This window comes from Onychomys torridus, chromosome X (genome assembly GCF_903995425.1).
Source record: "Onychomys torridus chromosome X, mOncTor1.1, whole genome shotgun sequence".
Classification (NCBI taxonomy): domain Eukaryota; kingdom Metazoa; phylum Chordata; class Mammalia; order Rodentia; family Cricetidae; genus Onychomys; species Onychomys torridus.
Window position 1 is genome coordinate 60767628 of NC_050466.1, and position 135522 is coordinate 60903149.

A 135522-nucleotide genomic window follows, 5' to 3' on the forward strand; every position below is an offset into this window, starting at 1 on the left:
ATTGGAGTGGCTCTCTTGGTTTCAGAGGCTTAGTCCAGTATCATCATGACAGGGAGCATGGCAGTGTGTAGATGTAGTACTGGCTACATCTTGACCAGAAGGAAGCAGGAAGTCAACTGACTGTCACACTGAGGGAAGCTTGAGCAAAAAAGACCTCAAAGCCCACCCCCACAGTGACACACTTACTCCAACAAGCCCATACCTCCTAATAGTGCCACTCCCTTTGGGGGCCATTTTCTTTCAAACCACCACACAGGGCTACTTAGTGAGACCTTGTCTTGAATAAATAAATAAATAAATAAATAAATAAATAATTAAATAAATAAATAAATAAATAATAAATAATAAATAATAAATAAATAAAGAACAACAACAAAAAAGAAGAGTCCTGGTGAACATGTAGCCTGGTGAAAATGTGGTCTGGTTGTTCATCATCTCAGTTCTTGTCCTTATTACTCAACGAGGTGGACCAATTCTCATGAGATAACTACTCTTGGGGTGATATCATGGAGTGAGCTGTGAGGCTCTGTTGTTCCTAAAATCTAAGATGGACTGCAGATTTAAAATAGTGAGTAGAGACTTTTAGGTCCCTTGTGTATATGGGGGCGGGGGTGTCTGACAAGAAGATGCCTGTCTTTTATCTTCAGCCCAGAAGGGGGATAAAATTGTTGTTTTTCATTCAATACAGTGGCTGCACCTTAAGCAACTGCTGTTCCAACTGGCAATTGCAACTCCACAGTGGTTCAGCAGCCACGTGGGAATTCTGTTCCCTCAGGCACCGACTCTATCACGGCTGCTGAAGGAAACTTTATCTCAATCTCTGTCCTTCTACAGAACTCCGGATTCAAAGGTTGAGGTGAATTCCTCCTAGTTCAGAGAGGCTGAATAGCAAATAGCTAGCTTTTTCTCCTTGTTTGTGTCTCCGTCAAAAAGGGCCATCCTCCAGCTACACTTAGTTCCTCCCTACCACTTCCTGTCAGCTAGTTGCTGACTCAGCCTCCTGACCCCAGGTTAATTTTATTTAATCGAACAAATGTAACATGTCTTTGCATCATTAACAAAAGTAGCAGAAACACATGTAACATACCTTTACACAGTTAAAATAACATTCCACAACATAAGATAGATTAGGTACCACTCATTCCTAAATAGGCACCCCTTGGTGCTATGTGCAGAGTCAAGCAAGAATCTGGCCCAAAGTAGTAGAGATGCGTGCAAATGGAAGGCGGAGATGCCAGGTTTTCAATCCTGCTTGCAGCTATGTTGTGGGCCCAAGTGAGGAGTCAGAGCATTTTAACAAAAGCAGCTTCTAAATACTCCTTGTATAATATCCCAGCTAGACTTCAGAGAAGAGCAGCTACATGATGGGTTGGCTTGGAAAAGGAGCCAACACAAATTACCCTTCAGCAATGACCTCTATTAAGAGAAAGGGCCTCGTGTCATCAGGTGTGCCAGCAGGTTCCTTTATCCACTGAGCCATCTTGATGGTCCTAGAAATTAAGTGAATTGTCAGATTTAGAAAGATAAGCATCACATTTTCCTTCATTTTTTTGGATCCTATATTTTATATAGAGGCATAAAACCATGTATACTTATATTACATGAAAGGAGAAGGGAAGCTATAAGGAAACACGGGGAACTGATGGGAGGGCAGAGAAAGGAAATGTTAGAAACAAAAAATAACCCCAGTGTCACACATGAACCAAATGAAAGTAGCCTGGCAAGACAATTCTTTTTGAAGAAAGAGTGTGCCAGAACACACAACAGCCTAACAAGCACACTTGACCAAGATGGCTTCAGTCTTTTATCCCTAACTTAGGTAGTGAGTGAGTCTCACACCATTGGTGGAAGCTTGGCTTCACAAGTTGATGTAACTGACCAACAGATGCAAGGAGAAAGTGGGGGGGGGGTCCAGAAATGTGTATTCCAGTAGGGCTGTCTTTGATAGAACAATTTCTTACAGGAAAGACTGAAGGGATAGAGGGTAGGAATATGGTCAAAAGACATTTCACACTTATATGAAAGCCAGTACTGTGTACATTGACTGTATGTCAATAAAAAGGTGACTTGCTGAGTGAACAATTTAGAGTAACTTACTAGGTGTTCCTGCCTGGGCTGGTTAGTTTATGTCAATTTCACACAAACTAGAAACACCTGGGAAGAGGACCTCAATTGAGGAATTTCTTTTCTTCCATCAGACTGGCCTGTGGGCATGTCTGTGAGGCATTTCTTGGTAATTAATTGATGTAAGAGGGCCCAGCCCACTGTGGGTAGTGCCAACCTTGGGCAGGTGGTACTGGATTGTATAAAACAAGCTGAGCAAGCCATGAAAAGCAAGTCAGTAAGCAGCATTCCTCCAGTAATCTCAGCTTCAGTTCCTGCCTCCAGGTTGCTGCCTTGGCTTCTGTGGTGGTTTAAAAGAAAACAGCCCCCATAGGGGGTGGCATATTAGGAGGTGTGGCTTTGTTGGAGTAGGTGTAGCCTTCTTGGAGGGAGTGTGTCACTGTGGGGATGGGCTTTGAGGTCTACGCTCAAGCTATGCCCAGTGAAACAGTTCACTTCCTGTTGCCTCCAGATCAAGATATAAACTCTCAGCTCCTTCTCCAGCAACATGCTGCTTGCATATTACTAGGTCCCACCATGATGATAATGGGCTAAGCCTCTGAACTATAAACCACTCAATTAAATGTTCTTTATAAAAGTTGTCATGGCCATGGGGTCTCTTCACAGCAAAAGAAACCTTGAGACAGCTTCTCTCAGTGATAGACTGTAACCTGTAAGCCAAATAAATAAACCCTTTCCTCCCAAAGTTGTTTTTGGCCAGTGTTTTATCACAGTGACAGAAAGCAAACTAGGACAATGACACTTAGTCACTTGGGTATTTGTTCTGTTCTTTGCTAGATTTCAAGTTCAGGAGGAGTCTCCTAAAGTACACACACACACACACACACACACACACACACACACACATACAAAATCACATGACAACAACCAAGAAGGTGGTTTTTTCTTAAGTGTCCTTCTTTCTGGTCCTACTTACTGCCTCATTAGCCCCAGCAAAAGCACTCAGTTGTTAAGTGACTTGAAAAATCAGGATCATTAAAATTGAAAATGTCCATTTAAACCAGCCTACCCTTTGTGATGTTAAAGTGTTCCCTTTGTGAGTACATTCTTCTCTCTCAGCTAGACCTATTGCAGCTTTTAACCTGGGCTTTTCATTCAGAGCCTCTAGTGGTCTCATTGCAGTAATTTTCACAAGTGGAACATTGAAGCAATTTAATATTATTTTTACCACAAAGATTTGTTTCCATGTTTTGCATGTATTGGGTAGCTGAGATTTCTGTGGCATCTTGCAAAATAATGATGTGGCACCTTATAGCATTAAAAAGGAAATGCTTAAAAGGCAAACAAGAACCACCCAAAGAAAGTAAGAGGTTAAAATATTTAAATTAGTATGTGAGGGACTGGAGAGATGGCTCAGCAGATAAAGACCACTTGCTATGATGAACTAGCCTGCCTCCATCTTAGGCTTAAAAGCCATCTTATAGTAAAGACAAACTAGGTTCATTTCTGTTTATGATTCAACCTGTTTCTCAAGGATGGGTCTATACCCCACCTGTAACCTTAACTACAAATGGTTCTGGACTGCCTGTTTCAGGAATGGCAATCATGCCTTCGTTTCAAAAAGTTAATAGCTATCTTGCAATCCTACCTGTAGTTCAAATGGGTTGTTATGACTACCTTGTTACGGCTACCTGTTGTCATGACTACCTTGCTATGCCCACCTTGCAACTATGACTTTGTTTCAGCAGGTCATTAGGACTAACTTGGTATGCTTATGTTCTGCTCATAAATTTTGTCCACTAAATCCCCCATTTGGAAACTGTTGGTTATTTGGCGCTCTTACCCTGCAAAGAACACATCCCGAAACACAACAAATCCACAGAAGAGTTGTTTATTGAGATAGGATACGAAAAGAGACGTGACAGGCCTGTGGGAAACACACGTGATTAAGAGCAAAAGAGAGAAGAGACCTGTGCAAAATGGTGCCGTCTTTTTAAAGAGTGGGCCACACATGTGTACAGGAACGCATGTGGCTACTCCACGAGTAGATTACATGGCCACGTGCACTTTACACAACCATGCAAAGCCACAGAGTCCTAGTCACGCAAGATGTTCTGACATGGGAATGGCTATTTTGAACCAGAAATAACTAGGCAGTCTGCCAGGCAAGCCCAACTGTGTGGGCATGTTGTGACTTCATATCAGAAACTCCTACCCCTAAGCTATGAAAACCTTGTCTTTCTTATGTCCAAGGCTGACCTCTTGAATCCTGCCTTAGGCGGAGGCAGTCTGTGTACATGAAAAAGCTTGCTTTAATAAACTGCTTACTCTAGTTAATTTGGCCATGATGATTTGGGTTGGTGGTCTTTCTCATCATATCTTTGGGATTAACAGCATCCATATGGTGGGTCTAAGCTATCTGAAGTTCCCAGAAAAAGCCACACCTACAAAGAACATTCCACAAGGCTGAACTTCAATACTTGTGAAGAAACTGGAATGTTGCAGGTCAACAACCAGATTATCGTGGAATGTTTTAGACCTCTAAATAGCCACGCATTGCCTACCTTTGTGTATGACCTAACATCCTTATGACTATTAGGTAAATCCACTTGGAATGTACAAACAGAACCTTAGCTTCCACCAATCTAAAATCTATGAATATCATCAGGCCTACAGCAGATGTTTCTCTGCTTTTCTGAAACCTGCCTGCCTGATGTTTCTACCCATGTATTGGAAAAGTATCTTACTTTCTTTGTTCTGCTACTATAAAAACTTTATGAAAGTTATTACATTGGAACTTGGGAATTTGGGATTACTTAAATTTGTGTTCTTGGGCCATGGTCACTCATATTTGGCTCCTGAAGAAATTACATTTTCTCCTTTGAGGCACAAACTGTGTTTTTATACATTTATGAGCACTCAGACCAGGAATGGCAGGTAAGGGAGGTAGAGTCTAGATTATTACTTATTTGTACATTTTTTATGTGATGTTTGTGTATGTGTGTGTGTGTGTGTGTGTGTGTGTGTGCACGCGCACGCGCGTGCGCCACATGGATGCAGGTGCCGATGGATGCCAAAAGATGGTAACTCAATCCCCTAAAGATAGAGTTTCAGGCACTTGCAAGCTGCTCAATGTGGACATTGGGAACCAAACTTGGATCATCTGGAAGAGTAGTAAGCACTCTTAACCACTCAGCCAGTGCTCTCCAGTGCTACAGATTCTGTTTTAAAAGTAAAGTTGTTATTTGTTCACTGTGTTTTTTTCATTAATTTTGAATTTTAAAAAACATTGAATTAGGGGACTGGAGAGATGGCTCAAGAGTTTATACCACTCACTGCTCTTCCAGAGGACTAAGATTCAATTCCTAGTAGGGACATGATGGCTCACAACATTTGTAATTCCAGTTCCATAGGATTTGATGCCCTCTTTTGATTTCAGTGGGCACCAGGTACACATGTGGTGCACATACATACGTGCAGACAAAACATCCATACACATAAACTTTTTTAATCTAAAAAAAGTTGCTCATTAAAAAATGTTAAAGTAATACTGATTCTTTGTCAGAAGTTAAAAATAGCATATACCACAGCAATCCTACTCCTAGGTCCATACTCAGAACTAAAAACATATTCACAACAAATATTTATGCATGATGATTCCAGGTAGCACTATTCACGAAAGACCAAAGGTAGAAACTAGCCAAAGGCCCATCAACAATGAATAAACTGGCAAATATATACAACAGAATTTTATTGAGTCATAAAAAGGAATGCTACCATTTGGGTAAGCCTTGACAAGATTAAGGTCAACGAAGAAAGCAGACACAAAGGGGTCACATACACCATACACTTTCACTTTATGAACTACTAGAATAGGAAAAGCTATCCAAAACGGGATTGGCGGCTGCTGAAGGGCTAATACAAAAATCCAAACCAAAGCCTCAGGTGGCCTGAGAAACTCTAGACTGAAAAGCTGACTTGACTAGTAACACCTGTGGGTTGTTAGGACCCAGGACTCTGATAGGAGGATCCGCATACCTCTGCCATTTACCACTTTGAGACTGCAGGGGAACTGATCTGCAGATACTGTCTTCCATCCCAAGGGGAACTGATCTGCAGGTGGAATCTTCCATCCCCAAAGTCCTCTTTTCTGTCCCATAAAATCTCCAGCCCTTCTGTACCATATGCACGCAGTCTCCACTCCCAAGAAGAGAATGATGTCCTCCAGTTGTTCTGGTTAAAGAATAATTCTGCTTGTGTAAAGGCTGCTCTGCGCTTTCTTTTATTCCCAAGTTGCCTCAATCAATCTAGATCTAACAGTTGCCAGGGGATGAGGAGTGACTGCTAATGAGAACAGGGGTTAATTGTGGGGTAACTACATAAAACTAATAAATTGTACAGTATGAGTGAATGCTACTGTACAATTAACTTTAAAATAGTTATTTTGCTATAAAAATTCCTAGCCAAGTGTGTTTGTGCACGCCTTTAACCCCAGCAATCTAGAGGCAGAGGCAGGCAGATCATTGTGAGTTTGAGGCCAGCCTGCTCTACATAGTGAATTCCAGGACAGCCAGGGCTACGTAGAGAAACCCTGTCTCAAAAAAAAATTGCTGATGTTCAGCAGGGTGTAATATCTCATACACATAATCCTAACATTTGGGAGGCTGAGGCCAGAGAATCACAGTGAGTTCAAGACTATAGTAGGCTACACAGTGAATTCCAGGTCAACTTGGGCTACAGTACGAGATGCTGTCTCAAAAAGAAAAAAGACAGTGGTCACAAAAAACTGAAAACAACAAAAAAGGCATGAGAAGAAGGCTTTCAGTAAGCATGGAATGAGAGAGTGTAATAAAGGATAAAATGATCAAAAATTGATTCTATACATTTATGAAGCTGTCAAAAGAATAATAAAAAGTAAATTTAATTTAAAAAGGAAAAAAAATTATTAATTTAATTTTTTTTACATTTTTTGGTGTCTGTGTGTGTACATGCAGGGGTCAGAAGACAACTTGTGGGAGTTGGGCTTGCTCCTTCCACTTGAAGACAACAAGTTGAAGAGATGGAGCTGGGCCCTACTTATCCTGGTTCCTGAGTTTTCAGATCCCCTTTACACTTTGTATTTGAGATAATAGACTTACAACCCGAAGGTTTGCACCTGCTAAATTTCACTTCTAACTGGAAATGAACAGAATGAGAAACCAAAATAATCTTAACTCCCATACTAAGCTATACTTCATATCCAGGTAAAAGAATAACTCATTTTTAAACCCGAAACTGGTTATAACACATGCCTACCACCTTCCCCATACAATATTGAGAAGGCAAAGTCTCCCCAGTTCCTGCTTCCCACTTTGACCTCACTATGTTCTGGACAAAACACAGAAACACTTTCTGTGCCAGAATGCTGCTGAACGAAGTTTAATTAAGCATAGCAAAGTGGAGGGAAAAGAGAAGGATCCCTTTGGTTCTGTTTCATGAAGTAAACATTTTCCGATTCCCTTTGAATCTTCATAGCCCATGTCTAGGGAACAGTGTGGTGGTTTCTTCAGATAATTCTTTCATCTTAAGTATAATTACTTCAGAGGCTTTAAAAAAAAGAGGTAAGTATTAGTTACATCAAAAAGTGAATAATAAGCTCCTTTAAAATCATCCCTGTTAATCTTTACAGCATTTTAGTTTGAGGACACACAGTAGTCTCAGATAAACAGAAAAATCTACAGATTGCTCATAGTAGAGTGATACAACTGTTTGTGGTTCTTTTTTTTTTTTCCAATTCTGGAAATTGAACTTGGGCCCCAGGCACACCAGCCAAGCAACAGCCACAGTTGAACAGAGCAGTGAACTCTTGACAAGTTGTCCAAAAGTTGCTGTTTCAACTAAACACTAGCATATCCAACCCAAGGCCTGCCATAACCTCTTAGTCATCCCAAGTGGCATCTGGCTCCAAGCAAAAACTTATTAACACTAGCCATGATGCTGTCTTCTCTTAGAATACAAAATATAGTAACAGAGGAAATAAGCTGCCCTTGAACACCAATCCTATCTCTAGCCTCTTCTTGCAAAGAAACAATACTACTCCATAATTTTTATTTCTTGAATTTATTTTACGTGTTTGAATGCTTTGCCTGCATGTATGTATGTATGCTGCATGTGTGCCTGGTGCTCTCAGAAGTCAGAAGAGGGCATCAGATCCCCTGGAACCAGAGGTACAGATTGCTGTAAGCTGCAATATGGGTGCTGTGAACTGAACCCAGGCCTCTTATAAGAGCCACAAGTACACTTAACCCATCTCTCCAGCCCCAATCATATTTTATTTTATACAAAGCCAAGAGAATCTTCCCTGCTATGAGTGGCCTGTAACACATTCAGCAAGATGGTCTTTTGTTTTATTTTGTTGAATTTTTTTAAAAACTTTTTAAAGATTTATTTATTTCATTTTATGTGATGAGTGTTTGCCTATATGTATATTTATGTACCATGTACATACCTGGTGCCCACAGAGGCCAGAAAAAGGCACCAGATGGCCTAGAACTGGAGTTACGGATAGTCATGAGCCATGATGTGGGTGCTGGGAATCAAACCTGGGTCCTCTGGCCAGCACTTTAAACCACTGAGCCATCTCTCTAGCCCCCTATTTTGTTTTTAATTTTATTTTTATTAATATGTATTGTATAAATGTTAGAGAGAGACAGAGAAAGCATAGCTGTGCCACAGCATGCATGTGGGGGTCAGAGGACAAATTCCAGGAATCAACTCTAGCCTTCCAACATGGGGTCTGGGGATTGATTCAAGTCATCAGGCTTGCATAGCAGTGATTTTACCTGCAAAACCATCTCACTGGCCCAAGGGTGTCATTTAAAAAGAAAAGGAAAAATTATATAGCACACAAATCAGTGGTTTTAATTATTATTTGACCTTTTCATACATGGATAACTGCAATTTATTCAGAAAGTAGGTTTGGGTGGGTTGTTTTTGTTTTTAATATAGAATTAATATAATCCAGTCACTGTGTACCTGAGGATTATTTTGAACTACACTGCCTGAGTGCTGGCATTGTAAACATGTAAACACAATTAGCAAGTGGTTTTTGTAAATAAAGTTGTATTGGCACACAACTATGTCCATTTGTTTCTATATCGCCTATGCCTGCTTTCTCACTGCAATAGCTATGACAGGTCCAGAAGCATAAAATACTATCTGGTCAATTTCCAACATAGACTATTACAGTTCTAACCAGTAACTTACAGGTACTGATATGCTCATTCCTGGCCTCAGATGTATGCCCTTTCTCCCAAATACTGTCTCTTAACAGCACCAAGGCTAAATCTGGGCTGCGAAGGACCCTGGGAACCAAGTCCTGTAATGCTCCCATCTCTACCAAGATGCCAGCTTCCTGCGAGACAAACAAATAATCTTCCAAAATGCTTTCTTACCCTCTCAGGTGGCCCATTGTTCCTGAGGCAAGAAGGAGCTTCAGTTGATTTCCAGTTCAGCCAGCTTTGCCTCTGAATAGCTGTCATCGCTGACATCACTGTATACATCACTAGAGTAACAGAGAAAAGTCACTCGGCAGGATGTTTAAAAACACCACAGATAATCAGTCAAGGTTTAGCTCCAAACCTGTTCCATAATTAAGATCCATGTAGAGGAAATACTAAGAATATTTGATGATCATCCTGCAGTCTAACCACATCCTTCTTTGCTCAGAGAAACTGATTACAGGCCTTCATCACAATTTGTAGGTTCGTTATTATTATTAGAGGATTTAGGAAAGTGTTTCATAGGTTGAAATGTATAAATCAAAGACTACAGACCAGCTGTCCACTTCCACAAAGCCTTGACTGCTTGGCTGCCTGCCCCTGTGCCTGTAGCTTGCTTTCTACTCGAGGAGTTCTATTAACAATCTGATTTCATATGAAAGCCTGAAGCCAGGAGTGGTAGCTCACACCTGTAATCCCAGAACTTATGAGGCTGAGGCAGGAGGACTGCCAAAGAGTTCTAGGCCAACCTGGGTGGTCTATTGTGAAAACCTGTCTCAAAAAAAAGTCATGTCATCTGCAGGAAAATATATGCAACTGGAGATGATCATATGCAGAGAAATAACCCAGTCTCAAAAAGACAAATTTTGTATGTTTTATCTTATTTGCAGTTCCTATTATTTTACAGAAAATACATAAAATCATGCATGTATATATGACATGAAAGAAGTAAAACTGTCTAGGAGGATGAACATGGCTAATGGGAGGAAGGGGCAAGAGAAAGGAGAGTGAGGGTGTAAAGGGATACTTCCAGTATTCGATACATACTTACATACACTTCTAGGAGAACCTTAAAATTTTGTTTAATTTTAATTATTTTATAAAGAAAGTGGGCCACCAAGATGGCTTAGTTGGTTAAAGCACTTTCTATACATAGAGCCTTAAGACCTGAGTCTGATACCCAGATAACCGACTCCCAAAAGTTGTCCTTTGACCTCCACTCTCAGCATTGTGGCAGATGTGCACACAAATACACAACCCATACACACACATGCGCGCACAAAGAAATTTTGAAAGAAAGAAGTGAGTCAAGTGGAAATGAGGCCACTATGAACACACCTTGAAGGGGCTATTGGGACTTCAGCCACCATAACATAAATAGTTTTCTTTTACCGTGTGCTCCCCACCATGGTGTTCTGCCTTACCACAGGACCAAAAGCAATGGAGCCAGAAGACCATAGCGAGAACCCTTCAAAACAATATTTTTAAGGAAAAGCATAGGGGATGGGTCCCTTTATTTCATGTCAATCTAGACTAGGGACTGTTGTAGAATATTTTTTAAGGTGTGTTACTTTTGTTCATGTTGCATTTGTTTAGCTCTGTGAAGCTGTGTCACTGTGCCTGTCTAACACACCTGATGGGCTAGTAACTGTAACTGTGCAAGCCTGAGGACCCGAGTTCCATCTCTGGAAGCCACCACACAAAAAGTGAAAGGACGAAAACAACTGACATACACATACAGGAGGGAAGGGGAGGGAGGGAAGGAGGGAGGGAGGGAGGGAGAGAGACAGAGACCAAACTGAAGTTTCTCTGGGTCTTCATTTCCTGATGAATACTCCTAACGCCCGACACATCCATAACTTTGGCCAGGCATTTGCTGACCTAAATGGCAATAAAAGTCCGAAACCCTTAACCAGTGAAATTTCACTTTTGTTCCTTTGAAAGGAAAAGGGAAAACCACTGGGAAAGGTCTATGCAGAGAGACTAGAAAACAAAACTCCTGTTCCCCACTTACTGAGTGATTATCAATAAACAGATATACCAAATCATCAAAGTTTCTGTTTTGTTTATTCATTCTCCTTCTTGACTTTCTGACAAAACAGCAGAGGTATGGTGGCATCAGACCAGAGAAAACAGCAAGGAAAAGGTTAAGAATTAGTCAAAAATGGAATATGGGTTAGCTAAAGATATAAAACAACATATCATTATTATTAAAGTCAAATACCACCTCCCACTTTTTAGTTAGGAAAAAGCACTTGTACTGCTATATAATGACTGAGAGCTTGTTTTAGTTGTTTGTTTGTTTTTAAGATTGACCCAAAGGCTGGAGATGTAGCTCTGTTGAGAGAGCGCTTGCCTTCAATCCCTAGCACTGCATAAACTGAGCATAATAGTCCATGCCTGTAATCTCAGCACTCATAATGCTGAGAATGGAAGATGCACTGGGAGTTTGAGACCAGCCTAGACTCCAGATTGGATTCCAACATACTATAGGCTTCAGAGTGAGAGCCTATCTCAAAACCAATTAACTAGTTAATTAACAAGCTACAACTTCAGAGACTGCCCAGAGATGTATAAATCTGGTCTGAAAATTACATAAAAATAAGCTTTTGCTATTCATGAAGGTTACATGTTCCTGTGACATGCTCTCAAAACTTAGGGAAATACAGAGAATCAGGAAAAACCATTAGGCACATAAGTTTCAGAATTATTTTCTAAAAGTCTTTTTTTTTTTTTTTTTTTGAGCTGAGGATCGAACCCAGGGCTTTGTGCTTGCTAGGTGAGCGCTCTACCACTGAGCTAAATCCCCAACCCTAAAAATCATTTTTAAAGTTAATTAATTAAAAAATAGAAATTAATTTAAGAATGAATTATTTCCTGTACCAGGTATAATTCCCCATGAGGGCCTTACATAGGTCAGCTCTAACCCACCAGCTCTCACTTTCTACCAATGCATCAAAATGGAACAACCTAAGTCAAGCAAATTGAGGCTCAGCTTGAGTTTATTCATCTCTAAGGTTAATAATTTTTTCCCTAGTGTTCTGAGACTAGGTAGGACAATAAACCATGACACTCGAGAACAGAATTGTCAGAATAGGCATTACTGCTAAACTTGCTGATTTAGAGCACTCATCTGGAGGCAAAAAACCAGTGATAGAAATAAAATGTGGGTCATCAAACAAACACACAACAACACTGGCTTCTGCAACAGACTGGAAAATGTAAGCGCCACTCTGGGCCCTATATGATCTGGGGGATTATTTTTGTTTCACACAAAACAAACTTAAGAGTCAGTCATAAGCTAGATATGCATATTTCACTTAAAGTTAGCTCAGCTCAGGGTTGGGGATTTAGCTCAGTGGTAGAGCACTTACTTGCCTAGCAAGCGCAAGGCCCTGGGTTCGATCCCCAGCTCAAAAAAAAGTTATCTCAGCTCTGTATTAATATTAATCTATCTTTTTAAATAATTACACACACACACACACACACACACACACACACACACACACACACACACGGATCTGTTGTTGTTTATGAAACATGATTCTGCAGTATGTAGCCCACACAGCCTCAAACTCACAATTCTCCTGCCTCAGCTTCTTGAGTGTGGAATTAAAGACCAGCACTATGCCCAGCTAAATACTATGGTTTTGCATGTTAAATTCCATTAAGTGTCACAAACAAACAACTGTATCTCTTATCACATTTAAGGAAGCGAAGTTTTAACTTGTCCAGTATAAGTACAAGCTGCCATGGCTATACAAATTTAAAACAATTAGAGGCAAATGGAATTAAAAATTCCACTCCTTACTTGTACTGGCACTTCAAGTACTCTGCAGCTATGTGTGGCTAATGACTGCCGTTTTTGAATAGTGCAGATTATTGAACATTTCCATCACTTGAGAAAGTTTTAATGGATAGTATTGATTTAAAACTAATGGGGCCAGCCAGATGGCTCAGCAGGTAAAGATGCCTGCCGCCAAGCCCGAGGACCTGAATTCGATCCAAAGAACCCCTTGGTGAAAGCAAGAGAACTGGCTTCTGAAAGCTGTCCTCTCGACACACACACACACACACACACACACACACACACACACACACACACACGTGCATGCATCTATGAATGAACATACACACAGACACATGCACTCATGCAAAATAAAAATGTAATAAGTAAACTTTAAAAAAGAATAAAAATAAAGTCCAATTACTATGATAGTGATTATAATTATTATTCCCTCAAAAAAGTGTTTTAAAGGCCTTGCTATGTATAGTTAATTAAAATCATAGCAAATATTTCTCATGCACATGTTCCCCAAGTAGTTTAGTAGAAACTAATTCTCTCTCTCTCTCTCTCTCTCTCTCTAAGGTTTTTCTGTGTAGCCCTAGCTGTCCTGGAACTTGCTGTAGACCAGGCTGGCCTCGAACTCACAGATGAGCCTATCTCTACCTCCTGAGTGCTGGGATTAAAGGTATGCACCGCCACCACCTGGCTCAAGGCAAATCATCTTTAATGCAAGATATTTAGCTGGGGATTTGAAGTAAGAAGCTTCAGTTACACCAACAAAGCAAGGAGTCTGCTCTTACAGGCTTCCAAGGGAAAGGGAGGCCTTGCATTAAGCAGGAGCAGGCTTCGTTAGTATGTAACCTATGCTACTTGACCAGGAATGAGGCATATGTGATTAGGCTACAGGAGGGGACAGGGGGTGGGGCTTGGTTAATGTGTGACTATGCAATGTGAAAGCAGTCAGGCTGCCTTCCACCTCCAGGTGGCAGCAGAAAGACTGGGTGTGTGCCTCTCCTGCTCACAGCCAGTGTGCTTCAGGCCCACAGGTTCTAACAGTGGCAAGACAAAAACTATCAGTTTCAACACAGGTAGGGATTGCTATCCTAGGACACTACTTTGACTTCAAGGCTTGACCACAATGGTCTCCATGTTTATTTGTTTTTGAAATAGTCTTTTGTAACTCATGCTGGTTTCAAACTCACTATGTAGCCAAGGATAACGTCAAATTTCTGATCCTCCTGCCTCACCTCCAAAGTGCTAGACTGCAGACATGATCTACCAAACCTAGTTTACATGGTGCTGGGATGGAACCCTAGATTTCATACATGCTAGGCAAGTTAATGATTTAAAACTAATGGATAACCTGTCTGTCAATGACTCCTTACTCCTAATAAATTCCCAGTAAATGAAAATATTCCAAGATACTAGGGGAAGGGTGGTGATGTTCCATATATCCCACCTTTTATGCTACTCTGAAGCAGCCATTAATCACTTCTTCTCTATTAATAGAAAGAGGTGGTTGGAATTTAAAAACAAGCTTAATGACATAGTTAGGACTCCCAGCATGCATGAGTACCTGTAGTACTTTGTATCAAAATCCATTTCATGTGAAAAAGTGTGTTTTAAAAACACATTGCCATGCATAGTTTTCCCCAAAGCATTGTTACTGCTATACTTACTTGTTTCTCGAAGGGCCCCTGGAAGCCATAAAATACAAGAGCAAGGGAATAAAAACTTAGTATGCTCTGAATGTGTTTTGCATCTCATAGTAAACAGGAGACTTCAACCCAGGCAGGGCTTTAAAAGCACAGTGGTCTGTATCACTCTGAACTCCATTCCTGGCTGGCAACCATATTATCAACGCCACAGTGAAGTGAGACCTATAAAGAGCACCTTTTAACCAATGCATAATCCCCAAAAGAAGGAGTACTCAGATGTGACTTATTAACAATAATTTACCAGAAAAAAACCCTCTAAGTATAAGTTGAAGTCAATCATGGGGGTGGTGAAAAAATGTTGAAAAGAACAGCTCAAAGCAAAAAAAAAATAAAAATAAAAACTAAAAAAGATTGGACTTTCTGTCCCAATTCCCTTTTGTTTGAAATGTAACAAAGGAGAGAGAGCGGTCTTTTGATAAAAGTCTACCAAGCCTCGTGTCCACTATGCCTCACAGCAGCCCTAAGGATGGTTGACGGCAACTTGGTCACTACCCTTCAATGATGAGCGGCAGATCCAGAAGCACCAACTCCACCATCAAAACCACCACCACAGCAATAAAACATTTAAGCACATATTACATGATTGGTCCTAGCAGTGCCAACCATGAAGGCCAAAGTCAAAAAGCAAGGTGGGTCCAAGTTCACAGTGTACTAGAAACTGAACAGCACTTAGGCGCAGGGGAGAATATCTGAGTTTTTGGTTCGGAGCAGGCAAAGTGAGGCAAGCATGCCTCAGACTCTAAAGCTTAGAGGGAGAAAGGTACAGTGCTATCACGGCACAGTTAACCTGGGCCCCTCAGCCCCATGCCCACCTTCCCAAGTCCCATGAGCTGACATCCTAATAGGATATAGATTGGTGTTCCTTCTCACTAAGCAGGTCCAGAATATATATCAATAGCTAGGAGGCAAAGGCATTAAACCCTTCTGGGGAGTTCTCAAGACTCGGAGGTCTTCTGTATGGATTTATGTGCATTTTATTCCATAAGCCAAAGTAAGCCTTTGAGGGTTTTGAGCTGCATAGTCATGTGAGAAGACCATTCTCATGGCAGAAGATGGATTAGGAGGATTAGAAGGAGAAAAACCAGAGGCACAAAGTCCAGGCAATAGGCTTTGTAGTAGGTAAAAGACGAAGGCAGCTGGAACTAAGGTAAAATTAGTAATAATAATAATAATAATAATAATAATAATAATAGTAATAATAATTCACATTTAAGTTCCTACCATAGACCAAGCATTGTGTAAAATGATTTATATAATAGTGGGAAACTTAATCTTTATTATTACTATGTAAACTAGGGACTTTTACCTTGTGTTGGGGGGACTGTATGTGGTATGTTGCTAGGATATAGTTCAGGGCCTTATATAAAGGTTATTTATATATAGTTACTAAACTATAACATTAATTCACAGCCTTCCACCCACTTTGTTGAGACAAGGTCTCACTATGTATCCCTGGCTGGCCTTGAACTCATAGAGAACTGCCTGCCTGGCTCCAAAGAAACTTTTTATAAAGAAACAGTACAAGGAAAGATGAAGTCCCAACCATTCAGGAAAGAAGAGTTGGGTTTGGATTCAGTAAGTCCTATCCACTTCCAGAGCTTAGGGTCTGAAAGCTCAGGCCACATGTCCATGTAGTATAGTACAATGCTTTCCTAGCATGGACAGAGCCTTGAGTTCAACCCTCAGCACCACATACCAAGTGTGGTAGTACAAGCCTGCAAACCCATTACCAGGGAAGTGGAGGGAGGAATTCAAGGTAATCTCAACTGCATATTGAGTTGGAAACTAGCCTGGGATATGGGAGACCCTCCTACAAAGATAAAAGATAAAGTATGGGCTGAATGAATGGTCATGTCATTGGAACTGATGTTAATTTTCTTAGGTATAACACTGAATTGTGTGAAAATTTGAAAATTTAATTTTTATGAATATTTATGTATGAAGTGCTACCATGTTTGCAATGTACTTGTAAATGGTTCAAAAGAAAACTTTGAATGAAATACTATATGAAAATTAAAAAAAAGAACTTTGTACACAGAAAATAGAGGAAGAAAGGGAGCATAGCAGAACTATAACAACTCATAAATGTGGCCAAATGACTACAAGGATTACTGGACTAATCTATCTTATTGGTATACTTGAAAGTTTTCAAAATAAAAGAACTGTGGGGAAAATATATATTTTCACTATTATACCTGGCTTACTTTTCTGTTGCTGTGAAGAGACACCATGAACTAGGCAACTGACAAAAAAGAAAGCATTTAATTGGGGGCTTGCTTACAGCTTCAGAGGACGAATCCATGACCATCATGGTGGGAAACATGACAGCAGGCAAACAGGCATGGCACTGGAGCAGCAGCTGAGAGCTCACATGTTGAGACAACAACCATGAGGCAGAGAGTTCTAACTGGGAATGGTGCAGGATTTTGAAACCTCAAAGCCCAATCCCAGTGACAAAAGTCTTCCAACAAGGGTATGCCTCCTCCAACAAGGCCACATCCCTTGATCCTTCCTAAACAGTTCTACCAACTGGGTGGCAAGCATTCAAATATGAGTCTATGGGGGTCATCTCATTCAAACCACTACTATAGCCAAGAAGAACCACATATAGGTAGAAAGACTAGAAGGAAATATTCTTTAAAATTAATACAGTGTGACTGTATCAAGTTGTTGAGCTTATGGGTGCTTCCCCCCAAATTTTCTATAGCATTACATCTAGAAATCAACAAAAAAAAATAACTCATCTCAGGTTGGAAGTCAGCATGTGATTTATAAAGACAGACAGAGACAGTGTGAGTGAAATGGGTTCCTTCTCTTCCTGACTGCCTCCGGGATTCAAAGACAAAGGTATCATGGTAGGCTGGGGATGGAGCTCAAGGTTGGAGTACGTACAAATCCCTGGCTGGGTTCAATCCTCAGCATCACTCAAAGAAAATTAAGTGGCAAAAGCAAATGGGAAGAAGACAATAGACTTATACTAGGAGTCCAGTCTAGAAGGGAATCAGGAAATGGAAGAGCCAGACTCCAGGAACACACTTTCTTTAAGGCCCCTTTGGATTATGAAGTAGTTCTGACTTTTGAGTTTGGTCTGCAATAGTCAATCAAATACAGTGCACCATCAAGTACCTTCTCTATTGGTTTGATACCACCACACCTCTTGTTTTGCTATGAAAAGATGATCTCTCTGTACAAGAGACAGTAAATGTTGGTTGGAGTCATGATTCAAGGTCCAAAACTTAAAATAAAATGTTACTCAATTGTCTTAAAAGCCCAGTTTTAACCTTTAAAACAACATTCCCCCCAAAGAGTTATATTCCTGTGAACTGTGGATTGACTGTACCTGAGTTCTTGTGTTCTGATACAGAATGAGCAATACCTAAGCAAGAGTCTTACTCTAACCCACAAATGGGCCTGACAGATGCCCACATCATAAAACTAGAAGCTGCTCTTAAACCTGTGTAGCGCTGAGCATAAGAGCTGTGCAGGGCAAACAGAGACACACATGCCGAAAAGAGTAAATTATATATCCTTCTGTGAATTTCAAGTGGAACTCCTGGGCTGGGCCTCAGGAGTGTGACTCGGTGTAAGGCTGTATGCTTAACATGAGCAAGGCCTGGAGTCCAACCACCAGCACCAGCCCCCAGAGCAATTCCTAATACAGGTAATATAGATGCTTTGTTTCTACAGATTAAAGAACTCCCCATTACAAACACCTTAGCATATTCTATGTAGTGCAAGTAAGGTAGGATAGAAAGACCAGGAACGTTTTGAGGACATGACAAGCAGAGAGGAGCTCTTCAACCTGGAATCCAATTAAAGTCTCTTGCCAATGAAGAATCAAGAATTCCAGCACAATTAGTTACTAGCTGCTTAAGGCCCTTTTGGGGGGCTGGAGAGATGGCTCAGCAGTTAAAAGAACTCACTGGCTGCTCTTGCAGAGCATCCAGGTTTGGTGCCCAGCACCTATATGGTCACTCACATCAGTCACATATGAGTCCGGAGGATCTGACTCCCTCTTCTGGCCCCAATAGGCACTGCATACACCTGGCGTACAGATATACATGCAGGCAAAACACCCTACACACAGAAACTAAAAATAAATAAAATCTCAAAAAAAGCCTTTTCCCCTTTCTAGCTATAAAACATTTTCTAGGAATTTCATCAGAAACTCCATTTATAGGGGAAAGATATATACTAAACTCCTTAATGCAACCCTAGTGGCTTCTGGTTTCTTTTTTCCAGACTGTAATTCCATTCAAGGCATCTTTATCTCTTATCAAACAAAAAAGAAAAAGGGGAAAAAGATTTCTAAGCAACCTTTTGAGATATAACTTGTATATATGGCTAATGCTAAGACAAGTCATTGTGACTGCCTCTTTCAAGAGCCTGTATTCAACTTGGATATGTTGTACTTTCTGTGAGTCTTGGAGAAGCCCACACCATGCTCTCACCATGTAGTACTTTCTTCTGAGTACCTCTCTTTCTCTTAACCCTCTCTATTAAAATATCCTCAATAAAATCTCCAACTCTACTTCATTATATACCAGCGAGTCCTGAAATTCTCTGCAGTGTTCAAGTCACAAACTCTCAGTTTGGCCTGAATCAAGGTCCCTAAAAGTCTAGGGGAATTTCTGAAGCTGCTGAGACTAATATCAAGGAACTGTTTCTGTACCTTCACTGCTGGCACAAGCGTCCAAGTTTTCTACTTTTTTCTTAGAATTATATGAAGCAGTCCCATTTCACTCGAACCGTGCTAGCAAGACCATTCAAACTTGTGGTTACCTTTTTTAAAACATTCATATGGGGGCTGGGGATTTAGCTCAGTGGTAGAACACTTGCCTAGCAAGCACAAGGCCCTGGGTTCGGTCCTCAGCTCAAAAAAAACATGCATATGTATATGTCTATGGGAGTGTATACCACTTGTGTGCAGGTAATCAAGGAGGCCAGAAGAAGGTGGTGGATCCCCTGAAGCTGGAGTCATAGGTGGTTTTGTGTTACCAGATGTAGATGCTGGGAACCAAAGTCAGGTGCCCTGGAAGAGCTGTAGGCATGTTCAATGGTTAAGCCATCTCTCCACCCCTTGTGTTTCCCTCTTATAAATGGGACAGATGAAATTTTGACAAAAAAAAAGACATAGTACCAAAGATTACAGTTACATATTGAATGGAGCATAATTTCCTGTTAGACATGTTTACTCTAAAAATGGATTTGTACTTATTCAAAATGAGTTAACCAGGCAGCCGCCATCATTCAAAAGGCTTGTAGGGTCAGTCTGTAGCTGATGACTTTCACAGTGAATCCTCTACTACTAACTTGAATCACATCACTTTTCTCGGTCTACATTGTTTGTACAATGTGATTTATGATGACTACTGCTTTCCTTCAGGGAGTCTGGAATTTTGATGGATGCTAGGCAGAGAACATCTGTGTGACCATCCCTTAGTAAAATTATCTCAGCTCCAAGTCTATGGGCACCAACACACACACACACACACACACACACACACACACACACTCATGCACACACACACACACACTCATGCACACACACACACACACACACACACACACACACATGGGCACTTAGTGCTGGAATGAGGGTGCACTTGCTAGCACAGACGGGAGTAAGGTTGCACAGGAAATCTAAAATGGACTTCTCTAAACTCTGCTTACATCTTGTCCCTGACTGCTCCTTGTGTGAATGTATATTGTGTACACAGATATTAGCTGTGCATACAACTATATTCTGATTTTGACTCAAGAATTACTGAATATGTGGGTATTCTTAGATGGGACCCTCAAAATAAGGCTCTTAGTTTGATTTTTTTGTTGTTGTTCTTTTGTATTTTGAAGCAAGGTCTAGATCTGTAGCTCAGGTTGGCATCAAACCCACGGTGACTCACCTACCTGATCCTCCCAAGTGCTCGAATTATAATGTGAACCAGCACACCTGGCTGTGGTGGCAGCTGCTGCTGCTTCTCCTCCTTCTCTTCCTTCCTCCTCCTCCTCCCCTTCTTCTTTATTGGGGGGGGGGGTGTCTCACGGTATAGTCTTGGTTGGCCTGAACTCAATAGTAGACAAGGCTTTAAGCCTCAAACTCAGAGTTGTGCCTTCCTCTGCCTCCCGGTGCTTGGACTAAAAACATCAATCACTATGACCAGCTCCATGTACTTTAAATTACATTGTGGGGAGAGAGGGGTGCATATGTGGAGGTCAGAGGACAACTTGTGGGAGTCACTTCCCTCCTGGAGACTCAATTCAGATCGTCAGGCTAGGCAGCAGGCACCTTTACTCACTAGGCCATCTCTCTGGCCTGATCTGCATGTACTTTTCAGCAATTAATAAAAAACGTTTTTAAAATACTACCCTAGAATGATTGTTCCCTTGAACCGACTGCTGGAAACCTAAAACTAGGGGGAATTAGCCTTTAGAACTGCTGCTATTTTGCAGATAACAGAGTGGCTGACAATTTAGTTCACCAGCTCTAAATCCCTAAATAATATTCTTACTACAACTCCCAAGTGCCCAATGATAAATATTTTCTCCACTGGGCAGAATGCAGAGGTTACAGCTCAGGTGTTCTTATTAAAGCCAAGAATTTTTACACTCTGCACCTGAAGACATGGGCTGCCCATGTGCCATACAGTTGAGTATAATCAGAGACAATTTCAGGGGAAGGAAGTCATTCTTCAGTGTTCATGCTCGAGCTGTTTACAAGTAGTAATCTTGTTTGAAAGAAGCACAGCTTGTATCAGTGTGTGGCCAGCAAGGCAGTCACCTGCCATTCAGAACTCTGCAATCCCATGGAGGTGCCAGACAGCCACTGGATTATTAGTCACCACTCTTGTGGTTTGGGGAATTTGTTTATTGGCTTTTTGGTGAGTTGGGGTGTGTGTGTGTGTGTGTGTGTGTGTGTGTGTGTGTGTGTGTGTGTGTGTTTGAGCAAGGTTTCACATAGCCCAAGCTAGCCTTGATGACCTTGAACTTCTTATCTTCTTGGTTCTACCTCCAAAGTGCTGGGATTATACGCATGCATCATCATGTGGTGCCATGTGGTGCTGTATGGTGCTAGGGATCAAACCTCAGGGTTCATACACACTAGGCAAACATTCTACAACTGAACTACATTTCCTAGACTGGTTTGGGGTTATTTTGCTTTATTGAGGCAGGGTCTTGATATGTAACCCTGGCTGGCTTGGAACTAATAGTGTAGACCAGACTAGCACTGAATTTGCAGTAACCCTCTAGTCTCTGGAGTGCTAGCATTACAGCAATGTGCAACCACACCTGCCACATCAATCACCATTCCTTATTGAGATCCCTGCAATATATCAGGTTTAGACCACCCTCCTCTGCTGCCAGTACCTTCCACTTTAGTGCAGAGTCACCTGTGTGCTCAGCAGCCAGGCAGAGACATAAGGGAAGGCACCAACTTGTGATTGATGCACAACCATGGAGGACTACGGGTTGGCTGAAATTGCAACGAGCTCCATTAAGAGGGCTATTCTCTCTAAAAGTGTATCTGGCTTAGCTGTTTCAGGCAAGTGCTCAGCTATGGAGGAGCTTCACTCAGAAATGCAAGCCTCCACACAGAAATCAATAGGCCTCACACAACACAGCAGGTGGGTAGAAGGACAGCCAGACTACACGAACCATACGCATTCACTTGTGAGCTGATGCTTGCATACGGCCAGATACTTATCAGTGTATAATTTCTCTCAGCCAACTAACTGGCTCCATTGTCACCTCCTTTCCTACATGAGAATCTGTAATAACAGAGAACGTCAGGTAGCCATAAAATGTCATAGCACACATGTGATTTGGAATTCCACATTGGAATTTCAATCTGCAACATAAACTATGCAGCCTGAGAACCCAGGAATGTTTTCATCATATGAAATCTCTTGTGCAGAACAATAGCACAGAAGCCAGGAGATTTGGAGATCACATCTGAAGCAGGGAAGAATCTGAGTCCCCTTAGCCTGCTCCTTATGGTAGTCCCCAGACACAGTTGGAAAGGCACTGCCCGGGTTGAAGACAGCAAAGAGTGACTATCAATGAGGTCAAGGCAGCAGGCATGTAAGCCACGTAAAGCTGTTCCCATATGAACCCACAGGAAACTGAAGCACTAGCGTTGTGAGCTTCTCTGAACAATAATGCATTACAAGAAGACTATAACACAAGCTTACAGACATCCCTTGTCCTGATGCTCCTGATCTCAACTGCAGCCCTGCAACAGTTGTTTGCAAGGGCAAGAGTCTAAGCAACATACAGCATTACTGTGATAGTCAATTACGCTTCCTAAGTCTGGAATATTCTAGGTAGTTCCGTCTACCTCTAAACTTTCTACACATGATACATACAATATTCTCAGAGGAGAATAAATACAGATATAAATTCTATCCAAACTATTATTTAAACATCATGAAATCACGGCCACTACCTAGATCTTAGCAATTACTGTGCTATTCACCTGGGAAATTAGAACAGAACAATACATTCCCTCCTCTCCTGTTTTTTGTTTGTTTGGTTGGCTGGTTTTGGTTTTCTAGGTTGGAGATGTAGTTGAGTAGGTGAGAATACTTGCCTATCATGCATGAATCTCTGGGTTCCAACCTCAGGACAGTTAAATGTGGTGACACATATTTGTAAGCCCAGCACTTGGAAATTAGAGGCAGGAGGATCCAGAGTTCAAGGTCATCCTTGGCTACAAAGCAAACTCAAGAACAGCCTGGGCTGTGTGAGACCCTGTCTCTAAAACCAAAACCAAAAGACATGGTGTCTCACTATTTATAGCAGCCTGGCCTGGAATCCATGATCCTGCTTTAGTCTTTCAAATACAACCAGCAAAATATATCTTTAAAAATGTAAATGATTATATTTCTAAGGTTGATACAGTCTCAATGTTCATTAATACTATGATAATGAAAAGAATAGCAAAAGTTTAGGTATACAGGATCATCAATTGAACTAGACAGAAATTAAATAAAAACCAATTTACTTAACAACTTTCAGCTAAGACAAGGAAAATCAGATCCCTTACCTTATACTCTTACCTCAAAAAAAGGCTAGATACACTGTTGGATATTAAACTATGAAAGTGGTAGAAGAAAACACTGGGGTTATGATTTATAAGATCTTTCTACAGGAAAGGCTTTAGGTATGATACTAAAGATAGAATGCAGAAAAAATAAAACATACTTTTTTTTCAAAACTTAAATTCCACAATGACATTCAATTTTGTGGAAAAGCTAAGATGATAGTAACCATACGTCTCGGCTCAATGCTAGGAGCATTAAGCTGGTTACCTGGGTGACAGTCTGTTTATCTGTTGCAGATGGGCATTCAGATTTCCAGTTGCTGCAAGTAAGAGCCCCAGGTACGGAGGGGAAGGCTTCATTGGCCTAGAAGAAAACTCGGGATGGAACTGGACACCAATGAAATATGGATGACCTGAAATGAAAGCAAGCATGAAGTAAATGAATCAAGCAGACATGAGAACCAGCCACTAGAAAGGTTACCATATAATTGAACACCAACCCACATGAAGCACTGAAGGGATTCTTTAACTTGCCAACAGAGTTATTTCCATGATCCATTTTTGGAGTAAAATTCCAAATTTCTAAACCCATTTAACTTAATTAGAGACCTAGAATTTCTTGGGTTTGTTTTTTTTTTTTTGGGGGGGGGGGGGTTTGAGGTGGTAGTGTTAGACGAAGGAAAGTGAAGTAAGAGCTTTTGAGTGCTAACATGAAGTCTCCTTCTTGAACATCAACCTACTTTTCTGGTTTCTTTTGAGATAAGGTGACATGTAGCCCAGGATACCCTTGAACTGCTCCATAGCTGAGAATGATCTTGAACTTTTGATATTCCTACCTCTACCTCCTAAGTGCTAGGATTATAGGTGTGTGCCACTACACTGGGCTTATGTAGTGCTGGGGATTGAACTCAGGACCTCATGCATTCTAAGCACACATTTTACCAACTTAGCTACATCCCCAGCCCTAGCCTGCTTCTGGAAGACCTTTCATTGTTGACTTAATTTCCACAGTATTCCTAGACTTCAAGCTACCCCCTACCTGAGGCTGGGGAAATGGCTTAGTGAATAAAAGCATTTTCTAAGCAAGCATGAGAATCTGAGTTCAAATCCCCAGCATCCATGTAAAAGAGTTAGGCACCACTGCCCCATGCGTGTAAGCCCAGCATAGGAGGGTGAAGACGGGAGGATTTGGGGAGCTTCCTGGCCAGCCAGCCTAGCAGGAAGTGGGGGAATTTGTTGAGAGACCCCATCTCATGGCAATAAGGTAGAAAGTAATAGAAGAAGACACTGAATACACACACACACACAGACACACACACACACACACACACACACACACTGATCATTCATAGCTGATAGGCACTATACTGAGCAGGCAGAATAGTTTCTTCATTGGAGCAAATTCTCCTGGACAGGTCTGACCTCAGAAAAATCCTGTGGAAGAATACTGTACATGTAAGCAGAAGCCTCCTTGAATTGGAGGGCTATTCAGCTATGAAAGCTTAGCACAGGAAATGATATCTTCTCCCTCAACAAAAGAAGAAAGGAGTTAAGTATGTTGGTGCAGGGATATAATCTCAGCACCCCAGAGGTGGAAGCAAGAATATCAGAATTTCACGGTCATCTTCAGCTACACTACAAGTGCACAGGCCATCGTGTGCTACAGGAGACCCTGTCTGAAAGCAAAACAAAATAAAACACAAGTCAGTGTCCTCATTAGTTTTTATTGTCAATGCAATATAGCCTGGGAAAGGGAAACCTCAAGTGAAGAACTGCCTTGATCACATTGGCCTATCCCATGTCTGTAAGAGATTGTCTTGATTGATGAGGAAGGGATAGCCCACTGTGAGTGGCACCATCCCCAGGTAAATAGGTCTGGGCTGTATAAGAAAACTGAGCATGATCTAGAGAGTAAGCCAATAAGCAGTGTTCCTCCTTGGTTTCTGCTTCTGTTCCTACCTTAATTTCCCTCAATGATGAACTGTGACCTGGAAGTATAAGCCAAGATAAACTCTTTCTTTACCAAGTTGCTTTTGGTCATAGTATTTATAACAACAGAAATCCAACTAGAACAGTTGGACCTAGTGGTACAAGCCAGTAATCCCAGCATTTAGGAGGCAGAGATAGGAGGATCACTACAACTTTGAAGGCAACCTGGTCTACACTGCAAGTTCCAGGTAAACCTCAGCTACACAGAAAAACAAAAACAAAAACAAAAAACCAAGGGCCTTAGGAATGGCTCAGCAGGTAAAATCACTTGCCTCCACCCAACCTGACTACCTGAATTCCATCCCTGGGGCCCATGTGATGGAAGGAAAGAATCAAAAGATTCCTAACCTCCATATACAAGCCATGGCATGAGGCCCACCCTTCACTTCCATCCCCACAAATAAGGAAACAAATTAATAAATTTAAAAAAAAAAACAAAAAACTTTATTTTAAAAACAAAGAAAAGTCATCCACACTTAGAGAAGAAATTGAGCAATATAACTTTAAAGTAAAACACATTAAAGATTATAGCATAATATCTAGGGATGTCTTAGAAAGACAGTACTTCTGTTTCTGCAGAGCTACAGAGCGATGCTGTGACACAGATCATGTCATAGCCAGGGACAGACTATTTAAATGAATGGATCATTGCTTGGAATCATTTTATCCAAATTCTCTGTGTGGATATGAAGAATAGTGAAAGAGTTTTTATTTTGATGAGGGTCTATCAGTCAAACAAAGTACCTTTAAAAATAATGCTCTTAATCGCTTTTAAGCAGATTCTGACATTCTACAAATCTCAAGCCTTGTTCCTTGGAATCCTTGAGGGATGGTAGAGACTTGTGACTGTGCTTCTAAAGGGTACTTAAGATCAAAATCTTCTGGGGAATTTTCCTTCATAAAATGAATTCCCTTGCAGTCAGCTTTTAAAAACTGCAAGGTTTTACAGCAGCTCTTGTTTCCTTCCCAGCCTTCATTAACTCTGAAGGCGTCAATGGGCATCTAAATCTTTGTGAAGAAAGTAGTCTCTCGGTATTTGCTGACAATAAGAGAAGCAGGAGATTGAAAAGAGAATAAGCACTTGAACAAAGTAAACAGTTAGTTGCTTAAGAAATTATCTGCCCTCTTCTCACAAGCCAAGAGAGGTTGGTAGCCTTCAACAGCAATTAGTGATCATACTTTAACATCAAAATGACTCCTGAAACACATCTTTACTATTCTCATCCAAAACTACACAGTAACCAGACAGGGTGGCTTACACCAGTAATGCCAGCACTTGGGGAGCTGAAGCAGGAGAATTATCTCAAGGTGTATTTTAGGACTGTTTGAGCTACTGAATGATAACCTGTATCTCAAAAAAACAAAACAAAACAAAACAAAATTAAACAATAATAACCACCACAAAATATACTCTAGGCAGAAGACCCAAGGGAAATACAGAAAAGTAAAATGTCTCAAAGGTGGGGATAGAAGAAGGCTATGACCTGAGTTTACTTCTCAGCTCCCAATGCCTCACTCGATGGTCTTGGACATGTTATTTAACCTCTCTGCACTCCAGCCTCCTCCATAAATGGGAATGAACATCCATCGACTACTTTGTGAGGCACACCACAGACACATATGGAGTCCCTAGCAGGGGTTTAGGATCAAGCATCTAGTGAGCTCACTAAATGTCCATTGTTTTCTTTCAGAGTCCAGGTAAGAGGCTACTATGTTCAAGGCAGCCATCTCCAACATCATCTCCTCCCAGTTTGGGATTCACACTACCCACTTTCTGTTTGGGATTCTTGAAGTACTCAAATAGATTATGGACCATCAAAGGGGGAAAAAACAGAAAAGAGCATTTAAATCAGAGAATTATGACATGGGCTGAGATGGAGAAAAAGTTGCCAAGTTGTAAAAAGAGTCTGGAAGGCTAAATCACACAAGTTGAAATAGCAGGTTCTCCAACATCATTCTAATACTTTATGTATTTGTGTTTGTTTATTTGTTTGAGACAGGATCTCTCTGTATAGTTCTGGCTGTCCTGGAACTCACTATGTAGACCAGGCTGGGCTTGAACTCAGAGATCCCAAGAGCTGGGTTTAAAGACATGAGCCACCATGCCTGGCTATTAATTTGTGAACAAGATCTCCTTTTGTAGCCTTGGCTGTCCTGGAGTCTACTATGTAACCTAGATAGGCTTCAAACTTACAGTGATCCTCCTGCTCAGTCTCACAAATCCTAGAACTACAGGCATGCACCACCAAACCCAGATTAGGCTACCATTTTGGAGTATCCAACACATACTTCACATTCAACAAACCAGAGTGGTTTCGCCAACAAATTAACATGACTGGACTGCAAAGTCAGAGCCCTGTCCTGCTTAGAAAGTACTAGATATGGGAGAACCTAGAGGCAGGGAGGAAGTTGAGGACAAGTCAGACTTGAAGCCATCATGAAGTGAGGCTAAAGTGGTAGGGACTGGGAGGGCAATCTCAAACACTTTCTCTGCATTAGTAGACTCTGGCACTTGACAAGTGATTACAAGTTGGGGGTGTGAAGGGGGTAAATAGCTTAATAATCCAATCTCAAGTTGATCTAGGAGAATGGTTCTTGATCAGGTGGAAGGTGGTTCTTGACTTGCCAGTGTCTACAGATGGTTTTTTGTTTTGTTTTGTTTTGTTTTGTTTTGTTTTGTTTTGTTTTGTTTTGTTTTGGATTGGCTGATTGGTTGGTTGATTTGAGTTTGGTTTGGTTTTTGAGACAAGGTCTCTTGTAGCCTAAGTAGATCTCAATGTACCTAAGGATGATCTTGAACTCCTGATCCTCTTGATTCTACCTTCCAAGTGCCAGGATTACAATCATGCATCATCACACCTGGCATTGAGGTACTGTGGCTTGAGCCTAGGACCTTGTGCATCCTAACAAACACTCTGCCAGGAAGACAGACCTTTCCCCCAACTCTGTAAAGATGTTTTTGAAACACCACAACTAATGGGTAGGAGGAAGCAAGTCTGCTACTAATATCCATTGACAAGAGGCCAGAGATGCTGATAAATACCACATAGCATGCAGGACAGCCCAACAACAAAGAATGATCTTACTCCAAATGTAAATGGCAGAGAGGGTAAGAAACTTCCAGGAGAGGAGACTGATGGCACATTAATATAAATCATCTTAAGGAAAAGTATGGAGAACATTTAATTTATTTTGACATAAAATGAACATGTCAAGAGAATATCCAGACAAACAAACAGATCAAGAAGAAATTTCCCAAGTGTTCAAGTTTGTCAAATGAAATGTATACCCATGGGTCTAGACTTGGGGTTGCAAATATTTCTGTAAAGGGCTGAATAATAAATACTTTAAGCATTGCAAGCCATGAAGTCTCTTTCCTAACTATGCATGTTTCTTTCTACAACATAAAAAGCATCATCAGAAGCAAGGTCACTCTGACCATCCCTGCCTGTGTGTGTGAGAGCCAACATAAACTCTTAGAGTCACCGTGCCTAAAAGTAGGTCATAACACCCTCATTCCTGCCAGGCATGGTAGCCCACGCCTGTGATCCCAGCATCTGGGAAGTGGAACCAAGGAGATCAGGAATTCCAGGCAAGCCTCAGTTAGGTATTGAGATAAAGAAGACAAGCCTGGAATACGTGAAACTGTCCCAGAAAAACAAAAACAAAACTAACAGGGGGAAAAGACCCTCATTCCAGGGGGATTCTTCCCTGCATATGTGAGGCAAGAATGTTGCAAAGAGGCCAAGAATCTGGACAGTCTTGCTGGCCCCTTAGTCTATTCCACCTTATCACATTTATGATAATGCCTTATCAGATTTCCACAAGACTGCCTATTCTTCCTCAAAGCTAAGAATAAAAAGAGTTTCCCTGGATTTTGTGGTCTTCATTTCTGAAGGCCCCTGTGTCACATGAAACTAAAAAGACTTGTTATGCTCTGTGATAGCTAATCTTGTCAACCTGGCACACTTAGGAAGAGGAAGCTTCAGCTAAAGAATTGCTTCCACCAGAGAGGCCTGTGGTCACATCTGTGGGCGAACATGTTCTTGATTGCTCATTGATACAGGCAGGCCCAACTCACTGTGGGCAGCACCAGCCCTGGACAGGAGGGCCTGGGCTGTATAAGAAAGGGAGCTGAAGGTGAGCTTGGTAGGAATCCAGCAAGCAGCATTTCTCCATGGGTTTTGCTTCAAGCTCCTGCCTTGCATTCTTGCCTTGGCTTCCCTTGATGATGGACTGTAACTTGTAAGATGAAATAAGCCCTTTCCCCCCAAGTTAGTTTTGGTCAGTGTCTGCCTTATTAATGTGTAAGAGTGGCCTATATGGTACTTTTTTTGGTTTTTTTGTTTTGTTTTCTCAAGACAGGATTTCTCTGTGTAGGCCTGGCTGCCCTGAAACTTGCTCTATAGACCAGGCTGGCCTTGAATTCACAGAGATCCACCTGCCTCTGCCTCCTGAATGCTGGGATTAAAGGTGTGCACCACCACCGTCTGGCAGCACTACTGATTTGGGTGGCAGGAAAGCTGAAGAACTGAAAGGGTTGTGAGAGAAGATGAGGCTTGATGCCATGTGGCAGAGTTAGGATCCCAGAAGAGAAGCCAGAGTCGGCCACCGATGAAGGTGCAACCCCAGCTGCAGTGAAGACCTCAGATTATTGGAGATTCCAGGACTTTGGAACAACAGCCAAGGACAGTAGCAGGTGTGGAACCCAAACCTATAACACAAGTTTTTGCTGTAGGTGGCAGAGCCAAAGAAGTGGGACTGCCCAAACTTTAGAAGCTCAGAAGATCACAAATGAGTCCCAAACTGTGGACATGGAGTTTTTTACACTGTTAAGATTTTGGTTTTGCTTTGATCGGATTATATCTGTGACCTGGTTCTTCTCTCTTCAAATAAGAAAGTATATAACTCATTTGTTTGTTTGCTTGTTTGTTTTTAATTTTACAAGAGCCCACAGTAAAGCAGCTTTGGACTTTTAAAGAGATACTGAACTTTTAAAGCATTAAAATTTTTAAAGATTTTGAGACTTTAAAAATTGGACTGTTTTATATTGTGATATCAACATGAGATCTTGGGAACCAGAAAGGAAAAGTTATGGTTTAACAGTGATGTGTTTGAGTGTTACATTGACAAGGGGTAGATTGGTGATAGCTAATCTTAGTTGTCAACTTCACACACCTGGGAAGAGAGAAGCTCAGTTAAATAACTGCCTTCATCAGATTAGCATCTGGTCATGTCTGTGGAAGATTTTCTTGACTACTAATTGATGAAGGAATGGCCAGCCTATTGGGGGCCATAACATCCCTAGCAGGTGGTCCTGGGCTGTATAAGAAAGCTAGCTGGATATGAGCCTGGGAGCAAGCCAATTAGCAGCATTCCTCTGTGGTTTTACTTCAAGCTCCCACCGTGGCTTCCCTTAATGATGGACTAAATATATCCTGTAAAATGAAATAAACACTTTCTTCCCCAAGTTGCTTTTGGCCATAGTGGTATATCACAACAGAAAAACTAACTGGAACATGCTTTCTCTGTGGAAGACTGAACACAGGGCCCCCAACCCTGAGCTAAATCCCCATCCCTTGCTTTTCTCTTACTAATCTTGTGTCACAAGAATGTCAGCTGTGACCTTTATGAGGAGTGAGGAAAAGGTCATGCCTTCCTACCCCTATATCAATCTCCAATAAAACTATTTATGGACACAGAAACTCAAATGTCCCATAATTATGTAATTATTTTCTCATGTCACAAATATTCTTTTAAAATTTTTTAATCACTTAAAAATGTGGAAAAAGTATGGAAAAAGTATAGTTCAACACACACACACACACACACACACGGGGGGGGGGGGGGGGGGGCAGCAGCGAGCGAGCGCTGACCCCTGGGAAAGATGAAGAGCTGAGACAAGCTAGGACCGCGGGTATACTATGTCCTTTCAAGGCTGAATGAAAAGAAGGCTGTCTTATGTCTTGTTGGTAACAAATGTGTGCTTTGGGGCCTATGCTTTCAGGGTCTCCTAGCCCAGTCATACACAATTTCTGTGCTACTCATTTATTTCATGTAACCCAAACCTGCCTCAAACTCACCACAAGCCCAGGCTAGCCTTTAAATCAAAGCAATCTCCCTGAATCAAAACTTTCCAAGTACTTCGATTACAGGTTCTCTTTTGTGCTCTTCCCCAACAGAAGTCTAGTTCTTTGGTTTTTGTTTTAAGACAGGGTTTTATGTAGCCTAGGCTGTCTTCAATATGTAGCCAAGGATAACCTTGAACTTCTGCTCCTCCGGCCGGGATTACTCTACAGGAGTGTACTACCATGCTGTAGATGTAACCATCTTGTTAAATAAGAAACACAGAGCCAAATACAGAGTTTATAACCAAGAGGTCAGAGCAATAACTGAGAGCTGAAAACCTTACCCCTCACTGCTGTTGCTGTCTTTCTTCTCTGCAAGAGGTTATACTGTGCTGGGGACAAAACCTAGGTCTTTGTACATGCTAGGTAAGCATTCTACCAACTAAGCCACATTTCCAGGCCTTTGTTTGGTCTTATGAAAAACTCTAAGTGTGGTGATTCTATGAAATTCAATGACTGACCCAAGGTTGTCCTTCAAGCACAAGCAGTAGAGAGAGTCAGGAGAGGATCTGGGACATCCATACAATAGACATCCACAATTACCACCAAGAGCAAGGAGAAGAGGAAGAGGAAAGCCAGTGGACAACAAGCTGTCTGCTTTCGGCAGAGCATTTCGCTTAGAGCTGACACAGGATGGAGAGAAGAGAAATGGCAAAGATGCCTACTACTTGTCCAGTTGGTAGACTTGGGAAAATTCAGCTATTGATGCTAAGTTCAGACTAACAGGTCCCAAAATGATAAGGATTATATGCAATGTGTTTTCCATGCATTCTGAAGTTCTGTATGTATTTCAAGGGAATGAGGAATTGGGGAAGGGGAGAATGAACTAGATCCCAAATCAGTCTGTGTTTGACAAAAGGTGTTAGGTCATCACAAAGCTTTCTAGAAACAAAGAACCCACTTACTTGTCAATTCAATAATTTCCATCCTCTTTCCATCTATATCCTGGCCAACAAAACAAAGGTCTTTCTTCTCGAATTGGTTGATCAAGTTAGGGTTTACCTGGAAATGCAAGAAAGTAAAGTCTTTGAACTACAGAGTAATTCAAACAAACAGCTTATGACGAGGTCCTGGATCGGGTGGTAGGTTTGTCCACTGTATTGACCCTCTAATTAATTTCTATATTCAACACCCCAAATCTAATTTTAAATTCATAATGAACTTGAGATATGAAGTCTAATTCAAGTCACGTGAACCTAGGACGTCCATGCTGTATCACTCAGAGATAGGATTCCAAAGAAAAGACCATGGCAATGTAAATATTCTGAATCAGAACCTTGATACCCACTACTTATAGACATCCCTGTATCTGCTGCCTCACTGAGTTAAGTGTACTTAACAATCTGTGATGGCCGATCTTGGTTGTCAGTTTAGCTGGATTTAGAATTATTGAGGACACACACTTCTAGGCATGTGTATGAGGGCATTTCTAAAGAGTTACTGACTAAGAAGGGAATATGCATCCTGATCTAAGCAGCACTAATTCATGGCCAGAGGTGCTGAACTGAATAAAAAGGAGAAAATAAGCTGAGTACCAGTATTCCTCCTTCCTTCCCTCCTTCCTTCTTCCCCTCCTCCCTTCCTCCCTCCTTTCTGACTACTGGCAAAAATGGTATCAGCTACCTTGTACTCCCCCACCATGATTTCCTTATAATGATGGCCTATTTCTCCTTAAACCATGAACCAAAATAAATCCTTAAGTTTCTTTTGTCTGTATTTTACAAAGTAACAAGAAAGTAACATACACTATCTAACCCCAAATTCTAATTTTTTAAATGTGTATGTGTATAGTGTACATGTGTATAAGCATGTCTGCATGTTTATGGATACACGTGGGTATGGGTGTATGTGCACAAGTGTGCATGCACGTAGAAGCCAGAGATTGATGTTGGGTGTGTTTCCTCCCCCCCCCCCCCCCCCCCCCACCCCCCACCCCCCCGCAATAGCCTCCTGAGGTGGGGCCTCCTACTGAACCTGGAACTTGCCCAGCTTGCCCCAAGGATCCTGCCTTAGCCTTCTGTATGCTGGGATTATAGGCAGGCCATCACACTTGCCTAGCACTTATGTGGGTGCTGGGAATCCAAGTTCTAGTCCTCACAGTTGTGAGGCAAGCACTTGACCCACTGAGCCATCTCCCCAGGCCCCCAAATCGTAAGTTTGGTTGAGGATTGAAATTCTTCTTTCCCTTGGTCTTGGGACTCTTACCTATCTCACTCCAGAAGCTAACTCCAATTGGCCAAGCCAAATGCGATAAACCCATAGTGGTTTGAATAAGAATGCCCCCCACAGGCTCATATATTTGGATGCTTGGTCATTAAGACTGGCACTATTTGAGAAGGTTTAGAAGGATTAGGAGCTGTGGCCTTGTTGGAGGAAGTGTGTCACTGGGCTTCGAGGTTTCAAAAGTCCACACCAGGCAAGCATCTCTCTCTGTGTCTCTCTCTGTGTCTCTCTGTGTCTTTCTCTCTGTCTGTCTCTCTCTCTCTGTGTCTCTCTCTCTCTCTCTCTCTCTCTCTCTCTCTCTCTCTCTCTCTCTCTCCACCTGTGGATCAGGACGTAGCTTTCAGCTACTGCTCCAGCTCCATATATGCCACCATGCTTCCACCATGATGATAATGGACCAATCCTCTAAAACTAAACAAATCCCCAATTCAATGCTTTCTTTTGTAAGAGTTGCCTCGGTCATGGTGTCTCTGCACAGCACTAGAACAGTGGCTAAGACACCCATTCCTCTTGGCTGATGTTGTTAAAACCCAGTTTTAAGGTAACCAGTGATCAGTATGGCACTAGCAATGGTACAAATTCACAGACTGATGGGTACTTGAAGTTAACCCAGTTAGGAGTGAGGATATAGCTCAGTTGGTAGAGTGCTTGCCTAACAAGCAAGAAGCTAGTTCAATCCCCAGCACCATGTAAAACTGGGCATGGTCTTAGCACTGGGGAGGTAAGGGTTGGATGATCAGGAGTTCAAGGTCATCCTCATGTACATATGGAGTTCAAGGTCAACCTAGGATACATGAAACTGTGTCTCAAAAAATAATTGGTGGCACTAGCCTTTAATCCCAACATCTGAGAGAAAGAAGTAGGCAGATCTCTGTAATTTGAGGCCAGCCTAGTCTACATATGACTAGGCCATGTTCTAGGCCAGCCAGAGTTGCATGGTAAGATCCTGTCTCAAAAAAAAACAAAACTAGCCAAGTGGTGGTGGCACACACCTTTAATACCAGCACTTGGGAGGCAGAGCCAGGCGGCTCTCTGTGAGTTCGAGGCCAGCCTGGGCTACCAAGTGAGTTCCAGGAAAAAGGTGCAAAGCTACACCTGTCTCAAAAAACCAAAAAAAGAAAAAAAAATAACAGACAAACAAAAAAATCATACTAAAGAAAAGTTCCGTGATACAACCATCTTACAATGATGAGACAGACCACTCTGGACAAATCACAGAGACAGAAAAGGGAGGCCAAGAGAACCATGGAGACAACAGGAGTCCTGTACCATGTTTCGAGTCTGCCTGTGACCTGAGCTAATAAATGCCTTTATTGTTCAATTGGTTTCCTATTCTTCAAAGCCAAACACATCATGATTGACTGACTAATCCCAGAACGACCATCCACAGTTCCACATGCCATGCTTTGCCTGCTGCAACCTCAGCTGTTAACTCCTCTTAGTCATAGCTCACTAAGCCTCAAGCCCAATGTGAGCATCAGAAGAGGTTCTTGAGAGCTACAGTGCACCATACAAAATCTAGAAACTCCTTCCTGTGCCGGAAGCATTTAGCTCCTTGCTGGAGGTTACCTATCTTTCTGAAAGCTGAGAAACAAGAGGCAGAGGTTAAGGAGGAATGGTGAGCTTGGTTGGCTCTAGGGTAGTCTTTTTGCTGTGTCTGTTTATTTGCATTCAGGTTCTGTGATACTCTGCCATCATCACTCTATCACAACAGCTTCCTCTAAAAGCAAGAGATGCTAGATGTAAGGGCCCACTTACAATTGCTGGGGTTCATTGCACCAAGTAGCCACACCCCTCAGCCATTCAGATGAAAGGCGTACCTCATAACGATGTCTGTGTCTTTCTTCTATATAAGGAACATCACCATAAAGCTTCTCTGTGAAGACACAAGAATGAAATTAACACTGAGTGACGAACTTCAGAAGCACATCCATGGCAAGAGGGTAGAGGAAACCTCTGTGGTCTCCAACAGAGTCAAAAAGGACCAGACTCCCAGGAACAACTTAGATTTTCTTGTCTTCTGGTAGAAATCCCTGCGGCAATTCTCTTGTCCCTGCTTACCCAGTGCTAAGATTGCAAGAGCACACAGCCATGTCCAGCTCTTTACATGCTGCAGAGGATCTGAACTCAGTTTCTCCTGCTAAGAAGGCAAGCACTGTACTCACTGAGCCATTACCCCAGCCTTTATGCCCAATTTTTATGAGGTACTGGGGGTCAAACCCAGGGCTTTGTGCATACAAAGGAAGCAGTCTATCAAACGAGTCACATCCCCAGAGCCACCTGCATATTTTCTTACCCTACTGTACTGGTGGTTTTGTGAGTCAACCTGATACAAACTATAGAGTCATCAGAGGAAGGTGCCTCATTGAGATACAGCTGTAAGGCATTTTTTTCAATTAGTGATCAATGGGGGAGGGCCCAGCCTGGGTCCTGGATTCTATAAGAAAGCAGGCTGAGCAAGCCATGGAAAGCAAGCCAGTATGCAGCACCTCTTCATGACCTTTTCATCAGCTCCTGACTCCAGGATCTTGCCGTTTGAGTAGTTCCTGTCCTGATTTCCTTCAGTGATGAACTGTGATGTAGAAGTGTAAGCCAAATAAACCCTTTCCTCCCCAACTTGATTTTTGGTCATGGTGTTTCATCACAGCAATAGAAACCCTAAGGGCTGGAAAGATGGTTCAGTGGTTAAGAGTACTGACTGCTCTTCCAAAGGTCCTGAGTTCACATGGTGGCTCACAACCATCTCTAATGAGATCTGGTGCCCTCTTCTGGTCTCAGCCATATATGCAGGCATAACATTGTATACATAATAAATAAATAAATCCTAAAAAATATAGAAACCCTAACTATGACACCTACTGTCCACATTACTGCGTATTCTACCTTAAAAATATACTTTGACCCTAAAATTTGGACTTCTGGACTAGGAGTGTAGCTCAGTGGTGAGGTGTGTGAGTGCTGGAGTGCTAATTTGGCATGCACATGATCCTGGGTTTGGGCTGGGGAGATGGCTCAGCATATGTAAGCATTTGCCTCAAAAGCCTGAGAGCCCAAGTTCAGTTCCCAAACCCCATGTAAAATACCAAATGTGGTGCACATCTGTAATTACATCATTCCTACAGCAAAATGTGGGGGTTAGGGGGAGACAGGAGAACTGTCTGGAAGCTCTCCAGCCAGGTAGCCTGGAGTACACAGCACAACTGAAATGAGAGGCCTTCCTCAGTGAAGTCAAAGGCCGGAACAGAATCACAAGTTCTCTGGCCTCTATACATGCACTGTGGCACGCATGTGCACACAAACATATAAACACACACACGGTATGGCACATATGTACCCACTTACACAAACATGAACACACACACACACACACACACACGCACACGCACACGCACACACGCACACACACCACAACTCTCAGAGACAGATTCTAGGTTTGATTCCCTAGTACTGCCAGAGGTTTAGGGTGGGGGGGGGGTGAAATAAAGACAAAGATTTAACCACAAAGATGTTCAGTGTTGCATTATTAAACAGACAATAGATGAAAACAAGCTAAGCATTAAGACGAGAAGACTGGTGGCTTAAATATCACCCCATTTACCTATGCTTCTTAATCAGGAGTGTGTGGCTGCAAATCAAGCCAAGAGGCACATAAACAGCCATGTAGCTGCACCACCACAGCTCAGAGCAGCACCTTCAGCAAGACCTTGGGCACAGCAACCTACAAGATGGATGCTCAGTGACTACAGGACCACATGGATAGAGCCAGTTCCATCCGCAAACTCCACTCAACTAGGTTACATTACTGGAACACACCAAGAAAGCAGTGACTATCTCCACAGCATCAATCCTCATGGTGCAGACCCCAACATACACCAAAGGACAAAAAGTGCTGGAGTCACTGTCAAGCTCTACCAGAATCAGGAGCCATGCTCTGTTCAGTAGACAGAGTGGTATGGACTCTCAGACATCATGAAGCTGGAATAGGAAGTCTCAACTGAGAAAGACCAAATTAATGCCTGTGACTTCATCTGAGCTTTTGACTTGGGACAAAAAAAAAATGCCAATTACATGCCACTGTGTGAGTGAAGATCATAATCAAGCTTCCGGCTGCACTTCTGCCCATATACATGGTGATGAAATGAATAATAGTGAATAGTGAAGGTGTTTTAGAGAAGCCGGGTGGTGGTGGTACACACTGTAATCCCAGCACTCTAAAGGCAGAGGCAGGCAAATCTCTAAGTTCAAGGCCAGCTTGGTCTACAGAGGGAGTCCAGGACAGCCAGGGCAGTTACACAGAGAAACCCTGTCTCAAAAAATCAAATAAAAAGTATTTTAGAGAAAAGTGGGGATAGTTGGGGCAAAAGGCACCTTTGGGAACCCAAAGTGTGGGGAATTCAGGACCACCTTTGTATTAAAACTATTGGTTCATAAAAATCTAATGAAAATGGGAAACAGCACAGTGATGCACAGTTGGAAAGCAGGGAAGGAGGCCTTATGCCAACTCTGTGTGAACTTCAGAAACTGCATGGCTTATGAACTATTATCTAGCTTAAGGCCATCTGTTTTTGCTAAGGTGTCTCTCACAGGTGACAGGAAGGGGGAGGGTGGAGGAAGGGACAGAGATTCTGAAGACAGACTGAATGGCTTTAAATCCCTCTACACCATTAACAGATGTGTGCCTTGGGTAAATGATCTAGCCTTGATGCCTCAGTTTTCCCCATCTGTAGAATGGGAATTATAACTGACTAAGGACCTATTTTATAGGGTCATTGTGAGCATTAAATAAACCCAAGTATTAGAACAGTTAAGAAATCAAATGTATAACTGTTACTGTTATTTCTAGATAATGAAATAGAAACAGAAGGAAAGGATGTAGAACATAAGTTCTATGTGGTAAAAGACAAAATAGAGACCTGTCTGATTCTTAAGAGACTCATTTAGCACCCAGTAGGTAGAGACAGATTTGTGAGGAATAAATGAAACATGCATACATAATGTGCATAGTGTATGATAAGACGTTTCTGGAGATTTTGGTGTTTACTTATTTATTGGTACTGAACACTAAACCCAAGCCCTTGCATACACTAGGGAAGTGCTCTATCATTGACTGACCTACACTATATCACTGTCGGTCTTACTTTTTAAGAAAAGTCTTTGAGACAAGGTCTCACTAAATTCCCTGGACTGGCCTTAAACTTGCTTTGTAGCCCATGCAGGCTTTGAATTTGTGATTCTCCTGCCTCAGTTTCTGGAGCAGCTGGAATTACTGGTTTGAGCCACCACATCCAGCTGTTTGGAATTTTTATTTTATGCATTTAAAATCTTTCTTGATTGCTTACAAATCTAGTAGAAATAAACTCAGAAAAGCAGCCCATGGTGATATCTTTAAACTTCTGTGTTAAGAATAAGCTTAGGGGCTGGTGAGATGGCTCAGCAGTTAAGAGCACTCATATATATACAATTAAATTTTAAAAATAGTAATATCAGAAATTATACTCATAAAGTCCCACTACATGACTGTCCAAATGTGAGCTGAACAAGGATGACAATAATGAACATGTCCAACTGGATGGGGAAAAGCCCACACTGCCCCAGCCCTACAAAGAACTGAGGAAAGCTGGGAGATGGACTTTGCTTGTCCAGTGCCAAACAGCCCTGAAAACAAATAGACAAGTAACATTATACGGACTCAACAGGTTCGAGTTATCCTGTCATCTGAAATCCACTTGCTCTTCTGTTATTTTGTTTCTCACCACACCCCACTCCCTAGCCTTGGCATTTTGGTCCCCAATAAACCTTTCCTTCTACCCATGGTGTGGGCCACTGCAGTGGTTTCACTGTGCCATCGCTTATACTTACAAGGCAAGTGCTTCACCAAATGAGCTATCTCAAGCCCTCTATCCAATATTCATTCAGCACTTGTGTGCCTCCCTTGCAGACAAAGAAACTTTCTTTTTGTTGTTGTTGTTGTGTGTTGTTTTTCAAGATAAAGTTTCTCTGTGTAGCCCTGGCTGTTTTGGAACTCTATAGGCTAGGCTGGCCTCAAACTCTAGAGTCCTGCCCCCTATGTGCTGGAATTAAAGGTTTGTGCCACCATGCCCAGCCAAAGTCACTTTCATAAGGAGCCCAGGGAAGGGTCTTACTCTCTGAGACCCCTGCTCCTACAAGACACTGATCCTCCATGGAACCTTATTTGGAGGCTATCAGCAAAAGGGACTTTTAGCTTTAAGGACTGTTTGGATTTTTCCTCTTTGAATTCCAGCCATTCCATATCATGTGGAGGTCAAGAGTGGGCTCAGTGGCTCTCTAACAAGTGACCTGATGACAAAGATTCTATTCTATGGAAAATGGTCATGGGTTCTAGGGTGTGACAGGAATAACTGAAATGCTGCCCATGATGTCTTCATTCCTGGGACTTGGAAAGTACACAGTCAGGAGCTGAGCATAGCAGCACATGCCTAGAACCCCCAGCCCCTCGGAGGTGAAGGCAGGATGGAGCATTCCAGACAAGCCTGGGCTATATAGCGAAAGGCAGCCCCCAAACCCAAGGGCTAGCGGTGTATCTCAGGGATGACACTGGTCTCCTATGCACCACAAAGCAAGAAAACAAAAGGACAGGATCAGGGCCTGCTTCTTGCTTTCTCCTTTCCTTGCTTCTTTTGGACTTTAATGTTACTCCTTCCACTTTTATGAAACAACTCATTAATTTTCAGTATCTAAGCAGCTTCCCTTTCCCTAATTGTATGTTTTTGTGGTCAGCTTTAATGTCAGTTTTACATATTTTTTAAATTTACTTTATGGGTACAGGTGTTTTGCCTGCATATTTATCAAGCATTTGAATGTATACCATTTGAGTGCCTGGTGCCTAAGGATACCAGAACAGCATCTGATCTTCTGGAACTGGAGTTAGAGACAATTGTGAGCCACCGTGTGGGTATTGGCAATCTAACCCATTTTCCTCTGGAAGAGCAGCCAGCGTTCTTAACCATTAAGCCACCTCTCCAGCCCAGTGTGTCAAATGTTCAGGGATAAAGCATCACAATTTGAACACACTATGCCTGCTTTGTTTAAACACTGTAGTGCTTTGTTATCGTTCAAGGATTTTGTTTGTTGGATGCTGAAGATAGAGCCATGTGCACGTTAGGCAAGCATTCTACCACTGAGTTATATCCCCGAGCCTCTGTATCTAAGAAGGAGAGAAAACAGGAGTAGAGGGAAGAGAAAGAACCTGTAAGACACAAAGGTTATTTGCTCCGCTCTCCTCAAGCCAGCTTTACCCCAACCCACTCCAGTGCAGAGGCTCACCAGGGCCTCAGACATAATTGGCAAATATTCCACCAGTGACCTATACCCCCGCCCCAACTGATTCCCCAGCCCAACTGTTAAGGAATATTTGTTTACACTGTAAAGATGTGTCTTTGCCAAGGAACCTTCTGATTGGTTTAATAAAGAGCTAAATGGCCAATAGCTAGACAGGAGGAGAATAGGCAGGATTTCTAGGGAGAGAGAGAACTCTGGGAAGAAGAAACGCAGCATTAGCCAGAGAGAGACAGAGAAGAAACAGGAAGTACAGAACAAAAGAAAGGCAATGCCATGTGGCAGAATGCAGATTAATATAAATAGGTTAATTTAAGTTATGAGAGCTAGTTGAGAACAAGCCTAAGCTAAGGCTGAGCTTTTAAAGTTAATAATAAGTCTCCATGTCATTATTTGCAGGCAAAAATAGTTCTGAGTAGGCTTGGTGCTCCTGGCATGCAAAGGCATGGCTCTTTTTAGAGACCTGCTACTGAGCACTTGAATGGGGTTTATGAGCATGCTACTCGGTGGTGGGAGACTAGTAGAAACACCTACCTCAGCGTGGACCCAGAAACTTCCCAGAGCTTGGGCAGATAGACCAGCTCCAGGCCAGGCCCCGCAGGCATGAGGCTCCACTCTCATCAACCTGAAGCAGGCAGAGCCAGCCACCAGGCCATGCGCTGAGTGGAAGGCCTATTCTCTGCTTAGCAGTTTGTTTGGTTCAAAAGATAAACTCTGAAAAGTTTAGTGTGCTTAAAAATGTGCTATGATGCTAAGTAAAGAAAATGGGTATAGAAAATCATAGAAAATAAATAAATAAATAAATAAATAAATAAATAAATAAATAAATAAATAAAGAGTAGGTGGGGTGGCGGCGGCGGCGCACACCTTTAATCCCAGCACTCAGGAGGCAGAGGCAGACAGAACTCTGAGTTCAAAGTCAGCCTGGTCTACAAAGCGAGTTCCAGGACAGCCAGGACTGTTAAACAGAGAAACCCTGTCTCAAAAAAAAAAAAAAAAAGGAAAAAGAAGGAGGAGGAGGAGGAGGAGGAGGAGGAGGAAGGAGGAGGAAGAAGGAGGAGGAGGAGGAGAAGATGATGATGATGTAATTAGGCCTTGTGGCACAGGCCTGTAAGCCCAGATACTCCAGAGACTAAACAGGAATATTACAAGTTCACAGCACACACAGGAGGCAGAGGCAAGTGGATCTCTGTGAGTTCGACGCCAGCCTGGTCTACTGAGCAAGTTCCAGGACAGCCAGAGCTGTTTCACAGAGAAATCCTGACTCAAAAGTACCCCCACCAAAAAAATAGTTTAAGGCATACCTAGGCTACAGAGTGAATTTAAGGATACCCTGGGCAACTTAATGAGACCCCCATCTCAAAATGAAAAAAGGAAAAAGAACTGGCCATGTAGCTCAATGGCAAAGTGCTTGCTTGAGGCTCAAATTCAATCCTCTCTACTTAAAAAAAAACACACATTTCAGAAGTATTTTTTAACAATGCTACTGTAGGGCCAAAGAAGCACTCTCAGTAGAAGGCTAGAAGCCAACATATGGACAGTGTCACAAGGACTGGTTCTGACTCTCCCAACCTCCTCATCTTTGTTTGCTTCCTTTCTTTCAAATGGTTGGGAAAATTTTCAAAAGACACAGAAGATGATATGAGATGAAACTTCAGTGTCCATCAGTAAAGTTATATTGCCTGCCTGTACAGCATGATGGCTGGTCCTTTATTAGAAAAAGGTATCAAGCAATGGTTCAGATCATTTGGGTGAAAGGCTTGGGGACAGGAAGACCTAAGCAGTCTATACGCTAGCAACCCGACGGCTGGAGGGGAAGAAAGGTGGCTGTGCAGCAGTGGGAAACTGCAAGCCAAAGGCAGCAGTGAAGGGAACAGAGCAAGGGGCAATAATGAGAGCAGAGAACGGCGAATGTCATTCTCAACTTACTCACCCTTCTTTCAAACAACCTGGCAGAATTATCAGTCATAAACTGATCATAGCCTTGGACCTAATAATCCAGTTCCTGGAAACCTGTCCTAAGGAAACATTCCAAAGAAAAAGCTTGTGTGGAGATATCCCACCCAATCAGCATTTGTCTTATAAAATGCCAGAACCAATCTGAAATGGTTATCAGTAGTAAATGAATCAGCACATTAGGGTTCCTTAACTCAGTTAAACACTATATGCCCGGTGCCAGGTACTAGGTGCACTGGTACACCCCTGGAGTCCTCAGCATTCAGAAGACTGAGGCAAGAAGACTACTTGAACCCAAGAGCTCAAAGCAAGCCTGAGTAACAAGAGCTACCGGGGACGGGGGTGGGTGGGAGAAGGTGGACAGAGACAAGGACAACGACAAGTAAGTGGAGGCAGGAGATCAGGTGTTCAAGGTCTTTGCCTATATAGTGAGTTCGGGGCCAGCGTGGGCTACATGAGACTCTGGCTCAAAACTACAAAAATTCTGTGTGTCTATGTGTGTAGACTATGGCTGCTGAGAAAAGGCAGATCAGTTTTTTTATAAGAACAAGCTTGTTGACAGGTTATCCAATCCCAAGTGGTCAGCCCTAAATACATGTACATACAAGCAACACTAAATGGGCTCAGCACAAAACCCAGATTCATGAAATTATGCTAACAGTAAAAAAAAAAATATAGAGATTAAGCATAATAAAGTTCAGAAAAGACCACAGATACACAAACTTAGAACATCATAAACAGTTTAGAAAAACAGCTGATGTTTAGTGACCTTTAAGCTAGCTCTGAGAATTCCACACACACCATCATTGGTCCTTTTATTCAAAGGGCTTTGCCCCACTTTGAGACAGGCAGGTCTCACTTGCTATGTAGCTAAGTATGACCTTGATTTTTTTTTCTTTTTGCCTTTTCTTTTGTTTTGTTTTAATTTTTTGAGACAGGGTCTTTCTGTGAAGCCCTGGCTGTCCTGGAACTCAGCCTGTAGACCAGGCTGACCTCAAACTCAAAAATCTGCATGCCTCTGCCTCCCAGAGTGCTGGGATTAAAGGTATGGGCCACCACTATCTGTGGTGACATTGACTTTTTGCATCTTATTGCCTCTACCTCCTGAGTGCTGGGATTACAAGTATGCACCACCACCAGGAGGCCCACTCATTCTAGGCAGGGGATGGAACTCGGGGCTTCACGCATCATAGGCAAGCATTCTATCAACTGAGCTACATTCTCATCTCCTAAAGCCCTGGAAACAAAACAAAAAAACAATCTCAGAGGACACATCCACACAGGACACAGAACTTCTAAAAACAAGCTCATGTGAATACAATTCTTATAAACAAAGTAAATGACGACGATCAGTGCCTTTGTCCAAATAAATTTATACATATAATCCTCAACTTAGAAAGAATAAAGTCAGCTTTCACAGCCCTTATTGGATTAACAAATGATGTAAGAAGAACAGGAATTGTCCCTCAAGAGAAAAGTATTTAGGCTTTGTTCTGCTGGAGGGCAATCTTTTATTAAAGAGTTCTTTATGTTCCTGCTTCTCCCTAAGTACAAAGCACTGCAAGCACAGACCTACAAATCAAATTGAAATTAAAAAAAAAAAAAGAATAGCATAAAAATGATTTCTATCAGGGTTAGGGATTTAGCTCAGTGATAGAGCACTTGCCTAGCAAGCACAAGGCCTTGGGTTCGATCCTCAGCTCCAAAAAAAAATATTTCTATCAAAAATGGTTAATCATTTTGTTGCTTGTATTTTGTTTTGTTTTTGAAATAGGGTTTTCCTGTGTAGCCCTGGCTGTCCTGGAACTCACTATTATGTACATTAGACTGGTCTCAAACTCACAGAGATCCACTTGCCTCTGCCTCCCAATTGCTAGGATTAAAGGTGCATACCACTATACCCAGCTCAAACTGGTAAAGGATTTTTCAGGTTGCATAGGCAAACGTACTTTGCTCATACCAACCTTGCAAAAATGTGCTGACTAGAGAAGAAGCCTACAACATAAATGTGCCAGCTTGTGGAAAAAAAATAAGATCCTACAAGTTAAATATGCCAACTAGGGAGCCAAAGCCCACCCAATGTTTGTCACTAGAACCATGAGGAGAGTTGTTATCCCTTACAATCATTGCCAAAGACCTCACAGGGAAGCTACTAGTCTCACTAGGTGGGGAGGCCTGCTAAAGACCACAGGCACGTAAGCCACCTGCCTTTTGTAAAGACAGAAGCACAATTTAAATTCAGGCAATCAGGACCTGAGGAAGGGGGCTCAGTTGGGAGAGCAAGTTCTGGGGTGTGCTCTCTAGCACTGCAGAAACTGGGAGTGGTGGTTCCAAAGGGAAGGGCAGACAGAGGGATCAAAGTTACCCTTGACTGCAGTGAGTCTGAGGCCAGCCGAGGCTATCTTAGGCCTGTGTCAAAAAAATTAACAAACAAAATTAAAGCAATCAAGTGTAATAAATCTTCGAGTAAAAACAGCCCAGAAGCTTGTAAGCAGATTTTTTTAAATTGTGGTACAACCACACAATGGACTATTACATATAGCCATTACAAGAAAGGAAATACTGATTCATGCTACAGCATGGACAAAACTTGACAACAGTGTGTTTAATGATAGAAATTAGACATAAAAGACTTTATTTCATGTGGTTCCATTTACATTAAAATGTCAGAATAGGTAAATTTTTAAAAAGTGGCTCAAAGATTGCCAGAGGCTGAGGGAGCAGAGGTGCTAAAAGCTGGAGTATAGAAATTTCTATTGGAAGTAATGAAAATGACCTAAACTTGACACTAATGATAGTAGGACATCTTTGTGGATACTCCAGTGATGGCTGGACAGCTCTGTGAGAACAATGGAAACCAACAAACTGTATACAACAGATGAATTATACACTCCATATGGGTTTGTTTTTTTGAGCTGAGGATCAAACCCAGGGCCTTGCCCTTGCTAGGCGAGTGCTCTACCACTGAGCTAAATCCCCAACCCAGGTTTTATGTCTCTATAAAAAATTATCTTTGGTGCTATGTTTAAGCTTCACAAAATTCAGGGCCATCGAGATGTCTCAGAAGGTAAAGATTCTAGAAATGCAGTGGTGGCACACACTTTTAATCCCAGCACTTGGGAGGCAGAGGCAGAGGCAGATGGACCTCTGTGAGTTCAAAGTGGACCTCTGTGAGTTCAAGGCCAGCCTGGACTACAAATTGAGTTCCAGGATAGCCAGGCCTGTTACATAGAGAAACCCTGTCTCAAACAAAAAATCTTAAAATATATTGAGCACATAGATTAGTTTAATACAATTATCACCAAATCTTTTACAACACGTAATTTTGATCTTCTTTTTCACTAACCATTTTGGTTTTTATCACTTAGACAATTCCAAAAAACGAAGTTCAAAGACTTTGAGAACAACCGAAAGGTGAAGAAGTACTAGCAGCCATGAAGAGAAAGCTCTTGGCTTCTGTAAAGGAACATGCAGGGTCCATGGCCTCTTGCAGAAAAGAGGGAAGGCTGGTCACTTGTCTACTTACTTTTTCATTTCAAACTTGCTAAGAAGCACTATGTTCTTCCCAAGCTTTATATCACCCTTAAAGGAAACAGTATTTTTCTTTTCTTTTCTTCTTTTTTTTTCTTTTGGCTTTTTTCTAGACAAGGTTTCTCTGTGTAGCTTTGGAGCCTTTCCTAGAACTCACAGAGATCTGCCTGCCTCTGCCTCCCGAGTGCTGGGATTAGAGGCGTGCGCCAACACTGCCCAGCTCACAGAAAAGAGTGTTTTCAATCTTACTCTTCCTTGAGTTAGGAAAGGTGTTCTGTTTTATTTGGGGGTGGGAGCTGAGATAGGGTCTCGGGTTCTGAATATGACTTTAATCCTCCAGCCTCTACCTCCTGAGTGCTGAGATTATAGGCAGGCGTCATCATACCTAGCGCCGGTTGGGCTGGAACATGGGGGTCACACACATGTGGGGCTAGGGCTCTGCCACTGACCCACATCCTCTGCCCCAGAAGGTACTCTTGTAACTTCCTGGCAATGGCTCTGGATACCAGAGTTCCCCAGGCCCTGCAGCACCTTGTCCTTCCCATTCATACTTTTTTCACTTGTTTTGAGGCCCTGGGAAGACAGGATTGCTTCCTGTCCAGCCCCTGCTATAGCTGCAGAATCCAGCATGGTGTACATATGCAGGACAGGCACTCAAGACACATTTAGTAAATTAAATTATGGGCTCTGGGGTTTTGTTAACATGAAGTTATTCGCACATAATATGATAATCTATGAAACAAGGTCCACAGAAATAATAATTAACCCTGTGAGGATCAGGAAGATCAGCAAATATCAGATAACAAGCCAGGTTGTTCTCTCTCCCTGTGCAGGGACTATTTTACTGGAGGGACAGAAACCTTTTGTTTGTTTGTTTGTTTGTTTGTTTGTTTTCCGAGACAGGGTTTCTCTGTGTAACAGCCCTGGCTGTCCTGGAACTCATTCTGTAGATCAGGCTGGCCTTGAACTCAGAGACCTGCCTGCCTCTGCCAGGCTGTTTATTTATTTTTTAATTCTTCTAGATTGCCTCCCTCTCTCTCTCTCTCTCTCTCTCTCTCTCTCTCTCTCTCTCTCTCTCTCTCTCTCCATGCGTGTGTGTCTGTGAAGGTCCGAGGACAATTTGTGAGAGTCAATTCTCTCCTTTAACAACGTGGGTCTCAGGATCACGCTCAGGTCATCAAGCTTGGTGGGAAGTGCTTTTGCTCACTGAGTGATCTCTCCAGACTCCTAGACTTAGCAGACACAGAACTACCCTCCTCTCTACAGGAAGTTCATGAATGCAGAACTAAATAAAGCCAGTCACACACAAAACCATAAAACAGAAGCCAGGTGTGCTGGCACACTTTGAGGTGGAGTCAGACAGATCAAGACTTCAAAACCTACCTCAGCTGCATTCAGAAACCCAGGCCAACCTGAACTACATGATAATGAAACTCAGTGTTGAGATCAGAATATACCCTACTCTATGCTATTCTATATTGTATCAACTGGTTTTACAAGCTGTGCACTGTAATTTTACAAGCAGCTTTTAACTCCATTTTGAAGAAGGGTGACTGCAGCTCCTGGGTAGCTCCATAAACTGTATCACCTTTCAACTATCCAGTACAGACTGATATATGACTTATTCTGAGAAACAGACAGCCATCCTGTAAGTTTATTGAGGAAATGTAAAACTGTGGGGGCACATGGGTGTATTAAAATCCTATCAGGGAACCAGGCCTAAGAACTTACCAGACACGTCAGACTGTGGGAAGCATAATTCCCTCCTCCCCTAGACCCTATAAAGTGGTGGGCACCTAACACTGCCATGGCATGGCTCCATGCTAACCTCTCATCAAAGGCCAGTGCCTCCCTGACTCCACTTGGTCCCTCACTGTTGATGGTGCCTACTCAACTTCTTGCCCATCTACCTGTTCACCCGTCTAGAGCTGGGCCAGCTCCTGACCCATTTCCTGCTTTGTTTCCTGCTCTGGACCCGGTTTGCCCGTTCCTCCTCTTGGCTGAATTCTGTAGCTTTGCCCCCACTGCTGACCATCCAGCAGCTCACTCTTGGCACCGGTCTCTTTCGTCATCATCTGTACAGACTTCTTCAGCTTTGCTGCAGCTCTTCAAGTGTATTTCTCCTGTAACCCACCCATGCATACGGAGGGACACAGACATGTTTACTGTGTGCTACATGATATGAGAATTAATACCAGTAATTAAGATTGGCATAGAGAGGCACGGACATAGCTCAGCAGTTAAGAGCACTTGTTCTTGCAGAGGAGCCAATGGTTTCCAACACCCATATCAGGCAGTCCACAACCACCTGTAACTACAGTTCCAAGGGATCTGACCCTTCTTCTGGCTTCCAGGGGCACCTGCACTCACACATGCACATACCCATACACATAATTAAAAATAAATCAGCCCAGGTGGTGGCGGTGCACGCCTTTAATCCCAGCACTCGAGAGGCAAAAGCAGGTGGATCTCTGTGAGTCCGAGGCCAGCCTGGTCTACAGAGTGAGTTCCAGGACAACCAGTGCTATTACATAGAGAAACCCTGTCTCAAAAAACAAAAACATAATTAATTAAATAAATAAATAAGTAAAATCTTAAAAAGAAAAGACTGGAAAAAAAACCAAACCAAAAAAAAAAAAAAAACTTGCTTTTACCTCAGCCAAGCCACCAAAGTAGGCATAAGTAAATTTCATGATGGATTTCTGCCACTGATACCGCTAAACCTTGTTATTCAATAAATGCTAACATTGTGGGAAGATACAAATATGTTCATTTAGGTTTCTGACATGGCACACACATGGCACACTGGCTCAAACAGACAAAAAGGAAACAAGGAAAGAGGGAGCCATTTTCGTTGTAGGTCCATGAACCCAAAAAAACCCCTGGAATTCGCATTAGTGCTCTCAAGAGAACTTTAACAGGGACAGGACAAACATGGTATAGCACCCATTACCATTTGCTCTCTGGGACACTGTTCAGTGGGTTGTTTTGTGCATAATCAATACTCTTCTAAAGGACCTTGAATGGGGAGAGATTGAATGCCTCAAGTGACAGGTCAGCAAGAGCAGGTGACTGACTGGGTGAGAGGGTAGCTGGAAAACTGCTGAAAAGGTTCGGGTTGAGCATGCGCTAAGGGACGGGTCCTGGCACGGCCATATGAACCACCCCTAGTGTCTTACAAAACTCAGAACTCTGGGATACTTACTCAGTATGGAATTTTCAGTTGTGAAAACGGTCCGTCTCAATCCCAGTCTCATTGTTCCTCCCAAATCACCAGGGTTGTGCTCGGGCATGTCAATTACCTTTAACAAGACAAATCCAGTTTTACCATCTTGCAAGGATGTAGTTTCCCACATTTTCAGCTCTAATTTTAGAGAAACAGTTGTTGGGAAAAGATTCCCTCAAGTGCTGTGTCTGATCAGTTCTTCCAGGGCTCCTGATAAAAACCAGGCACCTGTCACACCCTTCCCGGATTGTATGAACCTCTTAGCACCGGCTCTCATCTTCCACTCAAGTGTATCCGGGCCGAGTATGTAGCTTGGTTAGTAGACTTCTTCTCTAGCATGTGTAAAGCCCTGGATTTGATCCCTGGAACTTCATAAACAGAATGGTGGCACACACCTGTAATCCCAGTGCTAGGGAGGCAGAGGCAAGAGGATCTCTGTGAGTTCATGGCCAGCTTTGGCTACATTGCAAGATACTGAGAAAGAAATAGAGGGAGGGACGGAGGGACGGAGGGAAAGAAAGAGGAAGAAAGATGGCCGATATAGTTCCATTAGTGGAGCACTTGCCCAGCATGCACAAAGCCCTGGGTTTGATTTCCAGTACCTCATAAACCAGACATGGTGGTAAACACCTACAATCCAATCCCAGCACTAGGGAAGAAGAGGCAGGAGAATCAGAAGTTCAAGATCATCTTTGGCTGCATAATGAATTCCAAGCCACCCTGGGATACATGAGACCCTGCCTCAAAAAAGAAAAAACAAAGAGAGGAGACCTTGGAAGATAATTCAGATAATTAAAGGGCCTTCCATGCAAGCCTAAGGACTTGAGTTAAGATCCCTAGTACCTAATAAAAGTCAGATGTGGTTGCTCACATGTACATGTGTATAACCCCAGAGATCTCACAGCCAGCCAGTTTATGCCAATCAACTAGCTCAAAGTTCAGTGAGTAACCGTGTCTCAGAAATGTAAGAGAACCATTGAGAAAGACACCAGGCAGATAGCAAACACACATACACACTCTTTCCCTCTCCCTCTCCCTCATGTCCTCTCTCTATTCTTATAACCCTGTGAGCCAAAAACCTAGCAGTGCTGGGTTATATCTGTCAAGTCCCATTAATTAACCCGTCTGGAGCACCTTGTTCTAAATGAAACCCTAGTAAACTCTGAGATGTCTGGGTAGCTCAGCCACCCGGTATCAAGGAGCCCTGGCCGCTGCCCAGGGCCTTGCACATGGCCCTTCCTCCTCACTGGGCTTCTCTCAGCTGCCTGCTGCGTGCTTCTATAGGAGAAGGGCAGTTGTTACTTTCCCTTACCAGTGGGCCTTTCCAACCAGTAGAAAAGAACTGAAGGAACAAACTGAATGAACGAACCCCAAGAAAACAGTTCAGATTTGTTGAGCCACAAAAACTCAGAAAGATGTCAATGAATAAAATCTGTTCTCATTAGCTTAGTGATTCCTTTTCCTCAGTTCTGTTTACTATGATATTGTTTGGTTTCATGTTTTTGGGTTAGTTTTGGTTTGGTTTTTGGTGTTTTAAGACATGGTCTCAATATGTAGTTCTGGCTGTCCTGGAACTCACTATATAGAACAGGCTGGCTTGAACTCATAGAAATTGGCCTGCCTCTACCTCTTGAATACTGGGGTTAAAGGCCTGTGCCACCACACCCAGCCATGTTTTTGCTGATGTTGTTGTTGTTGTTGTTAAGATGTTATATCAGAGAGTGTAGCTGGCTAAAGTCAACCTGTTCTAATAAAATTGCTCAGGTTTCTCATAGAAGATTGATTACACTCCCACACATGCTCTGAAAGTCACATACGGCTCTAAAGGAATCCCTGACAACTGGAATTTCCTAAAGGATGATTTTCCAAGAAAATGTCTGATTTTATTAATGCCCCAGAAAATGTTTGGAGCCATCTGAACCCAAGCAAACTCCAAGAGTCACTGAGGGGAAGGGCTGGGGACAAATGGATTCTGCCTCCTGTTGGAAGTCGTGCTTAATTTCCGAATTGCCCTTAATTCCTAGCATGTCTTCCCCACCTTCTTTGGCTGGCAAATTAGGGCTAGAGTGTTACTGAGTGAAGTGAGGGAAAGCAGCCTCGAGCTTAGGAAGCCAAGCTACTTAGAAATGCCTGGTCCTTGTGTGTATTTTCTAAGAAAAGGTAGGTAAGTTTACAAGAGTTGCCACGGGCTACTTAGAAGTACTAGTCAGAGCCTCAGTTTCCATTTAGGTTCCATTCAAGTTCTAAATATGGTGATAAACTCCCCTGGGTTCCTGTCAGAGGTGCACTACCTAGAGTCCTTGAAGGTAAATTGCTTCAGTTATCAGTGACTATGGTAATCAAGAAATATTATTGGTCTGAACTATTGAAAACACAGTAAAAAACCAATTAAGAACAGGATGGGAGAATGCCAGAGAGATAGGTCAGCAATTAAGAGTATGTGTTGGTTGCTCTTGCAAAGGACCCAGGTTCTGGTCCCAGCATGCAAGATTCGCTGGGTTTGAGCCCCAGCACCACATAAACCAGGGCATAGCTGTGCTACAGAGCAAGTTCCACACCTGCCTGAGCTACATGAGACTGTCTCAAAAGAGAGAAAATGGGGGGGGGGGAGATGGCAAGTGATGGCAACAAAGAGACCCAAAAAACCTAAGAATGAGAGCAACATGGTTGAAAGCATGCTAATTTTATCACTGTCAAGTGGTTAGTGAACCCCAAGTGCCTTTATATTTATCCCCAACATTTCCAAAATACCACAGTTTTTGCATCTGAAAGGAAAAAGCTCCTTCCTTTGCAAAACTATTTCCTTGACCCCACTATTGGCTGGGATCTGACCCCCACATTCTGTCCTTTCTTGGAACAGAGCCATATGGCATACCAAAAAAAATTTAAAGATCAATAAGTTATAAAGCTTTGGGAGTTGTAAAGACACCGCACAAGGATAACTAAGGCACTAATTAACCTTGACTGAGATATTCTGCAACCTCAATGAAAGTGTAATGAGTTCAAGTCCTTCGGCGTCCCAGGGTACCTTAAACCAAGTGTATGGAAGTCCAAGTCTCTTATCAATGATGAAATTCCTTAATGGCAGTGTGTATGGGGCCTCCATGACTGCATCCTGAGAACTGGTTCCTTATCTGAATATTTCACTTGGACAAAACCGGAACATCTACTCCCAGAAGACTCTTTCCACCTCCCTCTTCCTCTTCCTCATTAAAAAAATATACATTTATTTATAGTGTTGTTGTATGTGTATGAGAGAGGGGTGCTTGTGTGCCACAGAGGGTGTGTAGAGGTTGGAGGACAACTTTCAGGAATTGTTCTCTCCTTCCACCATGTAACTACCAGGGACAAGATTCAAGTCATCAGGCTTGGCAGCAAGCACCTTTATCTGCTGAGCCATTTTGTCAGCCCTTTGATTTTGCTGTTGTTTTCCTTTATACAGGACTAGTAATTAAATCCAGAGTTTCATACACGGTAGGTAAACACTCCACCTCTGAGCTATATCTCTAGCCCCATTTCTAGTGATTTGTCCAGACTTTCTAGTGTGTTCCTTAAGTACTCTTTACAAAGATTCCCCGTTCCTCTCCTACTGTCCACTGGGTTCTTGGGGTTCTCTCTCCCTTTTTTAAGCTTTACTCTAATTTGGATTCTCTATGGGTCATGTTGAAGATGTGCATAGAATTACGAACCAACTTTACATCATTACTATGTTACCTAACACTGTCTTGCTACTTGCTCCAGAAGTCTCTGTCACTGCAAATCAAAGGAACCTCCTGAGTGGCCCTCAGGTCTCGCCTCATGCATGCTGGACTTTCCTGATAGATTTAAACCTGTACTTTCTACTCAACTAGGCAAGCCCAATGCCAATGGCTCCTCCACTCCCTGCTCCCCCACCACACTCCCATACACAGACCACTTCTTCATTCCATTTCTAAAGAGGCCTTCTCTCTACTTCACCAAAGAGCCCAGGATTTGAGACATGCTCCAATTCTCCTTATTGTCCTACAATGAGTATGCTCTCCTTACCAAATAAATCCTCTACATATTGTTAATTCATTTCCTATACCCTACCAAAGATGTGCACATTATAGTTCTTAGACCTTTTGTGACATTAGAATTTACAAATGGGGTTGTGTTAAAGTTCCTGGAAGTGGGAGGGGCTTCCTTGCTGTGTCATGACAAGACAGAAGGCATCATCACATCGGCTGGAGAGGCAGGATGAAGTCCTCATTCCTAAAGAATTCACCCCTGGCACAGATGTTTATTTGGGGTTATAAGGATAAATCCACAATATCATGTGGGACCTTGAGGGAGGAAGGAAGGACAGAATCAGAGGTGAAATGATCGCAAAGCAGACATTACAGACAGACTGGATGATGCCAAGCTTCTGGCTTTCAGGATGGAGAGCGTATCCATGAGCAAGCAGCCTCCAGAAGGTGAAAACCTAAGCAGTCTCTCCTGTAACTTCAGAAGGAACATGTCCTGTCAACCCATTTTAAACTTCTGACCTAAAAGGGAGCAAGTTTGTGGTAGTCCCAGGTACCATATTGGTAAGAACTTAATAAAGCAGCAACAGGAATCCAATGCTGTCCTGTTTGTATAGCTATATATAGACCAAAGGGAACAGTATCCATTTCATAGTGTGGCTACAATGATTTCAGGAGGCTACAGAAGTTGAGTGCCTATAATATAAAAACAAACCATAACCAAAGCCCTCAGTAAGCATTGGCTCCTGTGCGGACGCCTCTGGGAACTCAGAACTGAAGACTAGCACAGACAGGAGATAACACAATCCAGGCCAAGGCTGGAAGGAGAAAAGAACATGAACTCCGAGGGTTCAGGGAGGGCAGGCACCACATAAAGGCCAAGTAAGGGGGACAAGTATGCTGTCACTTTTAAGGACAACTAAAATTAAGTTATCGTTTTAAATAACTAAAATTTAGTTCCTTAGAAAGGATGAGTTCAGAGTATTTTAAATTTCAAAGTCAAAGAGAATATACAATAGCATTTCACACCCACCTTGTTTTGTGGGGACTTGGTCATTAGTAACACTAATACAATTAGTAATACAAGAGGATTTTATTAAGACAAGGTCTCATGTAGCCCAGGTTGGCCTCAAACTCCCTATATGTAGCAGAGGAGGACCTTAAACTTCTGATTCCTCTTTCTCCACCTCCCGAGTGCTAGGATTACAGGTGTGCACCACATAGGCCAAAAGTCATTTAGGCTATACATCCCTCATTTCCAGGGAAGATCTCTGCTTAAAATGGCCCAGTGCTGCCTGTCAGAACTCAGGCTTGTAACAGAACTTGAAGAATACCCTGTGCTTCTTCTCAGATTCACATGCTCATCTCCTCCAGTGTTATCTCTCATGTCTGGTTTTTACATTTATCTTAGCACAAGGGTAACCCAGCAGTCAGAAACTCGAAATCCACTAATAGTCTCATGAAACATTAACTAACAATGTATGGAAACATGCCATAAATGCAGGGTGTGTTCAAACGAGTATGTTTTGAAATGAGAGAAGGGGAAAGAATGACAGGTACAAGGTTGGTAATGGAAAAATGGAGAGGCAAAGGTTAAGCAGCACCTCTCTGCTCAGTTGCTTGATCTTTGGACAGACTTTTTTTTTACCCCCTGAGAAAGACTCTTGGCACCTGCGGTTTCTGTGACCATGTTATTCTGCTCAAAGTCAATAGCATGGACTGCCTGAAGGAAAAAAATCCTTTGGGCTGGGAATGTAGCTCAGTTGGTAGAGTGCTTGCTTAGTTAGCATGCTTGAAACCCTGGCTTCCATTCCCAACAACACATAAACTAGACATGGCCTATACTACTTTAACCCTGATCCTTAGAATTCATGTATTATGTATTTGTTATACTTTTACACGTCAGATATGCCACATGATATGAAGTAAGTACAGTACATAAAACATCTGTCATATAAGCTACTGATATTGGGATTATATGTAGTAATTAAAATCATTTTTTCAATATAGCCACAAGAAATAGGACACCAACTCTCATCAATTTTAGCTCCAAAATTATCATTTGAGAAAACAATTGAGGGGATTGAAATATGCTGTGATAATACCACTGAGGTTCTATAGAAAAAAGTTCTTGTCCTTAGGAGACACAGGCTAAGTTATTTGCAGGAAACCAGTGAGATTCCACAACTACTCCTCAAATGATTGATGAGGAGGAAAGAATTGGCCCAGAAAGGGGGAAAGCACATGTGGAGATATTAGCAGGTAGAGTCTAATCAAAAGGAACACTTCTGTATTATTCTTGCCACTTTGCTTTAGATGTAAAACAAAAAACAAAAAACCTTAAAGATGCTGGAATGAGGTGATCAATCAGGAGGACTGAGAGAGGAGGACCAGGAAGAAGTTCAAGGGTAGCCTGAACTACATTGTGAGTTGGGCTACACAAAGAGATCCTGTCTCAAAAACCAACAGCAACAAAGAAAGACATTGGAGGAAAAACTATAGTCCTTACTATGATTAATCACAAAAGCTCACTTCCTCCCAGGAAACTAGAACTTACATGTAAAACAAGCAAACAAAAACACTGGAAATTTTCTAAAACCTTTAAAAAACCATAGCCAAAATCAGAGTATTACTATGTAAAATCATCAACTAAAAACCATGCTAGCTGGCCATGGGAGCCCATACCTGCAATCCCAGCACAGCTGAGGTAGAGGCAGAAGGACCAGAAATTCAAGGTTATCCTTGGCCAGGCTGGGCCTCCTGAGAGCCCCTGGCTCCAAAAATCAACAAATAATGAGTTTGGAGATATAACTCAGAGCATAAGAGCACTTGAGCATAAGCACAAGAAACTGAATTTACATCCCAACACCCATGTAATAGGTCAGGCCTGGCTGTGTGCCTGTAACCCCAGCACTATGGGGGTGGAGAGCAGATAAGGGGTTCACTGGGCTTGCTGGCTACCAACCTAGCTCAGGTTCCATGACAGACCCTATCTCGAGGGAATAAGGTGGAAGACTAATAGAGAAGGACACCTGACACCCTACACAACTGTACACACATGTGTATACATGAATATACCACACTCATACACACACCCATACACACACACACACACACACACACACACACACACACACACACACATATACATACATACACACACAGTAGATAAACAGACCTACCTACCTACCTACCAACTGACAGGCTAACCTACAATGCCAGTAACTCCAATAAGTGGGTTAATACATAAGTCTGTACTGGAGTCAGGTAAAGTGCAATAAAACCTATAGAATAATAAATGCTCAGGATTGACCAGAATTGTATGAGCAACACCATAGCATTTCACATTTGTTCTCCAATGTAAATAAGGTCCTAGAGTTTTAGAGGTGAGAAACATCTGGGCAAAGTACAGTCCAATATTTGAACCCTGAATTTGTAGGGAGTATGCTGCAGGTCAGAGAAAAGTCTAAGTGTCCAAGTGTTTAAAAGCTGAAGTGCTTTTGAAGTCAATCTGGAACTCCTACCTGTGACTTAGAGTCAGCATTAGAGTAATGTCCCCAAGAAATGTCCTAGCTTTTCATGAACCTCTTTCTAGAAAAAAAAATCAATTTCATCTCTATTTTCAAATCCTTGCTATTCCAAAAATTCTGAAATAGTTCCAATTGCTTAAGCGTAAGTTGAGTGTTTTCACGAGTTTTAGAATGATTTGGCAAAATATATTTTGTTATAAACAGGAGAAATACAGCCAGACATGGTGGTATACACTGATAATTCCAACACAGGAGGCAGGTCTCTAGAAGTTCAAAGCTAGCTTGATCTATATAGCAAGCTCCAGGGCAGCCAGGAGTAAGAGAGGGAGAGGAAAGAAGGGAGGAAGGGAAAAAGAAGGAGGGATGTAAGTATAAAGAAATAAAAGGAAGAGATAGGAACAATAATCAAAAAGATAGAAAATGGCATATAATTCAAAAATCTTACTTTCCCAAATAAAATCAGAAATTTGTATCTATCTTCTCTTTGTTTGTTTGTTTGTTTGTTTGTTTGTGACAGGGTTTCTCTATGTAGCCCTAACTGTCCTGGAACTAGCTGTGTAGACCAGGCTGGCCTTGAACTCACAGAGATCCACCCGCCTCTGCCTCCTGAGTGTTGAGATTAAAGGCGTGGGACACCACTACCTGGCCCAATTCTATATACATACATAGATATTTTTTTTGACACAGGGTTTCTCTGTGCAGTTTTGGTGACTGTCCTGGATCTCCCTCTGTAGACCAGGCTGGCCTTGAACTCACAGAGATCTGCCTGCTACTGCCTCCTGAGTGCTGGGATTAAAGGCAAGCACTACCACTGCCCAGCTCCAATTCTGTGTTTTTAAAAGCTGTGTAATACTGTCCCTTCTGAGACAGAATTTATTTCTGCATAAAAAAAATTTTTTTTCAAGCCTAAATCTGCAATCTCATTGCTTTCAGAAATGTGAGCTGTGAGCAAGATAAAAATTCTATATTGGAGGGAAAATTATTGTAAGAAAAAGAAAATACAGGTTTTATTCTTGGGACCCTGAACCATTAAGCAACTGTTGAAGACACTCTTTATCGGAGCTTGCCCTTAATTGAGAGTCTTAAGCCTGGTTTCAGAACCCATTAATCATTACCCTTAAAGAGTAAACAGAGGGGAATTTCCTAATCAGGTGGTATGTCTGTAAAGACTATAAAAGAGCTCCTCCTCAGCTCCTCATCGCTTCTCACCCATTGCGGTGCACTGACTGGTGAGCAGCTCCATGTGATCTGAACATGGCCCACTAGCTTCTGGAGTGCTGGGGAGAGAGAGCGAGCCTGGGGCTTCCAGCAGGCTAGCAGGCACTCCACTAACAGCTATGGTCCCTAGCCCCTAACCTGATTGTTTTTAAGATCCATTAGGAACTAATAATGCTGTTCCCATCTACCTCTCTTCTCCTCTCCCTGTTTCTTCTTCTCCTCCTTGTCTTTCCCAATAAAGGGGGAAGGAAAACCTTGTAGGGAATACGTGACATGGAAGCCGCCCCACTTCAGCTTTTTGGTAAATCTATTTTCTTCCCAATTCAGAAGACAGCAGAATGAGCACTAAGAAGTCTTCCGAAGAAATGAAGAGTATTTTTCAGAAATATGCAGCCAAGGAAGGCGATCCAAACCAGCTATCAAAGGAGGAGCTGAAGCTGCTGATTCAGTCAGAATTCCCCAGTCTCCTGAAGGTGAGTACACACCTGAGCAGCCACAGGCTGCTGCATCTGAGGGTGGGAAAGGAAAATAGCTGAGGGCCCAGGGCTGAGGACTGCCTCTGAAATACTGTCCACAGTCCTGTGCGGATATGGCCACATACAACCCAGGGCCTAGCCAAGACTAAACACTCTATCCCTGAGCTTCAGCCGAAATCCACATGACTTTTGTTTTTAGAACACACACACACACACACACACACACACACACACACACACACACACACACACAAAGCTGAAAACATTAACATTATAATCTGGGGTTCCCTAATTTTCTTATAATTCACAATAACTTTGTGAATGTGTTGCTGGGACTTGAACCCAAGACCTCACACGTGCATGTGGATGATTTGTTGCATAGTAAAGTACATATACTTAACACTACTGAGCTGTCCACATAAGAATGGCTAGATGAGGGACTGGAGAGATGGCTCAGCAGTTAGGAGCATTTACTACTCTTGCAGAGAACCCAGGTTTGGGTCTCAGTAGGCACATGGCTGCTCACACCATCTTTAACTCTGGTGTCAGGAGATCCAATGTCCTCTTCTTGCTTCTGTGGGCACCAAACACACATGGCACATATTCATACATGCAGACAAAACGCACATACTCATAAAATCTTCTTTAAATCTTTAAAAAATAAATATTTTTTAAATAGATACATGATAAATGGTTAGAATTTTATCATTTTTGAAACAAGGATCTATGTAGCCCAAGCTGACTTAAAACTCACTGTGTAGTTCAAGCTAACCTCAAACTCAGTGCAATCTCCCTACTTCAGCCTTCTAAATTGTTGGGATTTCAGGCTTGAGCTGCTATGTCCAATTTGAAGATTTTTTTTGGGGGGGGGGGTTTTCAGACAGGGTTTCTCTGTAGCTTTAGAGCCTGTCCTGGACTAGCTCTGTAGACCAGGCTGGCCTCGAACTCACAGAGATCCACCCACCTTTGCCTCCCGAGTGCTGGGATTACAGGGGTGCGCCACCACCACCCGGCCATGAAGAATGTTTTTAGAGGCATAAAAAAGTTCAGATCTCTTCCAGGACAGCCAGGGCTAAATAAACAAACCCTGCCTCTAAAACAAAACAAAAAAGTTTAGATCTATCAAATATATCAAAATGCAGATTATGACTATTAGAGAATAATAAATGTGCTATATAATGTTAAAATTTTAGGGCTTGGGGATTTAGCTCAGTGGTAGGGCTCTTGCCTAGCAAGCACAAGGCCCTGGGTTCGGTCCTCAGCTCTGAAAAAAAAAATTTATAAAGAGCAAGGGGCAGCCGGGCGTTGGTGGTGCACGCCTTTAATCCCAGCACTCGGGAGGCAGAGGCAGGCAGATCTTTGGGAGTTCAAGGCCAGTCTGGTCTACATAGTGAGATCCAGGAAAGGCGCAAAGCTACACAGAGAAACCCTGTCTCGAAAAACAAACAAACAAAAAAGAGCAAGGGGCTGGAGAGATGGCTCAATGGGTAAGAGCACATGATGCTCTTTCCAAAAGACCTAGATTCAGATCCCAGCACTCCTATCAGGTAACTTACAACCACCTGGAGCTCCAGAGGATCTGATGCACTCACAAGTCCCTGCCCACAGACAGATGCACATACCCACATCAGTATGGTTTAAATCGGGGAGAGGTGGTGCACTCACTCATTTAATCTCAGGACTCTGGAGGCAGAGGCAGGTGGATCTCTGTTGAGTTCAAGGCTAGTCTGATCTACATAGTGGGTTTCAGGCTAGTCAGGGCTACATAATGGGGCCCTGTTTCAAAGATAAATAAAATAAAAAAGTAAGATAGAACCCAGTTATGTTACATAAAACCACAACTATCATTATATTGTCAGTAGCAGGTGACTGAAACCTAGGCTGCCTTCTTGGAAGGAAAAATCCAGTTCCTCTAATTTCAGAGATCCATTCCAGTATCCTATCTAAATTTTCTTCCTTCTCCTAACCCATTCTTTTTGTCTAAAACCAGGATTCAAGTACTCTAGACAAGCTCTTTGAAGAGCTAGATAAGAATGGTGATGGAGAAGTCAGTTTCGAAGAATTCCAAGCGTTTTTCAAAAAGATACCACAATGAAGAAGCCATCAAGGAGACCCATCACCACCTACTGATTGAATCCTTTGCAATCATAAAGATCTAGCCATGAGAGCAAGATACTGTTAATAAAGCAAAATCTAAGACATGTCTCTCTTGTCTGTTGTTGAATATTATTTTAAGGTGTGTTACTTTTGTTCATGTTTCGTTTGTTTAACTCTGTGAAGCTGTGTCACTGTGCCTGTGTAAAACACCTGATGGGCTAATAAAGAACTGGCCAATAGCAAGGCAGGAGAAAGGATAGGCAGGGCTGGCAGGCGGAGAGAATATATAGAAGGAGAAATCTGGGAGGAGAGAGCTAAGATCTAGGGGCCAGAGAAGGAGGAGGACTCCAGGGGCCAGCCACACAGCCACACAGCCACACAGCCACACAGCCACACAGCCACACAGCCAGCCATGGAGTAAGAGTAAGATTTACAGAAGTAAGAGAATGGGAAAATATAATAATTTAAGATAAGAAAAGCTGGCTAGAAACTAAGCCAAGCTAAGGCCAGGCATAAGTAATAATAAGCCTCCATGTGTGATTTATTTGGGAGCTGGTTGCCCCCCCCCCCAAAAAAAAAAGGGCAAAAACCTCTAACAATACTTGTCAAGTATTCACTCTTTATTTTTTCCTTATTTTTTTTTGAGCTGAGGATCGAACCCAGGGCCTTGCTCTACCACTGAGCTAAATCCCCAGCCCCAAGTATTCACTCTTGATTACTTAGATTTTAGAGTAAGCTTAGCCTGATGCACCTACTTTACTTTTCTGAATCTTTTGTTTTACATTTATTATCTAATGTGTGTTTATTGAACACATGTACATATGAACAAGTGCATCCACCAGCAGGTCACAGTACATGTGTGGAGGTCAGAAGATAACATGAGTAGGTTCTCTCCTACCATGTGTGACTAGGGGATCAAACTCTGGTTGGTGTTAAGCGCCTTTTTCTTCCTGAGCCATCTTGTTGCCTGACTCACTTTTCGAGATTGAAAAGTCATCAGACCCTATATAAACTCAGTAGGTCATAGAAACCAAACTAAGACTTGATTGAGGAGGGGACAGTGGAAAGAAGACGAGTTTCAGTGGGAGAAGGGAGCGGGAGAGACGGAATAATGGGTGTGAAAAAACTAAAAAAATCACCATTTTCATATGTAAAACCATCAAGGAATACAATTTTTTGGGGGGAGGGGTGATTTTTTGAGACAAGGTTTCTCTGCATAACAGCCCTAGCTGTCCTGGAACTCGCTTTGTAGACCAGGCTGGCCTCGAACTCACAGAGATCCGCCTGCCTCTGTCTGCCAAGTGCTGGGATTACAGGCGTGCGCCACCACCATCCAGCTTCATTTTTTTTTTAATTTTAAAAGTAAAACTTTTTAAATATATATTGCCAAGTATAATGGCTCATGATTGTAATCTTAGCACTTGGGAGGTATAGGCTAAAGAATTGAGTTCAAGGTCATACTCTGTTACATAGAGTTTAAAGATAGTTTGGGCTAAATGAGAGCTTGTTGCAGGGCATTTGTCAACCAACCCCACAGCTCCCTAGTTCTCTTGAGTGTGAGCAGCAGGAAATATTAGAAGGATTCAGATTGTGGAGATAAACAGATAATAACAGATAGCCTCGAGAGGGCCTAGAACCTATGCCAATGGGCCCCAACTGTCTCTGCCTCAGGGTATTTACAGAGACGCCAAGGGGTGGAGCAAAAGACCTCCACCCCCAGCACAGCCAAGTGCAGACCATCTCAGACACCTGCACTCAGGCCTGTGGGCCAATCATCCTCTCTATGCAGACCTGCTGGGTAAAGCCATGAGGAACCTGAAAACAGGCTCCCACACCCTGTCTCACAAAAAGTTTTGTTGTGGTTTTTTTAAGATTTTTTTAAATTTTGTGTATTTGCCTGCATGTATATATGCACCACCTTCATATCATGCCTGTGGAGAACAGAAGAGGGCATCAGATCCCCTGAAACTAGAGCTACAGACAAATGAACTGCCATAGGCTGGGTGGAACTGGACCTGGGTCCTCTGCAAGAGCAACAAGTACTTTGAACCTCTGAGTCATCTATCCAACCCCTTACAAAATAAACTTTTTAAAATGAGGCTGGGCACATGTGGGTGGCTCAAATTAGATTTAACATATATAAAATACATATATTAAAAAGAGGATATGAAGGTGGGAAGGAGACATGTTGGGAGGAGAGGTTCTGGGGAGAGTTGGAGGGTGGGTATGATCAATACATAATGTCATATACATACACAAAATGTGTATGAATAGTCAAATAATAGATTTTTACTTTTTTAAATAAACACGGGGCTGGAGACAGCTAAGGGTTAAGAGCACTTGCTGCTCTTACAGAGGACCAGATTTGGTTTCCATCATCCACATGGTGGCTCACAACCATCTGTAACTCCAGTTCCAGGGTGCCAACACCCTCCCTGGTGTGTGGGGGTACCGGGAACACACGGTAGTACACATATATACATGTAGTCAAAACAATAACACATATTAAAAGATAAATAAAAATGGAGAAACTTTGTTCTACACATAAATATTTGTAGGAGAAAAAGTGGGGCTAGAGATGTAATGTAACAGACTATTAGAGATTGTTAGCCTACCATGCATAAGACCCTGGGTTCTATCTGTAGCACCACCAAAATTAAAAAGCAGGGTAAATGCCAAATGTGATGGCACATGCCTTTCATCCCAGCACTGGATGCAGAGGTAGGTGGATCTCTCTGTGGCTCTGAGGTCAGCTTTGTCTACATAGCAAGTCCTGGGCAATCTAGGGCTACAAGATAAGACCCTGTCTCAAAAAAAAAAAATAGTAATAAAATAAAAATCCCAGAGAGGCTAAAGAGATGGCTCAGTGTTTAAGAGTGTAAATTACTGCTGGGCAGTGGTGGTACACGCCTTTAATCCTAGAAGTAGGTGGATCTCTGTGAGTTCGAGGCCAGCCTGATCTACAGAGTGAGTTCCAGGACAGCCAGAGTTACAAAGAGAAACCCTGACTCAAAAACAAAACAACAAAGAGTGCATATTGCTCTTGCAGTGGATACAAATTCCCAGCACTCACATCAGATGGCTCACAGCTACTTGTAACTCCAGCACATACCCACACACAAGACACACATGCATAAATATAATTAAAAGTAAAAATAGATGCTAGAGAGATTGCTCAGCAGTTAAGAGCACTGGCTGTTTGGATTTCCAGCACCACATGCAGCTCCAGTTCCAAGGTATCTGACACCATCTTCTGGCCTCTTTGGGCACCAGGCACATAAGTGGTGAATGGATACATGCAGGCAAAAACACCCATAGACATAAAACACAATAAATTTTTAAAATAATACATAAATATAAAAGAAAAAAGTCCAGGATACTTCTACAATGTTGCCAAGGAAAATCAAAATGCTATCAAGGACTTGGAAGGAATGCGGAAGAGTCAAGTAAAGCCTTCAGTCTACTTTTCTTTCAAAACAATTGTTCCTTGCTCTGAGTGCTGGCATCATTTCTAATCTCAATTCTTATTTCACTCTGTTCAACGGCTAGCAAGGAAGACACTCCAAAAGCAGATACTTGTCTACAGGGCATCTCCCAACACTTACTATGCCTCTGAAACAAATGACCCCTCAGGGAATAAAAGGAATACAAGAGAAAGACACACAAGGCTCATCACTGTAGGAATGGCCTCAGGTTGGCCAGCCTAAGGCCTTGGCTCTGAAAAACAATGTTCTAACTAATGTTCTTCAATATTTATTTTTAACTCACACTCTAAGGCCAAAATTGCCATCTTCTGCTTTCTGTAGCTGATATCAGAAAGGAATGTAACCGTTTTCCACTTCAAAATGTAGAAACTGTGATAATGAATGGTTTCCAACTACATGGGCCTCTATATTACCATACCCTAAACTAAGAATTACTGCCTGAAAAGCATGGCCCTTGACTCCAGTGAAGGGTTAACCCAACGAACCTGAAAATGTAAGTTTGGGGCCTCAGATAGCTCAGTTAGTAAAGATCTTGCTTTGCAAGCACAAGGACCAGAGTTTGATCTCCAGAACTCACATTTTAAAAAAGAAAGAAAGAAAAGAAAAAGAAGAAGCTGATGTAGGGACACTCTTACGTCGGGACTGCAGAGAGGTGGATCTCTGGGACTCGCTAGCCAGCCATCCTAGCCTACTTGGTGAGTTCCAGGCTAATCAGAGACCCTATGTCAACAAAAAAATAAGTGGACAAAACCTGAGGAACACTCAAGGTTGTCTTCTGGCCTCCACAGCCATGTCTGTGAATGCACATGCATGCACACACACAAGTGTAAGCTAGGTATGTCCATCAAGTTAGCTACAGTCTTATTCCTAGTAGCCCTGAGGTGGTCAGTGGATCCCACACCTACTTAGTCTGTGCCTCTAGAGAATGGGTAGGAGGGCAAAGGCTAGACAGGGACAAGCAAGCTCTCTGGGGAGTTTAGTGGCAAGCATCTTTACTCTGGAAGCCCAAGTTTGTAGCAAGATCTGTTAGGAACATACAACATGGGTGGCCACAATGGCACTGGGTACAAAATAAGTAGGCCTTTAGGACTTGGGGGGGGATGGAGGAAATATGTTCAATTCTGTTTGGATATGGGCTAAAATATAGAATCTCAGCTGGTGGTACATACCTGTAATCCCAGCAGTTAGAAGGCTAACGTGGGAGGATCTAGAGGTGAGGTCAACCAGAGCTACACAGCAAAACCTCGCCTCAAACAAAACAAAACAAAACAAAACCCTGACATACACACTAGAAATGAACACTCCCTGCTTCCTGAGAAAGCAATGTGACAAGATGCCTTCTGCTCATATTTCCATACCTTCTACTCACTCTTTCATGCCTTCCTGACATGATGGAATGTACCCCCTCAAACTGGAAAGCAACATATACCCTTCTTCTCTTAATGTTGCTTCTTGTCATGTATTAGTCTCAACACAGAAAAATAACTAAGACAGTTTCACATTAGGAGGGACTGGGCAGATGGGGCACGAATGAGAGACCCACTTCTCACTTGGTATCTTATCTTATTTGGACTTTTGAACTTTCAAAAAGAAAAATGAGGGAGACCATGAGATTGCTCAGCGGGTCAAGGCTGTTAAAACTGATGCCCCGAGTTTGACCCCCCGGACCCACATGGTGGAAAGAGAACTAACTTCTGCAAGTTGTCCTCTGTCCTTCACCTGTGCCATGGGGTGTGCACGTGAGCACGCACACAGGTACACACACAAAATAAATGCTTAAAAACAATACTCTTCAATTAAAAGAGAATAATTTGTAATTGCTGAGTCATTGATTTTCATGATAAGCCTCTCTGCCCTCTATCCTTTCAACAGTCAGAAAATAAATCTATCTTAATGTTGAGAGTATACTTGCAATTTTATGATTACAGAAGTTTCCCAATGATCAGACCACTGAAATCAGTGTTGTGTATTCAAAAAATTAAGCAGCTCCTAGAAACACTTGCTGCCAAGCCTGATGACCTGGGTTCAATCCCCAGGTGGAGGGAGGGAACTGACTATTGCCACACACACACACACACACACACACACACACACACACACACACACACACGTAAACCCAACAGGTAGGTAGAATGACTGATTGGCTGTTGATTGACTGACGACTGACTGATAGAAAATGAAGCAGAAGGGCTGGAGAGATGGCTCAGAGGTTAGGAGCACCGACTGCTCTTCCAAAGATCCTGAGTTCAATTCCCAGCAACCACATGCTCAACCATCTGTAATGAGATCTGGTGCCCCCCTCTGTATACATAATAAATAAATAAATCTCTTCTTAACAAAAAGAATGAAGCAGAAGAAGAAAAGGAAAAAGCAAACAAAAAAGCAAACACCAGTTTAGAAAATAGCCTACACAGAAAGTCATCAAAGCAAACTCGTAAAAATTGTGAGTAGGAGCTGGGCGGTGTTGGTGCACGTCTTTAATATCAGCACTCGGAAAGGAGAGGCAGGCGGATCTCTGTGAGTTCGAGGCCAGCCTGGTCAACAGAGCAAGTTCCAGGACAGCCAGGGTTACATAGTGAAACCCTGTCTCAAAAAAAAAACAATGATAATAAAGCATAAAAGATTCTAAAAAAGTAACTTCGAATCCTTCCACCAAGAAATAGAGCAGCATGTCTGGGTATGTAGCTGAACTGGCTAGTTTTATGTCAACTTGACACACGCCAGGGTCATTTGGAAAAAGGAACCCAATTGAGAAAATGTCTCTACCTGATTAGCTGTAGGCAAGCCTGTGGGGCATTTTTTTTTTCTTACTTAAGTGATTGATGATGGGAGGGCCCAAACCACTTCTCACTTGGTATCCTATCCCTGGCAGGTGGTCCTGGGTTGTGTAAGAAAGTATGCTGAGCAAGCCAAGGGGAGCAAGCCAGTAAGCAGCGTTTCTCTTCTGTGGCCTCTGCCTCAGTTTCTGCCTCCAGGTTCCTACCTTGAGTTCCTGACCTAATGTCCCTGGATGACAGAGTAGGTAAAATACCCCCCACCCCTATCCCCAGTTCATTTTGGTAGTGGTCTTTTATCACAGTAATGGTAGAGTATTTCTCTAACACCACAAAAGCTGGGGATAAAATGCCGCGCATTTTCACAAGCTGGGAAAGCGCACTGTACCACTAAGCCACACCCACAGCCTTGAGGCTGGTTTTAATGGCACTCCTGATTCCACCATCAAGTTTACTACTGGCTTGTAAAAAAATACTCTTTCCTTTCTTTGAAAGTACCAGCTCTCTCTGGTTTGTTTCTGAGACTGTGAGCACCAGGTGGGGTCACTATAAACAGTCTACTAAGCATCTGTGGTGAGATGGGGTTTCTCTGTTTCATTCAACCAATGTGCTGTGCTAACAGATTTCATTCCTGGGCTAAGCAGGATCGGTCATGATCCTGACAGTCTTAGTCGGGAGCCTTGACTGTCCTGAAATTCCTTATGTAGATCAGCTACTCTCAAACGTTGCATAAATCCTTCTGCCTTTGCCTTTCCAGGGCTAGCACGTGCCTCAACAGCCAACTGGCTTATGCTTTAATGCTGGAACTAGACATTCTAGTTGTAACAGCTTCATTCCTCTCTTAGTTAGTTTTCCTCGTGCTGTGACAAAATACCCTGACAAATCAACTTCAGGCAGGGTCACATTTCAAGGATACGGTCCATCATTGCAAAGAAACCCTAGAAGCTAGATTTGGAGACGCAGTCCACGTTTCATCCACAGTCAGGAAGCAGAGAACAATGAATGCTGGTGCTCAGCTTGCTCACTCCTTTTATTCAGTCTGGGACCACAGCCTGCGGAATGGTACCGCCCACATTTATGGTGCTTCTTCCTTCTCCAATTCACCTAGTCTAGATAGTCAAGCCTTCACAGACATGCACGGCAGCTAAATAATCCCTTACAGGTGTGCTTGGGTAACTGGTCTGCCTGACTCCAGATCCTGCCAAGTTAACAATTAACACACACCATCACAATTGCCAGGCATCAGTAGTCTACGGTCTGAAGTTTATTTGTGGTGCCTTTTTTTATTATCCAGGCCAAGCTAGCTCCCACTTTAGCCTATGTTCTAGGTGTCAATTAGCCTGTGGCATGGAAAAATGTTAGTGCAGCTCCAAATATATAAAACAAAGGATAGACATGATGGCTCATGCCTGTCATCTTAGAGAAAAGGGGACCAAGAGTCCATCATTCTTAGATACGTAGCAAGTTTGACATCAACCTAGTGGTATACATGAGACTGTTTCAAAAAAGGTAAGAGAGGGATGGAGCATGGTTCATCATAGAGTACTTGCCTGTCATGACCAAAATTACAGGTTCAATCCCCAGCATCACCAAAAATCAAATAACAATTTGTTAATCTAAATGTACAAAACATCTACTATGGGCAAACAATTATGAAAGATACTAACTTCCAGTCCCTTGAGGTCCTAAGTCTGTGATAAGCAAGGAAGGGAAGAGTAGGAAAATCAGAATTTCCCATAGGATTTGGGTTTTGTACCTAGTGCCCTGATGCCTTGAGAGGAGTATACAAGAAAGAGGCAGCAGTGAGTATTTAAACCATAGAAAACCAGGGAGATGGTTCAGTGGGCAAAGGTACTTGCTGCACAAGCCTAACAACTTGGGTTCAATCCCCAAAACCCATGCCAAGATGAAGGTAAGAATCAACGCCACAAAGTTGTATTCCAGCCTCCATATGCAAACAGTGACACTTACACAAATAATAAAAGGAGAAGGAGAAAGAAAAGAATGACCCCAGGCAAACACTTCATGACCAATTTTAAAGGTTGTTCCAAGAATGTATGTGCTTTGTCTTTGGGGAAAAGGCGGGTATTCAGAATAAAGAGGGCACCCTGGCTTCAGATCATGAAAGTCCTTGGGTATCATGCTAAGTAGCCAATCCAAGGTCAGAAAGGAAGAAGAACTCAATGGCAGAGCACTTGCCTTGCAAGCATGATCATCTAGGTTCCATTCCCCACCCCTCAAAACCATAGAGTAACATCAGCCTGCTTTAAGATGAGTAGGTATCCTCTGCAAGGGAGTGGCAGACACAGAGACTTTCACAGCAAAGCAGGTAAGAGCAGGGGCCACACACAGGACTTTGATAGAACAGATATGTTCTATGACTGCTATATATACCAACAAGGGAAAACTATTTCAAGTTGAACCTTCAACCAGGGTAAAAATGAAGTAGGACATGGTGATTCATCCCTGTAATCCTAGGATTCAAGAGGCAGAAGCAAAAGGATTGTTGCAGAATCATAGCCAGCACATAGTGACCTTGGCTTAAAAAATGGAGGTGGGGGTGCATATCCTTGGTTGGTCTTCGTAACCTCTCTTCCTACACTGATCTGATCCTCTCATCAGCAAAGTTCATCTACATTACCCTTCTAATTAACACTGCCAGGACTTTGTCAGCCACTCAATTCCACTGCTCACAAAGCTGTAGACTCCACCAGGGCAAGGCTGTGTGTGTGTGTGTGTGTGTGTGTGTGTGTGTGTGTGTGTGTGTGTATACATTCACACATATAGAGATAATAGAAGAGCACATCAGGCACCCTGCTCTATCATTCACTTTATTCCTTTGAGACAGGATCTGTCACTGGACTTGGAGCTAGGCTGGCAGCCAGCAAGCCCCATAAGTAAGCTTCTGTCACACACACACCACCACCACCACCACCACCACCACCACCACCACCACCACCACCACCACCACGTAATGTAATTGTATGCATGCACAGCCACACCCAACTCTAATCTCAGCACTTGAGAGATGTAGGCAGAAGGATCAGGAGTTCAGGGTCACCCTTGGCTGAATAGTGAATTCAAGGCCAGCCTAAGATACATGAGACCCCATCTCAAAAAATAAACTACTGAATAATTAAAACTTGTTAGAGAGTGTGTCTCAAATTTTGTTTTACCCTATTCACTGAACTATGTGGCTAGGAGATGGTAGCATGATTTTAGTAATCATTTCATAATGTATATAAAAAGCAAAACTTACATATTTGTACATCTTGAATACATACAATTTTATATGTTCTTTTAAAAAAGGACCATTTTTCTCCCAGTCATGATGGCCCCTGCCTAACACATCCTTTCCTGTGCCCTTCCCCCACCCCTTTACAGAGTCTGCTATTTTTTAAAGGAGCCAGTACAATTGGAGTGAGTGCCTATTAGTGAGTTTTAAGGGTAATTTGTAATTTTAACAACAAATGACTGACTCCATGAATGCTTTGAAGCTAATGTATTTGTCAGCCTTTTGTACCTTGAGCACAATGGGAAATGCCTTAGAAATAGGTATTTCAACCACTTATTTTTTAATAGAAATGACTGGATGTTGGTGGGAGGAGATACTCTGGCGGGGAGAACTGTTTGGAACTGTCCACTTTCGAATCCTAAATACAGCACTACAAATGAACTACCAACACAACTCCACTTCTGGCTACTTGGGACTGGAGAGATTGTTGCATTAGTTACTGTTCTTGTTGCTGTGAACAAAACAACTGAAGCACATTCCTGGCTCCCAGGCTGAGAGTGCAGTCCATCATGTGGAAGGTGAGGAAGGTGGGATGATAACACTGACTCTCTGGTGGCAGTGTGAGGTCCACAGTGGTCACACTGTGTGCTCAGTCATGAGGCAGACAGATGAGTGTTCGGCTTGCTTTTTCCTTCTGAACTTTTAAAACAGTATTGTAAAATTACATTTATTTATTTATTGTGTGTTTGAGTGGGTGTGCACACATGCATTCATGCACCATTGTATGTATGTGGAAGTCAGAGGATGAAAACATGCTAGAGTTGACTCTCTCCTTCCACTTTGTGGGTCCTAGAAACTGAACTCAGGTACTCAGGCATAGCAACAAGTACCCTACCTAGTAAGCCATCATCTCCCAGGTCCTTTTTAACTTGGTATTCAGTTGTGACACCAGCCCATGGAATGAATGGTACTGCCCACATTCAGAGTGAATCTTCCCTACAGAGATGGCTCAGCAGTTAAGAGCTATTTCTGCTGCTACACTGGTGTGGAGCACGTCTTAATGCCAGCACTCAGAAGGCAGAGCAGGTGGATCTCTGAGTTTGAGGCTAGCCTGGTCTACAGAGTAAGTTCCAGGATAGCCAATGCTATACAAAGAAACCCTGTCTCAAAAAGAAAGGAAGAAAGGAGGAAGGGAGGGAGGGAGGGAGGGAGGGAGGGAGAGAGAGAGAGAGAGAGAGAGAGAGAGAAAGACAGAAAGAAAGAAGAGAGGGAGGGAGGGAGAGAGAGAGAGAGAGAGCTATTTCTGCTCTTCTAAAGATCCACATTTGGTTTCCAGTACCCACATTGGGCAGCCCACAACCTCCTGTCACTCCAGCTCTAAGGGACCCAATGCCCTCTTCTGCTCTACTCATGTGGCACACACACACACGGACGGAGATGCACACATATACAAAAGTAATTAAAAATAAACAAATCTTTAAAAACAAGATGGAGTGGAGAAGATGGTCCAATAGGTAAGAGTGCTTGTTCCACAAGAATGAGGACCTAAGTTCAAATGCCCAGCCCCCATGTAAACAGCTAGGTGCCACCACACATGTGCCTATAACTGCAGCATTGTGTGGATAAAGATAGAAAGATCACTGAGACTTGCTGGCCAGTCTAGTTCCAGATTCACTGAGACACCTTGTCTCAAGAGAATAGGGTACAGAGTGGTAGAGCAAGACATTCAACATCTTCCTCTGGCCACTATGTGCTTGCACACAGGCAGTACACACACACACACACACACACACACACACACACACACACACACACACACACTTACTTCTTCCCCTGTTGTAGCTGTATTCTTTATAACTGCCTTTCTGGGAAAAAATGATTTTAAGCACAAACTAACTCTCAAAGGCCTTCTATATTTTTTGTCAAGTAGAAAATCTTCAATGTTTTAAAAGTAAATCAAATGTCCAAGTAATGTAAGTTGCCTTAACAGTTACTCTGGAGTGGATTGTCTGGGTATCTGTTGTTTGTTTGAGACAGTCTCATATAGCCCAAGCTGGCCTCAAACTCCTGATCCTCCTGTCTCCACTTCCTAAGTGCTAGGATTACAGAGATATGGTCTTTGGGGGGATTTCTTGTAGTTTGGCTGGTTTGAGTTTTGTTTTTGTTTTTTAAAAATCTCTTAATTTGCATAGCATATGAAGTCATTGAAAATAAGCCAAAGGAAATACTTCAAACAGGGCTTCAACTGAAGGCAACATAAATTACCCTTCACAGGAATCAGCTTTTAATTGTAACTATTTCACAAATCAGATGTCAAATTAATCTTAACTCTAAAACATCCTAGATCAGAAAGGGATAAATAAAGCCATAACCATGGTAAAGAAATCCGATCAGAATATTATCAAATACTACAATCTCAGATGTCCATTTGCACCTTGCTAAAACACGTCTAGCCATCCCATGAGTGGTTCAGTCACAGAATTCTAACCTGGGGCTGGAGAGGTGGCTCAGCAGTTAAAAGCAGGTGGACCCAGATTCAGTTCCCAGCACCCACATGGCTGCTTACAATTATCTGTAGCTCCAGTTCCAAAGGGTCCTATACCATCTTCTAGCCTCCCAGGGCACCAAGCATACACGTTATATACAAACATACATGGAAGCAAGACACTCATACACGTAAAATAATGAAATAATTTCAAGGAAAAAAACTTCTAATCTCCCATTTTTCATTTTTTAAAAAGGTGTATGTCTATGCATCTGTGTCTACATCATGTGCAGGTGCCCAAAGAGGATAGAAGAGGGAGTTGGCTCTCCTGGAGCTAGAGTTAATAGGGAATTGTGAGATGCCTGATATGGGTACTAGAAACAAAATTTGGGTCCTCTAGAAGAGCAAGAAGCACTCTTAACTGCTAAACAATCTCTCTAGCCCCTTTCCTCTTTCTTTTACCAATACCACCATCTGAGTGATCATGTACGTTTTGAAGGCAGCACCTGCATTCTGTTTTCATGGTGTTACATATATTTTACATAAATTCATGTTGGGGAATATTATTTTAAGGTGTGTTACTTTTTTTCATGTTGCATTTGTTTAACTCTGTGAAGCTGTGTCACTGTGCCTGTCTAAAACACCTTATGGGCTAATAAAGAGTTGAATGGCCAATAGCGAGGCAGGAGAGAGAAAGGACAGGCAGGGATGGCAGGCAGAGAGAATTAAAAAAAGGAGAAATCTTGGAGGAGGAGGAGGAGGAGGAGGAGGAGGAGGAGGAGGAACAAGAGAGCAAAGAGGAGGACTTCTGGGGCCAGCCAGCCACCCACCCACCCACCCAACTAACTACACGGCCAGACACAGAGTAACAAGGAAAGAAAAGGTATACAGAAAGATAAAAGCCCCAAGGCCAGAGATAGACAGGATAATGTAAGTTAAGAAAAGTTGGCAAGAAACAAGCCAAGCTAAGGCTGGGCATTTGTAAGTAAAAATAAGCCTCTGTGTGTGATTTATTTGGGAGCTGGGTAGTGAGCCCCCCAAAAGAGAAGAAAAAAAACAACCAACAACAAATTCATTTTCATTTGTTTTTTAATAATGTTTTGTTATATTTTACATATTTTGTGTGTGTATGCAAGTGCCACAGTGCATGTATGGAAATCAAAGAACACCTTCAAAGAGTCTGTTCTCTCTTCTCACCATGTGGGTTCTGGGATCAAACTTAGATTATTACACTTGGTGGCAAGTGCTTTTACCTGCTAAACCATCTCCCTGCTTATTTTGGTTTTATTTGTCTGTTTTTGTTTTGTTTTGAGGCAAGGTCTCACTATATGATTGAGGATAGCCTAGAACATATTCTACAGCCCAGGCTGGCCTCAAACTCATTATCCTCCTGCCTCTGCTTTCTCAGTGCTAAGATTATAGGCCTGATTTCAAATGATACCATCATGGCAAGGTTGTGGGAACAGATTCTTTTTCTCCACTGACTTATAAAAAAGAAGGAAAAGCAGAGTGTCCAGTGGGAGAGAGGATCAGGAACCCACAATCTGAGTTTGTATGGAGAGCTGAAACTTTTATATTGGGGGTTCCCTTTCTCAGAACTGGCTGGTTTGGGCTATTGTAGAGGATTGGAAAATCTAGACAAAGAAAAAAAAAGCTGACTTGTTACCACTACATAAGCCCCAACCTCTCCCAGGAGATTTGGGAGTCCCACCAAAAACAGCCTACCAAGTCTTTGTCTAGAAGAGAGAAGACTCAGGAAGTCAGCCATCTTAAATGTTGAAGTGAAAAGTACATTAATCTACCTAAAGCCTGTCTGTCTGCCTACCAGAGAGCTGTCTAACAGCTAGTCCCTTAGATTGATACAGTTAGAACATAAGGCAGCTAGCTATGTTCCTGGTAAGCCTCCTCTAAAAGCAGCTGAAACAACTTTAAATCAGAAAGAAGACCAGAGTGCTGCAGATCCACAAGTATTCTACAAAACTCCAGAGTGTTCTATTAGGTCTTGTGAATAAATCAGAGAAATGGCATAATATAACAAATTTTTTGCTCTCTCTCCTGGGTACTCTTGGACTTAGCACCTATTGTAGCCCTTGGAAAAAATCTATTTCTCCTTTTATGTGTGCCTGTTAAAAGTCCGTTCTGAATAACAGTGTCTCCAATGATTTTTATAAGCAATATAACACTTATCTTGCATGCCAAAAAAGGGTGGGGTCATGACAACCAATGAAATAAAACAGATTTTAGCAGCAGACATATCCTAAAAGCATCTCCTGGTTTCCAACATGTTTACTTTCTTTAGCTAAAAGAGAAGGAATGAGTATGTCCACTAAGTAATTGCTATCCACCCAAGTAAAGTCACTCCTCTGGCATTGTGGTGTTGGCTGCCTTATGATTCCATTCCCCTTAGTCTTTTTCTTTAATAAGACTTTCAGCCATCAGTACAACTGCTGGCTCTTAAGGCTATTTTTCTCCAGCAAAGTGATCTCAGCACATAAAGACATTCAATAGCAATTAGGTTTTATTGTTTTCATCTCTCTTATGTGTATAGGAGCCATTGAAATGTAAAATGCACACATCCTCTGACTTAGCAATTCCCTTCTATGGATTCATCCCACAGATGTGCTTGTGTAACATATTTGTACATGGAGGTCAAAATGTAGAGTGATTTAAGGTTAACAAAATAAAGAATACAACCTAAATACAATACTATAAACACAATACCATAAATGCAATAAATACCATCAGGCCCATAGTGCATACAGCTAGACAAGTTGTAAAAGGTCCTTACACAATGATATGTGATATGTATAAGGTGGGAACAATGTCTTAAGCATGCTAGCTAAAGGGGCTGTGGGTGTGGCCCAGTGGTAGGACACTTAGCTAGTATACATGGTGCCTTGCGTTCCCATTCATTGTACTGCCTCTCCCCAAAAAGTCTACAGATCCATCCATGCATATGGACTAGTGCATACGCGCGCACATGTGCGCGCACACACACACCACACCACACCACACCACACACACACACACACACACACACACACAAGCATGCATGCACTCACGTGTCCCTGAACTAATAACAACAAAAAAATGTAGTTGCCTCTGTAGAAGAAAAATAACACAATATAAGGTGAATGAAGTCCTTTTATGATAACCTTTTCTACATATTTAACTTTCTGATCCTGTGTATCAATTTTTCTTTGTGCACACATACAGAGAGCTAAGAGTAGTCAGCCAAGACTTACCCTCGATAACGCTGTCTAATAGCGGCACCTACTGGCAAAATCCCTTCCGGTCCTAACGTATCTCCTGAAGAAGAAAACCCATCATTTTCCCGGCAGAGCCACTGCAGCCATTACTCAGGAAATACATTTCTATTAAAGCCTCCTAAGGAACTCTTTGATGATATGAGGCCTTCTGAGTATCAGGTTTAAAAGTACCATCTGGCTGGGAATTGATGGTTCATTATGGTTTGAATTGAAAACTATAAAAAGGCATGAATATTTCTATACCCTTCCATGGGGTGATCTCCAGCATATAATGCCAAGTGAAAAAAAGCAAATAAGAAAAAAAATGAGAAGAATATGCTATGATGTATCTAAAAAGGGGAGAAGTCACAGATGGACATACACATTTGTTTTTATTTTTAATTAATCTCAAGATTTTTTATTTACGTTCATAAGTGTTTTGTCTGCATGTTTGTTTGGTTTTTTTTTAATGGTTTTTAGAGACAGGGTTTCTCTGTGTTGTTTTGGAGCCTGTCCTGGAACTCACTCTGTAGACCAGGCTGGCCTCTAACTCACAGAAATCCACCTGCCTCTGCCTCCCGAGTGCTGGGTTTAAAGGCATGCACCACCACGCCCGGCTTGTCTGCATGTTTGTAAGTGTGCCATGTTCATACGGTGCCCATGGAGGCCAGAGGAGAGCATCAAATACCCTGGTACTAGAGTTATAGGTGATTGTGAGCTGCCATGTGAGTGCTGGGACCTGAACCCAGGTCCTCTGCAAGAACAGGTGCTCCTAACTGCCGAGTCATGTCTCCAGCCCCTATTTATATTTTTTAAAAAACTGCAAAAATGGGGTTGACAAGATGGCCCAGTGGACAGCCAGGCAGTGGTGGCACACGCCTTTAATCCCAGCACTCGAGAGGCAGAGGCAGATGGATCTTTGTGAGTTTGAGGCCAGCCTGGTCTACAGAGCGAGTTCCAGGACAGGACAGCCAGGACTGTTACACAGAGAAACCCTGTCTCTAAAAACCAAAAAAAGGAGGGTTGGGGATTTAGCTCAGTGGTAGAGTGCTTGCCTAGCACGTGCAAGGCCCTGGGTTTGGTCCTCAGCTCTGGAAAAAAAAAAAGAAGATGGCCCAGTAGATAAGGATGCTTGTCACCAAGCTAATGATCAGAGTTCTACCCCCAAGACCTCTCTCTATAAGACCTATATGGTAGAAGGAGAGAGCCGAGTCCCATAAAAGTGTTCTCCACCACTACAGGCAAACTGTGGCACATGTGCCTAGACATACACACACACATGCACTCAAATAAAATTTCATTTCTTAAATGGAATGAACCAAGAACAAAAGAACAAACAAATAGTTGCTATACAGAAAGGTGGAGAAGTAGATGAATGTTATGGTGCAAGTATGGAATGCACCCTCACAGGTTCCTGTATTTAAACACTTGCCCCCCATCTTAGCGCTATTTAGGGAAGGCAAGGAACCTTTTGGATGAGGGGCTTAGTTGGCAGATAGAATGGGATGAGGGTTAACAGGCCAGCTTTGCTTTGCACTTGGTGTCTGCCTACAGCATGAAACAAACCACCTCATGCACCTACCAACATGGTCTCACCACCATGCCTTCTCCATCCTGATGGGTTATATCTCCTCAAACTGTGAGGCAAATTAAACCATTCAAGGCTCAGGAGGTAGCTAAGTTGCTTGAGTGCTTCCCTAGCATTCACAAAGCCCTGGGGGTCCATCCCCAACACTACATAAACCAGAACTGATGGTATATACCTGGAATCCCAGAACTTGGGAGGAAACAGCCAAGGAATCAGAAGTCCAAGGTCATCATAGGGTTCCATACGAGCCCATCTCAATTTAAAAAACAAACAAATGCAAATGCCAGGTGATGGTGGCGCACGCCTGTAATCCCAGCACTCGGGAGGCAGAGGCAGGTGGATCTCGGTAAGTTCGAGGCCAGCCTGGTCTCCAAAGCGAATTCCAGGACAGCCTCCAAAGCTACAGAGAAACCCTGTCTCAAAAAACAAAAAACAAACAAACAAACACTCTTCCCTTAAGCTGTTAGGGTGGGGTATGAATTAAGTCAGAGATGAGAAAAGTAACTAGTATAAAGAACTAGGAACAGAACTAGATTTCTCCAAGCCAATGACTATTTTATTTTTAATTATGCATCTGTGTGTAGGCATGTACATAGGTGCAGGTCAGAGGCACTGGATACCTAGGAGCTGGAGTTACAGGCAGCTGTGAGATGTCTACTGGGAGTGCTAAGATCGAAAACTCAGGTCCTCTGCAAGAGCAGTACACATTTTTTTTTTTTAAACAGGGGATCTCTATGTAGTCCTTGCTGTTCTGGAACTCACTATGTAGACCAAACTAGCCTCAACTCAAGTTCTAGGATTAAAGGCATGTCCCACCCAGCCCAATCTGCAGTATACAGTCTTAATTGCTGAGCCATCATTTGAGCTCAAAGTCAATGATTCTTAATGGAGACAGGTCTACCTCTTCCCTCCCACCATTTGGTAATATCTGGAGAAAATTTTAGTGTCATAATTGAGGACAGAGCTAGTAACATCTAGCACCTAACATATGACAAGTAATAACATTCCCCAGTTATGGCATGCTGGGGATGGAACTCAGGGCTTATGTACACTGAACAAACACTCTACTAACTGAACTACATCCCAAGCCTTGGAATTTCTTTAAGAAGTAAAGTGATCCAAAATTGATTGCCAGGCTAAGTGACATAGATCTGTGAAATCCTAAAGCACATTGAATGAGACACTTCTAATGTCTCATTACAATCTGTAGGATGTTAGTAACAACATAAGGACCAACAAAAAGGCACCAGCCCCAAGCTTCACAACCTGAGTTTGATCCCTAGTATCTGCACAGAAGAACCAACTCCTGGAAGTTGTCCTCTGACCTCCACATACATGCTGTGGCACATGAATCCACACACGTGCTCCAGAGCACACACATACACACAAAATAAATAATTTTTTTTAAAAAACCACAGAGAGAACTAGGCATGGCAGTTACTACCTGTGACCCCAACACTTGAGAGACTAGGGTTAAAGGATTTCTGTGAGTTTGGGGCCAGCCTGGGCTACACAGTAAGTTCTAGGTAAGCCTAGAATATGGTGAGACCACATCTAAAACAAAACAAGGGCCTATGAGATTGCACAATGGGCTAAAAATGTCTGCCATACAAGCCTAACAACCTGAGTTCATTCCCCAGAACACACAGCAGCAGAAGAAAACCAATAACTGCAAACAGTCCCTCTCGTCCGTGCCTCTCTCTCTCTCTCTCTCTCTCTCTCTCTCTCTCTCTCTCTCTCTTTCTCTCTCTCTCACACACACACACACACACACACATACACACACAAATAAGTAAAAGTAAAAACCAACCAAGAAGAGTATAACCAATATATGAAGGCCCCTGATTATTAGAGAGGGGTGCTTCGCAGCAAGGATGTAGCTGGATATACACAGACAGGCAACTAACTGATGGCCAGGCAAGCCAGGCAAGCCAGAGGCCAATGCAAGCATTAAAGGCAAGATTTGTTAATGAGTGTGGCAAGAAATCAAAGGCACAGAAATAAAGCCTTCCTAGAATGACTGGTTCAATCCTTCATTTGTTTTGTTGGGGTTCTAGGGGGAAGACCACAAGAGGGACATCTAAGGTATATGGAATCTCCACGGGAAAACTGAAAACAACTACTTCAGCTTGTCCAAACCAGAACCCCTGAGTGTGGGAGGAATTGAAATGACGGGGCAGATGAACAAAGCAGCATGTGATGAAATGTGAGTGCCTTCAGGCTTGCTTGGCAAACGATCCTGATTTTTTTTAAACATTTATAGTCAGGCATGGTGGCACCTGTCTTTAATCCCAGCACTTGAAAGACAGAGGCAGGTGGATCTCTAAGTTCAAGGACAGACAGAACTACATAATGAGACCCTGTCTCAAAGAAACAAATATCCAACCATTTCTTCTTTATTTGTGTGCACACATACATGGATGCAGACAAAGGCAAGAAGACAGTGACAGGTCCCTAGAACTGGACTTATGGGTGGCTATGAGCTGCCTACTGTGGGTGCTGGGTCCTCTGGAAGAGTTGCAAGCACCCTTAGCCACTAGACCATCTCTCGAGCCCCATGACTGAGAATCTTGGGGGAAAAGGAACTGGCAGGTGAGGACCAGCAGTACAGTGGATGTCACATTTGTTTTAGAAGGATAAATGGCCACCACCATGGAAAATAGGCAGACTGGGGACAAGACTATAGGAGAAACAGCTCATTTATTTATATTAGCTGTTATAAATTGTTGTCACAGTCAATTTAATCCTTTCCTAAACATTAAGCTTGAAAGCTGCTGCAAAGACAAGTCAGGCAGAGCTGTGTTTCTTCAAGGCACAGCTGGCAAGATAGACTAGTGAGAACAAAGTACTCTGAACCAAAAATAATAGGAAATAATAAATTCATGTGTAATTTTTAAAGTTCTGGTGCTCTTGGGAGAAAACAGTAATTACCCCTTAGGGATCTAGGCAAGAACTGAAACACAATGACAATGACTGGACCCAGAAAGATCAACAACAAGCCACTTACCAATGGAACCGGAGTGTTTGGCTCAAATTCTGTAGAATTAGCATCTAAAGATAAAGACATTTCATGATTTACCAACATTGCTGACACATGTTCTTGATTGAAATGAAAGGTTCTTGGTAAATCTTGGACTTACCTTTCAAGTGCAGGCAGTTTCTTGCAAATTCAATCACAGCCAGTTGCATCCCAAGGCAAATTCCTATTAGGAGAAGAAGCACATGAGCATGTTTTATATCTAGAGACATTTTGTGTTCAATTGTTTCCCGAAGTCTCTTACAATGGGGACCTCAAGAGAGGAAGACCTCCTGTTTTGTTCCCCGTGATCCCCTTAGCACCCAGTGAATGATAGAGGTTAAAACTAAAGGAGCAACCTAAGGTCCAGAGGTGAGCAAGAAGCAACTGGAAGGCAGATGAGCAAGTGACAAGCTCCCAGAAGACAAATATGCCATCTGCCACAGGTGCTCTTAAACCAAGGTACCGATGTGGACTGCAGAGCTGTTTTCAAAGACCTTGAGTCTTCCAGAGCATGGCTAACAACACCCCAACTCAAGAGGAAGTCTCCTTGGGCTGAGATTTCACATTCCTGCTTCTCAAGATTTCACAACCAAAATACAGCCTTGTCCACTGAGGTTGGTCAGTCTGAGGCTGGCCTCCTAAGGAGCTGGGGCTGCTAATCTTGGGGAGAAAAGGAGCAGAAGGAGCTGACACAGGTGCTATGGGCAGGTGCATGGCAGAAAACAGGGAAGGAGACACAAAATGAAGCTGAGCAGGTGCTCAAAAAATGCAAAAGTGGGTTGGAGAGGTGGCTCAGAAGTTAGGAGCACTTGGTCCTCTTGCAGAGGACTGAGGTTCTCAGCACCATATGGCAGCTCAAAAATGTCTGTAACTTCAGTTCCAGAAGATCCAAAGCCCTCTTCTAGTCTCCAAGGACACTGCATGCATGTGGTACACAGACACACATACAAGCAAAATACCAAGGCACCTAAAATAAAATCTTTAAAAAAAAAGATGAGTGGAAGATAAAGCCTGGGTCACTGCAGGGCTGTTGCCATATAGATGCTTTTAAATCTATCTCCATACTCACTGCAGCCCACCAACTTCCTTCTATAAACAGACAGCAAGAAGCATTCCAGACACTGCTATAGACAATATACATGTGATCCAGGAGATGCAAGGGGAGAAGCCATCAATGCAACAGCATGCCAGGATTAATGTACTGAGTACTCAGGAAATGGCTGAGTACTCAAGGAACTTCAGAAAGTTACATATGGCTAGGGCATTAAGAGACATGATGTTGTGTTACAGAGATGCATATCTGTAGTCCTAGCACATGCAAGGTATGGGCAAGATGATTGGGAGTTCAAAGCGAGCCTCAGCTACACAAGTTCAGGGCTTACTTGAGTATAGGAATATGAGAGAAAATATATTCAATATACACTATATACATGTACAAAAGCTTGAAAAATAGATTAAAACAAAAATGTGAAAAGAATTTCACTGGCCATTTTATATAATTTTTTCTATATTGACAGACCAGATATAACATGTACTGTATAAAACAGAGCACTTGAGGCTGGAGAAATGACTCCGCAGCACAGAAAAACCAAAAAGAGAGAACACTTGTTATTCTTGCAGAAGAGCCAGTTTCGGTTTCCAGCACCCACACGGCAGCTAACAACCCTCTGGAACTCTAGTTCTAGAGAATCCAATGCCTTCTTCGGACCTCAGAGCCCACCAGGTACCCATGTGGTGCACAGACATACATACAAGGTAAACAAAACAGGGTACTTATTGGTCATTTTGTCTTTATTCAACTTACATGCCTTTAACTGCACAAAATAAAAACAAGAATAAAGGGCACACATGAGAGGGGGGACATAAGAACAACTTGCAAATATTCTGTATAATGAACACCACATCAGGAGCTTTAACCAAGTTTAGGTGGAAACTGAGTTTAGAGAGAGATTTAAAAAAACACAAACTATGAAGGGCAGAGCTGTAGCTCAGTTGATTGAGTGCTTGCCTACCATGTTCAAAACTCCTGCACTAGGGAAGTGAAGACAGGAGGATCAAGAGTTCAAGGTCACCTTGGCTATATAGCAATTTTAAGGCCAGCTTGAGCTCCATAAAACACCCTGTATGAAAACATCCTGTGGTAGTTTGGATGAGAACGGCCTCCAAAGGCTCATAAGTTTGAATATTTGGTCTCCAGTTGGAGGCTGTTTGGGGAGTGACTAGGAAGTGTGGCCTTGTTGGAAGAAAAGTTACTTCGGGCAGGCTCTGAGGTTCAAGACTTGCCATTTTGAGTTCACTCTCTCTGCTTCCTGCTTACAGATCAAAATTATGAGCTCTCAGCTGCTGCTCCAATGTCATGCCTGCTTACCTGCTACCATGCTCCCCACCAGGATGGTCATGGACTCCTCTCCCTCTGGAACTTTAAGCCCCAAATAAACCCTTCCTTCTTTCTACTCTGAATTGCTTGGTCATGGTGTTTTATCACAGCAATGGAAAAGTAACTACTACACATGCCCTTTTTCATTGGTGGTGTACATGACATATATGCACATGTGGGTGATAGTGCATATCCAAGTGCAGAGGCCACAGGGTAAGTCAGGTGCCCTGTATTATCAATTTCTATCTTATTCCCTTGATACATGGTTTCTCAATGAACCTAGAGCTTGTCAATAATCTAGGCTAGCTGGCCAGCAAGCCCAGCAACCCTCCTGTCTCCCTACCCCCCAACACATGGTGTTAAGGTTATATGCATGTACAGTCATACCTAGCTTTTAATGTGGGTGTTGGGGATCAAATCAGGATGTTTGTTGCCCACTGTGCTAGTTCCCCCACCTGAACACCCCTTCTTGTTAAAAAGCAAAAAGTAACAATGGCCCAAATGAGCTTAGGTCAGGATAAAACAAAGCAAGTATCCTGGTTTTTCTTTGGAAAAGGAGTCTCAAGAGTCTGGAGTACCCAGGAAAAGAGCAGGTAATAGAAAAAACTAACATCTAACATTCTGCTGAGCGTCCCTTCAATTTATAAGCCCACCAGAATCCCTTCCACACAGTGGGAAACTGGGCCTCCATGCCCTCCGACCTGAATCTCCAGCAGCAGAGCTGCCTTTAGCACATCCAGCTCCCATGTCATCTGGCCTTACTGTTAAAAAACTAGGCTTTGCATTTGAAACAAGAGCATCAAAAGATCTGCCTCTGAAGGCACAGTGACACATGCACGTGGTCCCAGTATTTGAGAAGCTGACATAGGAGGATAGCTTGAACCAAGAAGTTCAAAGTCAGCCTAGACAAGAGAGTAAGTAAGACCTCATTTCTTTTAAGAAAGAAAAAAAAGACCTGCTTTAAGAAAACTTTAACAGAGCTACTCCTGTGGCACTGGTTGATTTTTTTGTATTATCTTCTCTAAAATGAATACTTAGAGCTGTGGGTACAGCACAGTAGTAGAGTGCTTATTTGGCATACACACAGCCCTGGGTTTCATCCCCAGTACCACAATACCACAATACACACACAAAGTTTCCACTTAAGCACTTCTTTTTCTTTGCTTTTTGTTGTTGTTTGTTTGTTTGTTTGTTTGTTTTTTCAAGATAGGGTTTCTCTGTATTGCTCTGGCTATCCTAAAACTCACTTTATATGCCAGGCTGGCCTCAATCAACCTCAGAGCTCTGCCTGCCTCTACCTCCTGAGTACTGGGATTAAAGGCGTGTGCCACCATACTTGGCTTAAGCAATTCTTTTTCAAACAGAAAGGTTATTACAGAGTTCTGCAGAATGGCTTTTTGCTGCAAGTGCTAAGGGGACCGGTAAGAGGAATACAGAGACAGACTTCTTCCAGCTGCTTGCTAATCAGAGGCAAAAGTTTGCTATAAACTATAAGTAATAATTCTAGGCTTTACAATTCATTTGATCTTCTCCAACTGTACAGCCATGAGCAATATGCAAAAAAATTGGGTGGCTGTGTTACAATAAAACTTTATTTACAAAAGCAAGCTAGGAGCCACATTCAATGTGATAAGCCCTGTGGCAAACAATTTGGTACCTGACTTTCAAAACTAAGTTCACACCTTCCCAAGAACAAACCTTATTATGTTACCCCAACTAAGGTATGACACCTACCTTATGTCAAAAACCTGAATAAGGGATGGCGATACATCTCAACGGCAGAGTTGCCTTGCATGTACCCTGAAGGCCCCAGGTTCAATTCCCAGCACTGAAAAAAAAAACCTTAAAACTCATAGGATCAATAAACAAAAATTTTACCCAGAAATGGAATCTTCTTTGTCCTTGCCCAAGAAATTGCCTGGAGTTTTCCCAATGTTCCTCGGATTCCAAAGCCTCCAGGCACAAGAATACCACTGAAATTAACACAAGATAAAAGTAAAGTTGACCATCCACCATTTTAAAAATACTTTTCATTAATTAATAATCTGTGTGTGTGTGTGTGTGTCCATGTGTGCCCATGTATACAAGCAAGTACATTCCACAGTGAGTATATGAAGGTCAGAGGACATCCTGTAACAGTTGGTTCTCTCCTTCCATTATGTGGGTGCCAAGGATCAAACTCAAGTTATCAGCTTTGTAGCAAGAACTTTTACCTAATAAGCTATCTCACCAACCCATAGTACTTTTCTTTTTAAAACTCGTGTCTTCGTCAGTTATATACAATGTTCTCAAACTCAGTGCTTGGCACAACCACCAGTGAATGTCTCAGGTCTATTTTCAGAATAGATTACATAATTAAACACCTTTGAATCTCAACTTTATGGGGAACTTATGACAGACAATTTCTCATAACTGACTTTAATATATATTTTCTGATAGGTCTTGGTGGCTTCTGAGTATAGTAACTGAGAAATTCTACTCAATAAAAATGCAGACAGCCAATCATGGTAGTACATGCCTAATAACCCAACGCTCTGAAGGGAGAAGGTAGAAGCAGGAGGATTGCTACAAGTTCCAGGCTAGTTGACTATGGCTAAACAACAAGAGTCTGTACTAGTAAATGAAAACCAAAAACAAAGACTACACTGAGAACTACGTGTGATAATACATACTTGCAATCCCAGCACTCCAGACGGAGGCAGGAGGATTCAGAATTAGTCTAGGCCAGGCTGGACTATATAAATGAGATCTGTCTCAAAAGACAAAAACAAGTAAGTAAAAGAATATAAAATAAAAGAATTTACCAGGCGATGGTGACACACACCTTTAATCCCAGCACTTGGGAGGCCGAGGCAGGTGGATCTCTGTGAGTTTGAGGCCAGCCTGGTCTATGGAGTGAGTTCTGGGACAGCTAGAGCTATTACACAGAGAAATCCTGTCTTGAAAAACAAAACAAAACAAACAAAAAGAAAAAAAAAGAGTTCTACTGAGGACTGGTAGACAGGAAGAAAGAGGGATAAACATAAAATGAATAAAATTAAAAATGGTTAAAGTCCTTTTGTTGTTGTTGTTAAATTTCCAAGACAGGGACTCATGAAGTGCAGAGCAGCCCCAAACTCCCTCTATAGACAAGACCAGACTTGAACTCTGGGTCCCACGTGTTGGGATTACAGGTATGTACCATCACACCCAGCTGGGTTCAAACGACTATATCAAAACTTTCAGCTCTCTTCCATCAGCAGAAAGAGTTAAAGCAGCCTATGATGTCAATGGCCAATTAAATAAAAGTGAGTGAAAACGTCATGGCTAGAGAAAACACTCAAGCTAAAACAAAAACAACAGTTCAATCTATGTGGGTTTGAGGCCAGCATGGTCTACATAGCAATTTCTAGGATAGCCAGGGCTACACAGAGAAAGCTAGTCTCAAAAAAAAAAAAAACAGTTCAAAGGAAAAACCAGGAAAGTCATGGTAACCTCAAGACCCAATGCTGCCCTCAGGGTTCTCTCAATCACTTACAGAAAGAAAGGAGAAAGGAGGGAAGAACCAGAACACATGGAAGGGCTTGGAACACAGCTCAATTGTTAGTGCTTGTCTAACACACAGCCCTGGGATTCTATCCCTAGTGCCCCATTATCTAGGCATAGTAGTGCATATCTGTAAACCCTGAACCTAGGAGGTGGAGACAGGAGGATCAGGAGTTCAAGGTCATCCCAAGATACACAGTTTCCAGGCTGGTCTGGGCTAAACAGACCCCAATTCAGCAGTAAATTAATTAATTAATTAAAATAAAAATAAATGGGCTGGAGAGATGGCTCAGAGGTTAAGAACACTAGCTGTTCTTCCAGAGGTCCTGAGTTCAATTCCCAGCAACCACATGGTGGTTCACAACCATCTGTAATGAGATCTGGTGCCCTCTTCTGGCCTGCACTCATACATACATAATAAATAAATAAATCTTTAAAAAAATGAATAAATAAATTAGTTGACACAGGAAAAGAAAATCAGAGAAAGGTCCTGCTTGTACTTCATTTTATGTATGTAGTAGTCATCACTGCATCATTTGGTAAAATCAGCACTCTTTCCCTGCAATGCAGTCTCCCCACCATCTCCCAAGAAAACCACTCCTACTGCCCATGTCACCTAAGCTCGTGTGGTATACCTGAATGCAATGTGGCATGAAAGCTGCACAACCACCTACAAAGGCCACAAGGACTTAAATACTCCAAATGCATGAAAGTTAGCAACTGTTACAAGTGGAATAATTACAGAGAAAGCACAATGACATTGTCCTCCTCATGTGGACAGTCCCTGGTACTCACTCAGCTAAACACAACTTCTGCCAAGCTTCATGGAATTTCACAGGGTCCTCAGCTTTGGTGATTGGCTCCAGATCGATGGAGTCTATGTACTAAAAAAAAAAAAAACAGAACAAAACAACAACATCAAAAATCCAAAAGATTAAAGAAACATTTAAGAAAAATAAATACTCAAAAATACTACAGCTATGTGGTGATATATTGTGTCCCCCAATATATTGTACACCCTAATAAAGCTTATCTGGAGAACAGAGGGAAAAGCCAGCCAATATATTAAACATAGAGGTCAGGCAGTGGTAGCACATGCCTTTAATCCTAGCACTCAAGAGGAAGAGATCCATCCAGATCTCTGTGAGTTCAAGGCCACACTGGGAACAGAGCCAGGTGTGGTAGCACATGCCTTTAATCCCAGCACTAACCATAGAGGTCTGGAGGTCTGTACAGACAGACAGGAAGTGATGTAGCTAGGCAGAGAGAGGAAGTAAGAAAGCAGGGACAGAAAGGCATATAGGTGTGGGTCTACAGGAAGTAGGCCTCTCTTTGTCTAAGGATTTCTATTGATAAGAACATGTGGCTGTGGCTTCTTTCTGCTTCCCTGATCTCTCAGTTTTTACCCCAATATCTAGCTCCAGGTTTTTACTAATAAGACCTTTTAAGATTCATCTTACACAGCTATCTAACAGTTATTCAATAACTGAGAGCTAGTCTAGCTTAGAAGGAGCTCAGTGAGGCCTCATTCTTCCCAGAGGATCTTATAAGGTACAGAGTGAATTCAAGGCCAGCATGGTCAAATTAGCAAAGCTCTGTCTCAAACTATAAAATTAAAAGAGGGCTAGGAATATAGCTTAGTGATACAACATTTGCCTAGTGTGCTCAAAGTCCTAGGTTCAATCCTAGTACCACAAAGTGTAAGGGGAGAAAGAGAGGGAGATGGACAGAGAGATAGAAGAGGGAGAAGAAGAAGGAAAGGAAATGAAGTGGGCACTGACTCTTTACTGAGCTTCCTAGTAAGGAGCACTTTACATATGTTATCACAGGTCATCACTGGGGGACTTCCAACTGAATCTATGTAACTTCATGTTGGGAAGGCCTCTGGTAAACTTGCACTTGTCTTTCCCCAGACTCCACGCCATAAGACTCTTCCATTTGCTGATTTTCCTTTGTATTCTCTGGCTATCATAAATCTTAGACATGGCTAGAACTGTATGTTGAGTGCTGTCAGTCCTCCTTTTCAACTTTCCATACAGTGCTTGGACTTAAAAGCCCTTCATCACAATCTGCCTCTTTGAGAATTTATAAATTGTGTTTATTTGCTTTGCAGTGCTGGGGAAGGAATCTAGGGCCTTGATCATGCTAAGTAAGCACTCCAGCACTGAGACACATCCCCAGTTGCGATGGTTTGAAGAACAGTCCCCCATACACTCATATGTTTGAAAGCTTGGTCCCTAGTTAATGGAACTGTTTGAGAAGGATTAGGAGGTATGGTCTTATTGGAGGAGGTGTGTCACTGGGGGTGGGCTTTGAGGTTTCAGAAGCCCATGCCAGAACCAGTGTTCCTCTCTCTGCCTGCAACTGATGGAGAAGATGTGAGCTCGCAGCTTCTTCTCCAGCACCAAGCCTGCCTGCCTACTGCCATGCTTCTTCCATGATGATAATGGACTAACCCTCTGAAACTGTAAACAAGCTGCCAATTAAAAAGAGTTGCCATGGGCCATGTGTTTCTTCACAGCAACACAACAGTAAATTGTGTTTGTATGTTGTTTTTTGTTGTTGTTTTGCAGTGCTGAGGATGGAACCCAGGACCTTGATCATGCTAAGTAAACACTCTAGCACTGAGCCACAACCCAGCCCAATCTGCCTCTTTAGAATACAAAATACTGGAGTGACTGTCTAGAAGAGGTCTGGAGAGACCATTCAGCAGTTAGGAGCACCCACTGCTGGGTTCCCAGCACTCATATCAAGCGGCTCACAACCACCTCTATCTCCGGCTCCAGCGAGATCCAATGTCTCTGGCCTCCCTTGTGCACTTGCACTCACATGTACACACCCACACACAAACATAGCTATACATACAAATAAATAAAAATAAAATAAAGAAATAACTAGAAGAGCAGGCTGGGACTCACCATCAGATTCAACTTGTGGTTGATGGCCAAGGCTGAGTGTTCCAGTGCTTTGAACACAGAAGCATAGCAGTCCCTGAGTTTGGTATATTTACCAACCAGGGCAATGGAGCATATTTTCTGCAGTCTTTCATACCTGAGATGGGAAACAAGCCCAAAGTCCATATGTACACTATGAAACATCACAAGCAACAGTGCAGCCACTGCTCTTATTCCAAGGTACTTTTCAGAGCTTTAGAAACAGATAAAACACTCAGTGTACTTCACACAAATATCTCCTCCAACATGCCAAAATCTGCTCATTAGATTTCAAAAACATAAGAAGAGCTGGGGAGATGGCTCAGTGGGTAAAGCACTTGACACATAAGGATGAGGACCTGAACTCTTATCTCCAGAAACCATGTAAAAAGGTAGGCATGCCAATACACATCTGTAATCCCAACATTCCTATGAGATAGGAGGTGGAGACAGTCCCCGGAAATTGTCCTCTGTCCCCACATGCACATGGTAGCACAAATGCACGTGTGCATGCATGCATACACACAAACACACACACACACACACACACACACACACACACACACACACACAAAGATTAAAAACAAAACAGTTTCTTTAGAAACCCCAAGAATCCTCAATGTTGGCTTTCATAAGCAAGTATAGATATAAATCTCAGAGTTTATCAAAGAAAAACTTAAAGCATCAAAACAAAAAAATTAAAAAGCTATCTCATAAACACTGAGCTGTTCATAAATTAGTTTATAAGGTAACACTATATAAGAAAATGCAATGTACTTGTCAACAGGAAACAATCAAGTATGTTTATAAGGTGACATCATATGAGAAAATGCATTCAAAGCTGTCTACATTAAAATTATCACATTCCCAACTGGCACACTAAAGTCTGATTATTTGGAACATGTCTGAAGAATAGCGCTAAGAGAACTATTTAAAATATTACAGGACATTTAGATCATTTTGATGAGAAAATTCCATTCTACAAAAGACACTCAATCACATTTCACAATTATAGACACAATTTTCAGTGTTGCTTTTGTCAGGAAATCTGTTTAGAGAATATGAAAAATATGGCGATCAGATGTTAGGTATGTAGATGATGTTGTAATGCTTTGAAGCAAGTTCTTGCCCCAAACAAGGAGGCAAAATGTTACCATAAGGAGGGATCCCCCTTTCATATATCTTCATCTGCAGTGTGGGCAAAAAAAAAAAACCAGTATCAAAAACAGACTGGGAGGTGGGGATATGACTTAGTGGGTATAACACTTGAAATCTTGAGAACTCGTATAAATGCAGGATGAGTATAGTGGCCGGCTGTAATCCCAGAGCAAAGAATGTAGAGATAGGTTCCCCGGGACAAGCTGACTAGCCAGACTAGCTGAAGCAGCAAGGCCCAGAATCAGCAAGAGACCTATCTCAATATATAAAGTGCAGATAGTGAGGAAAATATGAGATATCAACCTTGGACTGCCACACACATGTACATAAATGTGTGTGTGACCCTAACATACACACATGCAAAACTGCACAGACAGATGTAAAAACAAAAACAGGTTGAGTGCCAGGATGTGGCAGTTGGTGGAGTGCTTGCCTAGCAGGCTGGAAGCCCTTGGTTTGTTGATCCTCAACACCATGTAGAAATGGGAATGCTGGTAACACAGCTGTCATCAATCCTAGCACTCAGGAAGTGAAGACAGGATGATCAGAAGTTCAATATCATCCTCAGCTATACAGTGAGTTCAAGGATAGCCTGGGATACATGAGATTGCACCTCAAAAATAAAAAATAAACCAGATAAGGTAGCACACAGGAGGCAAAGGCAGGCAGAGATCACTTTGAGTCTGAGGTCTCCCTGATCTACATATTGAGTTCCAAGCTAGTCAGAGCTACACAGTGAGGCACTGCCTCAAAAACATCAAGATAAAATAAATTAAAAACACAAAAAACTAGGCAGGGTGGAAGAAAAAAACTAAGGGACTAAATGTAACAAGAAAGGTTAAGACTTCCCAGGAAGATTCATAATAAAAGACCTGAGGGAAGGGTATCAAGCCTTTAACTCTGTTTAGTTTTATCTTGCTTTGTGTGTGGCCAGAAGTGGTAAAGCAATTGCCTAGCATGCATGAGGCCCTGGGTTCAAACTCCAGTATCACAAAATGATGATGATGATGATGATGATGAAGATTATAACGGTGATGATGAATTCCTGATAACCGAAAGCAAGTTAATCTCAAGCCAAATATTAGAGATTCCACAAGAAGCAGCTATTTTGTCCCAAGGTGTGGTACACCTACTTAGCAATCGCAGCTGCCAGTGTGCCAAGAGTTAGCTAGGCCTCCCTTTCTCCCCACAAAGAGGAAGGACATGGCTCTGACCCAAAAGGCAGCACACTAAAGGCAATTATAGGTTCCCCTTCTACTCATGCCCAGACTTCCTTGACAAAAGTCACATGGTGATAGATAGACAGATGAGTGCATGAACCAAACACCCCAGGGTGTGGGCTGCTGTGCTAGCTGGCTGATGTCCTAAGCCCATCCTTATATTGACTTTCCCTGTAAACTTTCACTTCCCAGATCAGCCAAAGGTTCACCTCACAGGATTGACACAGCTATCACAGATGTGTAAGGCAGGCTTCTGATACTACTGTGAGTTGTTGAGGAATGGGGAGGAGAGTCTACTTGACAAGCCCACACATCATGGGCAGGTCCCAAAAGTGGGAAGAGGTATCTCATTTCGGCCTGGGGTCCCCAGAAAGGAACATAGCCACTTTAACCAGGACTCTGAGTGGCAGTGAACTTGCATTATCAGAGCAGCTGCTCTGCCCTCTCACTGACTCCTTCCATGGCTCCACAGACTACAGTGAAGGGGTGGCCATTATACAGTGCAGTTACTAATAAACCAACATTACTGCCCAAATGATACAGATATTGTCATCTCTGTTGACTTTGAAGACTGTGGTGGGCTGAATGGGTCCCCACCAGGCTGGAGATGTAGCTCACATATTAAGGCTTGTATGTTTGAAGCCCTGGGTTCAATCCTCAAAGGGAGGAAAAAATTTGTCTGGGTATGGAGGCTCACGCCTTTAAATCCCCAAGAACCTTCTAAAGTGGATGTAGCGGCATATGCTTTTAATCGCAGCACTCAGAAGATAGTGGCAGGCAGACCTCTGAGTCTGAGGCCACTCTGGTCTATAGAATGAGTTTTGAACAGCCAGAGCCACAAAGAGGAACACTGTTTTGGGGGGAAAAAACAAACAACAAAAAGAACTTACAAAAATGGCCTTGTCAGGGTTGGGGATTTAGCTCAGTGTAGAGTGCTTGCCTGGCAAGCACAAGGCCCTGGGTTCGATCCTCAGCTCAAAAAAATGGCCTTGTCTTTACTAATACAATTAAGGATCTGAAGGAAGGAAAGAGTATCAACTCCTATGAAGCTGTCTTGGTATTCAAGTGTGCATTTGCACAAAATAAATGAATGCAATTTTAAAATAATAATTTTTTTAATTTTTTTTTTTTGCCAGAGCTGAGGATCGAACCCAGGGTCTTATGCTTGCTAGGCAAGTGCTCTACCACTGAGCTAAATCCCCAGCCCCTAAAATAAGAATTTTTAAGATACATAACTACTGGATGGGAGCTGGGAATGGTGGTGGATACCTATATAACCCCAGTACTCTGGAGGCAGAAGCAGGAGTTCAAGGCCAGTATGGGCTGCATGAGACTATCCCAAGACAAAACCAAACAAACAACAAATCACTGCCAGACGGAATGGTAATAGCAGAACCAAACTTCCCACTTAAACTACCTTCTTTAGGAAATGTTAGCCAAATCAAACAAAAACTCTAACACTTACAACTATAAATCAGGGTAGGGATGTGGTTCAGCAACACAGCACTTGCCTAACATGCATAAAGCCCTGAGTTCTGGCCCCAGGACTGGATAAAGAAAAAGGTGGAGGAAATATTCAGTAAATAAAAAGTAAATTAATATATAAATAAACCTTCCAGGGGATGGAAAGATGACTCAGAGGTTAAGAGCATTAGCAGCTCTTCCAGTGGTCCTGTGTTCAATTCCCAGCAACTACATGGTGGCTCACAACCATCTATAATGAGATCTGGTGCCCTCTTCTGGTGAGCAGGGATATTTGTAGACAGAACACTATACACATAATAAATAAATAAATCTAAAAAAAAATCAAACTTCCAGAATTAAAAATATTCCTGGGGTTGGGGATTTAGCTCAGTGGTAGAGCGCTCACCTAGCAAGCGCAAGGCCCTAGGTTCGATCCTCTGCTCCTAAAAAAAAAATATTCCTTTGAGCTGGGCAGTGGTGGTACATGCCTTTAATCCCAGCACTTAGGAGGCAGAGACAGGCAAATCTCTATGAGTTTGAGGCCAGCCAGGTATATATATATATATATATATATATATATATATATATATATATATATATATATATTCCTTTGAGAATCCAAATCTCTTTTGTTGTTGTTGTTGTTGTTGTTGAGACAGGGTTTCTCTGTGCAGTTTTGGTGCCTGTCCTGGATCTCACTCTGTAGACCAGGCTGGCCTCGAACTCAGAGATTCACCTGCCTCTGCCTCCTGAGTGCTGGGATTAAATGTGTGCACCACCACCGCACAGATGAGAATCCAAATCTCTTTAACTGACTTGGGTTTAAATTCAGCAAAGTCAACAGTTCCAAAAATCTTCAAAGAACACAGAGAAATACTCTAACAACAGATTTAGATACATCCACACCAGAACATACACATACAAAATTGTAAAGAGGACATACTGGCCCTTTAAAGTAGGTTTTACTTCCACCTATAGGCCCAACAATTATTAAAAATTAGGTAACGAGGCCAGGGTGATAGCTCAGTCAATAGAGAACTTGCCACAAAAGCAAGAGAAACTCAGTTCAAACGTACATAAAGGCAGATGCTATACTATGTTCATCTGTAATCCTGCAGTCCTAATTTCCCATGCATTTATAAAGACTGAGAAAATCTGGAAAGAATCAGAAGTTTTTAGAAGTCCTATCAATGTCAAAAAAATTTTTACATAAAGAATTCCTTTCACATACCTGTCAGCCATGGCTTTCCACTTGAAAAGCAAATTACTTGAATCACTGATGGGCAAGTCCAATCTCTCTTTAAAATATTTAACCATGCCTTGCTCCTCAAGAAGAAGAGGCACTCGGTAGATGGAAGAAACATCATGGATACAGATGACCTGATCAATGATAATAAAACATCCTTCTTAATACACCGTTGGAATAAGACAAAACTCGAGAAATAGTTAATACTAAAATAAGAAAGCTACATGTTGGGGCACAGGCCTAATTCCAGCTTCCCAGGAAGGTGAGGCAAGAGGACCATGGGAAATTCAAGGCCAGCCTCAGCTAACAGCAAAATACAACTTCAGAAAGAAGGGAAGGCGAGTGAGAGGGAAGGAAGGAGCAGTAATGAAGGAAAGAAAATAAGGGGGACGGGGATTTAGCTCAGTGGTAGAGCGCTTGCCTAGCAAGCACAAGGCCCTGGGTTCGATCCTCAGCAACTAAGGGGGAAAAAATACAAAAATAAATAAATGAATGAATATGTGCTAGAGAGATAGCTAAACACCTAAAAGTATTTGTTGCTCTTTCAGAGGTCCTGGGTTTCACTCTCAGTACTCACAAAGTAGCTCACAACCATCACTGTGGTGGTTTGAATAAGAATAGCCCTCATGGGCTCATATATTTGAAAACTTAGTTACCAGGGAGTAGAACTGTTTGAAAGGATTAGAAGGATTAGGAGGAGTAGCCTTGTTGGAGTGGGTGTGGCCTTGTTGGAGTAGGTAGGTGTGGCCTTGTTGAACTCTCTGTCTCTGTCTCTCTGTTTCTCTCTCTGTTTCTCTCTCTGTCTCTCTGTCTCTCTCTCTCTCTCTCTCTCTCTCTCTCTCTCTCTCTCTCTCTCTGCCTGTGGATCATGATATAGTTCTCAGGTATTGCTCCAGTGCCTGCCTGCATGCTGCGATGCTCCCACCATGATGATAATGTACTAAACCTCTAAAACTATAAGCAAAGCCCTAATTTAAATGCCTTATCTTATTGGTTGGCCTGGAATAGTGGTGCACACTTTAATCCCAGCACTTGGGAAGTAGAGGCATGGGGATCTCTGTGAGTTCAAGGCCAGCCTGGTCTACAAAGCAAGTTCCTGCTGTTACACAGAGAAACCCTGTCTCAAACAACAAACAACAGCAACAACAACAACAACAAAGTAATTTCCTTGGCCATGGTGTCTCTTCACAGCAATAGAACAGTGAATAAGACAATCGCTAACTCCAGTTCCTGAGGATCCATGAAAAACACTCACACATATAAAATAAAGAAATCTTGTAAAAAAAAAAATCAAAAGAAAGAATGTCAATGGAAGAAGGGAAGAAAGAAAGAAAAAACAGTAAACAAACAAGAGTCAGAATTAGCTGGGCATTGGTGGTGCACGCCTTTAATCCCAGTACTTGGGAGGCAGAGGCAGGTGGATCTTTGTGAGTTTGAGGCCAGCCTGGGCTACAGAGTAAGATCCAGGACAGCCAGGACTGTTAACACAGAGAAACTCTGTCTCGGAAAAAAAAAGTCAGAAATAGCACAAAGTTAGTTTAATTATAAAGCTCTGAGTTCTGCAAGATTGGATATGACTGTATAATAAAATACACAGATAGTATATTATATATGTACATACATATGAAAAATAGATAACCTAGCATATGTATTTATCTATTGATTCCACATCAGCAGATTCAACCAAATATGGATCAGGAAATAGCAAATCTATACTGAACATGTCCATACACTTTTCCCTAGACAATACTGTGTACTGTTTACATCATTTTGACATAATACTGGGTGTAAGTCATCTAAAGACATAGTATTTAGGAGGCTATCACAGGTTATATACAAGTACTGCACCTGTTTTGTTTTATTTTTTACATTTCTTGAGAGAGAGCATTCGAGGATGCAGCGTGTGTGTGTGTGTGTGTGTGTGTGTGTGTGTGTGTGTGTGTGTAGATCAGAAGACAATTTGCAGGAGACGGTCATGAAAACTGGAACTCAGATTGTGAGGCTTGGCAGAAAGTACCCGCACCATTGTCTTGCAGGGACTTGAGCACTGGAGGAATCTGATATTCCTGAGGAGTCCTAGAACCACCAATCCCTTGCAGATGATGAGGGAGGACTGGAACTGTCTGGTCTTAGTCACCAGTTCCTAGCACAAGCTTCAAAAACCTCTCAAATTTCCTGAGTGAAGCAAGTGTCTTTGTTATGCAACAGAAATGATTCCTGGTAGAGCTGAGAAAACTTCCAAATGGCCACCAAAGAAAAACCAACCAAGTGATTAGAGGACTGCCAACTATTATCTGGGGAGAGGAAGGAGGGTGGAGACTGAGCTCAAACACATGGCCAAATAATCAACTAACCATGCCTCTCTACAAATATTCCAATAAAAACTCTGGAGAAAGGGCTGAAGAAATGGCTCAGTGGTTAAGTGGCTGCTCTTCTAGAGGACCTGGGTTCAATTCCCAGCATCCACATGGCAATTAATAACAATCATGTAACTCTAGTCCCAGGGTCTCTGAGGGACCAGGCACACACATAGTGCACAGGCATACATGCAAACAAAACACCCCAACACATACGTACATACATACATACATACATACATACATACATACATACATATATACATATCTCTGGAGAAGCCAGGTGTGGTGATACACACCTTTAATCCCAACAAACAGGATCTGGAAACAGGCCTGGTCTAGTTTGAGGCCAGACAGAGCTAAATAAGACCCTGCTTGGTTTATTTGGGTTTAGGTTTTTTGTTTTTTGTTTTTTGTTTTTTTTTAAATACCTCAGGCTAGCACAAACATCTAATCCCAGCATTTGGGAAGCAGAAGCAAGAGGATCAAAGCCAGCATCTATTATATTGCCCAGTCTAGGCAACTGAGACCCTGTTTATATATAAAAGCTGGTGGGGGGGGGGGGTTGGGTGTGGGTGTTACTAGGTAAAGGAGCTTATCACCAAGCCTGATGACCTGAGCTGGATCCTCTGCGTAGGCACCTTGACAATGCACACACTCACACACAAACGTAATTTAAAAAGATTGTTTTCGGAGCTGAGGACTGAACCCAGGGCCTTGTGCTTGCTAGGCAAGCGCTCTACCACTGAGCTAAATCCCCAACCCTAAAAAACATTTTTTATTAAAGTTGGGCATAGTCATGCATGCCTGAAATCCCAGCATTTGGGGGAGCTTAAGGCAGAAAGATCAGAAGCTCAAGGTCACCCTCCTCTGTGTAACAGGATGGAGACCAACATGAACTACATGAAACACTGTCTCAAGAAAACTAAAAATAAGCCAGGCGGTGGTGGTGCACGCCTTTAAACCCAGCACTCGGGACACAGAGACAGGCGGATCTCTGTGAGTTCGAGGCCAGCCTGGTCTATGGAGTGAGTTCCAAGATAGGCTCCAAAACTACACAGAGAAACCCTGTCTTGGAAAAAAAAAAGAAAGAAAATTAAAAAATAAAAACATAGTGCGCTGACATGGCATACGTGTACTGCCCAGTGTGGCCTCAGAAGCACCACACTTAGATGGACCTTGTCGTGTACAAGTGTGTATAAGATTGTTATCCCCTGCTGCTGTAGTTGCTTTTGCCTGGTGTCTGCCACCTTGTTCCCGATCCCTTCTCTCTGGTAAATTTACAAAGGCACATTGACCATAGGGAAATTGATCACACCTGTTAAAAGACCTCCTTTAAGCTATAGTGGTTTTCACTAGACCTAACGGCTTTTAACATCCTCTCAAGAACACGAGACAGGGTACCTGGAGGCATTTAAGAATCTACCAAACCCTAAATAAACGCCAAAAATGTTCTTCCAACTCTGGGTTCGATTTTCCCAACACCACAGCTATAAAATCAAGAGTTCTTCACTGGTTTGAATATTGCCAACTTGCTAGTCAGACTAAAGTGCATTACTGTGCATGTACCAGGGCAATTCCAAGTGCCAAGATGTCACCAATATGTGGCTCCATCCTAATTACTAATCAAAACTAAATCTCAGAGGGTTGGGGTTCAGTGTTGGAGGACTTTTCTAGTATCACCAACACTGAAAACAAAATCAGCAGGCACAGTGGTGGATTCCTATAATCTCAGTACCTATGAAATAGAGGCAAGAGAATCAGTTTCAGTCCAATCTGGGCTACATGACACCCATTCTAAAAACAAAAACACTACCTAAATCTCAGCATGTTGGCACTCACCTGTTATCTCAGCACTCAGGAGACTGAGGCAGGAGGATCACGAAATTGAGGCCAGTATGGGCTAGACTCTGATGACCTTGTCTCAAAAGTGGAAGGGGGCTTAACAGCTGTTGTCCTTCAAGAGGACCCAAATTTGGTTCCCAGAACCTAAATGGAAGCTCACAATTGTCTGTAACTCCAGTCTCAGATCTTACACCCTCCTCTAGCCTTTCTGGGCACCAACCATGTACATGGTATACAAATATGCGTGCAGACATGCATTCATACACATAAAAAACCACTATATCTGTAGGCAACTGCAACTTCATCAAGTAAAAAGCAGAGTTATTTACTCATTCACCATGCTGTGACACACACCCTGGGAGGTGGAAGCAGGAGGCTCAGGAGTTCAAAGTCATCTTTAGTTACATAGAGAGTTTGAGGCCAGCCTGAACTACAAGAAACCTTGTCTGAAGAATAAATAAAGAAGAAGAAAAACAAGACTGGATCACTGGGGCTGAAGAGAGAGCGCAGCAGTCAAGAGTACTGACAGCTCTTGCAGAGGACATGAGTTAGACTCCCAGCACCCACATCAGACAGCTCGAAACCACCTGTAACTTCAGGGGGATCTGATAGCCACAATCTCTTTGGGAACCTGTACTCACTTGTATAAACCCACACACATACATATAAACTCAAAATAATAAAGATAATTCTTAAAAAATAAAAGAGACTTGGATCACTGTTACAGGTCTTAGACTCCACAACAGCCACAGTTGGAACTCCATCTTCCTTCTCTAAGCTCTCAGCAATCCAAAGCAAAATGTTTTATTTATCTTTTTCTATTCTGGAAACCAGGCTGTATTTGCTTAATCCACATGCAAAGCACTGTCTACCAAGAGGAAGTGTACACAAACAACTGAACCAAAACAAATTGGTGCAGACATTAAGACGAGAGAGAGAGAGAGAGAGAGAGAGAGAGAGAGAGAGAGAGAGAGAGAGAGAGCCTTCTTTTAGCTTGGAAGGCTCAAGCAGAGGACTCTATCAGCTCACTCCCCGAGTACAGATACCCCATTAAGCATCTGTAAGAGAACCTAGAGCTCGAAGGAAGGCTTTCTAGCAAGCCTCACCCTGTTCCTGAGCTCCAGTCACACCACTCTTTATAAACTGTAACCCCTCATACCATGAACTTACTGGGAGCAAGAGCTAGAAAGAAAAAGGAAATCTAAATGTCAGAAAACCAGGTTGGAAGTCCTGCAGACAGAAGGCCAGAGCCTAAATTAGGCTAATTTATGGAGAAATGAAATCAGCTGGGCCACTTATCCGATCTGAAAACATAGCATGAACATCAGCACACTGTGGGTTAAAGTGTATTAAGCTGTAACAGGTACAAAAGGAGACCGAATGAAGCAGCAGTGCGTGCCCTGGCGGAACAAAGCATGAAAAGTGCTACCGAGACAGCACACAGTTCTCTTACTACAAGTTCACTGAGCTAAAATGTCCGTCCTGAGCTTCAAGGGGCAGCTCATGACTGTTTACAGCACATGACCTATAGGAGAATCAGGAATCCAGGTCAGCCTGGATTACATGAGACCCTGTGGCTCATTGAGTAAAGGCATTTGCCACATATCCTCACACCTTGATTTTGATTTCTGAAACCAACCTAAAGGTAGGAGAGAATGGATTCCATCCACAAATTTGTCCTCTGATCTCTGCACACGGGTCACGGCAGAAGCTCACTCTCTCTCTCTCTCTCTCTCTCTCTCTCTCTCTCTCTCTCTCTCACACACACACACACACACACACACACACACACACACACACACACACACACACAAAGTGAATAAACAACTTTTAATCTAAGGAGCACCAAGCACCAACCTGATCAGGGTCCACATGACAAAACATAGAAATCTTCTCCTTCACAGCCATCTCGATGGGTGCTGAACTACGGCAGACAATCTGGGAAAGGCAGTTATGCACAGGTCAGTAAATGGGAACAGGGCTGATCAAACTGCCCAATTCATTGTCAGAAAGTCATTATATGTTGTTTTTCTACAAGAGACTAGAGCAAGGATGCACTTGTTCACTCTGGGCATTCCTCTGTAGCATGAGAAATTGGTCTGGTCACTAGCATAAGCACTTCTCACTAAGTTCAACAGAAATCTACCAGAAAGAACTCCAAACATCAAGTAGCTCTGGCAAAGTTAAAGCTCTACAGGGCTGTTTCATTATATAGAAGAGGGGGTAGGTCAGAAGTTAACAAACTTTCACTAAAGGGTCCCACAGGAGACATTGTAGCTTTCCAGGGAAAGCACTAAGGATCCTACTATTGGCTGTGTCAAAATAGCTACAGACTATATGTAAATAAATAATTGTGTGTCCATAAATTTTTATTTAGAAAAATATGCAGCTGTACAGGGCTGTGGTGGCACACACCTTTAATCCCAGCACTCGGAAGGCAGAGGCAGGGGGATTTCTGTGAGTTCCAGGCCAGCCTGGTCTACAAATCAAGTTCCAGGACAGCCAAAGCTATTACATAGAGAAACCTGGGCTGGGTGGTAGTGGCGCACGCCTTTAATCCCAGCATTTGGGAGACGGAGACAGGTGAATCTCTAAGTTCAAGGCCAGCCTGGTCTACAAAGTGAGTTCCAAGACAGGCTCCAAAAGCTACACAGAGAAACCCTGTCTCAAAAGAGAGAGAGAGAGAGAGAGAGAGACAGAGACAGAGACAGAGACAGAGAGAACCCTGTCCTGAAAAACCAAAAAGAAGGCAGCTGTGTTGTGGCCCCCGGACAAGCTGCTGGCTGTACCGGGGTTACCTGCTATAGGGACACATGAATGCTTCTAACACGAAAGCTCAGAGCAAAGACAGCCAGTCCTTGAAGGGACTCAGGAAAATCTCAAGGCTTCACATTCACTCTGAAGGAGCCAGGAACCTTGAAAATGACAGTGCATTGTTGTATCTTGTCTGCTATAAATGGAGCCAATTTAAGGATAAAGAAATCCTTGTTTCCTGGATGCCAGATACAAAGTTTACTGTCACAGGAGGGACAAATGACTCAGATGTTAGGTTAAAGATTAAGGTATGGGGGTGGGGGTATAGTTCAAAGGTAGACCACGTGCTTAGTATGTGCAAGGCCCTAAGTTCCATCCGCAGCACCAAAACCAAAGAATAAATAAACCATTCTTAGTGGGTGTTCTAGCTTGTGAAATGGAGGTCCTACTCCAAAAGACCTTAGAGACAAACTTCCCTACCCACTGTGCTTAACTCACCAGATCTGGAGACAAACCCAAGCCCCTCAGCGAACGGACACTGTTCTGTGTGGGTTTGGTTTTTTGTTCTCCAGTGGCACTGGGCTAAAAAGAAAGAACAAATGGACAATTTATGGCTCTTGAACTTCAAATGGAGGTCACATAAAATATCAGTGCAAAATTGATCAAAGTCACTAGCCACATACTTATGTGGAAAAGCCCACCTGTGGTACAAGGCTGACATGAATATTACAGAAATTCTCTTTCTTTGCTTTAAACTGGAACTGTCGGAATGCTTCCACAAACGCCATTCCTTCGATGTCTCCAATAGTGCCTCCCAGCTGAGGGTGGAAAACCAAAATAAGGCACAATTGACCAAACATCTTCCACAGCCCACAAACCAATGAAATTGTCTTGCTTTTTAATTTTCTTTTGAGATGGGGTTTGACTATATAGTCCTGACTGACCTGAAACTCCCTATATAGACCAGGATGGTTCTGAAGTCAGAGATCTGCCTACCTCTGCCTCCCAAGTGCTGGAATTAAAGGCATGTACCACAATGACCAGCTAAATTAAGTAAACTTTTTGGGAGAGTTTCATACTGTAGCCCAGGGTGGCCTGGACTTCTACATAGCCCAGGCTGGCCTTGAACATGTAACATGAGCCACCACACCTAATTTAGAAATAATTTTGTTTTGTTTTATTTTTATTTTTCAAGACAGGGTTTCTTTGTATAGCTCTGGCTATCCTGGAACTCTTCACTCTATAAACCAGGCTGGCCTGTAACTCAGAGATCTGCCTGCCTCTGCCTCCTGAGAGCTAGTTTTAGAGGTGTGTGCCACCATCCCTAGCTTTAGACATAATTTTAATAGACTGAGGATAAGAACTGAAGTTTAATACTTTCACAAGAACATAAGTCTATAAATGTTAAAATCATTAAATTATACACTTAAAATAAATGAAATTTTATGATATTAAACTTTAATAAAACTATTAATAAAAAATCCTGGTCTGGTAAGACACATCTGTAATCGCAGCACTGGGGAAACTGAGGCAGGAGTATGAAAGGACCAAGCAGATCCCATAACAGGCTGCTCAGTCTTCTCTCAGAGATCAGGCCTCAGTTGCAGTTTCCTGAGACTTGAGGAGCAGTTTCTGGGAAGGCCATGAACAAAAGACACAGTCCTTGCAGTAGCTCCCTATCTGCATGTACTCTGACTGCTCAAGGTTCAGTCAATTGTTTACTGTCTGGGACCCCTCACCAGCTTAGAGCTACATGCATGAGTCAAGGACAGATCCTGGGCCATTGAGTCAGCCCCCACAGTCAGTACATGCTAGGCCAGCCAGCCTCCATGGCAGCTCAAGGACAGAGCCTGGGACTTGTCCAGGCCTTCCCAAAAATGATAACTGTAACCCCCAACCAGTAAATTCAAAGGTTACATACCCTCACCCAATCATATGACGCAAAGGCTTGTCCCACCCTGCTTGCGGTTTTTCCCTTTAAAATCCCCTCACCCTGAGAGCTCAGGGCCATCCTCCTCCACCGGCTGTGTCCGATGTTGGACACGGACCAAGCCCAGGCTTGCTGGTTATCAATAAACCTCTGTGTGTTTTGCATTGGCTACCGGCTCTGTGGTGGTCTTGCTCGGGGGTCTCGTGATGCGGGGTTCAAGACTAGCCTGGAATATATATCTGATCTCAAAAAAAAAAAAAAAAAATCCAGGCATGGTGACAAAAAGAAGGTGAGGCAGAAGGACTATCTTGAGTTCGAGGCCTGCCTGGGTTAAATAGTGAGTTCTAGGCCAACTTGGGCTATAGTGAGACTCAGTCTCAAAGAAGAGACAGAGAGGATGGAGAGATGCCTCGGTGATTAAAAGCACTGGCTGCTTTTCCGGAGGCCCTGAGTTTAACTGGCAGCACCCACATGGCAGCTGACAGCTGTCTGTAACTGCAGTTCTAGAGGTTGCTCTCTTCTGTCCCTGGAGAATGCACCATGTCCATAGGCATGGCACACACATACACACAGGGAAACCACCCACACACATAAAAATAAACTTTAAAATAATTAAAAACGGAGCGAGGGAGGGACACAGAACTCACACTTAGGTAGAAAGTTCCAAGGGCTGGCAAGATGGCTCAGTGGGTAAAGACACTTGCCACCAAGCCTGAGGACCTATGTTTAAGGGACCCTGGGACCTTATAAGGTAAAGAGAACTTACTCTCACAACTTTCCATCTGACCTACACAGGCATGCACACTGTGACACATGTCTGCGCGCGTGCGCGCACACACACAGTAAATAAGTATAAAAGAAAAAATTCACAATAAAAAAATGAATGTAATGAAAAGAATTATCCAAAACAGGGACCACAGAAGAGAAAGGTAAGACTATTTCTACCAATGGTCCTAGTTGGAATAAAATACTCAAATCCTGTGATGAGAAAGATTGATAGCCACCTGTTTCTGCTTAGATGGTTCAGCTGATTGAAATAGTGATGCTGGGCGGCGGTGGCGCACGCCTTTAATCCCAGCACTGGGGAGGCAGAGGCAGGCAGAGCTCTGTGAGTTCGAGGCCAGCCTGGGCTACAGAGTGAGTTCCAGGACAGCCAGAGCTGTTACACAGGAAAACCATGTGAAGAAAGAAGAGGAAGGAAGGAAGAGAGGGAGGGAGGGAAGGAGGGAGGGATAGGAGGAGAGAAGGGACAAGAGAAGGAGGAAGAAGAAGCGGCAATCGCGGCAGCAGCAGCAGCAGGAGGAAGACATATGTAATCTCAGCAGCGCTTAGGAGGCTGAATGAGGCTGGAAAATTGCTGTAAATTCAAAGTCAATCTGGATTACATACTAACTTCAAGTTTAGCTTGAAATACATGGAGAAACTGTCTCAATAAACACAAGCAGGGTCAGTGGCTCAGTCAATAATTTGTAAAAAGCTGTGCACAGCAGTGAGTGCCTGTAACCCCACCCCAGAAGGTGGAGGTGGAGACAGGCAGAACCCTGGAGCTTGCAGCAGCAAGTCTAGCCAAATCAATGAGCTACAGGTTCTGTGAGACCCTGTCTCCAACAATAAGGTGGTGAGCAACTGAGGAAGATAACCAATGTTGACCCCTGGCTTCCACAGGTATTTGAATACATATGCACACATGTGTATGCACATGTGTACACACATACATCACAGAAGCACACAAAAAATAAGTCAGATTTAAAAGACAGACCAGGCATGGAGGCTATCACTTTTAATCTCAGTGCTCAGGATAGAGGCTGATGAGGCAGGTGGATCTCTGTGAGTTCAAGGTCAATATACCAGTTCCAGGCCAGTCAAGGATAAATAGCATGTTCCTGTCTGGGTGGGAGAAAAGAAAAAAAGACTGTACTTAAACCAAACCTTATGGGAATGTCTTAAAGGGTTTTGTCCTTTGCATTTTTGTGTAGCTGGGGACATAATCCATGGTTTCATATATGTTAACAAGTACTCTACTGCTGAGCTATATGCCCCAGCTCCCATCTGTTTTATTTTTTGTTTGTTAGAGTGTTTTTTCACTTTGTTTTGTTTTTGAGACAGAGTTTCTTTGTGTAGCCCTATATGTCCTAGAACTTACTCTGAAGATCAAGCTGGCCTCGAACTCACAGAGAACCACCCGCCTCTGCTCCTGAGTGCTCCTAAGTACTGGGATTAAAGGCCTGTACCACCACCCCCCCCAGCTTATTCATGTGTTTGGGGGCGTGGCGAGTTTTGTGACTCCATAGCTAAGACTGGACTGGGACTCCATATGTAACCCAGGCTAGCCTCAAACTCCTTCCCCAGTCTCTGGAGTACAGCTGCTCTTGTGCTTTCCAACAGGGATCCTATAGTCGTCAATGGAACGTGAGGAAAGGTGACTAAGACTTTAAATCTTATCCGTTCCTGCCCTCGTGTGGTCTAATGTGGTACTGCAGCCTCCCAACCCATTTGGAAGTTCCCTTGAGATAGTCCTTTCTTAAAACTCCAAAATGGATAATCCATAAGCTTTAAATAACCTACATTACAATTTATTGTTCTATTTGTTCTAGTTTGTTATTCTCAATCTTGTACTATGTCCAACTCACAAGTTAAACTATTACACAGTCAGAAGTGGTGGCATACTACTATAATTCTAGCACTTGGGAAGCTGAGGCACAAGGACTGCTGGGAGTTATGGGCCAAACATACATTAGTGTTTGGACAAAAAAGAAGTGAAAAGTTAACTGCAAGGGAGGACTCCATGACGCAGCTTCCATGAGGTCATCTTCCATTACTAGGTGGGAAGGTTTTGATGTCATCCAGCCTTCTTTACGTAATCCCTCACCTGTGCTTTGTGTTGTTACTGTTTTTAGACAGTCTTACCATATAGCCTTGGCTGGCCCGAAACTCTCTACCATAGATCATGATGGCCCCGAACTCACAGAGATCTGCCAGCCTCTGCCTCCTGAGTGCTGAGATTAAAGGTGTGCGCCACTATGCCTAGCTTCTTTTTCTTAACTCACCCATACTTTCTAAGCAGTATTCACTGATTCACAAAATAAGAATAAAAAATTTAGAAAGGGGACTAAGGATGCAGCTCAGTTGGCAGAGTCTGAAGGTAGAGACAGAAGGTTCCAAAATTCAAGGTCATTCTTGGCTATGTAGTGGAGTTTGAGGCCAGGGGTATATGAGATTGTCTTTTAAAAATATTTTTTAAAAGGAAACCCTGGGGCTAAGGAGATGGCTCAGTGGCAAAGTACTTACTGTGCAAGCCTTGACAACCTGAGTTCAGACCCCCCAGAACTCACATGAAAACCAGACATAATTGGAGTGTGGGCCTATCAAGATATGGAATGTGGAGGCAGGAGGATAATCAGAAGCTCACAGGCCAGCTAGCCTGGTATACAAAGCAGTGAGCAATAGAGACCCTGTCTCAAACAAGATAGAAGTGAAAGCTGAGGACCCACACTCAAGGTTGTCCTCTGACCTCCACATGAGTACTAGGACACATACGGGACACACACACACATTTTCATTTTTAAGAGGAAGCACTTCCTTGGTATAAACCAGGAAGGAAGAAACACCCAGGTAGAAAACAGTTTATAAAAACACTACATTATATAGACATACGGGAATGAAAGAAAAGTCAGGGCAGTCAACAAGGCAAGTTCAAATGCGGCTTTCTTGAAATGGTTGATATCAACTCCCACCTCCACTATCTGACTTTCCCAACCCAATCTCTACTTTTCACAGCACTTTGCGAATGTTTCTCTGATACTAGAAATTAAAACATATTCCAGGATAGGAATGAAGCTCAGTTGGTAGCATACATGCCTAGCACACATGAAGCCCTGGATCCCATGCCCAGCATGACATAAACCAGGAAGAATGGCACATGCCTGTAATCTTGGCACTTGGCAGAGGATCAGGAGTTCAAAGGCTTTATTGGCTATATATCAAATTCAAGGCCAGCCTGGGCTACCAAAGATTCTGTTGTCAAATAAATAAAAGAATACACTACATTGGTATGGACACTGGGGCTATAGGCTCCTCAGGGACAGAAGAAACTGTCCATTCCAGGCTCCAACCCCAATATTGACTATGTTACTCACCTGTCTGCACACACAGACCACTGCATACTCACCCCAATAGAATGTTCAATGTTCAATAACAGTTCAATAACTGACTTTGACCATCTCTGTTGTTCCCTGCTGGAACCCCAGCCCCCAACCTAGTTTACAATACCCAGGAGGGGAGAGGAAATGAAAACTGGATGCTTAAAGCCCCAGCAGACAGTAACTTATGAAGAAAAGTTCCATGCTTGCCTCAATAACGCATATCTGGGGATCTTCCTTATTAATGTCCACGGACACCTTGGCTTGATTCATGACCCACTCCTGGATAGCATCAGTAATATGAGGGACAACTGCAGAAAGAAGAAATAAACAACATAGCAGGTTTCTTCATGTTCATGAGAAAAGCAGCAGATGGACCTCCCATATGACTGGAAAGCAAGCAGGCAAATGAGACCAGCTGGAGATCTTACGCTATTGTCTCCATCACTGGAACCAGCATGGACTGAGGCGTTTAAGGCTACTCATTGCCATGATAAGCTGTTGATCTTGAAGCAGACCAGATGCCGAGAGAGAACAAGAAGCAGAAAGAAGTGTTATCACTGCTGTGGACGGGAAAACTTCCCAGTCTGGAGAGGTGGCTCAGCAGTTAGGACTGCTTGCTGCTTTTCCAGAGGACCTGAGTTCACTTCCTAGCACCCACATCCATAGGCTTATAACTGCCTGTAATTCTAGCTCCAGGGATTCCAACACCCTATTCTGGCTTCCAAGGGCACTCACACACGTGGCATACATGTACACAAACACATATATATATAAATAAAAATAAATCATTAAAAAAAAAACCTTAGGAACTACCTACCATACCATCTGAGAACTGGGCAAGAAAGGCTTCTGGGTAAGCCAGATGCTAGAATCCAAGGGAAGGATAGCCAGCAGCTGTACAGGATAAGTACCCTCGGGATAACAGCAGTGAGTGGAGAGGTCCAATTCAAGGGTGAAGCCCACCCACTCACCAAGGTTCTAGCACAGAGATATCAAAAGCCATGGGTATTATTTTAGTTTTCTATGGCTTCTGTAATAAATTACCATTTTAAAAAACTTGTTTTTTGATTTTGTTTTGGTTTGTTTTTGAAACAGGGTCTCCCTGTGTAGTCATGAGTGGCCTGAAATTTGCTATGTACACCAGACTGTACATGCTTTATCTTTCTGCACCACCATGCCCAGCCAAAAACACCAGAAATTTAATTGTTTTCTTTTTTAAATTTACTTATTTTATGTGTATGGCTGTTTTGCTTGCATACATGTATGTCCATCATGCCTGGTGCCTTCAGAAGGTAGAGGAGGACAGTGGATACTCAGGAACTGGAGATATACACAGTTGTTATTCACCCTATGGGTACTGGGAACCAAACTAGGGTCCTCTGCTAAAACAAGTGCTCTGAACTCCTAAACAATCTCTCCAGCCCCTGATGGTTTCTTTTTAAGGCAAGGGCTCATATGGCTCAGGCTGGCCTACAACCTGCTCTGTAGATAAAGATGACTCTGAACACCTACTCTTTCTGTCTCCACCTCTCAAATGCTGGGATTACAAGTGTGCATGCAGTTCATGAACTTAATAGTTTAAAACAATAATAATTATTGATGAGATGACATAGTGGGTAAGGGTGATTGCCAATAATACTGAAGACCAGAGTTCAATTCCCAGACCCCACTTGATGGAATAAGAGAAACAACTCCTGCAGTTGTCCCTGACTTTCACATGTGCACTATGGCATGCAAGCATCCACAAAGACACATATGCATATACATACAAAATAAAAATAATTGTAATAAAATAATAGCAACAAGACCAGGTATAAGCCAGCACTCAGGAGACTGAGGCAAAATGATTGCCATGAGTTTAAAGCCAGCCAAAGTAAGTTCCAGTCCAGTCCAGTCCATACTACTGTATGAAAAGTCTTAAAAAAAAAAAAAAAAAAAAGCCGGGCAGTGGTGGCGCATACCTTTAATCCCAGCACTCAGAAAAACAGAGTGTGCTGATTTGAATGGAATGTTCCCCATAGTCTTGGGCATTTGAATACACAGTCCCTAGCTAGTGGTACTTAAGAAGTGCAGCCTTGTTGGAGGAAGCATGTCACTGGAAGTGGGCTTTGAGAGTTTAAAAGCCTCACACCATTCCCTATGCTCTCTGTGCTTCTTGCTTGTTGTTGAAGGTGTGAGCTCTCAGCTTGCTAGTCCAGCAGCCATGCCTACCTGCTGCTATGTGTCCCCCACAATGTGTGATGGCAATGGACTCTTATCCCCCTGGAACCATAAGCCCAAATAAGTTACTCTATAAGGTGCCTTCGTCAGTGTTTTCTCACAGCAATAGAAAAGTGACTAATGGGGGCTGGAAAGATGGCTAAGCAGCTTAAGAACACCAGCTCTTCTTCCAGAGGACCTGAGTTCAATTCCCAGCACCCACATGGCAACTCACTACCATCTGTAACTCTAGTTCCAGAGGATCCAACACCCTCACATGGACACACATGCAGGCAAAACACCAATACAGATAAAATAAAAATAAATAAATCATTTTTTAGAGATCCTCCATTTGATCAGGAAGAATCTATGCTATTCAAAAAATAAAATGAAAGAAAGAAAGAAAAGTGACTAATACACAGAGGTAGGTGGATCTCTGTGGGTTCAAAGCCAGCGTGGTCTACATAGCAAGTTCCAGGCAAGCCAGATCCTCACACAGGAGACTCTGTCTCAAAACCAACAAAAAAATAAATAATATCAGGACCTGGGGATATAGCTCAGTTAGAGTCCTTGCCTAGCCTGCACAAAGTACTGGGTCTGATCCATAACACTACATAAACTGCTGTGGTAGTACATTCCTATAATCCCAGCACTTAAAGTAGAGGCTGGAGGATCATCACATTCAAGGTCATCCCTGGCTACATAGCAAGTTAAAGGCCAGCCTAGGCTACCTGAGACCCTGTCTCAGAAAAAGAAAATTAAAATTAAAATTAAAAATATTATATGCCAAGCGGTGGTGGCACACACCTTTCATCCCAGCACTTGGGAGGCAGAGGCAGGCGGACCTCTGTGAGATCCAGTCTACAGAGTGAGTTCTATAACAGCCAACACAGAGAAACCCTGTCTCAGAAAAAAAATTAAAAATATTATCTAATAACAAAAACTGATGAAGATATATTCAGGAATATTGGAGGGCGGCAATCTTTACATTTCTGAGTGAAAAAGAAAAGAAAGCAGAGATTTTAGGGCCCACAACCTTCTCGTTTCTGTTAAATATATAGTGTCCTCTAAATGATGCTTAGCATACAGGTTCCATAATGTTATGCAGTAAAATACCTTGAACAGTCTTCCCCAGGTAATCACCACGCCTCTCTTTATTGATCACATGCTGATATATCTTCCCAGTGGTGATGTTGTTGTCTTTATAAAGATTAATGTCCAAGAATCTTTCATAATTCCCAAGGTCCAAATCAACTTCTCCGCCATCGTTTAAAACAAACACTTCACCTATGATCAAAAGGCAATGTAGAAATTAAAACTTACTTCCAACAGATTATTTTTCAGTCAGGCAAGGAAACTCATACCTATAATCCCAGAACTTGTGACACTGCACTTGTACATGCACGTGCACACACACATTATGTATCAAGAGTTTGGGAAACACACTTAATTTTCAAATTGAATGAATCAATAGCCTTAAGAACTTTCAAACATTTCTAAGGTATGATCCAGCAAGACTACTTCTGGAAGCCTATAATAGAGAGATTACCCAAAACACAAGACAAGAAGATGGAGAGATGGCTCAGCAGTTAAGAGGATTTGTCGCTCTTGCAGAGAACCAGAGTTCAGGTCCCAGAGCACCCATGGCAGGTAGCTCACATCCACCTGTAACTCCAGCTCCAGGGGACCTTTCTCTTCCAGCCTCTGTAGGCACCTGTATACACATGGCATATACAGACACATATGCACAAAAATAAAAATGTAAACACATACAAGAAACCACTGCAGATTACTTTAGCACTTTAAAAGGAAAAGATTCCTTTTCATACCATGTTCATAAGGTGAGAAAGTCCCGGCATCGATGTTAATATAGGGGTCGATTTTGATGGCAGTAACTCGGAGACCACATGACTTGAGAATGGTCCCAATGCTGCTGGCGATGATCCCTTTACCAATGCCTGAGATGACTCCACCAGTAACCAGGATATACTTCATTGGCGAGCGAGTGTGTGGCTGCCAATACCCAGATGAAATCTGAGAAACAACCAAATTAAGAATTAAGAATCTGTGGTTGGGGATTTAGTTTAGTGGTAGAGCTTTTGATCCTCAGCTCAAAAAAAAAAAAAAAAAAAGAATTAAGAATCTGTCAGGCAGTGGTGGCACACGCCTTTAATCCCAGCACTCTGGAGGCAGAGCCAGGCGGATCTCTGTGAGTTCGAGGCCAGCCTGGTCTACAGAGCGAGATCCAGGACAGGCGCAAAGCTACACAGAGAAACCCTGTCTCAAAAAATCCAAAAAAAAAAAAAAGAATTAAGAATCATATTTGAGCCAGGAGATAGTGGCTCTTTAATCTCAGCACTTAAGAGGCAGAGGCAGAAGGATCCCTGTGAGTCCTAGGCTAGCCTGGTCTACAGAATGAGTTCCAGGACAGCCAGGGGTACACACAGAGAAATCCTGTCTTGGAAAAAAAAAATGTATCAGATCTGAAAAAAAAAATGGGTAAGGTAGCCAATGCCTATGATCCCAGTACTCAGGAGACTGAGGCAGGAAGACAGTTCTGAGTTCAAACACAGCCCAGGCTACATAATGAGTTCCAAGCCAAACTGTGCTATAGAGTAAGCCCCAGTCTCAACAACATAGTTAGCTAGTATGGTGACTCACTCCTCTAGTTCCAGCACTTGGGAGGCAAAGACAGATCTCCATAAACTCAAAGCCAATCTGGTCTACATAGCAAGTCCCAGGCCAGTCATGGCTACACAGTGAGACCCTGTCTCAAAGAAGGAAAAAAGAAACAAACCAACTAACTAACTCAAGAGGCCAAGGCAGGACTGCCAAGAGTTTGAGGTTAACATGGCTACACAGGGAGTAACAGGCCAAGGCTATACAGCAAGACTGCCTGAAACAAAACCAAAAAGTATATAAATAAACGAGAGTCCAAGGAAAGCATGGTAGATTACTGATGCAGGAGGATTACTGAGACACTAAACTAACACTGGCTACAGTGTCTCATATAAAGTTAAAAAAAATCCTAAGAAAAAGAAATTAAAGGGTCACAGAGTAGAAACATTCTCTCAAGTCAGTAGAGAGCATATCAATCTATAATTCCAAAAGCACATAGCATTTTAAATGCTCAAAACTATTGAAACAAGTTTTTTTGGTTTTTGATTTTTTCTTTGAGAAAGGGCTTCCCTATCTATCTTAAACTATCCTGGAACTCATGATCCTCCTGTATCCATTTCCTGAGTGCTGGAATTACAAATGCACACCACCACATCCAGTTTGCTGCTTGGGTGGGGCTGGCGGACTTGCTGCTGTTGCTGCTGCTGCTCCTGTTGCTTTTAGGACATGGTCTCCTGCAGCCCAAGCTGGCCTCCAATTCCCTGTGTAGCTAAGGCTGGCCTTGATCTCCTAACCTTCCTGCTTCCACTTCCCACATTCTGGGACTGCAGACAAAGTATTATTTTGTAGGCTCTATGTTTTCAGTTATCATACAAAGTAATGGGTTTTGTTGTGACATTTTCATACACATGTATGTTATACTTTTGTTCCTTTTTAAAATTTTTATTTTTCACATATGTTTATTCCACCTACATGTATATGTATACATCAATTGCATGTCTGGTGCCTGCAAATGCCTGGCACTGGAGTTACAGACAGCTGTGAGCTGCCATGTGGGTGCTGGGAACTGAACCTGGGTGCTGTGGAAGAGCAGCCAGTGTTCTTAACTACTAAGCCACCTCTCCAGCTCTTATACTTTATTCATATTTGCCAACTTCTACCCTCCCTTGATTTTGTGGTTTTTATGCTCGCCACTAGACAGAAAGCTAAGGCTATTTCCTACAAGGAAAGCAGCTGCCTTCGTTCCCTTGACTTTCCATCCATTTCAACTCTGACCTATACCTAGCTTTGTCATGACAAACGACATTTCCCTAAGATGTAGAAGCACCGGGAAATGTTTCCAAGCTGTGCCAATTGTATGTAGGCAACGCAATTACACTTTCTTAGCCTGTTTTATTATCTGGAAAGTGGAATAAAAGTATCAATAGTTTGGAATATTATTTGACCCTAAAAAAGAAATGAGCTCTCATATCAGATAGGCAGGATGCATGCCTGTAACCCCAGCATTTGGTTGGTTGAGGCAGGAGGACTAGCATGAACTACACAAGACTGTCTAAAAAGAAAAGAAATAACTTTGTTGCATGGGGGGGGGTATATAAAGTTAATATAACAGTGCCTGTCTCATCTATGCTTTTTCAAGTTAAGAAGAAAATCTTGAATCCCAGCACATGTGAGGCAGAGGCAGGTGGATCTCTGTGAATTCAAGACCAGCCTGGTCTACAGAGTGATTTCCAGGACAGCCAGAACTGTTACTCAGAGAAACCCTGTCTTGAAACAAACAAACAAATTAAAAAAAAAAAAAAGAAGAAGAAAATCTTAATTGTCCATTTTCCAATTTGTCAAAAATAAACGACCATACTAGTATATTTAGTGAATTGTAGACAATTGTTAGTTTTCTATATATTAAAAACACCATATCCCATGCTGGGCAGTGGTGGTGCAGGCCTTTAATACCAGCACTCGGGGGACAGAGACAAGTGGATGTCCATGAGTTTGAGGCCAGCCTGGTCTACAGAGCAAGTTCCAGGACAAGCTTCAGAGTTACAGAGAAACCCTGTCTCAAAAAGAAAAAAAAACACCATCTCCCCCACTCCATTTTTTGCATGTGCTTCTGTGTGCACACTCATGTATTCCTGTCTGTGGGGATGCATATCAAGAACAGGGGACAACTTCAAATGTGTCTTCTTTGAGACATGGGTCTCTCGCTCACCTATTAGGTTAGGCTGGCTGGCCAGTAAGCCCCAGAGATCTTCCTATCTCCATCTCCTCAGAATTGGAATTACAGACATGTATCACTATGCTCAGACTTTTTATATGGGTTCTGGGGATCAAACTCACATCCTCATGTTTTCGAAAGCTCTGAAAGTCCTACATAGTGAGATCAGAGGACAACTTTCAGAAGTTAGTTCTCACCTTTCACTTTGTTTTGAGGCATGGTCTATGCCACCACACCCAGCAAAAAAACATTATTACAGATTTTCTTTTGCAGATTTTTTTCAGTCCTGAGGATTGAATGCAAGGTCTCACACATACTAGGCAAGCATTCTGCCACTGAGCATTCAGCTTTTTTGCATTAGTTCTGGGAATTGAAATCAGGTCCTCAAGGCTTGCTTTGAAAGCACTTTTTTTTTTAATGTTTTGCCTGCATGTATGTCCGTGTGAGGGTGTCAGAAGCCCTGGAACTGGAGTTACAGATAAGTGTGAGCTGCCATGTGGGTGCTGGGAATTGAACCTGGGACCTCTGGAAGAACAGTCAGTGTGCTTAACCACTGAGCCATCTCTCCAGCCCCCTCGAAAGCACTTTTAACTAGCTTGAGCCATTTCACTAGCCCTACACCTGGTTTTTACAGTTTTATGCAGTGCTGGGGACTGAACGCAGGGCTTCATGTGTATGCTAGGCAAATATCCTACCTACTGAGTTACATACCTATCCTAATCCTTTCTACCTTTCCTGAGCAAATAAGTTTGGGGAGAAAATTTAAGACTGTAGGAGGAACATCCACATTTGCGCGTGCGCGCGCACACACACACATGCAGTCACACACACATACATACACCACAAATAATGTAATAAATATTTTAATTAAAACAAAGTAAGAGGAGCCGGGCAGTGGTGGCACACACCTATAATCTCAGCTCCCAGGAGGCAGAGGCAGGTGGATCTCTGTGAATTCGAGGCCAGCCAGCCTGGGCTATAGAACAAGTTCCAGGACAAGTTCCAAAGCTACACAGAGAAACCCTGTCTCAGGGGGAAAAAAAAACAGAGGAACAAAGAGATGTCATTAACAATAAATATATCTTTTCCATTTTTAGTAGCCTAGTCTGGCCTTGAACTCAAACTAGAGCCATGGATGACCACCATCCCTGGTTTACGTAGTGCTGTAATCAAACCCAGGATTTCCTACAAACCATAGACAAGTATCCTACTGCCTCAGCATCCCTTAATAATAATGTTGTTGTTAGATTTCTGAGATGAGAGAATCTCACTCTGTAGTCCAGGCTAGCCTCCACCTCACTGTCCTCCTGCGTCAGACTCATGCATGGGAGTGCTAGGAGTCACCTCCCAGAAGTCTTGCAATATTTTTTTAACCTAGTGAGTTCAAAATTATAATCATTTGTTTCGAGTGCTGGTGCAGGCCTGTAATCTAAGCACTTGGGGTGTGGAGGCTGGAGGATGAGTTTGAGGCCAACTTGATCTACATAAGACCCTGTCTTAAAGAAAAGAGAAACGTTGTAATGGATGCAACAATTTACTTGTGAGCTACATGTCACCAGCTTTGTACTAAGCCTTGGGGGAAAAACAAGCACATTATTAAAGCACATCTCATTTCCAACTTGCCATTCCACTGTGCAGGCCTACAGCAACGGAAACACCAAGAGACATCTTTCTAATGATGTTCATTTTTAAAGTAATGTAAATCAGACACACAAAAAAAGTACTTACTGGATAAGCCCGTTTTACGACGTTTGTGACTGGAAAAACTAAGCCACGACGATGATCATCAGAACAGTGCAAGAAGGTGGGTAGGGAAATGAACTGACTAGAAAGGGGGTACTAAGGACCTTTGTGGATTGGTGGAAACGTCTAAGTCTAGTTAAATCCCACAGACCTGAGGTGAAGTGGAAAATTTCTTGAGCTTAAAGTACAAGTCAGCCTCCCCCCAGGCGGTAGTGCTCAGTATGCTGAGGCCAGCCTAAAAGGGTTGTTGTTTAACCTGTGAGCTGATATAGAAAGCCTACTCAAAAACCGAATCATCCCTGCAGGCGGTTTCGCTTCCGCCAACGCCATCTCGGGGATCCACAAAGCAGGGAGAAGTAGGGCTTGGGGGTGTAGAATCCTGTGAGGAGAGACACACCCCAGGGACACGCCGATTTGGACCCCAAGTCACCAGCTACTGCCAGGGGACAGGCGACAGCGGCACTAGGCGCAAGTGGGTGTCCCCGAGTCCCAAAGGCCTGCTCGATCGCCAAGGTTTTCTCCAGCACTATGGGCGAGAAGCGAATGGCTGTGGGCCGGGCGTGGGCTCCAGCGGGAAGGGGACAAAAGCATCCAGGCCCCAAGTATGCTCCCAGCAGGGCCGAAATGGCCCCGGAGGAAATATGGTGGTCTGGGCACGGAGGCCCGAGGGGTTTCGGGGGAGGCCCAAGAAGGGAGTTACCTGTGTAGTGGCGAGGGCGCCCTGGAGTGTGGCTCAAGCAGCTCCACCCAGCGGCCAGCTGGGCCTGGCGCTCACCTGTCCTGCGGGAGCAGGGACCTCATCTAGGGTGCTCTAGTCACCACTGGGTCCTGCCCGCCCCAGGAACTGAGAAGCCCTCCTCACCCACCTTCCCCTCGCGGTCCTGCAGCCGGCTGAGCTGACTCACGCTGGTTGTGAAATTGGGGGTGTTGCAGCGGTGGGTTCCAGCGATAGTACAAAACAAGCGCCTAAAAAGTGTTTCCTACGGCACAGGCAACTCCCATCACCCTCCGCTCTAGTCGCCCTTGGCCCCAGGCCACGCTCAGCCTGGGCCTGCCCCTCCCTCCCTCCTGTGGTGAGCTAGCTTCAGCCCAACCACTAAGACTTCTGGACAGCTCAGAACCTGGCAAGCAGAGCCCCTAGCTCTCCCGCCAACTTCACTCACCACAAATGCCAGAACGTCCCACCAGAGAGCAGTCCAGGAGCCAAAAGCTGAGAAAGGAGAAAAACAAAGCAGAATTCTTGCCTAGGGGCTCACCGCCCATCTACATGTCCATTGGTAAATGAACTTCCTTAGCACGAAGTTAGGGAGAGAGGAGGAGCAGAGGAAAGTGGGAGAGAAGGCTTCCAAAGTGACGAGGGGGGAGTGTTTAAAAGATAAGTGTGGCAAAGGACGCCAGAGGTTGTTTCAGGTGAAGAAAGGGAGCAAACAACTGAAAAAGAAAGGATCTAACTATACACAAATTTGAAGGGAGCTGAAATTTTAGGGAACCCATGTAAGTGTTGTTTCTTCGGTTGTTTTTGTTGTTCCTTTGGGGTTTTGTTGGCTAGTTCCTCTTCTGGTTTTTGAGACAGGCTAGGGCTGGAGATGTAGCTCATTTGGTAGAGTGCTTGCCTAGCAAATACAAGATCACAGCATCAATCGCAGCAATGAAAAATAGAAACAAGAGGATCATAAGTTCAAGAACCTCCTTGGGTACTTAGTAAATTCGAGGTCAGCCTGGGTTATGTGAGACCTTAGGAATAGAAAGAGGTCCAATATGTCACCCTGGCTGACCTGGAGCTCTATGTGTAGAAGGCCAGGATGGTCTCAAACTTAAAGCACTCTCCTCCGCTTGCCTCCCAAATGATCAAGAAATTTTTGAATAACCAGGATAAAACAAGATTCACAACTTAGACAAATATTACTTGAAGACCTAGTGGAGTTTAGAAAGGCAATTGTGTACTGATGTCCAGTTATAATATATATAAATATAGATGACCGCTAAAACCAGTTTGCTGGTGACGTCAAGTAGGACAAGTGGGAGCCTCTTTAAAGAATATAATTGTGCCAGGAGGTGGTGGCGCACGCCTTTAATCCCAGCACTTGGGAGGCAGAGCCAGTCGGATCTCTGTGAGGTCCAGGCCAGCCTGGTCTACAAATCGAGATCCAGGACAGGCACCAAAACACCAGAGAAACCCTGTCTCAAAAAAACAAAAACAAACAAAAAAGAATATAATTGTAGTGGGGGCCCAAGGTCGAGTCCTAGAGTACACAGACTGGGCAGAGAGAAAGGAAGAGGGCCTGAAGAGACCAAAAGCACAGGTGAGTTTAGCAGCAGAGGCTGCGATACCAAAGGGCAAGGTTTCAAAGGAAAGCCAGGCTGGGTGGCTCACATCGGTCATCCTAGCACTTGGGAGTCAGAGAAAGGCAAGTTCAAGGTCATCTGGCTATACATAGCAAGTTCTAGTCCAGCTGGGGATACATATCAAGACCCTGTCTCAAATTTTAAAATATAGAGGACCAGAGAGATGACTCAGTGGTTAAAAGTACTTACTGCTCTTGCATAAGACTCAAGTTCAGTTCCCAGCACCCACATCAGACAAGCAGCTCACAACCACCTGGAACTCCAGCTCTAGAAGAAGTCCACTCCTCTAGCCCCTTAAGGCACTTGCACCTGGCATCTGCACACACCAACACACAGAAACAAAACTAAAAATAAAACAAATGGGGGAGGGGTAAGATGGCTCAGTGATTTGACACTTACCATACAAACCTGAGACTTGAGTTCAGTTCCTACATGTTTGAAGGAGAGAGCTAACTCCCCCAAGATGTCCTTTCACTTACACCTGGAGGCTGTGACAGAAACTAACTCTAACTCCCCTCTCCCTCTCCCTCTCCCTCTCCCTCTCCCTCTCCCTCTCTCCCTCTCCCTCTCCCTCTCCCTCTCCCTCTCTCTCTCCCATTAACATAAGGGCTGGAGAGGTGGTTCAGTGGTTAACAACACTGCCTGCTTTTCCTGAAGTCCTGAGTTCAATTCCCAGCAACCACATGGTGGCTCACAACCATCTGTAATGAGATCTAGTGCCTTCTTCTGGCCTGCAGACATACATGCAGGCAGAACACTGTATACCTAATAAATAAATCTTTTAAAAATTAAAATAAATTTAAAAAGGATATGGGGTTATAATTCACTTGGTAGAGAGTACCTGACTAGCATACACGAGATCCCGAGTTTGATTCTCAAGCACCACATAAAGCCAGTGTGGTAGTACAGGCCTGTTGTATTCCCAGCATTTGTGAGATAGAAACCAGAGGATAAAAAGTTCAAAGTCGGGGTTGGGGATTCAGCTACCCTGTGAGCTAGAAGCAAGGCTGGCTTACATGAGAACCTGTGTCAACAATAAATAAATACATGAAAGGCTGGAGGATGGCTCAGTGGTTAACAGGTTGTTCTTCCAGAGGACTCAGATCCAATTCCCAACATCCACATGGCAACCTAGAACAGTCTGTAACTTAAGTTCCAGGGGACAGTACACCTTCTTCAGGCCACTGCAGGCACCAGGCACGAATGCTGTGCACAGAAATATGGGCAAAATAAAATAAATATTGCCACTGTTCACAATAGCTAGGAAATGGAAATAACTTAAATGTCCTTTAAGGGAAAATGGAAAAAATGAGAGGAGAGAAATAAATACAGAAGAAGGAGGGTGGAGACTAAAATAATAGTAAGGATACCTTCCAAAAATCATAAAGCATCATATTATTATCTACCTAAAATTACATACAATACATATAAGCCTGCCCATACTTATACAGTTTAAGTGAAAATTTTCCATCTGGGCTGATAATGTTCCCTCCAAGAGCCATAGACCATGTAACAAAAGCTCCAACAGCAGGCATAGGAAGCCCCCTTTTGAATTGTTGGTCCAGGATGTCCAAGAAACTCCCCAAACATTATAAGCTATTGATGTTGTCCTTGGTTGCCTCTCACAGTTGGAAGAAGACACAATGAACTTCAGAAACAGGGCCCAGAAATCCCTGAGCTGGATGGACCTAAAAGCTTCCTCCCTGAGGACTACCTTTCATGGCACCATGCAAGCTTCCAGGAAGGAAGCACCAACAGTCTCACTCAGCTATAACACCTATGAACCACAAGGATCAGCATGGCACAATAACCTAAGGGTACAGGAGTGGCACATGTACTAGGAAGGCTTCTCTGGTCCCAGCAGGCCCCCACGGTCCCATGGCCCACTTATAAAATAGTCACTCACTCAGAAGCTTATATTAATTATAACTGCTTGGCCATTAGCTCAAGCTTATTACTGACTAGATCTTTTTTTTTTTTGGTTTTTCGAGACAGGGTTTCTCTGTAGCCTTGGCTGTCCTAGACTAGCTCTGTAGACCAGGCTGGCCTTGAACTCACAGAGATCCACCTGCCTCTGCCTCCCGAGTGCTGGGATAACAGGTATGTGCCACCACCGCCTGGCTGCTGACTAGATCTTACACTTAAATTAACCCATAATTCTTATTTATGTTTAGCCACGTGGCTTGGTACCTTTTCTCAGTTCTGCCTTGTCATCTTGCTTCCTCTGTGTCTGGCTGGTGACTCCTGACTCAACCTTTCTCTTCCCAGAATTATTCTCTCTGCTTACCCCATCTATACTTCTTGCCTGGCTACTGGCCAATCAGCATTTTATTTATCAACCAATCAGAGCAACACATATTCACATTGTACAGAAAGATATCCCACAGCACTTTCCCTTTTCTGTCTAATCAAAAAGGAAAGTTTTAACTTTAACATAGTAAAATTATATATAATAGAACAGTTATCAAGCAATAATTACAGTTACAATATCTAATCTATTTGTATTTGACAAAATTAAGGAAAATATTCTATCTATCCTATATTTGTGAGTCTAAGGTTTCATATCTAATTTATCTTTTATCATAACCAAGGAAAATTATAACTATCTAGTCTTCATCTACATCAAAGACCTCAGAAGGATGTATTATTACCTAAGTAAACAGTGTAAGCAACTTCCAAAATTCTGGAAATGACAGACATAGCTGCCTGCCTGGACAGTCTTTCAAACTTTCTCTGTAACATTGGGGCATCCATCTTCAGCCCACAGGTCTAGAGTTTCCCAGTTGCTTCTCTCTGTGTTCTGTAGAATGTCTGGCAGTCTCCTCTGTGAAGCAAGAACCTGAAGGACCATCTTGCCTTGCAAAGTTCAGTGATTACCTTCCTATAGGTCCTAGATGTCCAGTTGATACAACATTTTGTCAAGCATTCCAGGCAAGTACAGTTTCTTGCCCAAATGGCTATTTTTGCCAAGAAGAAGATAAACTCCATATGGAGTGTCTTTGATGCCCATCTTTCTCTTTGAAGTAAATTGGTGCTGGCAGGAGCAGACATGTCTCATTGTCCAGGAAAGTCTAAGTTTATTAAAACATTTTAAATGCCATATTCTATATGTCTTTGAAGTGTTTGTAGATCACCTATCTATCTGAAATATATCTATATATACCTAAAAAACTTAACTAACATGACTAAGTTTGACTATCATAGATGACTAATTATTAATCTATATTTTTAATTATACATTACAATTTTAAATGAGCTGCACAAACATAATACATTAAACAAGAGTAGAAATATACATATAGTTTAGCAAAATTAACTTAAAATTTGCATCAATAAACTAAAATCCATAGCAATGTAAAACATTTTAAATAAGTTGTTACTCTTTATCCTATCATATCTACAATAGGCACATGTTGGTGGTAACCAGCAGCTCTCTAATTGAACTTAAGACTCATTCAACAGGAGGGAAATTATGCCTGGTACTGGAAACCTAGCCAACCACCTAGAGCTAGTAAAGTCATTGGTCTTGGAGGAGAAACAACCACTACTTTACAAAAAAGAAAAGTGAGGGGGAGCATAATCCCTAACTATATTCTAAATATTTATCCTTATACCCACAGACAAATTTAGAAGTTTACCAAGGAAACTTCTCTTTACAAAAGCTGGAGACCATTACAGAAAACTATAACCAATCAAAATACAGAGAATAAGAGATCTTGTGGTGTCAAGTGCCAACTGATACATCTACAACACAATTCCTACACCTAAGGCTGAGGGATCACTTTGGAAGAAAGTCTGAAAGACTGTAAGAGCCAAACAGGAAGTTTCCTGTAAGATTCTGTCTCCTAGAAATATGTCAGAGGGGTTTATACCCATAAAGTCTCATGGACACAGCTGCCTAAGCAGGACCTGAACAACAATGACACCAAAGGACATGCTGACATGAGAGGGGAAGAAAGCTCAAGGGGCTTCAACCCTAGACAAATGACTGCGGGCAATTGAGGAATGCAGAGAGTGGGAGAAATGGACTTTCACAGAGAAGAGCCCCCAATAGGTTATCCAATACCAAATGGTCAGCCCTAAAATAGACATACAGGTAACATAACATTATATAGATTGGGCAGGTTGTATTTGTATATTTATGAATATTTATACATATTTAGGAATATAAATATGTAAGAACTTATGAATACATATATATGTGTGTAAGAAAAAAACAAGGCCATGAATTTGTGAGATCCTGTCAAAAAAAAATGAATAAAAATAAATAAGGTCAAAGAAGTTGGCTCATTGGGTAAAAGCATTTGCAGTACAAACCTGGCAATCTAAGGTCAATACTCAAAATCCGTAATAAAAAAAGGTAGAAGAAGAGCACAAACTGCACAAAAGTTGTTCTTTGACCTCCATACACATTCCCCTAAACAAACATTTCATCTACATAGACCATAATAATTTTAAAAATAAATATAAGTAAATAAAGATTTAAAAGGAGAAACAATTCCAAAGATGAGACAGTTTAGGGTACACCAGCTGAAATGCAATAAAAATTTGAGATAAATGGCCAAGGAGATGGCTCAGCAAGTAAAGGTCACCAAATCTGTAGACCTGAGTCTGATCCTTAGGACCCACATAGCAGAAAGAGAGAACTTATTCCTAAAAATTACCCACTGCCCTCCCTCCAGGAGCCATGGCATGTCCACATAGCTATATAAACACAAACACAAAACAAAATAAATTTTTAAAAGAAAAGAAACTGAGACAGGGATGGTGTTAGAATTCCTAGCCACTACCTAGAAAACAGGACCCTAGGAAAGACCCAGGGATCACCCAATGATAGAGAAATGGATGAGATCTACATGAACAACCTGGACGACAGTGGGAGTAATGAAGGGCAAGGTTTGAGGGAAAGAAAGCTTAGGGGAGCAGGAGATCCCAGCTGGATCAAGAACAGAAAGGGAGAACAAGGAATAACAGACCATGATAAATGATGACCACATGAGAACAGGAATAGGCAGAGTGCTGGAGAGGTCCACTGAAATCCACAATGATACAACCTCTGTAGACTGCTGGCAATGGTCGAGAGAAAGCCTGATCTCACCTAGTCTGGTGATCAGATGGCCAAACACCCTACCAGTCGAGCTGGAATTCTCATCCAATAACTGATGGAAGTGGATGAAGAGATCCTCAGCCAGGCCCCAGGTGGAACTCCAGGTGTCCAATTGTCAAGAAAGAGGAGGGACTGTAAGAGCGTGAATTGTTGAGCCCAGGATTGGAAAAAGCACAGGGACAAATAGCCAAACGAATGGAAGCACATGAGTTATGAACCAAAGGCTGTGGAGCCCCCAGCTGGAGCAGGCCCTCTGGATAAGTGAGATAAGTGAATAGCTTGAACTGTTTGGGAGGCACCCAGGCAGTGTGACCTGGACCTGTCCTTGGTGCATGAGCTGGCTGTTTGGAACCTAGGGCTTACACAGGGACACTTTGCTCAGCCTGGAAGGAGGGGACTGGACCTGCCTGTACTGAATCCACCAGGTTTAAATGAATCCCCAGGGGAGTGTTGGCCCTGGAGGAGATGGGAATGGAGAGCAGGGGGTGGGGGAAAGGTGGGGGTGGGAGCAGGAGGGGAGAGGACAGGGGAACCCATGGCCGATGTGTAAAATTAAAACACAAATATAATAATAATAATAAATGCCCAAACAAAATAAAAGAAATATAGGAACCATTTAAAATGTTTCATAACAAAGTCACAAACAATATTAGTTAAAATGTCATCTAGATAATAATTTTATCTCATCAAATTATAAGCAATCAACTTCTCCAGTGTGATGAAACCCACTCAGTATAAGCTACCAGTATAAAAAGACTATATATATGGCCACATAACCAGCTATAGATTGCTTAATCATTGAGTACATTGAATAAATATTCACCACTACAGAATACAAAAAAGTAAAAAAAAAAAAAAAGAATTCCTAGCCACTACCCCAGCTACAAGACCCTGAATGCACTATCCAGTAGCCAGGCAAGATGCTTAGCAATCCTAGAGCCTTACAGCCTGCATAATCCCTGTGCTTCGTGATCACGTAATGATCACATAATCTGCACACAGTGTGGTCACACAATCTATGTGCATGCCTTGCATAGCTACGTAAACCCATATGCTCATATGCAGGGGGAAGGGGCTATAAAAGCGGGTTCTACCTATTCCTTCCCTCTCTTCCTGCAGGATCATTCCATAGGCCTCTGCACACCCCTTCTATTCCCTCCCCTTAATAAACTCTTATAGTTGGTTTTTTTGTGCCTCATGGTTTCTTTCACATGATAAACAGCACTGCTTAATAAATAACATTGTGCCACTTAATCAGATGGGGCTTGTGGAGCTGGAGGGAAGCAACAAGAAGACTTAAGAGGCTTATAGCAAAACCTGACAACCTGAGTTCAGTCTCCAGAACCCACCTCTCACCTATACACACATCCCTTAGCAAATCATGCCCACAAAGACGCGCGCGCGCGCACACACATACACACACACACACACACACACACACACACACACACACACAATGTAAAGAAAATTGCGATAAGGCATCCTTGGAATCACGTCTTGAACAGCATTGCCTGTGTGGTGTTGGATGTGGGAGGGTGGAGAGTGGCAAGGCAGAAAGATAGTGAAGTTGAAGGATTAACTGAGGCCAGGGCACTTCACAGAATGTAAGAGAGTGTCCCTAATATTGATAGGAAGGTAGACCCTGGCTGATGCCCCTTTTAGAGTGAAGAACCTGAGCCTCTGTAATGTGAAATGTTAATCAAAGGTACATTAATTAAAAGGAGTTGCCCAGCATGCTGGCACATGCCTTTGATCCCAGCACTCAGGAGGCAGAGGCAGAGGCAGAGGCAAGCAGCTCTCTTTGAGTTCAAGGCCAACCTTCTCTATACAGAGAGTTCCAAGACCACCAGGACTACATAGAGAGAGACCCTGTCTCAAAATAAAATAAAATAAAATAAAATAAAAAGACAAAGATAGGACATTAACGTCAAGTATCTTTTATCACAGCTAGACTCTGCACAACAGAAAACAGGGTCTCATCTAATGAATTATTCTAGTATTCTATGAGCCCAAAAGATAAAAAATAATGTATAAATATAAAGAGGCTGTGATAAATAGTATATTATTGATTTTGAATTTTAAAATAGAAAAACATTTTAGGAAACAGAAGTAGAAGGATCCCAACTTAGAGACCACTCTGGGCCACACAGCAAGTTTGAGGCAAGTCTAAGCTTTATAATGTAGTGAGGCCCTGTCCAAAAACCTAAGGATTTGGAGGCCAGACATGGTGGCACATGCCTTTGATCCCAGCACTCGAGAGGCAGAGGCAGGTGTATCTCTGTGAGTTCAAGGCCAGCCTGGTCTATAGAGTAAGTTCCAGGATAGGCCCCAAAGCTACACACAAAATCCCTGTCTCAAAAAACCACACACACACAAAAAAAAAAAAACCTAAGGATTTAGGATGTGGCTCATTGGAACAGGGCTTGCCTAGCTATGCCCAAGACTTTTGTTTTTATTTCCAACACCTCAAAAGAAAATCAAAGTGTGTCTATTCATAATTACTACTGATATAACACTGGGCTAGACTCTCAAGATGGTTTTTAGAAAAAGAAGCCCATCATTATGTTGATTGCTAATAATTTTATAATTATATATATAATTGAATGTTATAAAATTTTTTTGGCTTTTTATTCTTTTTTAAGATTTATTTATTTATTATGTATACAGTGTTCTCTGCCTGCAGGCATGAAGAGTTTGGAACTGGATCTCATTACAGATGGTTGTGAACCACCATGTGGTTGATGGGAATTGAACTCAGGACCTCTGGAGTAGTCAGTGCTCTTAACCCCTGAGCCATCTCTTCAGCCCTTTTTTTTTTGGTTTTTCAAGACAGGGATTGTCTCTGTAGCCCTGCCTGTCTAGCTGACGAAGATACACAGACACACACATAAATAAATAATAATTTTTTAAAATTACTTTTCAAAGTTCACTCTCTGGAACACTCGCCACCCTAAAAGACCCAAAATGTCAAGATCATTCACCTACTAAATGGTAGGATTAGAACCCCTATCTTGGGCTTCTGATTCTAATTCTATACTCTTTCCAATTGTGCTTAAACACCATTTGCTGAAAATTGTCAATAATTTCAGGTTCTCACAGACTTTGAGCCAAGAAGCTGAGTGTGGTGGCATACACCTTTAATTCCAGCACTCCAGAGGCAAGGATCTCTGAGTTCAAGGCTAGCCTGGTCTACAGAGCCAGTTCCAAGACAGCCAGGGCTACACAGAGAAACCCTGTCCCCGGAGAAAAAAGAACCGCCAATGTAGGCACCAATCCTAAGACACCCTCAAGCTTTTGAAGCTGAATCAATACGCCAACCTTAAAATCAAGTTAGAGGGTCTGTGAGGTGGCTTAGCCCAAGAGGGCACTTGCATCAAATCTGACATCCACGAGCTACATTCGCAAGACTCATGTGTTGGAATGAGAGAACCGATTCTCAAAAATTCTCCTCAGATCTCAGAAAGCGCCGTAGTTGGCATCCGCCACCCATAAATAACTACAATTAAAAAAAAAAATTAGAATGTCATCAATACCATCAAGGTGCACCCTTAACATGGTTAAAATGGCAAGTCTTGTTACATTTCCCAACAATTTTAAAAGTAAATAGTATGTTAAATACTTATACCATTGTCTTTTTTCCCTCCTTGGCTGTCTGAGGGAGAGCAGGACATGGGTGAAGCCCCGCCGGAGCCCCTCAGGGAAAATCGGGTGGTTAGGGCTCTAGAGTTCTTTAAATGACGGAACAAATGGCTTTTGTCTGAACCGGAAATACCTTCTGACGACATGCCGGAAGTGTGAAGAACCTGACATGGATTTTTCAAGGATGTCTACCCACTGAAAGAGATCATTCTAGCTCTTTGTACATAAAATAAAAATCCTTTTAATAAATTTTATTTAATAGTCAGGTGTGGTGGTGCACGCCTGTAATCCCAGCACTCGGGAGGCAGAAGCAGGAGGATCTCTGTGAGTTCGAGGCCAGCCTGGTCTCCACAGCGAGTTCCAGGAAAGGCACAAAGCTACACAGAGAAACCCTGTCTCAAAAAACCAAAAATAAAAAATAAAAAAAATCCTTTTAATAAGTTTTATTTAATAGTCAGGTGTGGTGGTGCACGCCTTTAATCTTAGCACTCAGGAGGCAGAGGCAGATGGATCTCCAAATTCGAGGCCATTCTGATGATGAGAGCGAGTTCCAGGACAGCCAGAGCTACACAAAGAAAAACAAAATAAACAAAAAAGTTTTATTTAGTATTAGTGTGTATGTGCATAATGTAGGGAGAGCTGTGTATGCACCTGGAGGTCTGAGGACAACTTTCTGGAGAAGGGTCTTTCTAGCCTTTACATGAGTTCTGAGGTTCGAACTCAGGTAACCAGGCATGCACAACAAGTGCCTTAACTCACTGAGCCAGCTTACTGCATATATATATTTAAATTGTGGGGCCCGGGGAGATGGCTCAGAGGTTAAGAGTGTTTGTTGCTCTAACAAGAGACTGGATTTCTATTCACAGCACCCATAACCACCTGTAACTTCAGCTCCAAGGCATCTGACACTTCTAGTCTTTGTGGGCACTTGCTCTCACATGCACATGCTCACACACATACATATAATTAAAAATAAATGAAAGTAACATTTTTAAAAAGGGGGGTATAACTGGCTGGGGCATGCTTTTAATACCAGCACTGGGGAGGCAGAGGCAGGCAGATCCCTATGCGGTCAAGGCCAGCCTGGTCTACATAGTCAGTTCCAGGCTAGGCAAATGCACATGATGAAACCTTGTCTAAAAAATAAAATAATTTTAAAATAAAATAAAATAAAGTAATTATATCTCTATGTCCAGTGAGATGGCTCAGCAGGTAAGGGTGCTTGCTGCTAAGCCTTGTTGTGGTATATTCCTTTTTACTGCATGAAGATATGTCACTGTGATTGGTTTAATAAAGAGCTGAATGGCCATTATTAGCTAGGCAGGAAGAGATTAGGTGGAACTTCTGGGGACATACAGGACTCAGAGAGGAAGAAAGACAGAGTCATCAACCTGACGTGGAGGAATCAAAGATGGGCAGAGTACAGAATAAAGCTAACTGAGCCACATAAAAGAACATAGCTAAAGAAGTGGGTTAATTTAAGTTAGAAGAACTAGTTAGGAGCAAGCCTAAGCTAAGGTCAAGCTTTCATAATTAATAATAAGTCTCTGGCCAGGCAGTGGTGGTGCACGTCTTTAATCCCAGCACTCAGGTGGATCTCTGTGAGTTCAGGGCCAGTCTGGTCTACAGAGTGAGTTCCAGGAAAGGCGCAAAGCTACACAGAGAGACCCTGTCTCGAAAAAAAACCTAAATAAATAAATAATAAGCCTCCCTGTCATTATTTGTGAGCTGGCGGTCCTGATGAGAAAGTTTGTCTACAAAGCCTGACTACCTGAATTGGGCCCCTAAGACCCACATGGTAGAAGAGCAGTTGTCCTCTGCCCTCCACACATGTGCCATGGCATGTGAGTGTGCACAAGCAAATACACATGTGCAATAAATAAATAATAAAAAGTTTATGGCAGGTGACATGGCTCAGAAAGTAAAGATAGTTGCCACCAAATCTCTCTCTCTCTCTCTCTCTCTCTCTCTCTCTCTCTCTCTCTCTCACACACACACACACACACACACACACACACACACACACAAATAATTTTGAACTTAAAAGCCAGAGGACTGAAGATGTGGCTCAGCAATGAATAATGCTCACTGTTCTTTCCAAGGACCATGTTTTAATTCCCAACACTCTCACATCAGGTGGCTCACAACTTCCTGTAATCCCAGATCCAGGGAATCTAATGTGCTCTGGCCTCTGAGGGTGTCTACATGCACATGGTTCACATAAACTCATACAGGCACATTTATACACATAAAAATAAATAAGGGAATATTTTATTAAATATTTAAAGCCATATATACATAAACATATAAATATTTTACTGTATATTTTAAGCAGGTGAATTGCAAGATATTTGAATTATATTTCAATAAACCTATTAGGAGTTGTGATTGTTTGGGCATATCAAGCTGAAATCCAGGATCTGAATAAAAAGTAAATACAGTACTGTAAGCCTGTATTTAAGACCTCCTCCCTCCTTCAATAAACGGCATTTGGCATTAAAAAGAAGATGGAGGAGGAGGAGAAGAAGAAGAGGGGATCAAGATCATGATGGGAAAACCCACAGAGACAGCTGACCGGTGCCAGTTGGAGCTCACTGACTATGGACTGACAGCTTGGGAACCTGCATGGGACTGAACTAGGCCCGCTGAATGTGGGTGACAGTTGTGTGGCTTGATCTGTTTGTGGGGTCCCTGGCAGCAGGGCCAGGACTTATCCCAGGTGCATGAACTGACTTTTTGAAGCCCATTCCCTGTGGTGGGATACCTTGCTCAGCCTTGATACAATAGGGAGGGGCTAGGCTCTCCTTCAACTTGGTATGCCAGACTTTGTTGACTACCGTGGGAGGCCTTACCCACTCTGAGGAGTGGATGGGGGTAGGGTGGGAGAGAGTTGAGGAGGCAGGAGAAGGCGAGGGAGAGGGAACTGGGTTTGATATGTAAAATAAAAAATTTTTAATAAATAAATATATTTAAATTTAAAATAAATAGATAACATACACACACACACACACACACACACACACACACACAAAAGTAAATACAGGTCAGTCTGGAGAACTAGGCCACTGGGAAATCAGAATTATAATCAGTTCCTCCATTTATTTCCAAAGATCACTGGAATTGTCAAAAATGAAAGGGAAAGGCAGACTTATGGGTATAGGCAGAGTTTCTCTATGTCTCAGCAGTTGCTCCCAAATAACAATACGGATGCTCAGTAAAGACAGATCCAGATTTAAAAAAAAAAAAACTCTAAATGGGTTACAGTGTGCTTAAAAATATACGTAGGCTTGGGAGAGAGAATAGATAAGGTATATACAGTCAAATAATGTTAAATAATAGTTAAACTATTAAAAATAGTTTAAAAATAATAAAGTCCTGGGGCTGGAGAGATGGTTCAGTGGTTAAGACCACTGGCTGCTGCTCTTTCAGAGGATCTGAGTTCAATTCCCAGCACCCACACAGCAAGCAGCTCACAACTGTCTATATAACTCTAGCTCCAGGGGATCTGACACTCTTACACAAACATCCATGCAGGCCAAACACCAATGCTCATAAAGTAAAAATGAATAAATCATATATTTCAAAATAATAATAATAATAATAATGTCCTTAAAAAGAAAGCAATAAAAATATAATAAGCCACATAAAGATGGGAAATACACAGAGAGGCAGGATTTTGTATGTTATTGTGTTGTCTTTAGATTTTCTGATTGCTAATGAAGGAACAACAGCTGCTAAGATACATTGGATTATGAAAACTGCTGGATTAAACCAACCTTTGGGTTGGGGATTTAGCTCAATGGTAGAGCACTTGCCTTGCAAGCGCAAGGCCCTGGGTTCAATCCTCAGCTCAAAAAAAAAAACCAACCTTTATATTTTATATTTTAAAAGTGTCTTGACTTCAAAATGGAAGTCGAAGATATGCTACTTTGGGGAAGAGGCTATACTTTTATTTCCACAGGAGATGAGAGACTGTGAATTCATTCCAGGTTGTTAGAGATCAGGTTTGATTGGGGAAGACCCCCTTGAAAATTCTGGCTACAGACATAAAGAAATAAACCTAGAAAAAATACAAAAATGTAATATATATTTTACTGCTCAAACATAAAACAAAGAATCATCTATGTCTAACTTGTATACACACAGTCTGTACTTGTATTTATACAAAAATGTATTACCCACATCCACATGAGCTTAATCTTAAACTGCTGTCAGCTGCAGGCACTGTGAAGCTTAGTGTATGGTGGTAGCACATGGTGGTTGGTGGCTGGCTCCTCCCTGCTTCGTCCCTGAGGGCTTAGCCTCATGGTGGAGGTACTTATGGGAGTCATGTTTACTGCTGCAGCTCTGGGAAGTTTTTGGGTCCATGTTGTCACTGTGTAGCTTACCTCTTGCTACTTATAGACCCCATTTAAGTGTTTGGTAGCAGAACCTCTTAAAAGAGCCTGTGTTTAACACTAGCACTGAGCCAAGGAAGCTGCCTCTTAAAGGAGCCATGCCTCTGTTTGTCACTAGTATTGAGCCTATCCAAGAAAAGATTGTTGCTGAAAGTTTCCTATGTCCCACCCAGTCTACAGCCACTCAGACCCAAGTAAACACACAGAGACTTATATTAATTAAAACTGCTCGGCCATTAGCTCAGGCCTACCATTCACTAGCTCTTACACTTAAACTCAGCCCATTTCTATATGTCGCCACATGTTTCTGTGGCTTTACCTGTGTGCCTTTATGTTACGTGCTGCTCCCTGGATGGCAGGATGGCGTCTCTTGACTCAGCCTTCCTCTTCACAGAATTCTCCTTGTCTACTTATCCCGCCTATACTTCCTGCCTGGCTACTGACCAATCAGCATTTTATTTATCAACCAATCAGAGCAATGCATTCACAGCATACAAAGTGATATCACCATCAAAAAATGTTTATCAGGAAGCTGATGTTTGGCTCTATTTTTGTGTGCTTTGAATCTTTTTTTAAGCTCTCCGGTCTTAAGTGGATGTAGGTGCCAGTTGTTTGGGAACCATATGTAGGCAGAATTTCTCTTTGTCCCAGAAGCCTCTCCCAAATAACCAGACTGAGACTTAATATTAATTATAAATGCTCAGCCAATCAATCACTCAGACTTGTTACTAGCTAACTCTTACATTTTAAATTAACCCATATTCTTATCTACACTCTGCAACATGGCTCAATACCTTTTTTCACTACAACAAGTTCATCTCTTTCTCTCTGTGTCTCCTCCCAATTCTGAGAGACTGCTCCTCTCCTTCTTTTCACTCTCTTTTATTTTGCAAGTCCCTCATAACCTCTACGTGTCCAGCTATTGACCAGTCAGCTTCTTTATTAACCCAATCACAGTGGCACATATTCATACAGTGTAAAGGAATATTCCATTCCACACATGGGCATCATTCCACACCAAATGTCTAGAGTCTTAACTTGGAAAATATGTTTATCAATTCCTTGCCAGTTTTCCTTGTTTGAAATATTATTACAGAAAAAACAAGAACATAAAAAAGTAAACATAAGCCAGGCATAGTGGCACACACCTTTAACCCCAACACTAGGAAGACAGAGACAGGTGGGTCTTTGTGAGTTTGAGGTCAGCTTGGTTTATAAAGTGAGTTTCAAGACAACCAGAACTACATAGTGAGGCCCTGTCTCAGAAAAAAAAAAAAGTAGATATAAAACTAAAATCAGGACAGGCGGTGGTGGCACACGCCTTTAATCCCAGCACTCAGGAAGCAGAGGCAGGTGGATCTCTGTGAGTTCAAGGCCAGCCTGGTCTACAGAGTGAGAACCAGGAAAGGTGCAAAGCTACACAGAGAAACCCTGTCTCGGAAAACCAAAAAAAAAAAAAAATTAAAATCAGTCAGCATCAACAATTAGAAACCCAAGGACAGGCTTGTTCGTTCATTTATATCCCCAACCATTTCCCCATTTCTGTTAGTAATTTTTTTAAAGATTTATTTTATTTCTATGTTTATGTGTGTTTTACCTGCCTTTCTGTGCACCACATACCTGCTAGGTACCTGTGGAGGCGAGAAGAGGGTATTAGAGCCCTGAGACTGAAATTACAGATAGTCATGAGCTACAACCACATGCGTGCTAGGAATTGAACCTGGGTCCTTTGTAGGAGCAGTCAGTGCTCTTAACTACTAAGCCATCTCTCCATAGCTTCTGGTATTAATTTGAAGCAATCTCTGACCACGTTTTCATTTTGTCCTCCAATATTGCAATATGACTCTCTAAAATAAAAGAACTTCTTTGGAAACCTGTACCTACAGCCACATAATAATAATACCATTACTGATGGCACACGCCTTTAATCCCAGCACTTGGGAGGCAGAGACAGGCAGATCTCTGTGAGTTCAAGGCCAGTCTGGTCTACAGAGTGAGATCCAGGACAGCCAGGACTACACAGAGAAACACTGTATAAAAAAAGAAAAGAAAAGAAATAAAGACAAATATAGTATGATTATACCAATTTCTCCTCCTCCATGTACTGGAGTTTGAACCTAGGGCCTCCTTCCTGCTGGGCAAGAGATCTACTATTTTAGCATTAGCAGCACTCCAGTCCTGAACATAAGTATCTACAGTAGGCGGGTCCATAGAGATTAAGTAAATTAATGTTTGTAGAGGTTTACATGAAGAGAATGGAAGTTGTATAAGAATTTTAGCTTGCAAGATGGAAAACTGTAGAGACTGGTTGCAAAGTAACGTGAATGTACTTTAATCCTACTGAATTGCTGACTTCAAAATGGTTGATGGTAAATTTTGAATTTTGACTACAATTTAAATAGAATCTCACAATTCTTTGATCTCATTAGCTCCTTAAGCTCCAAATTGCCATCTATATAAGTATCATAATCTTTTTTAGTGTGTTTGCTGAATTAGTATCCAAATAAAATGCACAATTGTAGAGTGTGGGTGTGTAATTCAGTTGGTAGAATACATACTTAGCATGAAGAAGGCACTGAGTTTGATTCCCAGAACCAGATAAGAAAGGCTTGGTGAGGAACCTGGAGGTGCTGGTGCACACCTTTAATCCATGCACTCGGGAGGCAGAAGCAGGTGGATCTCTGTGAGTTTGAGGCCAGCCTGGGCTACAGAGTCAATTCTAGGACAGCCAGAGTTACACAGAGAAATCCTGTCTTGGTGTTGAACTTAAGATCCTCCTGCAGCAGCTTCCTGACTGCTGAGAATACAGGTATCTACCACTATGTTCAGCTAAGTTTCTTCGTGTGCGTGTATGTGCACATTTTGCTGTGCTGGACATGTGTTCTACCACTCTACCACTGAATTATAGTCCCAGTTCTCTAAGCTAC

General features: G+C 42.5%; 2 protein-coding genes across 6 annotated transcripts; one reads left to right on the plus strand and one right to left on the minus strand.

Moving 5' to 3' along the window:
• Positions 1-7037: 7037 nt before the first annotated feature.
• Ctps2 (CTP synthase 2) lies at positions 7038-118390 on the minus strand. 5 transcript variants are annotated; one of them, XM_036175119.1, is made up of 21 exons: positions 117807-117886; positions 117092-117129; positions 112359-112563; positions 111646-111816; positions 108538-108638; positions 102960-103076; positions 102757-102840; positions 101362-101442; positions 95288-95436; positions 90200-90332; positions 88077-88165; positions 85635-85729; positions 81501-81563; positions 81368-81411; positions 50218-50314; positions 36029-36084; positions 32891-32987; positions 24137-24281; positions 14790-14807; positions 9498-9607; positions 7038-7649 (listed from the first exon to the last, which is right to left on the minus strand). In XM_036175119.1, exons 3-20 carry the CDS (start codon positions 112522-112524, stop codon positions 9538-9540), a joined length of 1776 nt encoding a protein of 591 aa, XP_036031012.1. In that variant the 5' UTR covers positions 112525-112563; positions 117092-117129; positions 117807-117886; the 3' UTR covers positions 7038-7649; positions 9498-9537. The 5 variants fall into 5 exon arrangements, with proteins under 5 accessions (XP_036031012.1, XP_036031010.1, XP_036031014.1 ...); XM_036175117.1 differs by lacking the exons at positions 117092-117129; positions 117807-117886 and adding an exon at positions 118270-118390; XM_036175121.1 differs by lacking the exons at positions 117092-117129; positions 117807-117886 and adding an exon at positions 117973-118085.
• S100g (S100 calcium binding protein G) lies at positions 59311-61543 on the plus strand. Its single transcript, XM_036175122.1, has 2 exons — positions 59311-59445; positions 61439-61543. The coding sequence occupies exons 1-2, from the start codon at positions 59311-59313 to the stop codon at positions 61541-61543; spliced, it is 240 nt and encodes a 79-aa protein (XP_036031015.1).
• Positions 118391-135522: the final 17132 nt, after the last annotated feature.

Excerpts from the sequence above, each read along its gene's own strand:
- S100g (XM_036175122.1), top strand. The coding sequence starts at position 59,311 with ATGAGCACTAAGAAGTCTTCCGAAGAAATGAAGAGTATTTTTCAGAAA. Across the intron at positions 59,446-61,438 it reads AATTCCCCAGTCTCCTGAAG|GATTCAAGTACTCTAGACAA; the intron begins GTGAGTACACAC and ends GTCTAAAACCAG.
- Ctps2 (XM_036175117.1), bottom strand. The coding sequence starts at position 112,524 with ATGAAGTATATCCTGGTTACTGGTGGAGTCATCTCAGGCATTGGTAAA. Across the intron at positions 108,639-111,645 it reads CCTGGGGAAGACTGTTCAAG|TTGTCCCTCATATTACTGAT; the intron begins GTATTTTACTGC and ends TTCTTTCTGCAG. Across the intron at positions 102,841-102,959 it reads ATGTCAGCCTTGTACCACAG|CCCAGTGCCACTGGAGAACA; the intron begins GTGGGCTTTTCC and ends CTTTCTTTTTAG.